At 37.8% G+C, this 121,896-nt stretch overlaps 7 protein-coding genes across 10 annotated transcripts; 3 read left to right on the top strand and 4 right to left on the bottom strand.

Annotated features, from left to right (window-relative positions):
• The first annotated feature begins 7,816 nt into the window (after window positions 1-7,816).
• LOC116253858 (36.4 kDa proline-rich protein) lies at window positions 7,817-10,717 on the top strand. 2 transcript variants are annotated; one of them, XM_031628822.2, is made up of 2 exons: window positions 7,817-8,731; window positions 10,501-10,717. In XM_031628822.2, the coding sequence occupies exon 1, from the start codon at window positions 7,868-7,870 to the stop codon at window positions 8,720-8,722; it is 855 nt and encodes a 284-aa protein (XP_031484682.1). In that variant the 5' UTR covers window positions 7,817-7,867; the 3' UTR covers window positions 8,723-8,731; window positions 10,501-10,717. The 2 variants fall into 2 exon arrangements, with proteins under 2 accessions (XP_031484682.1, XP_031484681.1); XM_031628821.2 differs by having other exon boundaries at window positions 10,518-10,717.
• A 5,625-nt stretch (window positions 10,718-16,342) lies between these two features.
• On the bottom strand, window positions 16,343-20,858 carry LOC116253950 (LRR receptor-like serine/threonine-protein kinase FLS2). Its single transcript, XM_031628953.2, has 2 exons — window positions 17,212-20,858; window positions 16,343-16,837 (listed from the first exon to the last, which is right to left on the bottom strand). Exons 1-2 carry the CDS (start codon window positions 20,411-20,413, stop codon window positions 16,476-16,478), a joined length of 3,564 nt encoding a protein of 1,187 aa, XP_031484813.1. The 5' UTR covers window positions 20,414-20,858; the 3' UTR covers window positions 16,343-16,475.
• Window positions 20,859-24,843: 3,985 nt separating this feature from the next.
• Window positions 24,844-35,733, bottom strand: LOC116255152 (2-succinylbenzoate--CoA ligase, chloroplastic/peroxisomal). Its single transcript, XM_031630917.2, has 10 exons — window positions 35,416-35,733; window positions 34,815-34,887; window positions 34,215-34,371; window positions 33,636-33,731; window positions 31,545-31,642; window positions 30,343-30,536; window positions 29,263-29,381; window positions 28,047-28,450; window positions 25,652-25,869; window positions 24,844-25,174 (listed from the first exon to the last, which is right to left on the bottom strand). The coding sequence occupies exons 1-10, from the start codon at window positions 35,610-35,612 to the stop codon at window positions 25,045-25,047; spliced, it is 1,686 nt and encodes a 561-aa protein (XP_031486777.1). The 5' UTR covers window positions 35,613-35,733; the 3' UTR covers window positions 24,844-25,044.
• A 1,569-nt stretch (window positions 35,734-37,302) lies between these two features.
• On the bottom strand, window positions 37,303-43,550 carry LOC116253936 (protein IN2-1 homolog B-like). Its single transcript, XM_031628937.2, has 10 exons — window positions 43,388-43,550; window positions 41,965-42,036; window positions 41,782-41,842; window positions 41,240-41,326; window positions 40,539-40,637; window positions 40,343-40,451; window positions 40,152-40,228; window positions 38,585-38,692; window positions 37,650-37,730; window positions 37,303-37,552 (listed from the first exon to the last, which is right to left on the bottom strand). The coding sequence occupies exons 1-10, from the start codon at window positions 43,396-43,398 to the stop codon at window positions 37,544-37,546; spliced, it is 714 nt and encodes a 237-aa protein (XP_031484797.1). The 5' UTR covers window positions 43,399-43,550; the 3' UTR covers window positions 37,303-37,543.
• A 15,001-nt stretch (window positions 43,551-58,551) lies between these two features.
• Window positions 58,552-89,357, top strand: LOC116254130 (phototropin-1). Of its 2 annotated transcripts, none has more exons than XM_031629259.2 (24): window positions 58,552-58,678; window positions 64,748-65,645; window positions 67,619-67,801; window positions 68,662-68,753; window positions 70,295-70,589; window positions 71,307-71,544; window positions 74,347-74,417; window positions 74,583-74,689; window positions 75,478-75,527; window positions 76,353-76,457; window positions 76,909-76,968; window positions 77,035-77,124; window positions 78,197-78,273; window positions 80,243-80,327; window positions 81,297-81,377; window positions 83,454-83,557; window positions 83,847-83,896; window positions 85,684-85,790; window positions 86,596-86,718; window positions 86,988-87,039; window positions 87,809-87,921; window positions 88,169-88,309; window positions 89,010-89,126; window positions 89,221-89,357. In XM_031629259.2, the coding sequence occupies exons 2-23, from the start codon at window positions 64,813-64,815 to the stop codon at window positions 89,121-89,123; spliced, it is 3,171 nt and encodes a 1,056-aa protein (XP_031485119.1). In that variant the 5' UTR covers window positions 58,552-58,678; window positions 64,748-64,812; the 3' UTR covers window positions 89,124-89,126; window positions 89,221-89,357. The 2 variants fall into 2 exon arrangements, with proteins under 2 accessions (XP_031485119.1, XP_049933707.1); XM_050077750.1 differs by having other exon boundaries at window positions 89,227-89,357.
• Window positions 89,358-95,134: 5,777 nt separating this feature from the next.
• Window positions 95,135-98,939, top strand: LOC116255137 (BTB/POZ domain-containing protein At5g60050). Its single transcript, XM_031630896.2, has 2 exons — window positions 95,135-96,721; window positions 97,884-98,939. The coding sequence occupies exons 1-2, from the start codon at window positions 96,137-96,139 to the stop codon at window positions 98,853-98,855; spliced, it is 1,557 nt and encodes a 518-aa protein (XP_031486756.1). The 5' UTR covers window positions 95,135-96,136; the 3' UTR covers window positions 98,856-98,939.
• Window positions 98,940-103,625: 4,686 nt separating this feature from the next.
• Window positions 103,626-114,891, bottom strand: LOC116254171 (thylakoid membrane protein TERC, chloroplastic). 2 transcript variants are annotated; one of them, XR_004172638.2, is made up of 15 exons: window positions 114,532-114,891; window positions 114,351-114,434; window positions 113,609-113,757; window positions 113,131-113,207; window positions 111,460-111,547; window positions 111,312-111,392; window positions 111,169-111,225; window positions 110,690-110,771; window positions 109,089-109,138; window positions 108,649-108,705; window positions 108,473-108,551; window positions 106,720-106,778; window positions 104,782-104,839; window positions 104,364-104,614; window positions 103,626-104,019 (listed from the first exon to the last, which is right to left on the bottom strand). XR_004172638.2 is itself a non-coding variant. In XM_031629351.2 (14 exons), exons 1-14 carry the CDS (start codon window positions 114,833-114,835, stop codon window positions 104,514-104,516), a joined length of 1,326 nt encoding a protein of 441 aa, XP_031485211.1. In that variant the 5' UTR covers window positions 114,836-114,891; the 3' UTR covers window positions 103,626-104,513. The 2 variants fall into 2 exon arrangements, 1 of the variants encoding a protein (XP_031485211.1); XM_031629351.2 differs by having other exon boundaries at window positions 103,626-104,614.
• Between the last annotated feature and the right edge of the window lie 7,005 nt (window positions 114,892-121,896).

The raw sequence follows: 121,896 nt of genomic DNA on the forward strand, positions 1-121,896 counted from the left end.
TTTAGTGGTTAACCGCCAAGGTTTATGAGTTTCTTTCCACGATTAAGACTATTTTCCTTACTAAGAAAGAATTAATCAGCAGCACAAACTAACTTTTTGGGCAACTTTTGATATTAATATGCAAGTTCTTGGAACAGCTTCATGTCATAAAATTTTGAAAAATAACTGTATTGCTAATCTTCTAATTAAATATCCATTGCCAGGGATTTGTAGCTGAATTGGACGAGGGTAAATAATGAAAATTGTAACGAATATTTATTTACAGGCTATTTAATTTGCCAATTTCATCTACCTCAGCCTCAGTTAATAAAACCCGAGCTAAATTGATCAAATGCACCTATATAAAGGACATCTGCAGTTTGATAATACAAAAAAACTTAAGCTCCTTCTTCTTTATTATTTGAAAAATTTTAATTCGGTTATCATTATATTTCTTAAATCTTGCAGTCGTTCATCTAAATGTGGGATTAATGCTTATAGAACTGATCTTTATAGGATGCTTGTTTCAAAACTTACTTAGCCATAATCAAATGAACTAAAACTACGGTTCAAACTTTTAAATTTATGCTCCTATCTATTATGAAGATATACCAAAAGATCTGTACGGGTCAAATGAAGCTACTACGAAATATTTACTCACGAGTGCGCCAAACTCTTCTATTCTTGTTTATGATTTCTCAAGGATATATGGTTCATCGGGGGACAAGATCGAGTTTCAAAAAATGGTGGACAGTTCCATCACTGTAGAAATTGGGTTCAAGCTTTCCCTGACCCCTTTTCGACAACAAACTCCTGATGTATATGAAGGAATGTGGTTCATCCAAAAAATTCCCACCTCTATATCTATCTCTTCTCGAAGATGTCTGAAATTTTCAAAACTCGAGAAGAGATTCGCCTCATCTTGTACCAAGAATCCTTATAATGTTAGCTCAGTGCACCAATTGTTGGGGAAGACAGAACTGAGCTAGCTAAGTTAACAACTCCAATGGAATTTCAATATCTCCCTTATACATAGATTGACTGTACCCAAGTTTGAAAAGCAGATCATGATCAGAAATCAAGAAGTTGAGAAGCAGCTTAAAGTCTGGATCTAAGCATTGGGAAATTCCTCCACTCCATGAAAGAAAATGCAAGATTAACATGGACTGAATAGTTTAATTTCTCACCATAGCTTCTAACCAAGTATGAAAGAGCAGACTTTGGGTTAGGATATTGAGAGTTGGCTGAGAATATGTGAAGCCTATCCATAGTGTCTTCATGCAAGGCATCTCACAACTAGTGGATTTGTATGAAGAAGAGCTGACCCTTTGAGGCTCTATGACCCCGCAACTGGTACACGGCCGGACTCGCGGCGACAGTGACAATGGGCGCTGCTGGAAGACGACGACTGTGAAATTCGAGACTTGGTTCTCTGCGGACAATTCGCTCCGACCCCACCATACCAACCCACTTGCACCTACTACCAGATTGCTGTGAAGGTTTTGTCACCTTTAGCTGTTCTGGAATCTGATTCCAATTGAATTGTTTGTTCTAGTCCCTATGCAATTGTAGGTGGCCTTTTGATTTTTGGCACCTCACCCAGTTTTATGCACTTGTGATTATGAATGTTATTCATCGATTCAGCAATCAAACATTGGACGTAACCATATAATTTTTTCCACAATAAGAATATGGTGCTTCTAAAACATGTGTTTTAAGCATTGTCACATAAAAAACATATAATTAAAAAAGCGCGTATAATACCCAAGAAATAAGTCAGCTGTATAAAATGACAATTAGACGCGTATTTAAAAAAAAACATCAGAAAATTAAAAAAGCATAAAAAATGTGTATTTTACTGAGATTTTCTCAAGATATACAACTTTGCGTATTACACCCGAGAAATTCCTCGTAGTCTAATACCCATACATACACGATATATGTGACAACGGTTTTAAAATTACAATGTTCTTATATTAAACGTTTTCTATTGAAATATAATGATAAATCCCCTTAAGGTGCATAGCTCAAATAGGTGAACTCGGAGCGTGTTAGATGGCGTGCCTCTGGTTCAACTTGTGGGCAGTTATCTTCTTGTACCATAAGGGAGGTGGGTTGGATCTTAGTATAAGTTGAAGCAAGTATGGATCTTGCCACCAGGTACTGATAGACCCGAGGAGCAAGAAGGGGAAGAGAAGGTGTTCACCTCGAGCTCAGGCGATGGGATTAATCCTCCCACTCACCTAATTCTCGAAGATGTGGTCAAGCTAAAGTAACTTGATTCAAACATAAAGTGTGTGTCTAACTAGTTTATGTACCTGCCAAATCCAGATCCAGTTTGGACCATTGCTTAGATTTAGATGAAAAAATTAGAACTGGTGCTTAATTGAATTCAGAAATGGGAAGGTATTGGATCAAAATTTGACCAGTGGACAATCCTGACTGTGATATTTGGAGGCTATCTTCACCTACTGGACTAGGGTGGGTGGTTCAGTCCAAATAAGATGTTCCAAAAAATAGGTTGTCCATGGTATAATGTAGGCCAAATTTGGTTTATTTGGATCCAAAATTGCAACTTTGTCTTTTTAAATGAGAGCTAGATTTGAGGAAGAAGACCTTTCCTACTGGAAATATGTCTTCATGCAAACCCCCTTTCTCATTTTGTTGAAAGATAAAGTCTAAGCTATCTTTTGTTTTTTCTTGAAGGGTATGCTAGGGCTAGCTAGAGCCCGAATTGGTCGAACCGGGAGCTGCCACTTGGCTCCGGCGCTGGCCGGGGATTTGATCCAGCGAAACAGAAAACGGCGAAACCCTTGTACTAGATTCAACCCATTTGCAAGCTCAGCATCCTTCAACTTGAGATCTTCAAGTTGAATTCCACAGCCAAGTGGATGGAGCTCTTGTTTTTTTCCACGATTTGAAATGACATGAATATGGTCATCATGTGATTTGAAATCCCATTTCTAGAGGACTGCGATTTGGATTCCCATCAGTAGCGGAGTCAGAAATTTTGGCTGGTGGAAGCACTAACCTTAATGTTTTAAGGGGCACCTATATATAAAAAACCAAATATATAATATGATTAACATAAAAATAAGTAGAGTTTGTGAGGCTGGTGTGGGCAACTGCCCACACTAGTCACCATGTGGCTCCGACACTGATTCACATTTGGATTGACTTTCATAAGAGGAAAAGAAGTTGGAGAAAGGGAAATCTGATTTCTCCTCTTTCCCTGAAGAGCTACACAGGACAAAGTCGTGATTGAATTATAACTCGGGTTTGTCATGACCTAGGCACATGCTCCAGGTCCAGATCCAACTAGAGGTTGAAACTGCATATCAAATCCAAATCCAATCAGTAACCTGATCCAGATTTCGTTTCCAGATCTGGCTGAAGTAGTTTGAATCTGTATTGGTGATCAGTTGTATCTGATCCATTTACACAAGTAATCATGCTGGGCAGGTGCAGCTTCACATATGCGCAATATCTGAAGAACGTGTTTGATTCGAGGAACACCTTTGCTTGGAACAAATTTAATACAATACGTCGCTATGTGCCCAGCAGTCAATGGCAAATCGTTGACAACACCATGCGTGGAACGAAACATGTTGTTCATTGTGTTCCACGCATTTCCTGGTAAATCGTGGAACACTGAGGAACACCAAAAGCCACTCTTCAAGGACAAAAGTAGGCATTAGGATGGTATTTGGTAACATGAAGATTTTGTTCTTCAAATTAATTTAGTTGAATATTTTAAAGTCCCATTATTGAACGGATTCAGATATGAAGGCAGATAAAGATCCCATTCTAAGTGCGTATAAATACCAAGCTTGTGTTTGAATCTCAAATCAATTAGTACAAAATCTAATTAAAACTGAATAAATTGTAATCTGAGTATTTATATATACTTTGCAAAGTATGTGATATTTCGCAATTGGAAAAATAACAAATTTTAATATTCAACAATGCATGACAAAGAAGAATACGTAATTACTTGACTATCCCGATTGACGCGGTGAACGATGAATCGTACTTGACCTAGCAAGTGGTCGATCCTAACGGACTTGAGCAACTTCTTGTGACTCAGATTCGCGAGTTTGTCAACTATGCTGGATGCGGTAGACTGCTCGAGATCTTGCCGACATGCTTGTCTAGCTGGCAATTTTGGCAGCAGCCGCTCGGTTGCCATGTGGGTTCCATCTCACCTTGACCCTGGTTCTGCCATGTGGGTTTCACCTCACCTTGACCCGGGTTCCACGCGGCCTTGATGGCTAGAGAAATGGCAAAAAACGCGTGATCAGGACATGGGATGATGGTGAAGAAGTCGGAAGGGGGCTACTGATGTACAAGTTGCAGCACGGCAGGAGCAGTACTTCGAGACATCAAAAGCAAGCCCTAATATCATAGTAGTCATTGAACAGCCAAGTCGGAATCGGGTTGGGTCTGCCATTATGATATCAAGTTCAAACTCGAATTCCAACAGTGGAGTCCAATATATATTTTTTAATCCAAACCAAATTCAACTAATGTCATTTTTTTTTCATCTATAAAATCATTTAATAGTTACAAAAACTTACTTCATGTTCAAAACTAGCTCCATTATCCATGCTTTTGTCTCCAAGTTCTCTCTCTCTAGATCCACATCAAATTGCTAATATAAAATCATGCTTTTGACCTTAGCTTCAAGATATTGTTTGGCAGTTTCAGTGTCATCCTTATAAACTTCCAAAAGATAAGCCTCCTTTTCAGATTACAACAAAAAGCAGTCCCCTAAATGGAACGCTCCATTTTTTTCAAATGAACCACTTTGTCGCGCGCAATAGGGAAAGCGAAAGAACGCGTTTTGTTTTGGAGGGAAGCCATTAGTAAGACCACCGCGTCTTGCTTTAAATGGAGCGAAAGCGGCCTCTTTTGGAATTACTGACAAGTGCGAGCTGGAACAAATTTTCTTGTGGACTCCAAATTCTCAGCCATTTTTTCCAAACTTGAAGATATTGGCCATCTTCCTTCTAAAATGGAGTGTAACATAGCTTTAGCTTGCACATTAAGACTGGGCATTGAGCTAGCCGGGCCCGATAACAGTTTCGCTTGTGAGCTCATCTCGCCCATAATTGGAGCTCGAGCTGTTCAATTATATATATATATATATATATATATATATATATATAGGCGGAGCCAAGATTTTTTACAGGAACGGGCCGGCAGTTCGACCTCTGGACTCGGGTAGGGACCCTATATATATATATATATATATATATAAAAAGAGAGAGAGAGAGAGAGTAAATAAGTTATCACGTTATACTTCTTTTGTCAACCATTATATCCATCCAACCGGAGGGCAGCCGAAACGTCGTTGTATGTGCAAAGGCAGCCACAAATGTTGCCGTATGCGCGAGGCACCTCCCCCGCCCAAAACACAAAAAAAAAAAAGTTTGTCAATATATAAGAATTGAGAAAAAAAATTTTGGGGAAGGAACACTAGTTATAAAATTTTTAATTTTAAGGGGCATTAATATGTAAATGAATAAAATTTTCTTGAAATATCAATATCAAAATAAAAACTTTTGTGGTTCAATGTGGACAATTGCCGGCACCTGCTTTTGCTCCTCAAATATATACATACATACATAAATATATATATAAATGTATATATACATGTATGTATTATAATGATAAAAATTATGGCTCACCAATTATGCATCCAATCATGCAGACTTGCTTAGCCTGAAGAATTTTCCATATATACTCTTCATCTTGCTTAGTAGTATTCAACTTTATTTGCTCTTATGATTTAATTTTAAAACATATGGTCAAAAAGAGGCAGCAGTTTAAACATCAGCTCATAAAGTTGCAGCAGCCGAGCGATCTGTACATCAATTTTCGGCAACAGTAACGATTTTAGACGATTGTTCAATTCAATAAAGTGTGAAAAGTACAGAGAAAGGAAGAAGATACTCCCCTCTGAAAGGGTTCCAGAGGAAACGACAAGCTGTCTCTGGGAGTTGGATTGAGACTTGAAAGAGATGGCAATGGAAGCAGAGGTTGGGAAGAGGTAAGATTATCGTGTCTCATGGTTTTAGAGTCGCTTGCAGAACGAATGAACGACTGCCAACTTTCCATGGAACTGCTACTCTCTCTCTCTCTCTCTCTAAAAAGAAACAAATGTTTTTTGGATGTGCAGATGATCAGAGCTTACAAACCAACTGTATCAACACATTCAGGAGAAAACTAGAGTTTATTTGTATAATCTAAAGTATTGAAAACCATCATTTTTCTCATTACTTAATATTTTCTATATTAACATTCAATAAAGATAGAGATAAATACAGTTCATGTTGTCCATTTTTCCATGAAATGGATCTAGTTAGCGTTATCATGATTGTCTCTCTCGAATGTTTTTGTAGAAATAGCATGAGAGAGAGAGAAAGAGAGAGAGAGAGAGATCGTAATTGTTTGGTCCTGCCTGCAAAAGCTGGAAGCAGATCAACCAGAGGTGCTTCATATTTCATCAGTCTTTGAGGTCTATGGTTCTATACCAATCTTCATCAACGTAAACCACACGTCAAACTCATCGTCTGCGAATACGACTGAAAAAAAAACGGCCCGAGTCAGAAATTTTTGACAGAAGAGCACTACTGTAGAAACTCTCAATTCTTAAGGGGCACAAATTAAATAATTGTAAGACATTTATATATAAAAAAAATTTGTTACTGGGTATGAGCCTTTTAAAATACTAAAATTCCAAGGCAAAAATGTCGTCACAGTGTTAGGGATAAAACACATTGGCAAATAAGGCTTCTTTAACACTATAAGGGTTTAAACTTTGACAACGAGTAAAAAAAAATATTAAAGATTATGATGGATCTTCAAGAGCTTATAAAGTGAGTCGTAACCAACGAATTGTCTTGATTTTTAACTTTTTTGTGACTGAAATCAAAGATGATAGGAGTTGTTGGTCGGGAGCGGGTCGCGTTATTATGGCTCCAACTTTCTTAATTTGCTTTGGAGGTACACATCTACAGACCATGTGATCATACACCCAATTAGAGAACTATCCTCTAATCAAACACGGCTTAAGGGACGAGGGGTACTAACAAGTACTGGGGTCGACCTTCTACATGGACATATATAATTTTTCAACTTTACTTGTGTATTCTTTTCTTATACAAGTAATTTTTTGGAACTGTTGATCTTGTCTTAATAAGTGATCTCCATTTTGTTTCCCCTTTTCTATGGAATAGGGGCATTTGAGTCATTTGGCTTCAGGTATTGACAAATTTGTTTGAATTAATTAAATTTATCTATACAAAGGGGAACACAACACTTGGGTAGTCCACTTGAGTAGTTAAACTTATCTTGATCTGCCAGGAACCACACTAGGAATGAACAACCAGCCCGTCTTGAGCTTGACTCGTTTAAGCTTTTGTTACTTGATTTATATATATATATATAATTTTAAATGAAAAAAACCACAAAAATGGTGTTAAATTCATCAAAAATTACCAACATGCCTTTGAATACTAACAAACGAAGAATAGATGAACTAAGCCAAGCTGGTGTAATTCAACTTAACTCATTTATAACTCGAGTTTTAACCTAAGCTTTGAGCTGGAGTCAAGCTTACACGGGTAAGTTCGAGTCAAGCCAAAGTTGATCCGATTGGTTGTACTTTCTTAAACCACATCCAGTCTTGGGGTTTACCCTGATAGAAGAGTAACAAAACATCAAACCTGTTTGAGGTAGGAAAAAATATCACTTTCTATCAGCCCCACCTCTTTGACCAAATAAAAATTAAAAACTGCACCAGTTGGGCCTATAAAAGGAGTCGTGTGCTTATCCCACATCATATTCTGAGCTCCTCTTTGGATTCCTACTATCTTCTCTTGCCATGGGAAAGCTTGAGCTAATTAGTCTTCTAGTTGTGATCCTCTTCCACAGTAGAGCAACTGTTGCCTGCCCAGTATGCAACCTCCCACCATTGCCTCCTAAGCAACCTCCCAGGCTCTGGAGTCCACCACCACCCTCCCCACCATTGCTACCGCCACCGCCGCCACCATCGCCACCACCGCCATCACCATCCCCTCCTCCACCCTATGTTGAGCCACCTCCTAAGGTCACTCCATGCCCACCACCACCGCCAGTATATGTGCCGCCACCTGTTCCGAAGCTCTCACCGCCGCCGCCGCCACCGGTTCCAAAGCAGTCACCACCCCCACCGCCAGTGTATGTGCCGCCACCAGTTCCAAAGCAATCACCACCCCCACCAACAGTGTATGTGCCGCCATCGGTTCCAAAGAAATCACCACCACCACCTCCAGTGTATGTGCCGCCACCAGTTCCAAAGCTGTCACCACCACCACCACCTGTGCCAAAGCTATCACCACCACCACCACCACCACCATATGTTGTGCCCAATCCGCCTCCTAGTAGCACGCCATGTCCTCCCCCACCTCCAGCCATGGTGCCGAGCCCGCCAACAGGCCAGACATGCCCCATCGATGCGCTAGAGTTGGGTGCATGTGTGGACCTGCTGGGCGGGCTGGTGCACATAGGGCTGGGCAATGAGATAAAGGAGACCTGCTGCCCTGTGCTGGAAGGGCTGGCAGACCTGGACGCAGCGGTCTGCCTCTGCACCGCCATTAAAATGGAGCTCCTGAATATCAGCCTCATCCTCCCTGTGGCACTCGATGTACTTGTCACCTGTGGGAAGAACCCACCCGCCGATTACCAGTGCCCCGCCTGATGAACTGCTGTAAGTAAGCAAATCTCAGTTGGATTAGTCCAAAATTTAGCTTTGTATTGATTGGTTTGGGGAGCATAATGAAGTTTCATAAGCACTAAAAAATTCAAGCTTCTTAAGAAAGTGAACCAAACAATTCAAGAGCAGATTTAGAATTTCTCAACATTTCTAGATTTCAGAATCACATTTATACTCGAATAAACTGATTCACCAATACATTTGTCCCAAGTTTTCAATAGGAGGACGAAAATTTTCAAGTATAAATGGACAGAGTACGGTCGCAATACTTTCTTCTGTCTAATTTAACCATGTATGTTTTGTTTTTTATTTTAATCTCATTACTTATTCTGCTACCTTTCAAGAAACTTTTGTGAAATAATATCACCTTTTTTTTTTTTTTACTCATCTTCAGATTTTCAAAAAGTTAAACCCAAAATGCTAGTACAACCTGAGGACTTCCGGCCGGAGCTGTCAACATGGGCCTCACATGTGCTACGCATACAACGTGTTGAGAAACTAAGCATTTTTAGTTTATTAAATAATTTCACATTTTTGTTAATCTCTTTTGTTTATTAAAATTTAACATATTTATTAATATTTTTTTTTTTGTATGAAAAAAGCAGCTGGTATAACATGGATATGATGTTGATAACACCGGTCGTCACGGCAAACTCGTGGGCCTTAGAAAATTCCAACTTTAGAAAATTCCAACTTCACTGTTTTTGCGTGGGCCAATAAAGTAGCGAGTGAGTTACAAAAGAAGCCCGTCAATTGCTAGTTGAAGCAATCTTCTGTGAGAAAGCTTATGACGTTTATGCATCTTTGGTCCAAGGAGGTCATACGTTTATGATATTTCGATAATTTGTTAAAAAATGTCTTGTATAGTTTTTTTTTACTTTTTTTTTTTCATTTTCAATTTTGTTTTTACAAAAAGTTTTCTTTTACAATGTGAACTAAGGGTAATTTAATCATTAACCATACTGGCGCATATACCAGGTTCGTATGTTCGGACCCAATACATGTCCTACTACATTTTGTTGAGACACACGTCTTGTTGGTGGATCAACTAGAAATTTTAGGTTAAAAGGGGCATTATTTCAAAAAAAAAATTCGGAAACTTTGATATATATAAATATGCAAATAATTGGTGGCACCCATATAAAAGGTAATGAAAATTTGTGAGGCTTGTGTATGCAACTGCCCATACCCGCCACCATGTATCTCCGTTACTGTCCCATCCCTCCGAGGTTCTTAAGGCTGCGTCGAAGCTTGGTCGTGAAGGTACAATAGTATCTTCTAGCTCAACTACGGCGGTTCACACAGTGGGGTTGCCAAAAGGGGTCGGCAGCGGCCATAACTCCCGGTCAATTTTTGAAAATTTAAAATTTCCTACTTACTTCTTTAAAATAATTATAGTTTGGCTCCTGTACAAACCCTAAAACCTGTAGGTTGACCCTTTGCTTAAAACAAATTCTGTCGCCAACACTTGGTTCACACAATAACATTTCGAGTATGACATCCATAAGAATCGAACTGACAACATGCCGCTTACACAATCGGGAGCCCAACCAGCTAACTATGCCCTTGGAGGAAAGTTTTGGGACATTGGACAAAAGCAACCATGGACCATAGATACGACAGGTTAAACGACAACAGCCAACTCTCCCACACCTTGAAAATATCATTACTTATAAAATGAAAAAATCTCCAAAAGATTTATCTCAATTTTGCTGAGAACATGATATGGGCATTCGTGGTTCCGATTTACTGATGAAGTACAGGGATTTTGTCGGTGCAGGAAGAACGGCAAGGGAAAATCGAGTGATATGGAGTTGGAAAACCAACACAAATTGCAGATAAAAGTCGGATTTATGTGCACCACTCTCTTAGTTTAATCTGAAGATATCTTAGTTGGGTGAGAATTGTATGAAATAAGGCGTTGCAATGTATTGAAGTTCCCCATCTTCAATAGTAATACTTGTATCCTTTTTATGATCATATTGGGTTGCATTAGAATTTGCATCAGCAGATAATTTGACAGAATGAAATACTATGTGTGTGTGCGTGTGTGTATTTTTCATTTGGGCAATATCTATAGTTGTCTGACTAGTTCAATCAAATTTCATGAGTCCAACTTTCAGATCTGTTTTCACTTTTATGGATGAGTTGAGACGACTCAAGTCTACATAATAAAAAAGTCATCGCCAGAAATCTTCTGATATATATATATATAGAAAGAGAGAGAGAGAGAGAGAGAGAAATTAGAAAAAACCAGGCCCTTAGGTCAGGGATTAAAAACTAAACTCTTGAATTTTCATGTCTAAAAAAGTTTGTAATTTTTTGCAATCTAACTTTACTGATATGATCTTAAGCATAGGTTGATACAAAAACATATATTAAGTTGATCATTTGTTAGATTTTAGTAGGATTTTTATAATAGGAAAAGAAATGAATGACTTCCATAGCATCAACATTTTGATAATAAGAAGTCCACATTTTTAGGAAAAACAACTTGAATCAAAGCATGTTTTACATGAAAATAGTTTTTATAAACATAAAAATGTTTATATTTTTTAAAAAATAATTTTTTAAGAAAATATTAGTCGGCCTGGCTTTTATCCCTAACATAAGCATCTGGGCTTTACCAATTTCTGATATATATATATAAAGAGAGAGAGGGAGAGATCTTGAAAATATGGTAGCTGTGTCAGACCCTTAGGTGATATTATGTTAGGTCAAAAACTAGACCTCTTAAATTTCTTTTCTAAAATTATTTTAAACAATATATGAACATTCTAATGTATTTGTAAATACTCTTTGAATACAAAATATGTCTTTGTTCAAGTTATTTTTAAGAAAAAAAAATTGATTTTTGCACTTTTAAAACTTCGATACCCTAAGAGGCATCCATTTTTTTTATTATTACATAAACATGTTAAGCGTAAGAATGACTTAGTGCATGATTTTCATCAAAACATTCTTAAGATCATATTTATACAGTTAAATTGTAAAAAAAAGGGTGTTTTAGTAATCAGTGGTCTGGTTTTTGTGCCAGGCTTAGTGGTGTCCGATTTACCTATCTGTCCCTTCTCTTTTCCTCCCTTTTCTTCCTTAACCATCAATGTGGAAAAAAAATAAAAAGCTGTGAAGGTTTCTTTACAAGTCTAACACCTAAAGGTATGACACCTAGTGAGAGACAGAGAATATAAACTTGCAAGGAGCCATGAGAGAAAGTTGTACTCAATAAAGGAGAAAAAGTCATTTTGATAATTTATCTAAAAAGTCCTTCATAGTCTTTTTATTTTTTTTTTCCTTTTTAATTTTGTTTTTACAAAAAAAAGTTTTTTTTAGTGTGAATTAAAAATATTTAGTCATTAACCATATTGGAACACAAAAATTCATGCAACATTATGGCGCATATAACTATGTTCGAGGTGCCACAGCTGATTTTTTTTTTCAAGATTGATGGTTAAGAAAAAAGAAGAAAAGGGGGGCAGATATATATATATACTTTTGTATCTATAAACTATAATAACTTGGTAGCTATGAACTGTAATAACTTGGTATGAACGTGCTTTCCAAATTAAAGTATTCCAATGCATAAACTAGTAAAAGAAAAAGATGAAATTGGAGTCTCAACGCATCATGTTCATGAGGCTAAACCAGTTACTCCAAATTTCACGTACCCATCTTGGATTGTATGACCGACGACCCGGAAAACTCAATTACTTCCCTAATGATCAAAGGAAAAATAAAACTGAAACATAAATAATAAAAAAAAAAACGAAACATTTACTGACGGTAGAGAAACGTCAGTAAAAATATCAGTCTTGTATAGATAGTTCAATGAAAAACAAGTAAAAACCGGCAATTACTAGTAGGATCTCCTTTGAGCTAGATTTGATTATGATAAGGGGACTTCTACAACCCTCTCCCTTCTACAATTACACTTTCCTGTTGCTAAGCAAAGCAGCATTCATCAGACTCCAACATGTTTTAGCCTTTTCTTTCTCTTCTTTCTAATTGATGTGCAAGTTAGAGCTAGACTGACTCTATCCCCTCGATTCGCAACAAGAAAAGGTTTTATCAACACATGAAAAACGTCGGTAAAACAAGCAAAAAATCGATACATGTTTTCCGCATTCTAGATCTTAAAGTTATCGAGCCGAGCCGAGCCGAACCGACACCTCAATTTTACCATGCTTAGTTTGCGCACCGACGATCCAAGGGCAAAATTGCTTGCATTACATGTGATGTAGATTTTTTCCATCTTGAGATGTAGAAAGCTAGTTTTCTGTCACTTCTCTTGTGGGCCAAGATGCACACACCAGTCCTTGGTGATCTTGTTTGTGGTTTGGGTGGCGCCCTCACTGGGTGGTCGCAATCAGCCAGCCCATAAGTGTGACCCATGGCACATGCATTTGCACTACAAGCCAACTTAGAATGCTGCAAGAGAAAAGTTTAAAGTTCAATGTTCAAGTCCTTTGGACGTACGCACCTGCCAACCTAACGCGGTATATGGTTTTTTAAATATCAATCAACTCTATGTCAGTCACCATATGAATAAAAAAATATTAAAGTTACAGTTTATTATTTCAATGTGAAAAGAATGATATAAAATGAGCAACACCAAGTGGGTTGAATGATGGTTTGGAATTTTAGTTCAAGAATGAAAACTCCTCTTCAAATTGGAATTGAATCCAAATTAGAGGTTTAAGTTTCTTAATTCGAAAAACAAAGTACTTGGTTTGTTTAATAATTCTAATTTCTTAAAAATTAGCAATTTGGTTTCAGGTATACCAAACGCCCCCCAACAGAAATCACTAAGAAAATATGATAATACGATGTCCATCGCTTTAGCACTGTAGTAAAAAATATGCATTCTTAAGGGATTACTGCAAAATTGAAGCAAATTCATGAAACAATAGAACTAGGTGTTCATGGATCAACCCAACTCATAAAGTATTTTATTTAACAAGCCAAAGAAGCTTGAAAAGTATTTTATTTAACAAGCCAAAGAAGCTTGAAAATAGTAACAATTTGTTACTTTTCATTTTTCTGCTCACTGACTCTAAGCTTTCTCACCTAGCTAGGCACCAGCTCGAGGCCTAAGTAGCTAGCCAAATGAATCTTTTGTTTTCTTGTATTTTGCTTTTACAGAAGATTTTCTTTTTAACCTTTTCTATGCTAGAAAACAGCTTTATGAACTCAAAGTTTCGTTTGTATTATCAAAAACCCAATATCCACCTTACAGATTTCTTACATGGATTTTAGTGAACATATGTCTGATAAATTATCTACAGTGCCAATGATTTCATAGAACGGCCACTTGACCGATGGCTTCATATGTGATTCTATCACCAACTGCTTCACTCTCACACACACGGTCTGATGCATTATTACGAAAGACCGAGGATTTCTCCATCCAAACCCGGAGGAAGAAATCCACAAATTCTCTCTCTCTCTCTGTGTGTAATCCTCTAGTCATTCAGATATGCATCTAATCACAATCACTCAATAGAATGCATCGGGTGAATGTAATTAAATACACTAATATGATATGAGAGGACGGAGGATTATCTGTCCAATCATAACTACTCAATAGATTGCATATATATATATATATATATATATATATATATATATATATATATATATATATATAGTGTATTATACAACACCATTCTTAATGGAGTTTATGATTTCAAAAGCTGAATTCAAATTAGCCTGACACTCAACCTCTCTTATATTTGAGAGAGTTCCCTAGAATAGCCATGAGCCAAGAGAACTGATAGTAAGGCATCAAGGTCTTGAGCACGCATGAGTGTGTTTAACTTGGCCGCATGTCTGAGTATGGTAAAACGTTTGCTGTTAGCTAATTAAAATAATGTATTTTTGTATTACATATAGGGAGGGGATACCTCAAAGAGGCCAAAGCCCCTTCTTTTTTTCTCTTGTTCTTGGGGTCCATGGCTGTTGCAGGACCTAAATGAAAAGTGGGACACCCGTCAACAAAAGTATCATATATCTACCATTTACAATCAAGCAGAGTAGCTTCCACATAAATCTAACTAATAACAGACTTATACTGGCTCGCTGATCCGACCAGCTATGCTATGTCCCTCAAGATTTTTTAGACCACACAACGATCAATCCTAGTTTCCTTTTAGTCTATGAAAGATTTTTTAAACCACACAACGATCAAGCCTAGTTTCCTTTTAGTCTATGGATGTCTTCATTGGTTTCTTGTATGATTAGAATGTGATCTAACTAGTTTACCTTCACTGTACTTATGTACATGCAGTTTTATCCTTCTTCCTCACTCACACTCATGTATTCCCTACTAACATGATGCTAAGAATGCACAAAATTTGAAGTTGATTCGTCCCCACTTCATAGAAATAAATGAAATAACGTCATTGCCCCGTCCATGTGCCGCACTATCCAGCACTTGTTGGCTTTGCTTGTAGGGATGTCAATATATCCAATTTGGATCGGATATAGGATTGAACCATTTCAAAATAATCATATAAAAAAAAACAATATTTTATTAATAACTCAGATGGACTTCGGATTTAAGAAATGACATTTGACCAGTTTCATTGGATTTGGATTAGATTTAGTTTTGAATCAATATGTTATGTCCAAGGATCTTACATTTTGAAAATCAGCCAGATTCGTGAAATATGATTTTGGATTTGGGTTTAGATATGACTTTCTTTGTTCATATATGAATCCAAATATGAATCTAAAAAAAAAAAAAAAAGGATATGATTAAGGGTATATCCGATTTGAATATAATCGGTTAACATCCCTACTTGCTTGTCTCGATTAATGTCCTAGTTTACTATTCTAGCATTGTTCGTTGAATCAATGACCTCTTAGGATTTTAACTATGCAACCTTTCATTCTATCAAAATTTTAGAAACATTGTTCTTCACATGCCCACAAGCAAGTTCAGATTTTCTCTTCATATATCCTCCTTTCTTCATGGCCTTGGAAGGCCCAGTTGAGAAAACAATGACCTAATCTTCCTTCCTAGAGGCAATTGGCCAAAAGAAGTCTTACTTCATAGTAGTATATGTACTCTTATTTTATCTTGTTGTGCATTTTATTATTGCTATGTATTTAGAACTAAGGCCATTTCATGCATAAACAGAGGTAGAGCCAGGATTTTCTTTAAGGACGGGCCGACAGTCCAACCTTTGGATCTGGGTATGGACAAATTGAATTCGAATCCAAAAAATACATGGCAATTAAAAATTTATATTTTTTTCAATGTAATTTTTTTTTTTCCGTTGACCAGGGTGGGGCCATGACCTAAATCAAGTAAATCTATAGAGCGATCAAATCATGTTTCCTGAATAAGTTTAACTAACAATGCAAGACCCTAACCCTACTTATTTCAACCTTAACAGGTTTTCAAGTTGGACTTTCTCCTTAGATTCTAGGGATGAATGTGGTGAAACTAGAATTAATTTTCGACTGACTACTACTGTTACTCAAATTAAGGACCACCATTATGCAACCAAAAAAAAATAACACCCATAAGGTATCAACACAGAAATAAAAAATGGGTTTCTGTGGGGGCGATTGTCCACACAGTCCCACATTAGATTCTGCTACTGCAGTCAACCCATCCCTACATGGAACGCTTAAAGGGAAGATATTTATTTATTTATTTATTTATTTACATATGAGTACCTACTTTCCACTACTTTTACATGTTTTTAATATACCTCCTCAAACTACCTCCTCAAACTTTTGGCGTGGCGACTGCCCCTCTGCATTTCAACAACGATGAAACAACTGCATTAATGTCCGGCCGTTGGTCTGGAATCTGGGAGCAACAAGACGAGGCCAACTGTAGGAGCATGGTGACCTTTCTATTTTCCAATTTCGACCACCCGTGATGCACAAGATACTCGTCTATGACGTCGGAAACACCAGTTGTTCCACCGGAGAGAGCACCGTCGACCCAGTCTTTTAGAGTGGAAGTTTCTTGGTTCCCTGAGTTCATCGTCGCTGTAGGCCGCTTCCCGGTCAGGATCTCCATGATCACTATGCCCAGGCTGAAAACATCCGCATTCGTTGCCACCCTTCTCGTATAAGCAAATTCTGCGGCACGAAAAGGCAGAAACAGGAAACAGTTAAAGACAGTGAAGGATGCACATGTCAAGTGAAAATCTGCTCTTACATATCTAATCAATTTTCCCAACAGAAAGGAAGCAACATCATGAACAGATATGCTTTAATAGATAGCAAATTCTTGAACGCATTGGAACAACACTTTCGGGGAAAACATTTATAGACTATACGTTCATTTAATTAGTGTTTATAGAATAAACAAATTATAAAAGCAATACAGGGAATACTAAAAAATTTAACTCCATTTTAGGTATTGTTTCTGTTTCATCATGATAAGCTTTCAATAGTTTCAGAATGTTGTGATACACCATGTAAAAGAAACTGGCAAAAGAAAAAAAAAAAACCTGGTGCCATGTAGCCAATAGTGCCCTGAAATGCAGATGAAGAAGACGGGTTGCTCCCATCTTGACGATGAACTCCTAAAATTCTAGAAGTCCCAAAATCACTGACATGTGCAACCCAGTCTCTGTCCAGCAAAATGTTCGAAGGTTTTATATCACAATGGATGATAGGGAAGTCATGACCGTTGTGCAAATATGCCAGTCCATTAGCTATATCAATGACAACATCCAATCTCTTTGATAAATCCCAACCTCCATTATCGGTCATTGCTGAACCATGTATGACATCTTCTAAGCTTCCGTTCTCCATGAACTCTAAAACCAGAGCTTTCATCTTTCCAATTTCCCACGCATACCCCAGTATCTTCACCAGATTCCTGTGTCTCAGTCGACACAGAATGTCCAATTCTCTCATGAAACTTTTCTCTGGCACATAATTGAATTGCTCCTTCAACCTTTTGATGGCTACCACCTGGCCATCCTGAAGCCGTCCTTTATAAACTGTGCTGAAACTGCCACTGCCAATCATGTTATTAGGATCAAAGTTTTCAGTAGCCGCCTCTAACTCAACTCCGGTGTACCTTTTAATGGTCTCTGGCAATGAGAAGGACACCTGTGGATGATCCCCAGCAGTGTTTCTCTTCCTCCATCTTGCAGCAACTAGAGCTGCACAGAAGATGCTTACAAGAAAGAGGATGGAAGAAAACACTACGATGATGAGATGGGTTCTGCTGATGACCTTGTGGGAGTTTTTCTGGCTGCAGGGCTTCAGTACTTTTGCTCCACAAAGTCCAGGGTTTCCTGCTAACTCAGACAAGTTTAATCTTTGAAGTATCCCTACTTGCGGAACATTTCCTTCAAGGTGATTGAAAGAAAGATTTAGATGCACAAGTCTGGTTAAATTGCCTAAACCAGAAGGAATACTTCCATTGAGATTGTTGACAGAAAGGTCAAGAGTTGTTAGCTGCTTCAGGTTTCCTATCTGCTCAGGGATTTCGCCTTCCAACCTATTGCTTGAAAAATTTAAATGTTTGAGTGAACTTCCTGCAAAGAAAATGTTGCTTGGAATTGGACCTCTTAGCATGTTTTTGGACAAATCAAGTGACACCAGGTTCTTGCAACCTTCCATGGTTGATGGAATACTGCCAGAGAGGTCATTGTTTGATATGTCAATGGACTGCAGCATTGAGAGCTCCCCGAATTCAACTGGGATTGGACCCGAGAAAAGATTGTAGGATAGATTCAGAGATACCTGCATAGACTTCATAGCTGATATTGAGGAAGCAGGAATGTTTCCAGTGAGCTGATTATGGGACACATCCAAGTACATAAGCCTAGAGAGCGATTCCAAGCCTGAAGGAAGAGAACCATTAAGCATATTGCCACTGAGATTTAGTGATGTTAGCCACTGAAGTTTGGAGATGGATTCAGGAATGCGACCAGAAAACTTGTTAAAACCGATTCCTAGAAACGTGAGACGTTTCAGCTTAAAGATTTCTTCAGGGATAGTGCCCTCGAGACCATTGTTAGACAAGTCAATCAACTGAAGGCTAGAAAGGAGGCCAACCTGCCCAGGAACAGGACCACTCAGTTTATTCTTACCAAGTTTAACAGAAAGCACCTTGCTCATGTTCCCAATCTGCCATGGAATCATCCCAGTCAAGTGGTTATAAGACAAATGGAAGCGTTCAAGATTGATTAGCTTTCCAACTCCTGAGCTCAGTGACCCGCTCAACTCATTTTTTGCCAGGTCCAGACTCCTAAGTCCAGTGCAATTATAGAGATCCTCTGGAATCTTTCCGGTCATTCCTTGACCCCCAATAGACAGGAAACTTAGATTCTTCATATTACCAAAACCAACAGGGATCTGCCCTGAGAAGTTATTGAATGTCAATCCTACATTTTCTAGCTTGGAGCAGTTTGTAATACTGGAAGGGATCGGGCCCTGAAGCTGATTGCCTGCCAAATTAAGAACCTGTAAGTTGTAGAGCTGGCCAATGTTTGGCATCAGTTCACCTTTCAAAAAATTAAAGCTCAGGGCTAGGAAGTTGAGGCTCCTTAAATTGGCAATCGTTGAAGGGATTGTTCCAGTTAAACTGTTTTCATGCAATGCCAAGTGTTGGAGCGACAGCAACGATCCCAGTTCTTGGGGGATTGAACCAGTGATACGATTCTCGGAAAGATCCAAACTTATTAAAGACTTACAGAATGAAAGCGATGGTGGAATCACCCCCGAGAGATTGTTCTCATATAGTCTCAGTGCCATCAAATTAGTCAGACGCCCCAGCTCAATTGGTATGCTTCCCTGGAACTCATTGCCGTAAAGGTTCAGAAGGGTCAAGTTCTTACAGTTCCCCAACTCGGCTGGAATTCTTCCAACAAATTTGTTTCCGAGAAGCTGAAGCACTGTCAAGCTTCTGAGATTTCCAATTTCAGATGGTAGTATCCCACTTAACTGGTTATTGCTCAAGTCCAGAGTTTGTAATTCTGTTAATCTACCAAGAGAAGCAGGAAGCGGACCCTGAAAGTTGTTTTCGTAAGCAGCAAAAAATTGAAGGTTGCTCAAGTTTCCAACGTTCCAAGAGATCAAGCCAGTTAGATTGTTTCTTGCAAAACTAAGATAAGCTACGGCCGAGCAATTGTAGATGCTTAGAGGAATGCTCCCATGCAAGAAATTGTTGGCCAAGAGAAGAGTGTTAAGCTGTTGCAGAAGGCCTAATTCGTGTGGTATCGTACCTGTGAGGCTGTTACTGCTTAGATCAAGCAACTGAAGGTTTTGAAGGAGACCCAGCTCAGAAGGGATGGCACCAGTCAGGTTGTTGTAATAGAGGGAGATGCTGATGAGCTGAGAATTGGACCCCAACTCCAAGGGAATGGTTCCCATGAAAGAGTTCGAACTTAAATACAGAGTTTGGAGGTTGGAGATGTTCCCTACGAATGGCGAGATGGTTCCCCTGAGCTTTCTTCCGGGCAGGGAAATGGAGATCACAGACTGGTCAGAAGCGTCGCAGGAAATGCCAGACCAATTGCAGTGGTGATTGGAGTCCACCCAGTCTGAGAGATAGCCCATTGGGTCGTCGAGGATTGATTTCTTGAACTCGACGAGCGCCTGTACATCTGCATTCGGTTTTGGTAACTGCGAGAAGACGGATAGCCAAAGAGAGAAGAAGAACGAAAGCAGGAAGGCATTGCGTATTGCTGCCATTGCAGTCAGAAAGTGACTCAATACTGGGAATTCTCTTCCTTTGAAATGCTTTTATGATTGTTCTAGTAGACAAAGATAAGATTCTTGGTTTATCAAAGAAATGCAGGATCTGAAACGGGTCAACGTACAGTCCTACACAGCCATGAGCATGGCTTTAACAGGGGAGAGAGCACTCGATTACTTGGAGTGGGCAGTATCCTTATGGGCCATTTGATATTTGAGTTGCAGGTAGGCCCCTCAATTCCGCGGATTCAAATGGGGTCTCGTCTCTCAAAGGTTGAGCAACCATTGAAGATAATCTCGTGCGAAGGATTGGAAAATCAAGTCGGCGCTCTCCGTTTCAGACACGGTTTCCCATTTTCGGCGCTTGGAATTTTGTGGGGAGTCTTAGAAGAAAGCCATTCTGGGTCACACAGCCTTCGTTTTTTCTAACGGTGATGTACAGTGTCCTGTCGACAGAACGCGTTGGTGGGAGGGAGGGTTCTCCTCTTCAGAGAAGATAGAGAGAGAGCACTTTTGTCACGATACGGCTGATGATATCCTGCCAATAGACAGCGAGCGTCTGTGGGTCAGGTTTTCTCTTCACAGATAAGAATGAGGGGGAGAAAGATTGTGCAAGCATCAATGGAGATAATGGGGAATGTTTGAGTTAGAATGCAATGTTTGTCTTCAAGCGTTGACGGGGCGCTCGGTTTTGAACAATAAATGAAGTGCTATTCGTCACGGTTCTCTTGTCGCCTAATAAGAAGGCCTTTGATGCGAGGAACAGAACCTCAGGGTCACGTAATGCAGCGTCCAATGGCTGTTCCATCAGTTAGGCAGAGTGGTAAGAAACTCAATTTTGTAACGAGCCCTCTCAAATTTTATGGAAATAAAAAGTAGAGTGTTTGGTAAACCTTAAAAATAAGTTTTTTTTTTTGTGTAATTTTGATATTTGGATATATTCCCCAGGGGTGGAGCCGGCTAGAGCCCTCTCAATTTTGGCTTTATTATTTCGGAAAAAAAGTAGAGTGTTTGGTAAACCTTAAAAAAACGTTTTTTTTTGTAATTTTGATATTTGGATTTTTTTTTTTTTTTTTTTGGCATAGGCATGTTCAAAAAATTTTTAGATATAATAAAATGTATGATTGCAGCATAGTACATGAATAAACAAATTGTTCGAAACCACCAACCTAAAAAAAAAAATGTAGGGCTGTATGGGCAACTGCCCACATACGTTTCTATAGTGTTCTCATTTCTGCATGGCCTTCTTAGTAGCATTTCAAACTCATCTTTTATTTATTTTTTTTTCTCTTTTGTCTTTTCCCTCACCTGTCCTTTTTTTGGGGTCGTGTCTGGAGGTTGTAGTTTATATCCTTTTGACAACGCATTTGGGAGAAGCACAACAACAGGGTTTTCAGGGGTACCTTCTCATTGCCGAATTATTTTGTAGCACACCTTGTGTAGGGGGATGTTCAATTTGTTATTCGGCTACGGTGACGTCATTCATTTGTTGTTCGATGACTCTGTCGTTCCGTCTATCAACTCTCTTCCCACCCCGCTTATTTTGTTTTATTGTGTTGTTGTCAGTATATTTCATTCTTTTTTTTCGTTTTTGCGATTTGTTCTTGTATTTAAGAGACTTTCTGTTGTCAAGATTTTGTTATGCATACCCATTTTATGGGCCCTCTCTCTCTTTGTTTTTCTTATTATTTGCAGGTGGTATTGAAAAATTGCTAAGCCGTCCATAGATTGAAGACATAGTGCGATGGCTTCAAAATTTCCAAAACTGTTTCCTAATCAAGAAGCAATGAATATAATAACTGAAAAATCAGAGAATGAAGGCAAAGAAAATTAATCTTGCTGTGTGTGTGTGACTACAGGTAGAATGTATAGGTCTGGATTTAATTGTTTTATGCATCTTGGCCTTCTTTAAGTCAACTCTACGTCGATCCAACGAAGGTGGAGCCAGCCATGTGCTTATTCCCCTGCTTTTTTCTTCAGGGTACAAGCTCCTGGTCAGTCTAGCTTGCTGAAATCTTGATATGAATTGGCCTCATCCGGTTATTTTCAACGTCAAAGCTTGGACCTTACTTTAGTGATTAGTGGACATACATCATCAAAGTCATCTGATAAGAAAAAACATTGTATATTCTAGATCCCATGACCCATGAATACTGCCCGTTTCAAGAGACATTATGATTATGGATGTTGCTAGTAAATCCAATAATTTGGATATAAGAACACCACATTTCTTGAAACCAGAACATAGTGTTCTTGAAATATAATTTTAGGGGACATGTTTTCCGTGAACACAATGTTCTTCTTAAGGAATACCCTCTGAGAAAAACAATTTGATACATGTGTGCGTAATGCACTACTATTAATGTTGTTTTATCATTGACGCCTGAGTAGGGTTCGAGCTCGGCACTGGAACCAACCCTTCACAAAATAGCTAAGCTCGGTGTATATGAAATAGAAACCAAACCTAGCAAGTCATAGGTCTAGAATCCGAACAAGGATTAACAGTTCATTTTCATGCGTGGACGCTGACCCAAAACATCTTGATTAAGCCTGGTAAATGACCAAATATAATCTTCTACTAAGCTCTAAAGAAGAACTGACGTATTGAATTTTCTAGCATTTGACACAAAGAAAAAGTAGCCCACAATATAATGGAGTTTAGTGGGTCCAGGCTGGGCAAACTGAGTTGCATTATTGAGTCAGGTCCCGCTATGTCATCACAAGACCGGCTCGAGCTTGCGGTGAGTTCAGTCCGATATAGTGGACAGCGGTCTGAGCTTGACGAACAGGTCTAACTTGGTCCAAACACAACTTAGGTGCTGCCCTATCTGATACACACACTACCACCAGTCCAAGTCTATAGTCATATTCCCATTGGACTTCAGAGGCATCAAGTTCAGCATTTTGCACAAATAATTGAGTTCATGAAGTTCTTCTGGAATATAGGATCACCATCCACTAATTTGGTCTGCCATATCAACAACAATTCAAATGGCTGTGAAGCACCAAAATCAAAGGCCTCATTTGTTCTCAAGCGTTACCTTGCATTAAAGATTGAAGTTCTAACCTCAAACTAACTAGCTTGAATCCAATTTGAATATGCTTCCCAAAAAATTGCCCCATTTCTCTTAAAACAAGCACCTAAAAACCAATCAAACATGGATATTAAAGCTAGTGAGCCTTCTCTTGATCAGTAGAGAATTCAAAAATAAAGGAAATCATCAAAAAATGCCAATGTCACTAAGTACACATTAGTCTATGACAATATGGGTACTCTTTAAGTGGACACATTGATGCTCTTCAATTCCCAACCACTGTATACAGGGTCTTAGACAAAAATACATGCATCGGTACAAGGTAAAGATGGAATAGGCTTGAGGATAAAAGATGGTAAAGAATACCACTTTTAGTTAATATATACATTTTGACAAATAAAAATAATTAAATGAAAAACATTGAGAAAAGCAAAGTGATATTTCACTTTACAATCAATAACTTGTTAATTTTATCACCAACAATCCAAATGATTAATAAACAGATGCACAACCAGACCTAGAGAGCACGTATCTCAGCCAGTGGTTCACTTTCATAACCCACCCACATTGTCAATTTGGGAGGATGCGTATAATACGACAAAACGTAGTCAGTCATATATAATATAATACCCGTACAAAACACATCTTTTAAAAAAAACGTCAAAAAATAAAAAACGTGAAAAAAACACGTATTATACAAATATTATACCCGTTATTTTGCGTTTTTTAATATTTTTTATGATTTTTTATTTTTTTGTAATTTTTAAGATTTATTAAATGTTTTAAATGTTTTAAAAATTTATCAAGATTTTTTCATTTTATTTACGAGATATATAACTTTTTATCGTATTATACTCGCCCTTTTCTTCGCTGTATAATACTGGTACCGTATGAAGGTGCGGGTTGGAATGCAGAAGTTTTGAAAATCACAAGTACGAGAGTACTCGTTGACGGGCGTCCGGTACCCGCGCTTGGTGCCGTCCGTACATCTGTGGCCTGGAAATGTTTCACTCAAGTTCAAAAGTCTTAGCAGGGGTGTGACTTTCTGTTCTATGTGGAGAATGAGGAGCTACTTGCCCTGGCACTTGAAAACAGGAAGCAGCATATTCGGGGGAGGTGTCAAGCACCAGTCTACGGAAGACTAATGGATCTTTTCTTTCTACTCTATGGGCGAGGCACCGTTATTGGAGCCAGTCCTCTAGAACGTCTGTGTTCAAGGTTGTGGCAACTCAGGTTATCCTTCATCAAGGGATAATGTAACCTGGTGGAAATAGGTTGTTTTCAGTCATTAGTCATGTCCAGTACCCTGCCTTAATCCTATTTCAGCAGATGGACATATTTAGAAGTGTGAAAAAATGAGACAGTGTACAGGTAAACTTTTCAATGTTACCAATGGTGACCATATATGGGCAATCTTGGGCGGGTAAACTTTTCAGTGAATCATAATACAATAAATAACTTGTGATCTTTACATGAAAGAATTGGGAAAGGGGAAAATACATCTCCATAGCAGCTAATAACATGATAAAATTTTGGGCCAGAAGCTCTGAGAGACTGTAGGCTTGTGGTATTGGCGGAACTTGTGTCCATTATTTATAGATTGCTATGCAGTGCTTGCAGGTGAGCCATGGCTTCTTCTTTCACCTTGTCTCTCATCAGCTTCCCACTTGAGGTCGATGGGAACGATTTCTTCCAAGGAATGAAGATCTTTGGAATTTTGAATCTGTAAACAAAAACAAGCTTTTTTTTATTCGTCTTGTTACAGCTCGGCTTCTATTGAAAAAAGAATGGCAGAGTGCCCTTTATGAAGTGACATTCTTCTTGGTCCAACCACTAAAATCATGTTCTGTCATCTGTGGCTTTTCTATGAAATGATGGCTATTTTACTGTTCTCTAACAATATCGAGTATGCTCAGGTCCTATTGCAATGCCCATTTACAGACAGTTAAAGTTTATGTGCTAGGCATCCACAACTGCTTCATTGAGTGGCACCCGCCTCAAAACCTTGATGCAAGTAATAAACATTATTTGCATTTTATGTACTTTATAAATAATTGAACAGAAGCATGATACAACATCCTACTCGAAGGATTATTTGATATAGAATGCATGCTTTCAAGGATTATTTTCGCTGTTTCTAGTAGCATAGAATGCAGGCTTTCATGCATGAGTTCATGGCTCAACATGAGCAGAAATTTACCCAGAAAGATGCATCCGCTTGCAGTGAGACTGCAAAATTTTGCACGATAGATTTTGCGATTTCACATCTGGGGACAAAAAACTTGAATTCCCGTCGATCCAATTCCACTCTGTTTTAACTCTGATGCATGCAGCCACTGCCTCTGACAACCGAGTGTCTGGAATTCCAACAATGACACTTTCCAAAATTCCTGGATGCTGCAATAATACTGCCTCCACCTGATGTATGCAAGCAAAAGAAAAAGAACAAAATGTAAGAACCTAACAGCCAGTTCTCATGTGGGTGTTGAGTGTTAAAAGTGCACAAGTCTCAGCTTTAATTTATTGATCACTGAAGCCCTGGTTTTGATCTTTATCCATTTGCTTACTTTAGAATTTATCATAATTCTATTCTGCGGCATTCTGTTGGTGATGGTGAAGTGCAAGTTAGGTTGGAGTATTCAGAGTGGCCTCTTCAACCTCTCTTTGTACAAATTTGAAACCAATAACTCAACGTAAGCCAAAAGACAAGGCTTGTTTAAATTTTAAAATCACTACACAGTAGCACATACACACAATAGCACACGCACAGTAGACACGAATGCCTGCTCACAATGTGAACAAAAGTCACACAAGACAAAAAAATAAGCCAAGTCATATGGGTATGGGTACTGGTACGACGATGCAGTATGGGTACGGCAATACCAGAAGATGCGGCTATGAAGATACAATGATATGCATATATAATATATACAAAAAATCCCAAAAGATTCATGGAATTATTAAAAAGAAAAACGGTTTAATGCATTTTGGATCAGGTCTGATATATGTATACACAAACACACAAAGCCCACAAAAGATTCATGCATTTTATTAAAAATAAAAAGGATTTAATGTTTTTTGGATCGGATGACCCAGACCCCGTCCAAAACTTACCAAGATGTGTCCCCATTCCCATTATCAGTGTGTTGACATGGTACAGTACCAATCTGCTGTATCCATGTGAGATTAAAAATAAGTCTTCTGTTAATCTCACAAAGTGTTCAGAGAATCATGCATCAGAAGGAGGAAATCCCTCCTTTATATACACAAAGATGAAGGTGGCCTAGCTGTTGGGCGAAGCCCCAGTGTTTATAAAACTAGCTATTGCGACTGGTCAACAGCCAGTCCAGCTGGGTCATTGATGCAGTGATTAGAGGGTTAACTCTAATCCCCACAGAAGAATAACCAAACAATAACAAAATGCAAAGAACGAAGGAAAACTGAATAGAGCAAAGGAATATACTGAAATAAACAAAATTAGGGTTTTCTTAATCATCAACTAATCCGAAATGAACCACATGTCCCTTTAAATAGATTTTGTAACTACATTGGATCTTGGATCCACAATCAAGATAAAAGGTCCAAGCTTGACCTAATAAATAGAAACAAAAAGGGAACCAAAGAAATAAAGCAAAGCAATATCAATCCAAACTAAATATGATCTAGATGGATAGCCCTCGCATCAGTTATGGTCCATTCTTAATCACAACTAAAAATGGATCAATTTTCAGAAGATGTGGGTGGAGGAACACGGCCGTACACACACATAGGCCGTACATACACATATATGACAAAAAATAATTTCATACAACTATAAGCAACAAAAAGAAATAAATATGAAAAGATGAAACCCAGACAAGCATAGGAGAGTCCCTTCTTGCCCTGTGAATGTATACACATTAAAAGAATCCTGAAAATTAGACATCTTTCAACATGGTCAAAGTTGACCAACTACAGAAAATCATGGACTTGGCGTTGGGTGCGTTGACCGCACCTGACATGGTCAACATCATGTCCCAGACGTGTCCAGGGTTGCATGCACATCCAGGCATGTGGACATGGGTACCTCAACTTAACCAGGTGTTTGTGTTACTTAGCATATAAAATTATTATTATATGTACACCATATACACAATATATATACATATAGATAATAGAAAAATTGACAGCTAATAACCCAACACAAGCGGCAAAAGGAATGTCTGAAATCATTAGACAATAGTATACAGACTAAGCACAAAAGGCCACTCACAATGTGCACAAAGGCACACAAGAAGTTTTCTTTTCTTCCTTTTTTTTCCTTTTCTTAAGCACAAGGTTTAGATTATGCCAATATGCATGCCCACGTATATTGGGTTGACAGCCTTCAAATTGAAGGCCTTTACTCAACCACCTAGACAGGCGTCCAGAGATCTTATTACAAATATAACTGTTATATTTGTAAGTACATGATTGTTTTTCAATTTTAAATATGAAAATATCTTCACATATTTTACAGATAAAAAAGTTATCAACTTATTGAGAGGCTCTCTTACCAAGAAGATATAATATTTGAATTAGTGACCAGCTTCTTCTAAATATGAAGATAGAATTACCTCCTCAGGATAAATATTCTCTCCACCACTCTTGATCCGGTCCTTACTTCGCCCTTGAAGCCATAAGTTACCATAATCATCCACCCAACCAATGTCACCTGTTTCCAGCCAACCACACTTGCAAAAGACAGGACTCAGGTTATCTGGTGCATTGCACCAGTACCCATCCATCACATGCATTCCTCTTGTTAGTATGCTTCCCGCAACAAAAGAATTGACCAGCTTTCCGTTTTTCCTTATCTGTATTTCAACATGTGGTGGTGGTTTCCCAACACAAATACCACTAGGACCTGGAACTGTTTGGCCTGTGTCACTAGAAAAGTCATGAGGACTAGCAGAAGTGCCTTGCTTCTCTGGGTTGTATAAGGTCATGAATGTTATCGAGGAGCATGCTTCTGTCATACCTACAAAACACAGAAAATACCAGGTTGAGATGAATTCAAATTCCCTCACATGGGTTCCAATGTTTGTGTGTGTGTGTGTGTGTGAGAGAGAGAGAGAGAGGTCTGGCCTCTCTATTTCGCATGTGGATCAAGTATGAGCCATATTACTTTTTGATGCTGCATATCACTATTTCTGGTTTTGTAAATCAAATTATAAAATGTGATTTCTGTAGCTTGTTTACCGGAGTCTGTCCATTAGTTGAAGAGTTTCTCATGTTAAGACAAGTTCTTAATATGACCTACAGCTATGCTGCACAAAATGTTTGCAATGGAACGTTAATCTCGTTTTCCATTTTTCCAAGCCAGAGCTTGTTTTATGAAAAAATCGATATTAATCAACACAAATGTGTATACTGGACTAAATCAAAGACCTATAAAATGTGACTTTTTCTGCTCTAGTCGTAAATAGTTGATCAACATGTAACTCAGGGTGGGCATGCACCACCCCAACTATAGATCTTCAATATTAGATTCCTGTCAGCAGTTGGCAATGCCCACTCTGGTTCTAGATCAACCTCTGGTTTGACTCCATGTGGGTGGAATGGCTTCAGTTAATCTTTGCTCAGATGAGATATGATCAGTTAACAAATTAATGTAATCGAAGGTAGACTTTCAATAATAGATCCATGTCCATCCTGATCCTATATCCAAGCCTGCTTTGGGTCCATTTACTAACTATGCTCAGATACGATATAATCAATTAAACAGATTAACATTACATCTTTTCTGTTCCTTTCAACTGCCTATCCTTTTAAAGAATGGGGCACACATACCATAGGCAGAGAGAAGCTTTGCATTGGGAAATGCCTGCGAGGCCTTCTGACACAGCTCCTGGGACAACCTTCCACCACCATTGAGTATCCTCCTCACACTTCCCCCAATTCTTAGATTTCTAATCAACATCATGTCAAGGAACAATAGTCACAATATTTGCCAAATGCCAAGGAACTTAAAGACTGACATATTTGGATCCTGGACATTCAAGAATATAATTTCTTGCTTTTCCTTTTGAGAAGCAAAAAAACCAAGTTCTCTAATATTGGACTTTGCCAACTTAAACGATGCATGATCTCATGCCTTGTAATCTTTTTGTCCAGCCAGGAAACTCTCTTATTTACGTGCAAAAGAGTTACTTAAAGTCACAAATTTGGACAACATCTTGCCAGGCAAAGGGGGAATGTGCATTTACTCATTCATAGGAAATAATATATTAGGACCTTTATCTCTTTTTTGTCAAAAATACAATGCCTGGAAGTCTCGAATTTTTTTTTTCTAGGCAAGTTGCATTTAGGGCCTTAGGCAGATACTTCCCAATTTATGCCAGGAAAATGCATTGTAACCAGGTAAGACAGTTAGTACCTGGGAAGAAGATCTATGATAGAAAAATTGACATAAGTTACTAAAATAAGATATGCACATGAACGCATCTTAGTTGCTTTTCTTTAAATGCAATCCTTATGGTCAACCAAAAGTTATGAGGACTTCTCAGGAAGAACAGACTTCAAAATTCTTCTTAGGGAAAAATTGGAAAATCGGTATATCTGGAAACACAAAAAATAGATGAAAACTTTTAAATGTAACATGTCCGAAAATCATGGGCATGCTTAACATATTCAGGTTTTCTTTTGACGAATAGTGAGAAATTCACTTTGTCAGCTATACTTGCAGCCACACAAACAGTGAAAATAGAATCAGGTTTCATGTATGTGAATGAGAAATTTAACACCCAAACAAGAGTCCTAGGAATTGGGATCATGCAATTCAGTTTCGGGTCATGAACTTGCCAATTCAGCAAACCTAATTGCCCACGAGATTATCCTGGGCTGATGCATCATTTTCAGACAGAAAATTACCCAGAGAAAGAGACCAAGTCAGCCATCATTGCAGGCACAGTGATAAAGGAAGTCACAGAATGCTGTTCAATGAATTGAAAGGCTAATTCTGCAGAGAATTTGGGCATGACCACATGGCAGGCCCCAACCATTAACATTGCCAATGCTGAGGAAATGCCACCAATGTGGCAGAGGGGAGCTGTATGAAGATACACCTGCACAAGCACACAAGAAATGCATATTTCAGAATATTCACAGAATTAGGTTACCAAAAGGTTCTCTCCACCTACTGCTGTAAACAAGCTGAGTGAAGCATGCTTAGTGTATTTGAGCTTCACTATTTTGAAAGTGAGCCTGGCCTAAAAGACATTGTGCCGAGAGAGCCGGAGTTTGAGCCAGCATGTTATCATTTACAGTACATTAAGCTCTATGAACCTGGCTCAGAATTGTTCAGAAAACTTCTGAACTCTAAGCTCATACTTTGCCAAAACAAAAACAGGACAACAGACAATAAGTTGCTTTACATCAAATATATAGCATATATGGTCAATGATACATCAAGTGTTAGTTAATGAGTTTATTTGACTCAAGCTAAATTTTGCATTTATAATTCCTATTTGGCTTACCAAGCCACTTTTCGTGAATATGAACATTCTCTGTAAATGCTGAGATGAGCCAAAACACAAGGCGCTTTTTACATCTAAAGCTTGTGTGCATGAAAGTAGATGACTGTATGAATAAGCCACGAACTCAAAGAATTCCTGGGATTAGCAACCTTGAAAGGTCATTTGATGGCCTTTTTTTTTGTGAAAAAAAAAATATGCGTACAAAAGGATAATATTTTCGAGAAAAATAGTCAAAACCCCACAATGCTGACTTTTTTCATAAAACTGTACCCTTCCCTTCATAACTATTAGTGCTGACGATAAGGGAAAAAGGGAAAGAGAGAAAGAACAAGGAAAGAGGGTAAGAACAATTATCAATTGATTCTATTGACCCTGATCCATGAATAAATATAGATGACATAAACAATTACAAGACAGACTATACTTTTTTCAGGATTTTCAATTTTCTAAAGCAGACTGAAGATGCATATCAAATATTTCTTTCAACATATTCCCAAAGATCATGTCCGCAAATCAAACATCTCCTTATTAACCATTGTATCCCGAAAATCTTAAGAGGAATATGAAAAAGAGAACTGAAGAACATAAAAGGCTTACATCATCCTCATTGTAGCCAACAACAGCAAGCTTGGCCAGAGACTGAACCACTAAAGCTGCATGGCTTAATGCAACTCCTTTTGGCCTTCCTGTTGTCCCTGAGAACGACGAAGTATAATTACAATATGCCATAAATAATTTTGCACTTTTATGGACGACGTCACATGTTTTTCCATAATATTTTCAAAGGATAGTTTTTTTGGAATACATTAATTTGTAAAAAGGTTGTGCTTAATCATAACAAAGACAAAAACCATAACTTTGTATGCTGTTTCGCTGAAAATTAGTTGACAAATTCAATCATGAACTTTACCATGTCAGCTTTTGTGTCCCTGTTTGTACGCCGCGAATTGTAGTAGCCCAAGTTCATGAATTTCAGGGTTCACAATAGGTACATGTTGAATTATTGGACTTGGATCCGCCCATGGTGGGCAGGATCTAGACGCGCTCAAATGAAGGGACGGCTGCATGCGGCAACCTTCCCCATGCTCATCCAAATGTGTGTTGGTTTCATATACGGAAAACGAAGGACCAAATCATAGAAGGTCAGCAGAAGGAAGAGATGACAGAAGCAATGATGATTATCTGTTCATCTTTTCAATATTTTTTTTAATGCGATGAGGATTATGGAATCAGAGTTCTCTCCGTTTGTGAGAAACTCGTCCCTGAATCCCTGTCGAGCCATCAGGAGCCGATCTCCTCAACGTAACCTCCAGTGCAAGTTCAAAGGATCTTCTTCCTCCGCTGCAAACTGAGATATGAATCCTCGAACTTGAATTTAGATATTGTTTCCAGAAATGACATATATTTACGATAATAGCATCACAGCCATTTTCACAGGCGGCTCTGGTGGTGCGCGGGTCTCCGGCCAGGACTAATTTCTATTCTGTCGCCCTTCGCCCACAGCACAGAAGGTTATCCATCCTGCTATGGCCGTCGAAGGACTGTTCGCCGACGAAGGTTGTTCACCTCCTTCTTCGTACGTAAAGATGGAGAAAGGTGAAGGGCCAAACACGTACTTGAGTAGATGTCCACCAGAATCTGTCGCCGGTGGCTGAGTCCTCTCTTGCTGGCTGCAATGACGGCGGAGCAACATGGGCTGCCGCAGACGGAATGTGTCTGGCCGGTTGTTTCTCTGTTCGATCCGGACGTCGCTTTGTATCCGTTGCGAGACAGAGAAGAACACCGTCTTCCGGCCGATCGCCGGCCCCTAGCAGGACAGCGTCCACGACCTTCGCCTTCTTCTGCCCGCTCTTCCCCACAGTCCAAACACAGACGAGCCGAAGGCGGCCACGAGAGCTATCCATCCTACGCTGCACGAAGCAGGCATCATAATGGTGCCTCCCTTCCCTGAGTCGGGAGGACACGGCAGTGGCCGTTGCGCTACCTAAGGACGTTAGGGGCAGGGAGAAGGCTCAGTGGCGGAGGGAGAGATCTTCTACCTCCCGCCGGCCGCCACCTCGAGCAGAGAACGGCAATGGTGGCCTCCTTCCCCTTTCTTGGCGTGTCACAAATACGGCAGGCTCTGGGCCTGCGATGGCCGGTGGAGGAAGAGACCCCTCCCTCCTCCCGATTATTGCCGGCCGGCGGCAGGCGGTCATGCGGGGCCCCTCCAATCCTGCAGTTCCTTCTCCTGTGAACAGCAAGAAGAGCACAAGGCGCCCATGGAGGCCACGCCCTCCCGCGCACTCTTTTTTATTCACGTACTACTGGCTTTTGGATACAAAGTAGCGTCGAGTCCAAATTTGTTTCGTATTCATCGGCTCACATTTTTTAACGAGATCCAGATCTTGGCATGTTAGTTTTTTCAGATCAGATCCATTTTCTGATGCAGATCTTATTACATGCTGCATTAGGTCCCTGTTCTGCAAACTTTAAGATCGTGTTTGATTCCCCACGGATCTCGTGGATCTCAACCATCATCATGTGTGAGCGGAAGAATGTTGGATTTCTTGGATTTAGATCCACGAGTAATGTTTGTTTAAGAAAAATGTTTGATAATTGAAAATATCAAACAAGACAAACAGTGGGTCGCACAGACATGTATAGTTTTGATAGATATTAAACTAAATAACGGAAATGAAATCTTACCTGACGTGAAGCATATTATGGCAATAGACTTGGGCGACCATTGGAAGTCGAATATCGACACTTCTTGTGACTCCGGAACACACCTGGCAATAATTCCTTTGGAGAAGAAAAATTAGTCCACTAGATTGGTATAAGGTCATCTATGCCATGTCAACAAGAACTAGAGATGTTAATTGATCAGATTCGAATTGAACATACTTTTAACAATATCCATGTTTGGATTGGATTTGAATATGAATGAACAAAAATCATACCTGAATCCAAATCTAAAATTTGGCCATTGATATTCAAATCAGAATTTGAACTGGATCAGGCAGATTTTCAGAAAGCAATAGTATTATTATTAATTTTTTTTTTTTTTTGAAATCCAAAGTTTTAGCCATTAAAAGAGAGGGATACTTATATGAAACCAAACCCTATTAAGATTGTAAGCAGTTATCTTTTCCTAAATCAGAAGCGAATCCAGCTGCGGATTCAAATATAGAATTATTATAGATTCCACTGCTTTGATGCGATTCGTTTGGATATCCATTCTAAATCCAATCCATTAACATGGCTAAGGGAAGTGGAGATACGTACCATGTGTTTGGATATTGACGGAAGGATCAATGGAGAGGTGGAACCTCACAGAGGGAATGCTGCCCCAAAGCTTTGGTGCCCATGACTTGCACTGCTCATCCACCACTAAAATGGCTGGACTTGCCGACTCCATGGCCGCTTTGACTTCTTCCAGGCTCTGTCCACGGAGAAATTTGATTAACTTGTAGTTAATTGGATGAGTATGAAGAGTATTTCATCCTACTGTTTAACAAGATGTTCAAAACCCCGACTCTTTCTCCATCTCTTAAAGCCCAAACCTTGCTACTGACATTTGAACAAGAGACATGCTGCCTACCAGCCCCTCATCCAAACCATTGTATCGACTATCAACCCCCTTGAGATTCTTACTTTTAGTTAAATTTCATATGAAATTGGCATCTTATCAACAATAAGATTTCATTTCTTACCAAATCTGGCACATCTGATTTTATGGGTATCAAAATATGTTCACATGTATTTTTGTTTAATCTTTGAATCAAGATGTAGCTGAGTTATGTTAATTAAGCAATACCTCACTAGTCAATTTTGGTGAGAGGAAATTAAAAGCGAAGAACATATATAAAGTAAAATAAATGTTACCCATCTATAGTTAAGGGGAGCAACAATTCCACCAACAAATGTGATAGCCAACATCCACTCCAGATAGAAGTCACTGCATATACACATAATAGACACATAAATAGATGTATCTGCGTTTAGAAGTAGAGATGTCAATGGATTAATATATTCGAATCTTCATATGTATTTTATCGGATAGTTAAATATTTCTTATTTGAATTCATATTTGAATAGAAATGAAGAGAGGTCTACGTACCATATCCAAATTCATATTCACAATTCAGTGAAACGGAGCTTTCTATGTAAAAAGTTAGAAAATTGAAGCCCATATTAATGTTAAACGAATAGATATTCCCTTAAATTGAATTTATTTTTTTTTAATTGCAATAATTTTTCATCAAAAATTACATCTAACAATAACAGGTTGAAATTCGCTTTATAAAGAAAAGAACACGTATTATCTTCAACAAAAAATTTGCAAGAGGCCCTGCCTCTGAGATTCACGATAAGGGACACGTTCGCCATTTTTTAATTTGTTCACGAGGAGCATTATGAACCTCACAAGTCACAGCTCCGGCGCTACCGAGGCAACAGAAGAAAGGCGATGGGGAGAGTGACCAACCTGTTGAGTGCTGCAACTGCAACCACTTCTCCGGGCCTCAAGCCAAGCTCCGTCAGCCCTCCGGCGATGGCGAGCACCTCTGTCACCAACTCCTTGCCGGTTTTGCGCCGGCCCTCGCACTCGCTGACCGGAGAGTCCCGCCGGAAAGTCGAAATCCGTCCCAGGCACTGGCATATGTGTGCTCTGTAGCCTGTCATTGTTTGAGAATCCCGATTTTAGCTCTCCAGAGGATCGAGTCGTCTATAGAGCGAGAGAGAGAGAGGTGTCATGATGAACGGTGTACGATTTGACTGGAAATCTCCTACGAAGATGAGGAGGATTGGAATTGTCTCGAATAAAACGAGGAGCAGAGAACGGGTCGGGTCATGGGGTGTACGGGTCAGATTTAGTTTGCAACAACCACCCCTACAACAAAAGTCGAATTTAGAAACAGCTTATGAACAACATAGTATCAATCTTTAGAAAATTTGACAAATACAATGCAAATATCACATCAATACAAACAGGAACACAGCAATCAATAGCTTATGTTTGTATGAAAGAGTTCGCATTAATTACAATAACTTGATCAATGCCTCATGACATTGTGATCCAATGAAACAAAATTGAGTGAAAATAAATCTTTGTTGTTGTTCGGCTGTGTGACATATATATATATATCTCACAGCCTTAAGGAGAAGGCTTTACTCACTCATATTGCACTAGATTGGAACACGGTATTGGACTGCACAAGAGATTGAAATTATGTTCATGTTTTTGTTTGGATAGTGAGGCATCCCTGGTCCCTTCAACCCAACTGCCTAGAGGAGCTGGTTTACCACTAGGTGACCCTAATGGTGTGACAATGATATTGCAGCACCAATTTGAGATATTTTTATTCTTAATTTATGTGGATCGCTTAGTGAAAATATATTTTGTTCTGCCTATGCATTGTGCCCACATGGTTTTTTATTGATGCTCGCCACAATGATCATGTTTGTAGTCAATAGATTGCCAATGTTTTATTAACCATATAACTTTTGCTATAAGTAGATCATCCCCCTTTTTTGTGGCATGAACGGTTCGACTCATGGGTGATATTCATGAGTCTCTTTATTCGTTTGTTTTAATGTAATGGTATATCTATTTTGCTGTCATACTCAAAATAAATTGACTTCTTCTTTCTATCTCTATTGATGACTTTTGGATTGACTCCTTCAGCTTTGGAATGGACCTTCAGCTTCAGAATGGACTGACATTGACAATCTAAGCACTGGGCAGAATCTAGGTTTTGTGGATTTCATGTTGGTTGAGTCTTAGTATATTCATGTGAGGCTCTAAAGAGGTGACTTGAAATAGTGTTTTGTTAATTTTGGGTTTGTTTTTATTAATCATCATTGTGGTTTAACTTTATATATTTAATATTTATTTCCATTGTGAGAAAAAAAAATTGTGTCAAAACTTGGGTCGTGACAATGTTTGGTTCATGTTGGCTTACTTGAAGAAGTTTCCATTGCTGAGGCTGTTAGAGACCCAAAATGCGGTGCAGCAAATACTTGGGACCTAGTTCGCCTTGTGTCTCCTGTGGCAGGCGTTGTTAGGATTCCCAAAGGCAATGACTTTGTGTTGGACAGCAAACGAGATATCTGTCAGTAAATTATGCTATCTCGTTTTCAATGGGCACTCGATCACAATCCGATTTTCATGGGGTGCGAAACTCCCGTTTCAAAAAAAAAAAAAAAAAAAAAAAAGATTTCTAGATTGTTCAATCCTTGAAAATTGAAAAAAAGCTTAAATTTGCACAAATTTTCGGAAGAAAACAGCAGCAAGGATCCACCAATGCTGTTTTTGGTATCTCTGGAATCTGAGCGTCATATTGATGGGATTAAATTGGATGGGTAGTCATCCTTCAACCAAGTAAAACTCGTTAAATCCACAAAGTTCTCCAAGGCTACAATGGTTCAGATGGTATTGTTGTTCTGCTAATTTATTTCTTTTATTCAAGTCCAGTAAGCACCAGAGTGGCACCAAGACGTCAACCATAAAGTATAAAGTAGCAAAGATTATGGCTACAGGTTTCTAAGCTCCAATATCATTTCCTCTCCGTATATAGAGCATTTCTCCAACCACCAACTTCCATAACCTAAGCTCATTTTGCCTGCACAGACAAACCATGCATATAAATATACACACTCACCAAAGGAGAAGCAGATTATATACGAAATATAATGGACATATGAGGAGAAGCAGCACACCCCAAAACGAGTCCTAAGGACATGCAACAGCTCTTCTGGATCTTGTTTGGTCTGCTTATAGGCATCTATCTTGTTCAACTCCTGCACCAAACAATTCAGACTCAAAATTCAGATCCAAGTGAAAGAGAGGAATTATGAGTAAGCTAAAAGCCTGAAACTAGATTTAAAAAGAGTGATGAAGAATAGAAGACTGTGGTATCATAAGCAGGTCTGGTCAGAATATTAAATGAGAATGTTATAAGTTGTAGATCAAACTATAACGGCTGAAGTTATTATTTGAGATCAAAGGTCATGTTTTGAATGATATAGGGATATAGATAAGAGAGTTCTGTGGTGGTAAGCCGTTTGTAAATGTTCATGTAACTAAATACTTATGATCACACATATACCGTTCATACTATACGTATACACATTATAATTCATATCCTTGAGAAATGAAGAACGAGAGATGAATCAAGAGATAATTTACTTTTCCCTAGCCTGTAGATTGTCTTGGAGACATGAAAGTAATGAAGAAACGCGTCAACAAAGGAAGAAATTTCTCATGCATGAGTGCAGTAAAAGCAACATTATACATAAGGCTGGGCACTAGGCCGGGTCAGGCTGGCCCGAGGCTCGACAAGCCAGACTCGGGCAGGCCCAAAACCCTTACCAGCAGACCAAGGCCCGGCATGTTTAGTTATCAACCTGGACCCGACTGTCAATTTCATGGCCGTCAAGTACCCAAGAGAGCCAGCTATGTCCCTTGTTCACCAAGTTTTAAGTTTCCCAACCTTTAAAGATTACTAATCAAATTCTTCAGATAATTGCATAAAATAAAGAAAGCCAGCTTATGATCATTATCACTAGAAACTAAAGTAGTAATAGAAGGCAATGCATAGAGAAGGTCAAAACATAGAATGGAGAATCTGAAAGGACTTGTTTTGCTGCCATACCTCAATCCACAACGCCAGCTTAGGCCTTCCTTCAGTGATATCATAGTTCTTTATGTTGGAGAAAACCAGATGGAACCTTTCAATGAATGGCGCATATGCTATATCAACCTGACAAATGTGCACGAATCAGTCAGGACATGTGAAGGAAAACAAAAGTATATTTTCTATAATAAAAAGCTTGCTGCCTTTTCAAGCTACCCTTTCTGGTCAAAAGGGTGGAATAAGGGCAGGCTCCTGTTACAACTGAATACAAGTCCAAAATACTAAATTGGACAAAGACACATATCTCCAGTTACAAATGAACCCAAAACCAAAATATATCGTTTAGCACTAGATCCAATAGAAAATGATTAAACACGCATTATTTATATCTAAAAAACATTTCAATTGGTTTCTTTAATTTGGATCCAGTTCACATTATTGATTTGAGTCTTATCAGTATCCAAACCCAATTTGGGTGCATGTGGGTAACCGCCACATTGATCTAGTTTGAGAATAACAGGTTGCATTCAAATTGAATACCTTCAAATAATTTGGCTGTCAGCAGCCCTATGTCATTTGTGTCTCTACAACCATTATCCAGCCCTATGTCATTTGTTTGTCTCTACAACCAGTATCCAGCCCTATGTCATTTGTGTGTCTCCACAACCATTATCCAGCCCTATGTCATTTGTGTGTCTCTACAACCATTATCTGCCACTGGTTAGCCTGAATCTTAACATCTCCAGAAACTTTTAACAATACACACACACACACACATATAGAAACTAGAAACACATACTTCTTAACATGATCATGCAATTTGCCCGCTGTAGAAACTAGAAACACATACTTCTTAACTGTATTGACTGCTGCAAATTAGTAGACACTTGACTGGTTCCAGGTTTACATTTTGAACTAATCTGATTATGCAGGTAACCAGCTCAATGCAAGCTATTTCCGTGCAGCTGTGCATGAAATGCTTTAACAATAGTAACCTAGAAAGAATATTAGGTTCAGAATGTTTTTTTTTTTGTCCAGGGATTCAATAATTATTGCTGCACATAACATAGTTTCTCCAAATCACAAACAAGATTAACTGAAACAATTTAACTACCATAGACAGGTGAACTTGTACACTACAAATACAACTGCGACCCATGCTTTTTGCAATAATCACTGTATTCCACAATTCTGAAAGGCAATACTAGAAGATGCATTCGACAGGCACCAAACTAAGGTCAACAAGCTAAAACCAGACTGCAGTATTATATCAACAAACTGCAATTTTGAACGTTTGTACTTCAGATTGTGGTTTATTTGCAGCCAACCAACATGTAACTACATTTCTTTTTTTTACTAAAAGAGAGATCTATAGTATTAGCCACTCACGAGTAGCCATATGGCACAAAGTGATCTGCCAACGTTTTCTTCTATAAAATATGCTCTGGATTGTATTTCAATGAATGATGAACAGAAAACCACAATTCAGGGCTTTTGACATATATTTCAGCACTCATATGATATGATACCCATAAATTTGACATACTTTTGCATCAAAAGGTTATTTTCAGATTAAAATCTTTACCAGGCTAAATCTTCCAAGGAAAAATGGGCCATCATCGAACCTCGAAAGAGCATTCTCCAAGTAATCAAAAACAGGATCTAAAAAAATCATCGACAAAATAAAAAATTATAAGCAGGCATGAGCATTAGGAACAGAACTTGCTAAACAGTTCATCTCAAAAACATTGAAAGGAAGATCGAAGTTCAACTAACCAACATCCTTCTTCCAGTCTCCAGTACTGGAAAAGGATGCATACACAGTCTTATTGCAAGCATCAGTATAAGCAAGCAACTCTTCAGCAAATACTTCTTTGGCTGAGTCCTAAACATTAGAAAAATGGGCAATTAAAATAGTTAAATTTCAAAAGAAGGAATGACTTTGTTTAGTAACTATAAGCTGAATACATACCGCAGGAAGAATTTCAGGTCCTTCAAAATGGGCTTCAATATACTTCAACAAATCTAAACTCTCCCCAGAGACTTTATTATTATGCTCTAGTGCAGGTACCTATTAAAAGAGACACATACATAAAATAATGCAAAAAGATTTACAGGGGGCAGAAACTCATAATCAGCTCATCAAGAAAACTAAATGATTTTAATGGAATTATAACTTACAAGAAATTGCTCCCATTCTAGGAAACAAAGATGCAGAAGAAATTTCTCCTATTCTAGGAAACAAATATGCAGACAACAAACACTATAAATGACTTTACCATGTTAAGGTCAATACGTAGACAAGAACATGAGACACTCAGCTAGTCACTAGCAATGAACTCTATCCAAAAACAAAAGTACTGCAGGCACAGATTCAAACTCCTTTACATACATTGGAAATTTTCAGGAGTCTGTTTCTAGGTTTCCAGTATGATGATCATAATCACATGGTTTGATTTGCAATGAATATTTGTATATATGTATTCTGCTGTAGCACACAAGAAAATAAATGAAAGACAATAGCAAGTTTTCTAGATATTAGGAAAAGGACTGCAGAAAACAAGAAATATTATACACCAGTGCACGATATGCTCACTAGTTCCTGAAACCTCTATAACATAGCTCTAGGTAGCAACTGCCTGACATCAACTAACTGATGACAAAGTTCAGTACCTTATTTGTTGGATACACCTTTTCTTTGTACCAGGCAGGCCTATTCTGAAGATCAATTGGAACCAGCTTGATTGTGTCCTGCAATCCCTGCATAACAGTAGAAATGGGACGCTACAAACTCAATATCCAAGAGACATAAATGCAGAGAGAGAGGGGCATGTTTGAGTTTCAATTTGAGTGGGAATGAGAGTGGGGGAAACAGGGAGTAATGATATCATGGTATATGAGCACCCATCTATTCAGTAGGAAAACTAAATGCTTCTGAACACAATGTTTTCCCATCAAAATAACCTGGTAGGACCTTCTGCAGCCAAAAAACCTCTCTCTCAAAAAATAATTATAGTTCCATCAGAAAAATAATTTAGTAAATATTTATTGCAAGGAAAAAAGGGAACCATAGAAAACCCAGCTGTTGCCTAGGTCATCATCAACTTATCGGGCCTGGCATTAGCACAAGCCATAAAACAGTTTATTCACCAAATCTGTAACTTTGATGAACGTGAAACCAATTGGCTTAAAAAGCAATTGGAGTAAGTACTGACCTTGTAGTTTCTAGCAATCCAGACACGCTGTGCATAGGGGCAAACATAAGATATGTACAATCTGATAAAAGCCAAATAAAACTCGTTATATTGCACATATTTTAAGCTGGATGCAGCCTATTCAGTTTCCATATAAATGCCAACATGTTCTTTCAGCAAAAAGTATATATATAATTGGCATACCTCGTGGTTCCATCAAAAATAGAAGGTGGTTCAGATGTGGAATCCAGAGCAGGAGGCAGTGTTGTTTGGAACCTACAATGCAGCATATATATGACCAATAAACATAGTACTGCTAAAAAGATAAACACAGATGAGACCGACATGGAAAATATTGGTATTGGAACTGCATCATTTACTGGCCATTACAGTGATTCAGGCTATATCGGCCAATATGAATCAGGTCATTTCAGCATATTTCTTACTTTTTCTATTTTAAAAATAACTGGAAACGCATTTAAACTGACTAAAAGATGGAAAAAGATAAAATGTTCAATAACGTAGCAAACTGTATAGCTTCAGTGACTCGATGATACTAAATGATATTCACAAAACTAGGTGAGATACACATATTGTGTATATGTAACCAGTGCCATTTTTGGACTGAATTTTTTAACCCCAGTTTTCTCACCTACTCTCTCACACACCTTTTCTCTCCACATTATTATTTTTCTTTTTCTTTTTTTCTTCTCTACAACCTCAACCAGTCTTCCCACCTATGGATTGCGGGATCCTAGGGAGAACAGTAAATCTGAAAGCTCCCAATATACATATGCGTGTGTGTGTGTGTGGAAAATTATGATAAGCATGCAAGTGCGATATGCTCTATCTGAATAGCACAGTAGTCAATATGTTCCTAACAATATGAAGGTGGTCTCCATGTTTGAACTTTGAAAACATAAATTTAGTGGTCACATTTTTCGATGTGTCCATACTCCTTATTTTATATAAGTTTTAAACTCATGGTTAGAGCTTTTTCAGTACATAATCTTATCCATGCATCGAACAGGCATGATTTTTCTTTTTGCAAGTTCCTAGGTTTTTTTAAACACGTAGCACAATCATGTTCTTACTTCTTATCACATGAATTTAGTAAAATACGAGTTTTCAATTTTTTGTTCCCCTGGGTAGTACAAGAATATCTGTTCCATTGCTTGCTTTTTCAAAAATAAGAAACCAAGAAACAACCTCCAAACTGTTCGAATCATGATTGTGAACAGACCATCTATTGAGCAAATCATGAGGAGCAGATCATTTTGCCCCGTGTGCTTTAATTCCAAAAAAAATCGGAACTACTTACTCAGAAAAATGCGGCAAAACTTAGGAAATTTCGTTGCACGTTTGGACTGCAAATTTCCTATCAAGCCTACTTGTCTAGATAATCGAACTGTGTACCGAACACCCAGTATACGCATACATAGCTACATATATTCTAAAAAGAATCAAACGAAGATAAAAAGAATGAAAAAAACAATAACAACTGGTCAAGGGTCATCCCTAGCAGCCTGAAGGAATGGAAATTAGTTAAGAGAATATCGGACACAAGATCAGTCAACCAAGAAGTGCTTAAACAAAAGGAAATGCAGAAGTGGGTAATGAAGCTTACGCTGAGGCCATCGCCAGAAATCGGGATTTGGGACGTAGCCGGAAACCTGGAGGCGGTGGTTGCGACGTTCTGGCGAGCAATTCCCATGTCGGAATATTAAATATAAATATAAGTGGTTGGTAAGCAATGGGACACCGGCACTCTCATGGACTTTCACTCCCCTTTGATTTTTGGGAAATGTTCTTTTGTGGTCCTTCGTCGAAAAGTTGATTCGTTTTATAAAGTTTTCAATTAAATGTTTATATCAGGCGACCGTTTGGCGGTTGGCGTATTAATGAATCTACCTTAAATATCAGAATAGATTCATGAAAGAATAAAAATCCAAGATAAATTCATGAATTATATTAATGAATCTACCCTAAATATTGAAATAGATTCATGCATAACTTAGTCAAAATTACAAAACACGTTTCCTTGCTTAACAGGATGTCAAATGCATGGCCACAATTTTCCTTGATTCTAACACGCTAAAAGTTGTTTTTCTCAAGAAAAGACAAATCTTGACAGATTTTTCAACAATTTAAGGAAATCTTAAAAGTAAGATGCAAAAAATGCAACAATAAAAAAGGTAATAATAGAAAATGCAAAAAAAAAACATGAAAAAACACGTTTTCTTAGGTTCTGTTTGTTTTAAAAAATACCAGTCTTTTTAAATGTTATACGGTTGATCTATTCAGTATAAAACGGTTTTTTTTAGAAAAACCATGTTGAATGTACCATTATTAGTCCGGTAAAATAGTTGCTTATTTGAATTCGAATTTGAAACCATATCTGAATTTGATTCTTAAAATTGCAATTAAATCAGACCTAAATCCAACTTTGCTGATAGATATGATACATTTTAGGCATTGGATGGTGAAGTTAAGATTCGGTTTCAAATATTGAATCGGATGTCTCTATGCAAAGAAATTAACTTCTGAATATTATATAGGCGAAAAAAAGGCAATTGGGACCAAAATTTGTTTTTCTTATACAAAAATTTCCAAATTACATGCATCAGCCCATAGGCCCTGATATTAGCCAATACATAAATAAAAAAATTAATTTGATAGAATTTATAATATTAGCCAAAACAATTTTTACAACATGGGTTGTTAACACAAGATATTTTAAGTCTAATTCTCGACATTAGTATGTGAAATTAGGTTGCAAATGGTTCATCTTTCAAATCTTTAAAAGCATCAATTTCAATTTCTTGTATTGTAAAAATAGGGTCACCAGTGCAAGTTAAGTGCCCTGAATAGTACTTTGAGACTAGACTTGTGCATGAGACCAGCCTGATGTTCAAAACCCAAGTTTAGGTCCAGCCTAGTCCGGTTATAATAAAAAAAATATTTTTTTAATATAAAATATTTTTTAATATAAAATATATATTATTAATAAAATAAAAATAATATTAAAAATTATTGGACCAAATCGGGCCCGTCAGGCCGATCCAGGCTGTTTTTTTTTTTTTTTAACCGGGTATTAGATACATGTTGGGTACCTAGCCCAATGCCAAAGTCGACGTGAAACACCAAAAGCCGACCTTGTACCTTATTGACATGAGCAGTTAGGTGGGGGTTTCTGCTAGGTAGTGGGGCCTTCCTCGTTCACCCAAAAATTGGGGCGAGAATCAAATGTGACATGCATTAAATCTGATCCATTTGCAGCCAAGCTTGAAACCGCTTTCGAAGCGTGACAGCCACCAGTGTGTATCGGCCAGACATTGGGCCGTAAATGATTCCGATTCAGATTTGGATTCTGTTCAGAATTTGATTTGGATGTAAATATAAAACAGATTCAAATTTTGAAACCGGATTTCGGATCAAATTCATATGTAACTTTTCTTTGTTCGTATTTGGATTCAAATATATGTATATCAAAAAAAAAATGGATACTATTAAATCCGACTCTGATCCATTGAGTCATTGACATCCCTAGATATATAAACTAAACAACTATAGCAAGTCCGTGCAAACTCAATAAGCTATAGAATGGAAAGAGCACGTATACAATGTTCTTCACATTTTCCTCACGGGAAGAGTCGCAGGCCCAAGGACCGCCTCCATGATCACTTCATAATGGCTTGTTAGTCCGAAATATTGTCTTAAAAATATATGTTTCAAAAAGTGGAAACATCTTAGTGCTTGAGATGGACAACGCGAGCTCGACTCGTTAAAGCTCTGCTTATGAACGAGTTCGAGCTGAGTCATTTGCTTAACGAGTTGAGCTTAAGTTCATGAATCGACTCGTTCAAATAATCGAGTTGAGTTCGAGTTCACTAAACTCGAATTGTTAAAACTCGACTCGGCTCGAAAATGATGTGTATCAATCTTTTAAATATCCGACTCGTTTTTTAAATTAAAAAACCGGTATATTTACGTTAATTGTTCGTGTAAGTTTTTACAAAAGCTCATTCAAGTTTGTCGAGTCTTAATCAAGTTGAGCTCGATTTATGGCAAAGTAATAGTTCACATATTCAAATGACTTTCTCGAGCCTTAATCGAGTCGAGCTCGAGCTCAACAAGTAACTGCTGAGTCTAGCTATTCTCGAGTTCGAGTTCGAGGCTTCATTAGTCGAGCTGAGCTCGAGCTGGCTGAACTCGGGCTCGGCTAGGCTCATGTTCACCCCTAAGATTGATGATGTAGCTAGTGAGGTAAAACTGAAGCACATCAATTTCAAACTTGGCCAAACTCAAGGTGGAACAGAATTCAAGATCGTGGACTCGAACTTAGGACTAGGCATCAGGCCGGCTTAATAAGAAGTTGGGATTGGCCTGACCTAGGCCGCAGCCCACTCGGCCTGAGTGCCCGAAACCTGGGTCTGAGATCTGAGCTCATTAAAATAAAAAATATTTTAAATACAATTAATTTGCGTAAGTGTACTAACTTTCTATCCGCATTTATGATTTTGCATAATTTTTTGAAAGAAATTTCTATTCACTCCAGATTCTTGGACATGCATCGTTGTAATCTAGCCCTTAAGGTTACAACTGTGAATGAGTTGCCAATGCACCCATAAAATTTAATTATGTAACACGGTTCAAAATTTGTATGTCAAGAAGAATATCATTTTAATGGGAACAGAATATACAATGCAAATCGAAATAACGTTTCAGAGTTTTAGATTGCGAGGTTTTTATTGAGTATAATACAACAAGTTTGAAAAATATGAAAAAAATTATATTTTTTAAAAATTTAAAATCTAAAAATTGAAGAAAAATAAAATAAGTGAGAAAGTAATAACACAAACATAAAAGACAAGTAGATTTGCAACAAATAAAAAACAGAAAATGAAAAAAACAGTTTGACATTAAAAAAATAAAAAATGAAAAAAAGTGATAAAAACACGAAAAAAACGTGTTAAAAATTCATTAAAAATACATTTATTTCAGTTTTAACGTTTTTTTCAAAAAAACGTTTTTCTTTTTAAGTTTTAAACCATTTTCTCGCGTTTTTTTTCAAAAATATACGGCATATGAGGCCATCACTAAATTTTCATTTAGTTGTGCTTGATAAATGGCGACCAAAGTGCGATGTTATATAAGGAATGTTTAGATCCACAAGCCCATATTTGGATATGTGACAAATCTAAACAGTGGCCATGTTTTCAATTTTCCACATTGGTTGCAGGGTTTAGCTTGCACTTTGTCAGCAACAAAGTGAAAGTATTCACTCAAATACTCATTTATCAAGCGGCCATTACAAAACTCATCTCATAGTGTGAAGAGAGGGGAATGGTCGATGAGCCGAGAGAAAGTTACAGTGCACCGGGGCGCGCACCGTGTGCAGTGAAGAAGGGAAGAACATTTTGGTAACATCTTTTTACTTTTTTTTTTTTCATTTTCAATTTTTTTTTAAATATGAACTAAAAGTATTTTAGTAATTAACCATACTGGCACACAAAAAATCATGCATCATATTATGATGTATATATATGACCAAGCCGGTACCTCTCCCATTTTTCTCTTTTCTTTTTTTACTCTAACATCTGCATCGGGGCCGCACACGAGATCTATGGAATAAGTCTATACATTATGACCGACTTTATATATATATATATATATATATATATATATATATATATATATATATATATATATAGAGAGAGAGAGAGAGAGAGAGAGAGAGAGAGAGAGAACATGTGTACGTCCTCAGGCATAGATAGACTTAGGAGGCATGTTGGAAGTAGCCAATTGGGGATGCCTTTGATGAAATTGCCTTTAATCAAGGAAGTGCAAGTACCATTTATGAGCAGAGCAGCTAATGCGTAGCAAGTGGGTTGGGCCATGGATGCCCTCCCAACAACAGGCAGAGCCCTTAATTATATCTGCCTTACTTATCCCATCCTCTTCATTCTGTACTGGATCTTCTCACCTCTTCCCATGACAATAATACTTGTATGCACAAGTACCTTCTTTCTCTCTCTCTCTCTCTTTTTCTCTCTTTCCACCTCCTCTTATTTTGATTGTATATTTAGTCTTTTTGCTTATGACCTCCTCTTATTTGGATTGTATATTTCGTCTTTTTGCTTTTGCGTTTGTTATTGTAACTGAGGGACTTCTTGTCCCCAAATTTTGGTATTGTTCCCATTTAATCGTCTCTCTCTCTCTCTCTCTCTCTATCATCACCATGATCAATTGGCACTGCAATTTTTTCTTGCACTAAGGCAGTTGCAATATGCGGCGCTGCCCAATGAAGGAGACCTTATGCATTGGAACATATAAATCAAGAAATGCGGGAACCAAAAATTTCTAGCTAAGGGGCAATCTTAGTTCAAATTTCAAACTTAAAAGGGCACTCGTATGTAAAAACAGTAAAAAAGAATGAAAAATCGATACTTGAATCAAACAAGTTTTATAGGCTGGTGTGGGCAACTGCCCCACAATGGCCACAACGTAGTTCCGCCTCCGGTGCAGACTTAGTGCTTCAGCTAAACCAGTCCTGAATTGGAAAAAAAAAATACTATAATGCTTATTTCTTAGAAAATTTCATTTGAGAATTTTAAAAAATAATTGTAAATAAAAACGTTAAAATTTAAATAAATGGTAGATGACACATGGCACCTTTGTATTGGTTGATGAATGAAATCAGTTTGGCACCAATTCAAGCCGGCTGATTGGGACACTGCCGGTTGGATCTCCTACCTGCAGGGACCCAGCAGCGTAAAGCTCTGGGCAAGGCTGATCTTGGGCCTCTGGCTAGGATGTGGAATAAAATTAGTCCATTTGCACAAGTAATTAATGACATTCGGAAGAACATGATATCTTCAATACTCGCCAGATTTCGACAATCCATTATTAATGCAGCAATGGCCCTCACGAGAAGATGCGATTGTGTAGCCCAACTGGGTGAGACATGCAGTGCTATAAAGCGGGTTGCTGTGCTTAAACCCTCGATTAGGGGTGAACAATGAGTTAAGTTACTCGAGCTTGATAGCTCGACTCGTTAAAGTCGGCTCGTGAATGCGTTCGAGCCGAGTCATTTGCTTAATGAGTCAAGCTCGAGTTCACGAGTCGACTCGTTCAAATAATGGAGCTGAGTTCGAGCTCAACACGTAACTGCTAAGTCGAACTCGAGCCTATCGAGATTTTCGAGCCTTAATCAAGTCGATATATTCAAACCAGTTTACGGGTTATTCGAGTCGTGTTCGAGCTCAACACATATGGATAAATGTCAATTCTATTCAAACGAGTTTGTCGAGCTTTAATTCAGTCGAGCTCAAGCTCAACACGTAACGATGAATATCAATTCTATTCAAACGAATTTGTCGAGCCTTAATCGAGTCGAGCTCGAGCTCAACACATAATTGCTGAGTCGAGCTCGAGGTTTTATTGGTTGAGCCGAGGTCGAGCTGACTGAACTCAGGCTCGATTCGGCTCATGTTCACCCCTAGTTACGACATCTCTTTCGAGTGGTAGACTTCATAAACTGTCCACCCACCCTAAAAAAAAAGAAAAAAAAAAACATGAAAATGCAATTGTGCTAAAATACTAAAAATAAAAAAAATAAAATTAATTCTTAAGAAATTTGACATGGAAGATGCTCAAGTTTTGGTGGTACAACGAAACTGCCCACTTAAGTTTGAGTTTCCTTCTTTTTCACCACACAAAAGCATGAATTTATGTCATTTAAGTAGTTTTATGTAGGAATTAAGAAACTGAATTAAGCTAGGTGTGTTTAAGTAATCATTCTAAAATTTGAGGGTGAACTTGTAGGATTTTCTTTTAAGTAATAGCTTCCATTTCCAAGAAATGATGGTTCCTTGTTGGTTTCTAATTATTTAGAAGTTTTCCCATTCTTAGCTCTCAGACAAACCATAAAGTCCAATTATCACATAATTTTGAATTCGATGCAGATTATTTAGAGGCAAGCAAAGTTGGCTCAAGAAGAAAACAAAACACCCACATGATTGAAGACACAACTTGAGATCAAACTTGTGTTTCTCATAGACAACTAAGAGGCTGGACTTGAAGTCCCTGAAATTCAAGCACCACCCCTTCTTTAAGGGCATTTTTTTTTTTCAAAAAAAAAAAAAAACTTTTTTACTTATCCAACTTGGTCCTTATAGGTAGGCTCCTTTTGCCTTTTTCACTTCTCTTAATTTGGGGGCATTTTAGTCTTTTGGATTTGATTGGACTCAAACTGTTAAACAATGAGTCTAAAAAGAAGAAGAACACTTTGTTTTACAACATTAGTATTGTGAAACAAGGAATTCACTTTTTGACCCGAGCCAATACTAGACTTATACAAATCGAGCTCAAGTTATTTTTTTGTTTCTAATTGAGCAAAAAGAATATTTCATCGTACCACCCAATAAGAACCGAAGCTTTTACCCTTCCCTTTATCATTGCAGGGTGTCAAACTACTTTCGATGTCTCGTAATGATGCCTTCACTATGCTTTAACTTATATTATAGCTCTGTTTGAATGGCTCTGTCTTAGCTACTAAGAGTCTTCCAACCAATGGCGGAGCCAGGATTTTTCATCCATGAAACACTTGTGTAAGTGACACAACTTTTGGTGTGGGCACTACATATAAAGTTAGAGTCATAACAATGTGAAGTTAACACATTACAATCAAATTTTTGATGGGCTGGCGTGGGCAGTAGCCCACCCTAAGCAACAAATGCTACTATTCCTAACCCCAAACTTACTTTTTTTTCTGTCTTTTTTTGTTTTGAAAATGTGTTGTGCATTGGATCTGCACTCTTTCCAAGCAAATATAAAATGGAAATCTATAAACCCTGAAGAGATTGAGAGGCTTTCATAAAAAAATGTTAAATTTATCAAACCAGACCTAAAAGTTAGCTGGAAGGAGCCTCATCTGCATGCTTCCTGGTAGCCCATCACTTGGGCCATGTGTTTCTGCTACAAGACAAAATGTCCAATCAAGAAACCTGCCCTTGGATGCCTTTACTGACAGTTCAAAATCATGGCATCTAAAATCTTTGTCGCCCACAAGGGGTTTGATAATATGTGCATAATTGTACAAATAAGATATTATATGGATTTTTGGTGTCAATGGATTTGGATATGGACTTGGGTCTGCATTCTTATGACAAATATCAGCAAAAAATACTAATTAAACGAAGGAAAATAATTATAAAAAAGTTCAAATGAACTTTAGGCAAGAAAGAACAACCCGAAGGTAGGGCTGCACACACGAGTGGAGTCGAACATGCTCGAACTCAACTCGACAATACAGCATCGAGCTCGAGCTTGACACGTTTAACTCGTTAAATCAGTTAAGCCATTTGGTTGCTATTCATTTAACCATTCTCTCATTATATTTCAGCACTCATTACGTAGTCGAGTTGAGTCAAGTTTAAATGAGTTGAATTCTTACAAACCCTTCAACATCTTGAGCATTCATTTGAACTCGAGCTCATCGTAAATGCTGCTATATAAGTTGAAAACCCTAATCATGTGACTTTGAATCATGAACGTGACCCTTGTAAAGTCTGAAGTAAATGGTTTGGGGCCTTGGGCTCGTTCAAATCTATGTTTGACATGTTCAACCTAATCAGATCTCACCTAATTATATGGAGATTCAGACGCAGATTCAGATTTGAATCTATAAACTAAATCCAAACCCACATAATCCGGTTGGGTCCATGTTGGACCTCAGATTCCTTTTTTGGATCTGTTATCTAATCTGTTACCAGTTGTCAGTTTGGTTAGTACTTGGATCTTTCTTTCTTGACTGAGTCCAATTGAAATGGTACTCATTTTGGATCTCTAATCGGATATTTTTTATTCCTGGATATCCCCACCAGCTCTACATATAGCTTCTAAACCTTAGGTTATAGACCACATATAACTTTTGCTTGTGCAAATGAGTGCCACCACTTATGTAATGCCATGAAGCTGTATGCCTTACAAACTTTGTGGGTGCTCACTAGGCTATAGTACAATTGGTGGGACTTGGGGTATTTTTTACTCGAATAGCTAGATATGCATTAGGGTTCCAGACTGCTCAAATATGAGACAACAAAATATATAATGAGGGTGTTTGATTACCTTTGATCTACTTAGATTTAAGATCCTAAGATTTGAGATCTATGAATTTTAATCCCAAGGGGGTTGGCACAATGAACGAGGCATGAGCTGGTAGGCGGTCAGTCCTCATTTCAAATCCCGGAACATCAACTCTCTGTGCTGCAAACAAAAGAGGACATTGACATGCACGCTGCAGTGCCCTCGGGAAGGATGAATCGCTCCCCTAAAAAAATCTATTGATTCTCCCCCCGATTGGGAGGATCATAGGTGCGATGATTTACTTCACGAGAGAGGTCTCTGGTTCAAGCAAGGGAAATACCGAAAGCATACCATGTACTCTAGGGAGATGAGTGATTTGGTAGGGGCTTCAGCCTTTTTCCGGGTACTGGGAAACCCCGCTCACCTGAAGATCTATGAATTTAAAATGAAACCCGTTCCCCTCTAATTTTAAAACAACTATCTCTAGATAGGTGGTAGACCATAAGATATGTTTGTGCAAAATAATGCCACCACTTATATAATGCTATGAAGCTGTATGCCTTGAAAACTTACTCTGTAGACAGTAGGCTCTAGTACATCTGGTGAGATTTAGGGTATTTTTAACTGGAACAGCTAGATTTGCATTAGGGTTGTACCAAATCTGTGACAACAAAATATATTAGAGGGCATTTGATTACCTTTGATCTACTCAGAAACTTAAAATCCTCAAGATTTGAGATCTTTGAACTCAAATTCTCACTCTCTCACTTTAATCCTTATGATTGACAGACATTTGAAAGTTTGGGTATGGATCAATACTTGTGGGACTACATACTGGGTCCAAGCACCAGCCCATAGAACAATTAAACCATGCCAACCAAAAAAGGAAAAGAGATATTTCATGATACATTATGTGCTTCACAATATGAGAAGATTTTGGTATTTTTCTCCCCAAAAAAACAAGGCATACTTTAGTAAGAGAACAAAGAAAATCAAGACAATGGAACCCTTTAAATGATACAGAGCAGCTGGAGCTCAATCAAGGTAAATTGTCTAACAGCAAAGTGAACAGTAGAAAAATTGGAAGCTGCATAGGACGCTTGGTGGGTCAGGGCCTCAGGAACCTAGTTGGTCCCACGTGGTCCTCAGTCTCACCAAGCCCACACACTGTGTGCAGAAAGGCCCCACCGGAAAGCGAGAGGTCAGAACCAAGTTGGTGCATGATGTGATGGGTCTAGTGCGCGAGGCGCGGGCATGACCGGACACTTGGGATCATGTGCAATCACATCTCACAAGATAAATCTAGGACATCCTATTTCTTGTCCTTATCATTCTTTTCCTTTCTTTTGACAGGCCAGCCCCGGGGACTGCCATCAGTCCAATAACTGACCCATTTTGGGTATTGAACTTTTGACCTTCTTCAACTTAAAGATGTTAACACTCGGTGGCCTAGCCACATTGTGACTGGGGTGAGGAATTATCCACACCAATCACTTAAAAGTTCTTTATTTCTAAAGATGAACCTTAAATATTTATTTTGGGTATTTTTAAACAAGTGCCCTTCCAACGAGTTTTTCTGACTCCGCTACTGTTAACATTGAATCTTTAGTCAAGTAGAAGGATCTCTTGTTATCATACACATTGCGCAGCAGGAATGTCTCCCTAGCACCCAATTTCGCTATAAAGGACGTGACAAAGCAAAAGACCGTGTGCCCCATCCCCCCGCCACCCACACGCGCCAAAAAAAAAAAAACCTATAGTCCTAGACGAGGAAAAAGACTCGAATGGACGGATATCTCTTGTTCGGGGGACAAGTATGGAATTACCTATTCCTATTATGCAATCAAGTTGCACCTGATCCCATCCAAACTGATTAAAGTAGAAGTTCATGTGCTGGTAGGTCCCTTCTTGTCATCCCTGTTTTTATGTTCCCTGCCTTTACCCAAAAAGGCTCCAACTTTTGGTGTTCTATCCCATGCCTCTTGCTGCTCAAGCTTTTGTCTTCCCTTTTTATTTCTCATCCTCATCTTGCATGACATGAGTTCATTCTGACCTACTGCTTGTGTTGGAAGAGGACCCACCAGCGGACCAGGTAGTCGGCTCCGTCTCTGGCTCCAGCTCCGCCGTGCTCCGGCTCTATGTCTGGTGAGTTGGACTACACATGAGTTTGACTGGAGGTTGGCTTGTTTTTTTGATCAAGCTCAACTTAGGCTCAAGCTAAGGCGGCTTAGATAAGCTGAAAGTGAAACTGAGCTCGAGCCCGGTTCGGCTCGACAAAGTCTGACTGCCTTTACCAAAAGTTGTCAGTGGTAATATGGGCTAGGCATGCAGGCATCAGGCAGTGTTCATGGGCTGTCTTGGATCAGCTGTAAGACCAAGGGTTGGTCTGTTCTTACCTAGGCAGACTACTTACTTTCTTCAGTACAGGCTTGCTAGCTCAGAGCAGAACACGTTATAAAATGGGTTGGATTTGGATCGGGTAGATACATACAAAAATCCAGTTATACTGAGTCCAGTATCGGAAAAAAAAGGGAGATACATACATGCATACATACAAAATCCAATTATTGTATGGGTGAAAAATACAGTTCACCCAGGCTTTGACCAGAGTTTGAGGACCTTAGGGCTGTGCAATGAGCTCAAGCCTCGAACTCGCTCGGTTAATTAAGCTCAACCTGAGCTCGAATAATTTGTAAACAAGTCGAGCTCGAGCTTAACTGAAAACTTGAGCTTATAAATGAGTCGAGTTTGAGTTTGGTAAATGAGCTTACATGTGTAGAGCCTGAACCATTTACTTATACAGCTTGACTCAAGCTCGAACCGAGCAATATACGAGTCAAGTCGAATCAAGTCAAGCTGACGAGCTTGAGCTCAACTCGGTCATGTACAGCCCTACTTGGTGTTACCGAACTTATGGCATGAACCAACTGGGCTCAAGCTAATTTGGCCGGTTTAGATCAAGCAGAAAGGTTCACTTGCAACTTCAGATACAAAAGGAAATTGAAACTGGGTTCAATTAATTACATTGCCAGTCGAAGATGCCGACGCTGGACCCAGTGTGCCCACTAAAATGATTGCCCCCCTTGCCTGTCACTATAAGGCAAAATATCTGACCCATTTTCCTCGAGTCCATATCACAAATTGCTTAGTCGGCCCGAGCTCGAACCTGATCCGATCACAATCCTATCCTAAAATAGGCCAATGCTCAATCAGCAACGGATATTGGATGCACATGTGCAACAACATCGTGGGCCCAATGCAGTTGACATGCAAGCGAGAACCCGCGGACAGCATGTGGCAGCTGTCCAGAGAGACACGCTGTGTTACTTCCAATAGCGGAGCTACTTGTTGGCTGGGGTGGGCCACTGCCCACACCAACCCATAAAAATTTTCATTATAATGTGTTAAATTTACGTTATTATGACTCTAAGTTTATATATAGTGTCCACACCAAAGTTGTCTCCCCTACACAAGTGCCACACTCATGAAAAATTTTGGCTCCGCCACTGGTTACTTCACATAAATGATTCATATGGCATATGACAAGATGTGACTGAACGACATTATATACATACACACATACATACATATACATAAGAACACATCCTGAAGAAGACCTTGAAATGAAATTGTAAAGGGACAAGAGTCTAAGTTTGTCATTGGACGGAGGTGGGCCACTTCACCATGTTCTAAGGTGAGGACAGAGTTCTTGGCAAGAGGACAAGGGAGTCTCTTTAGATTGCCATAGGGCATGGGCACTGTGCAGCACCCAACTTGGGAGCCATGAAAAGGAACAGAAGCGCTTGCTTCCAAAAGTTTGGTTCTTGGGAGTTTGCACCTCTGCCTAGAAGTCTAGGCTGTTGTGGTTTGTCTCTAGGGGCCTCAAGTGCGACATGGCCAAGTTCAAGGGCTCCATTGGGGCACCATTTCCAAGGTCTCTATTTCCTTGAACTTCAATGGAACTGTTGGTGCTTTGTGATGTTGGTTATGCACAAAAAAATACCTTGTAGGAACATGTGAAGTAGAATTTGCTTAGCTAAGCCCACAGTTCCATACTTCTTACACCATTCCATTTATATATTTATGCAACTCATAGAATCTGCATGTGCGACAAGCCAGAGCATCTGGATGGCTAGAAAAACCCACATCTTATATATATGCAGAGAAAACTGAGCATCCAAACAGTTAGAGAAATCCATGCCTTATATATGTATGTAGCTGAAATCCTCTGCCCATTTTGAGCTTAGTTCAATCACGGCTGTTCGATGCAAGTTGATAAAGTATATTGTTTGATGCAATGCACCGAGTAGTTGTAAGAGGCCGGAGGATATCTCTAACCAAACCAAGAGGGAGAAAGTCGTGATTAGAGGTGAATACGAGCCAAGTCGAGCTCGAGCTCGGCTCGAGTAATGAAACCTCAAGCTTGACTCAGCTCGAGCTCGAGAATAGCTTGACGGAAGCAGCTCGACTTGGCAGTTACATGTTGAGTTCGAACTCAACTCGATTAAGGCTCGACAAACTCGTTTGAATAGAATTGATATTCATTGTTACTTGTCGAGCTCAAGCTCGACTCGATTAAGGCTCGATAAACTCTTTTGAATAGAATTGTTATTCATCGTTACATGTTGAGCTTGAGCTCGACTCGATTAAGGCTCGACAAACTCGTAAACTTGTTTGAATATATCAACTTGATTAAGGCTCGACTCGATAGTTACTTGTTGAGCTCGAACTCAACTCGATTATTTGAACGAGTCGACTCATGAGCTCAAGCTCGACTCAATAAGCAAATGACTCGGCTCGAACTCGTTTATAAGCCCAGCTTTAATGAGTCGAGCTCAAGTTCGTTCACCCCTAACGGTGATTCTACATAACTCAAAATAGCCGGAGGATTTCAGCTCCTGTTATAATACAATGGGTGTAAGAAAATCACATCTACGCATCAGATTTTGATTTTGTTTTTTTCTTTTTTTTTTGGGGCATACAAGTTGAGATATTTGGATCTTATCTATGAAGTTGGATTTGTGAAAAACGGTGGGGCGCAATGATGGCACTCACCAAGTGGTGGTGGGTAGATATATATCATTGTCCATGGCCATTCGGTGAATCGCAACTTGCTGGGGCAACCAACTTTTAGTTTAAATTTTGCATTGAGACCCGAAGCACCTGTTTGTTTTATAGGATCCAGATTTATCACTTTTTTTTTTTTTTGGGTAATGGATTACACAGCATATGTTTGATTTAATTGGATCCAGATTTGGAATTGGATCGAAGTATCCAACTCTTTTTCGCAACTCGGCCAGTCAAGCGTACTCCCCAAGAATTTCCTTTTAGCCCCATAATTCAAAGCTGCTCATGTCCTTAAAAAGGTTTACTAGATACTCCTTCAAAAGATCTTTTCATCTTATAGAAATGTCAATGGATCACATTATAATCAGATATACTCTTAATCATATCCGAATTTTTATATTTATATCTAAATCTGAATCCAAATCAAGCTAATTTTCAAAATATAAGAGCATTGAATATTAGAATATTTATTTAAGAGCATTGGATATAGTGGCGTGCTATGTTGCTTAGGTTTAATAGTCTTGGAGGCAAATTCATTGTCATTTCTTTTGGCCAAGGGTCTACGCTCAGCATTGGGCCGCCCCAACCTGGCCCAATAAGAAGTCTAGCTCAGGCTGAGCCGCAGGTTGTAACTGCAGGCTGGGCCGGACCGGGCCAGGCCTGACCCTTGAAACCCAAGCCCGGGCTTGGCTCGGTTAAAATTAAAAATATATGTTTTTTTAAGATAAAATAATATATAAATATAATCAATCGTAATAAAATAGTATAATTATGTATATATAAACCAATAAAAATAATACTAAAAATATCTTATCAACCCAAAATAAATCTTTAATTAAACGATTCATAATATTTTAATTTTTTTTTACAATTTTCTTTTAGGTGTACAAGTAAGAAAAACAATATATCGGATTTTGAACCATTCCAAAATAATCGGATACAAAAAAAAAAAAAAGTTAATCGAGAAGCAGATCGGATTCAGATTCAAAAGGTAGGAAATGACATCAGATTGGATTCAAATATACATAAATATATGATCAAATTCAAAATCCATTTAATTTTAAATAAATATCCTTTATCCAACGCTCTTGAATTTTAAAATGCAGTCAGATTCGGTCCAAACTTTAGATTCGGGTTTTGGATACGAATGTAGAAATCTGATTTACATAAGATTCAAATTGTGAAATCGAGTTTCAGATTTAAATTCAATAGGACTTTTCTTTGTTTGTAATTGAATTTCAATATGTGAATATCCAAAAAAATAGATATGGTTAAAGGCATATCCATTCTAATCGGATCTGCCAGCAACATATATCGGTTTTCGGGAATCCGATATCCAATACCAATAACAAGTTGGTGAATATAGGAGATTGGAGATTGTATGGAACGTACCGGCTCCTTCCCGCAACGAGACGAAGCACGATTCCGATCCTTTCAGATACGGGCCCACAGGACTGGGCAGATTTATTTTGACGAAATAAAGTAATAATAATAAATTTATTTAAAATAACCAATATTTATATTGACCGCTTGAAGCGGGAAAAGGAAAAGCATCTTTTTTTTTTTTTCTTTTTTTACCGCGAAGTTGAATTTGGACGCTCCCAAATCCAACTCTCCCTCTCTCTCTATAATTCTCTTGTCCCTCGCAATCCATTTATAATTTTCTTGGCTTCGCATCGTCTCTGCAGAGAAATCCTTCGTCTACGCCGTCGGCATTCTTTCTGAAGAACCAGAGAGAGCCTCCGCGGGGGAGGAGCGGCAGGTACATTGTTGAACATCTGCGAAATCCTTCTCATATTCTGTTTTCCGTTTTTCCTTTGTTTTCTGGTGATCCGTGGCTTGATCTCGAAGTCCTGATTTCTGTTGATCCTTTTCTTCGTGTTTTTTTTTTTTCTGTTTTTAAGCATCTACTTTCTGTCCTTAGAGATTGAATGTTACGAGCGGGGAACGCCATTTCACAGTGGATTAGCGATCTTCTTAGTTCAGAGAACGCTTCAAATGCTTTGATTGGACATTCTTAGGCCTCTTTGCTTTTTAAAATTTTTGCTCCGACCGGTGTTACTAAAATCAGAGATTGGATCAAATCCGTCTGGCTGCTAACCTAGCAATGAAGAACGGAAGGAATTTGATATTATAAATATATATTAAAAGTAAAAGAAAATACTAAATAATTGAAAAGAAAATTTTAGGTATTTAAAAACAAAAAAATAATATATGATTATTGAATCCAATCGATTTTCCGTCGATTACATTTGGATTAATGGCCAATTCGGTCCTAGTGACAGGAGGAGAAATATAGCTTTGCCTTTATGGAAAGGCAATTTTGCAAAATGTGAGTCTGCATTAATTTTTTTCGAAAACTAAATAGATGTGGTTTTTTTGGTCAAAATTTAAAAAAAATAAATGAAATCTCATAGCTCTTCTGCTGTATAATCAGTTTTAAAAACCCAAACTATTCATGACTTTAGAATGAGTGTAAGCCTCGTTATTTCTGGAAAAGACGCAATTTTTTCAGTCTCATTCAGGACTTTAGCTTCTTTGGATATTTATTGAACTACCGTAACCGAGTGTTAACTATGAACTTTCGAATACCTTTTCCAATAAAACATGACCAGTGCTTATTATTTATTAATAATGGTGCAAAGCATCGACATTAATATTTCGATCGCATAACTAAGTTTGGCACTGTCCTGTAAATGTAGTATATAACACATGAACCATTTTCAAAAAGGAGCTGAACTTAAAACTTCTTGGCTCAAAAGAGGTTGAATGTTCAACCAATTAGTTTTATCACATTCGACCTAGAGCCGATTCAAATCAAATCCCGATTTGACTCCGTGGTTGATCCAAAGTACCATGTGTCACTTGGAACTGTTCTTGAAATCACTATACGAATTTTTATTTTTAACTAATTCAAGCATTTGTTATTTAGAAAGCTACCTTTCTTTTCCTTTCATGTTTTTAGCTAAGTCAAAATCAATGAATCGGCCGATTCATCATATATATCTGCATCGCTTCCTATTAGGTACCGGTTTCTACTACCCCGTTCAATAAACTTCTTTACCTAAGTAAAACTAGGGATGTCTACCCAACCCCCCAGGCAAGTGGCCCGGCAATCTCAATCATTCACTTGCCTGTCAGTTTCGTAGGGGACGATGGCTGCAATGCCTGTGCAAGGGGGCATTTGATAGCTTCGAATCTCCATGGCTATTTAAGATGATTGGGAATATTTGATCCATAAGATCAAACCTCCTTGGGATCTCAAATCTAAGGTCTTAGCCATAAACTGAGGACCTCTAATCTCTTTTCTTTCTCTAATCTTTTTTTTTTCTCATACTGGTAGACTGGTAGCCCCATGTTTGTTTACATAGTGGTTCCACATAAAAAGGATCTTAGATCAACCTCGGATCACAGGTCCGACTATTGGCCTGTGTTTTGATGACCTGAAAAAATCGTGAAGGGCGAACTTTATCATGGTAAAATAGTCGGACTACGAAGGTTTTACTCAACTTCTTTTAACACAGAAGTATACTTTGAAAGGTGTTTGACAGTTTGACCAAATCTTTTTCAGTGTTTTGCTTGGAAGTTACTTTATTCTGTACAGTTGTCATTAAACAGAAAAGGGAGCTCAATTGAAATCTTTTTTGTTTTATAGGGCAACTTGTAAGACTTCCAAATCAGCCAGAGATATCAGCTCCGAGATTTTCCCTGAAATGTTTTGAATTTTCAGACTTTTTTGTCTTGGATGTTTTGAACCTTTCACAAGCTGTGCAACATGAAATGTTTCGAGCCATGAAATATGTACGTCATGCTACCAAACAACCCGTCACATAAAGTTTTCTGTGGACGACTTCTACCGTTTTTAAAAGAGGAGATGTCTTGTTTCGTTCAAAAGGAAAAGAACTTTTTTTTCTCAAATATCTATTGATTAAGTTCACCGTAACTGTATCCATTAGACCTATAAATGTCATCTCATGTACTCGAGGGAATGGACGATGGAGATGACTCCACCGGAACAGTGGCTTTTCCGTTGTCTATTCTTCCGCACTTGTAGTTTCCTTCACTTGGATCTAGTGAGAGAGACACTGTATGTCTGAACATGCTTAGACAAATGATGAAACCATCATTCTGAATGTCACTATTGGAGTGCTGTATCCCTTTAGGAAACGTTACATAGATTTGGCTTATATCAGCCGTATCGGATAAATCCAAATGGTCAAGTTTAAAGTAATTTTTTTGTTAAAAAAAATTAAAGAATATAAATTCATTACTAAAACAAAAGATGGTACAAAGAGAATAGGTGAGTCGAGTTGAATTATTCAATTGAAGATAGGCGTCAACCCATATAAGAAAGTTTCTGAATTGGCCTTTGCTTCGTTTGAGTCAGGGACCGATGTGATACTTATCGGTCCAACCGCGGCCTAATTGTAGGCCGTGCCTATGCCGCCTGTCCGGATCGTCGTGGGCCGACCATGCATTCATGGCGCATGGAGAGCCAGGCATTGCCAAAGAGAGGGGTGGTCCTACCGGCTATGTGGACAAGCTAGCTGGGAAAGAGACAATTTTAATGGAATTCTTTGTCTAGCGGCAAAGCCAGTGGAAAAATTACAAGCGATAGCACAAGTCGCAATTAGTATGATGGGTACAAATCTCATTTTCATAAAATATCTTGGTGAGAGAAAACTTTTCCGATATTTAGCTTTCTCTATATGGTCATCATATGAACATTATTATGTTCCAGGCTTTTCTTAGTCCTAAAAAAATAGTAACAAGAGACCCATTTAACCGTAACAAACTTTCGTAAGCAAGCACGAGGTGCATGAGGTTTGACCCCAGGCTAGTCACCTGCTAGCTCAGGCCCCTTTCACACCCTTTGAAATTTTATGTTTATACCGGTTTTTTTCTACATAACAACAGTAGAGATTTTAACGACTTTCGGGTCAGTACGAGATGATAAAATTGTATTAATATAATCAATTTACAAATACTAGCCTGGCTTATCATTTAATTTGTTTCAAAGATGCTGTTTTGATTAAGATAAAATTAGAGTATCATTTTATAAACTGCCACTAGTTTGGGTTTCATGAATCTATCTCATTTTTTGGATAGTTCCAACTTTCAATAGATATTAACAATTTGTTATTGGTGCTAAATGGCCTTTTAAGGAGACTTTTTTAACGGCAAGGAAAAACAAGAATGTTTGAACATGAACAGTGTTGAGCCTTTGTCCATCAACATGGGCGTATTTGTGAGGACTGAGGAGCCTTATATGATAACATTAATGGGAAGTATGAGGATTTTCTTTTATTAGTCCACTATTAAATTTTATAATATACGCTAAAAACTAGCAGTTACCTTCTAAACATTCCCCAAAAAGGGGTTTCATGCCAAAGCGCATACGTATTATACACAATAATGTGTATAAGTACGGTCTAGACCAGTGAGAGAATGAAAAAATTTTAACCTTCCAACTAACCATAGTTAGATTTTGCGAAATAATAGTCAATAGTCTAATTTTAGGACAGTTTCTTGACATAAACCAAGAGGAAAGTCGTTGAAGGCCTTGGATCAAGTCTCAACCTTGCCAGTCTACTGCTTGAGCTTTCTATGGTGGCATTTTAGTAAACCTTGATAGTGAGAACTCATTCTCAAGTAAAAGGAAAACAAGTGAACCACTAGGAGCTTCCTCATCTGAAGTTGCTTAGAGGGGGTTGAAAGTCTAATCCTGTAGTAACCCTTCTCAACCAGATCCAGATCCAATTTAAAAATAATGGCTAGCAGGTAACTGACAGACTGCTTGCCTACAAATTGCATATTAAAGCAACATCTTGTTTGGCATGTTACGATCTGTTCCACTGGAGACCAGAGTTTGGATGGACCTAAGACATCCTTGAAACCACAAAAATAGTCTTTATGGAGATAATGTATTCAAGAGGTGGTAATCTAATCCGAATCAGTTGTTTCTCCACCTTAATCAAGGATGTCATTACCACGACCCGTAATCACCAGATTTTTAAAATCTAAAATATCGCCACCCAAAATTTTAAACGAGATTTGTAGTTTGATCTTTTTTCCATCTTTATTTGCAAAATATCTGCAAGCAAATAAACTGAAAAGCATAAACGTGACACATAATAATTTAAAGTTCCTTTTGCAAATTGCAATAGTTACATTTTCAAAAAAAGAATTCACATCTTTCTTTCCGAATCTGAAGGGTATTTTTGTCATCCAAGAAAGATGGTTGCCATTCTGAGTAGGGATGGACACTGAGCCAACCTACTTAGATCTCCACTTATTTAAGCTAACATTTACATATATCGACTTTATTGCAAATTAGATGAATCAATTAAGTTTGGGTATTAGCCCAAATTTGTATATATAAATGAGTCGGGCATCCTTTCTTCCTTCGGGGAATTCACATCGGTTCTTTCAAACTATAGTTAATTATATAAATAGATATTGTCATGCTTTTGTGCTCCCGGAGTAACTAAACCCATATTGTAGAAAGCTGATTTAGAAACTATATTATTGCAATCACACCCTATATATGCATTTAATATGATCTATTCAATATAAATGAAACCTTTCATTATTCGTTTGAAGGGAGAGAGAGAGGACTTCTTAGCTGCAATACTAGAATTGACAAGGGACTTCACGTAGAAGTTTGACCTTTTTCCCCTTTTACAGAATTGACAGATAACTTGAGTTATTCAAATTTGATCATACTGATTTGCTTTCTGAAAGAAGATTTTTTTTTCTCCTTAAAAAATTGTTCCACCTTATTGGTCAATTTTCAGAATTCATCTCTCCTTTTCAGATTTTCAGAGCCCATGATCTATTTTTGCTTTTACCATGACGAGGCCGTCCTGAAGAAATTACTAAATCCGCCTGGGAAGACAATTTTGCCTTTATTTGATAGATGACTTCGGACAAAAATTAAAACGTGATGGTGATTTAATTTGAAGGAGAATTTTCCTAATATATAATAAAAGCACATTTAATTTCATTTTTCATTTGACCACTTTAGGTAGTTAAATGTGAGATAATTAAACTTGAACATGTTTTCCTTAACTGCTCAAAAACTGAGCATGCAAAATATTTATTTTTTTTGAACCGTAGAGAAAAGCTGATTAAGACTAATAGACTAGTCATTTCAGTTTCTTTCTATGGGAATTGAACTGGGGCTGCTCATATGAGCGATGAGTCACTATGCCAAATTTTTAAATTATAACTATTTTAGCTTATAAAACTTAATGGGATGGCTTTCTAGACATTTTTATTCTTTTGGACATGAGAACTGCATTTATATGAAAACCACATTTGCATAATTTTCATCCAAAAGCAGTTATATGTCTGAAGAGCTTGTATTATGCTACCTAATATCTATGTTTGAAGATTAAAGAGCCCTGTTTCCTCTAATATTCAACCTAAAAACAGCTTTGACTTCACATTATTTGGACTGTGGTGCACAAAAAGTTGAGCAGATGTGGATAAACTAATAAGGTAATAAAACCATTGGAAAAAAATTGGCAATCATTTGTCATAAAATTTTAGATTTTTCAAGCCATCAACTGCTTCCAAATACGAGATCTGCACAAGACAACGTCTTATCCGGTGAAATGGACAATAAATAGCATTGTTACCATCAACTTGTCCCTCATAAATCATGGAATGCGACGGTCATCTCAACCCGTGGGCTTCCAAATCGGACGGCCCACAGCAATCGCAGAGCCCCAATTATCTCTGACCCCCACCACCCCCATTGGGATGATGCTGAACGGGAAAGGTAGCACGTCTCATCCTTATTTATTCTTGTGGCTCTCACTCGCAGACTGAAGCAAGAAAGAGAGGGAGAAAGAAAGACAGAATCCTTCTCCATCGAACTTCGCTCGATCAATGGAGCCGTCAGATCTTGACGCCTCGCCGGCGGGCCGGCAGGCCGAACAGTCGACAGCCGTGTTCGGTTACGAGCCCACCTCGCATATGAAGAACCTCCCTCGCGACGCTCGCGGCTCGCTCGAGGTGTTCAACCCGTCGTCCTTCTCCCGACCCACCTCATCTCCGGTGCAGACCACCTACCAGCCGAGATGGTCTCCCCAGGCCTCGTGGTCCCTCAAAGAAGACGAAAAGCTTGCGGAGCCGCCGGCGAAGGAGGAGCCCGGCGGGTGGTTGGCCATCAAAGAGGAGAAGCTGCCAGTGAAGCAGGTGCCCGGTGCGCCGATAGTCATCAAGGAGGAGAACCAGAACCGCAGCGCCGCCGGTGGCGAAGGTGGGCAGAAGGCGAAGGCGGCAACGGAAGAATGGAAGACGGGATCGGTGGTGAACACGGAGGAGCTGGACAAGCTGTGGCAGAAGGAGAAGGCGTCGCCAGAGGCGGGGATGGCGAAGAGGGTGGCGGAGTGGGGGCTGGTTTTGAAGACGGACGACGAGACGGGGAAGCCGCAGGGGGTGGCGGTGAGGAAGTCGGGGGAGGAGGGGAGGCCCGCATCGTCGTCGTCACAGAGGAACTCGGCGACCTCGGCGAGGACCTCCGGGGAGGAGTCGGACGGAGGAGGGAAGGAGAAGGGGCTGCCGAGGGTGTCGAGGGACCTCAAGGACGCACTCTCAGCGTTCCAGCAGACGTTCGTCGTCTCGGACGCCACGAAGCCGGACTACCCCATCCTCTACGCCAGCGCCGGCTTCTTCAAGATGACGGGCTACACTTCCAATGAAGTCGTCGGCCGCAACTGGTACGCCACTCTCTCCCTCTCCCCAACATTGAAGTCAATTTTCACATTTCCTCATTCTGGAGTTGGGAGAGAATCAGTGGGTCGAATCGTTTTTAGCTGCATGTATGTGGATGTCATATTCAAGATTCAGTGTGTAAACTCAACCGGGTCGTATCGAAAATCGGTAGGATCGAGCCGGACGCTAGTCTTTTTTGGTTAGTTGTGAGTGTGAGATGGACGGTCGTTTTTTCTCTCTTTCTTGGGCGGTGGTTTTTCCATCGACTGCCACCGGTGGTGGCGACGGTGGCGGTGAAGCCGTTTCCCAAGATCTCGAGACCTCTTGCGGCTTGAGTTCTTGCAGCATACTGACACGTAGGGACTCTGATACGTGGGTTGTGGGACCCACAACATGTTGCTTCTGCAATGGGTCGGGTTGGGTATATGTGTAGGTCCCGAAAGTCTCTAGTTCGCCATTGGGTGACTCTACTGACTACTCGAAAGAACATCTTTTCAATAAAACAACCAAGATTGGCAATAAATTTTTTTAGAAAGGGCCTGCAGAAACTTATGCTTTGACAAGAACGACTCGAAAATATTTGGAGAAATACCTGTTAAAAAAGGGTGTTCAATCCGATTTTATGAAATAACTGTTGCAGATCATGTTGATTTAGATCCGCCTATAAGGGCGGATCCAAGGATCTGCATTCCTTACGCTGCCTATGTGTCATGCCCCTTCAAGTAGTAGAGGGGAGCTCGAAAATTTTAGCTGGAGGGCACTAACCTTCGTAAATTTGGTAACTAGAGAGCACTGAGCGGAGCTATGTGTGTGATATGGCACCTATGGCTCCGCTAGGGTTCAAGCGTTCCACATGTCAGTGTTTAACCTTTTTTTAAGAAAAAAAATAATTAATATATATTTTTTCATTTACAGTTTTCAAATATTTTTACCCATTCAACAATTGACTCAGTTGTATTAGTTCATCGGCCAATTTAAACGAATCAGCAGCCGTGTCAGGAACTAACTTTACAGATTAATACTATGCGTGAGAGCTTTTCATTTTGCCACAATTTCTGACCAAATGTGCAGTCCTAGTCCATGCTGTTGAGCAACTCGAATAGATACTGAGAGACGACCCTTTCAAGCAGCGGAGCATGTTGTGTCTTATGGCCCATAACAAGGACCTATATATTATGAATTAAAATGACTAAAAAAAAAGCCCTGGTAGCTAAATGGAAGACTCTGCCTCTAATGGCAAAAAAAAGTCCCTACAAAATGACCGAAATATCCCATAGGTTTAAAGGGTGGGAAGTGGGAACATTCTGAATCGTTCTCAGCAAGCAGTGGCAGAATTAGAAACCTTTTTTTTTTTTTTGTAAAGAGGGCCATTGTATAATTTCAAAAATATATATAGGGGCCCATTTAAAAATTTGAAAAGAAATAAACCATTAATTTAATTTTCCAAAAACCAAGGGGATGCAATCATGCAGGCCCCCTTGGCTCCGCCGCTGCTTTCAAGTTTACTTACCCCCCTTTTGAGAAACTCTAGTGGAAGTTTTACCTTGAAAAACATAAACGAAATTAAACATCCTCATGCTTGAATATGTTAAACTTAACTAGAATTGCACTGGAAAACTAGGTCAATGAAAAAACTACGAACGTCTTGGTATAAAAAAAGGGCAAACATATGCTTACTTTTGTTATATCGTCATGGATTGGGTGTTTTAGTTTCTTGGTCTTTTATTTCATTTGATCTTGAAATTAAATATTTGAAAACATTGTTTTCGTCCCTAAATAGAAAAGTTGCAAATTTCACTCGTAATAAGTCGCCCAACTTCAACTATGAAGGCATCAAAATAGTTACCCAATGCAACATGGGTCACCCAACCATTTTGGTTGATGGGATACCACAGTTCCAAACACGTTTAGAAACTAGGCAGTTCGGCCAAATGACAACTTTATCAAATGATTGACACCTTTCTCTGTGGATCGACAGTCGCTTCCTCCAAGGAGCAGGAACAGATCCAGAAGATGTTGCAAAGATCAGAACTGCACTCCAAACAGGAACGAGTTACTGCGGCCGCCTGCTCAACTACAAGAAGGATGGCACTCCCTTCTGGAATCTCCTCACCATTTCACCAATCAAGGACGAGACAGGGAAGATCCTCAAGTTCATAGGGTAAGCTCTTAAACGATCACTGCTTCATTAGGCAATTGGTTCGAGCTCGTTGGCCTGTGGTCACATAGGTCTCGAGCTGAAATCAGACGATGAAGTCATATTACAGTTCAATAACTCAATTTAGTTTCCATTGAACTTCCAGTGGTTCGCTATTGCAAATTCCGTCAAACTTGGACAGAGAGTTCGTCTGAAAGACCTTCAAGTTGAAGGAGGTTAAGAGTTTTGACACTCCAGGCGTCTCTCTTGGCACAAAGTTGTAAAAGTCGGAATAGCTCTAGTTTTGCCTGTTCAAATTTAGTGCAAAAATTTTTCATTGTCCGCCAGGAGTCCAACTTAGTCTCAACACCATTCAGCTAGACTGAGTTCTTAGCACCATTTCAACTTGTACTCAACGATTTGATGAACTTGGTCGATCACCTGGCCTTGTTTGAGAAATCGAAGTTTGTGAATCACACTTTTCACTTGTGATCAGTTTATTAGGTTGGCTAGGTTAAGTCCCTGGATTGGACCTGAGAAAGTCGGTGTTGGAATCGCCAACTATGGTTCCTTTATTGAAAACGAGGGAATTCATATTACTGAAACTATACTCTCTTTTATACTGCAAAAAATTATTGTTTAAGTCACAGTAAGTAGATCACAAGGAATCCATCCATGTTGTCCAATTGATTGAAACAATAAAGGGCTATGAGTTTTCAAGTCGTACGAGTCTGAAAGGATATGATGCGAAATGACATTTTTAAGACACCAAGAATCAAAGCTTTTTCTGGCATATCAACTGATCTTCCTTTTTTGCAGCGCAGCTGATCCTTTCCTTTTTGAGTAACCAATTGTGTAATTGTGCTTCTTGTGCAATTGATCAGCATGCAAGTGGAGGTCAGCAAGCACACAGAAGGAACCAAGGAGAAGATGATGAGACCTAATGGGCTGCCGGAATCGTTGATTCGATACGATGGTACGTAATAAAGAAAACTGACTGGGCTTAAAAAAAAAACAGTAATACTTTTTATAATGACAACTTGTTTAGGCCATGAAGTGCTTTCAAATGGGTTCCAACTTCCAAATCCTAGTACAGTGCTTAGATAGTAAAACCCAAGATCATTTTTCATGTCTATTGAGAAGATACATCTATCAAATGCTCGAACTACCCATCACATTAAAATGGGTAATCACACTCATGAAAAAATTGGTCGCGTCTTGATTCATTCCGAGATTTCTTCTTAAAGAGGCTACAACCAAGAGGGATATATGACTCGTTCTTTGGAGGTACTTGTTCAATATCTGATTATTTGCTATTTCACACATAGAAGTTCTTGGTGACTATCACACATTTGGGACTTAAGGCTGCTTCCAAAAGGGTAAGTTTCCTGTTTTTCTTTAATATTGGGTGTTTGATTAGATGTCAGATCCGAACTGTGATGAAATATTGGGATCTTGTTTATGATCCTTAATAAAGTCTTAGATCCTTTGCTTGAGAGATGCATGGATTTGTAATCCTTGCATTTTTAATTCATTGATCTCGAGTTAGAACTCCTCCTTGCCTCATTACAGATTCATAGGACTTGGGGGATAATGGGGATCTTCAGCCCCTGGTTCTCAAGTCTGTAGTTTGGTGGTACCATGGATTTAAGATGGAGCCCATTTTATGGCAGACCCTCAGCTCTGAGAAAGCACCTCAAGAGTAAGTATGAACATGGGAACTGATTGCAGTAAGTCGTTGTAGACACAGACAATCATGCATCGCCCTGAATATGGATGTTGGCTTATAATGAACATGTTATATTAATTAGATCCATGGTTCCAAAGAGACGTGTAATTTGTCCACAAGTGCAAGCTGTCTGCTGCAGCTCTGGTAAAACCCTTGGGTCTTGACAGACCTTTATCTGCACTGCCATACCCTAGTGAACGCCTTCGTATGGGTGCTGCAGGGAACAGGACCATGCTTAGGAACGTGCATGCTTGTTGCCAGTGAGCACATGTGCACATGCACCTGACCTCCATAAGGATGATATCAGAATCCTTCCAATTTAGAGATGGATTGGATTCCGGGGGGATTTGGATCTTCCATGTTCGGCGAAGAATTCACTGACAGTGCTTATCTGCATGTGCTGTCTGCACGTACATGTTCATGTGCATGTGCATATGTCTGCATTTACATGTCTTGTGACCAGTGAACGTGACAAAAAAGTCCTGTACATTTAAAGATGGATCTGATCCATTCTGCTCCGATTCAGTTTGGATATTTTATGCCTTTCCAAGAACAAGTTATTGAATCGCATCTGACCGTTAGACACTGGGGACTTGGTAGGTCCGGATTAAATATTTTGTTTATTCTACAGAGGCACCTCACTTTTAGTTAAATAAAGAAAACGCTCTCTAGTTCGAAAAAAATTGGCTTCTACCACCTTTCTTTTATTCAATTCAAGCTGAGCTGTTGTCGTTTTGGGTTTCTGGTTTCCGTATGTGGTTGTGTTGATTCGCCATGGATGGTGGCAGCTCGACAGAAGGAGCTCGCGGAGAGCTCCGTCACCGAGCTCGTACTGGCGGTGAAGGATCCAGACTCCGTGCCCATGCCGAAGGAGAAGCCGGCGTTCAGGAGGAGGTCGGAGGGCAGCACCGGGGAGGAGGTGAAGAGGACGGGCGCAGGGCGCAGGTTCTCGGAGACCATTCCTCCCAAGGAGAAGCGGAATTCCGGCTCCGGCGGCGCGAAGCCGTCTGTCATGGAGAGCATCAGTGAAGTGCCTGAGGCCAAGAAGCGGCCCAGGAAGTCGGGGCTGCGCTCCTTCATCCGGTCTCTCTCTCTCTCTCTCTCTCTCTCTCTCTTTCTCTGTCCTTTTGAAAAATTTTAACTTGGCCCGAGAAATTTGAAAATTTTACTTATTATTTATTATGTTTACATGGTATTTATTTTATTTTTATAATAATAAATGAGGATTTAAGTTATTTGTTTTTATAATTGTAATTCGCTCAATGAGACTAATAATAAATGATATATATAAGAAAATTGGTAAGTCCCATTCCATTAAGTTAGGGACAAAAGCCAACTTATGATAATTAAAGTCTTTTTCCTTGCCATTTAACTTTGTTGATATGATCATGATGGAAAACACATATTAAATTGATCATTTTTTAGATTTGAATGGCGTTTTTATAATAAACAAAAATGAACGGCTCCCATAACATTAACATTTTAATAGCAAAATGTCCACATTTTTCATAAAAATAACTTCAATGAAAACATGTTTCATAACGAAGTTGTTTTTATAAATATATTGAGACATTTAGATTTTGTTTAAAATATTTTTTAATATAAATTCTCTTTTTATCCATGACCAAATCGTCTAGGATCTACCAATTACTCCAGCAAGCCTTTAACATGATTTCATTTGGCATTGATATTCGGGCGTACAGAATGATCATCAAAACTATGGAACTGAAAATCGGTTAAAGAGAATAAGAAACTCGTTTGTTGCCTACAATTAATGGTGAACGTTCATGATGTTCACAGGCTTAAGCGGAAAAGCCAGGCTCGCGCAGAGGAACAAGTTCCAGATCCGGCGGAAGCTGCTCTGGCTCCCCGGAGCGACAACTCGAGCGAGGCAAGTGATGAGGAGAGAGATGCAAGCAGCATAGATGACAAAGTGAGGAAGAAGGAGATGAGGCGGGGTATGGACTTAGCCACCACCCTCGAACGTATAGAGAAGAACTTTGTGATCACTGATCCCAGACTTCCGGACAATCCAATTGTGAGTATTATTTGTTTCCCTAGTAATTTATAGTCACCATGTATGACTTCTAGAAACCACTGGTATAGAAATTAGAAATAGGTTGGGGAATGGTTGTAGCTGAAACTATAATCATATGGGATTTTAAACGGTGAGTTTTTTCTCACGTATAACAAGGTAGATTTGGTTCTTTTTTTTTTTTTTTTTTTTGAGAAAATCTAGACAAATTTTAAAACAATAACAAAATCTTAAACGTAACACGCGGAAATAAAAATGTGGTAGTAAAAAAATGTAAAAAAAGAAATAGAAAATATAAAAAATTGTGAAAATGCAAAAAACGTTCAAAATGAAAAAGCACAAATCGTGTTTCCAACTTTTTTTTTCAAAAAAAAAAAAGAAAAGAAAAACACTTTCTGTAACTATGGCTGAAACCATGCCCATATGGGTGTCCGAGTTTAAGCCAACAGTGCGAGCTTAAGATTGACTCGATCGACTCAAACTCAAGTGGAGCTCAGGTCAACTCAGCTTACTTGAACTGCACTTCGGTTGGGCTACCCAAGCCGTTCATGTATTACAAAATTTAAAATAAGGAGACAAGATTTCAATTTGTAATAAAGAATATTTTCTCAAAGAGGCAAAATGCACGAGCGAGGTTGATATGTGGCTAATATTAGAAAGGATATCTTTCCATATTTTTTAAACGAGCTTACTCGAGCCTATAAAAGCCAAGCATGGCTGCTTCGAGATTGACTCTTCAATGAGTTTAAACATTGATTTGAGTTCGGTTAGTTTAATAGATGAGTCGAGCTCAAGTCAAATTTAGAAGATTCGAATTCGTATTTGTTGCGCACTTCGGTAGAAGATACAAGGGCTCATATAGGCTTGTATTGGTTATTTCAAAATTGTTTTATAACAAAAACTCATAAACACTGAATGCCATTTTATTTTATGTTGGCTACTAGATGCCCATTCACAGAGTTGAGACTTGATTAAAGTTTCATTTCTTGGCAATGCACTTCAGTCAGACTAGTAGAGTTGAGCTTTCGTTCAAGGGTGTAAGTAGACCTAGGTGTCTTCTGTGAAACTTTTAGCACTAATAAGAAAACACAGCTAATTAATTCAAATATTTATAAAAATTTCGCTAATTTAAATATACTTAAGCTTACATTTATATTAGTTGGTAAAATAAAGGTTAATGCAAACTAATAAACATGAAAATTATCAAAGGGCATTTTAGCATATTATCTTATAATATCTGATTCAAGTTATTGATAATTTAGTTTCAATCACAAGTGTCTTTAACAATATTTTCTAACTATCAGTCTGTTAGGCGTGTTTTTATGAAATCGAAAAAAGAAAAATAGTGAATTATGATACTGCAGCTGCGTTCGCTTATGGTGCGTTTCGTGTGAGGCATTAACCTTGCAAAAACTTCTCATTTGTCTTAATATTCGCGTCCAAGAAATGCTCTAACTATAAGTTTTTTTTTTTTGTGGGGGGGGTGGGGATCTTCATTCGGAGGCCAATTTTCTTGTCCTCAGCCCTCCAGAAAGGTCTCACAATTTTCAATTTTTTTATTAGACAACTAATTTTGGAAATGGTCATAGGTTCAAGTCTCATACTCTTACGTTATTAAAAGAGCTTGATTTTTAGTTTTCTATTGTTGTCCTTCAAAATATTTAATCTAATAAACAGTCAAAAGGCGTCCTACCGTTGTTTTCTTCAATTTAATCAAGTTTTGATTCGAGATCAATAAAATTAAGTTTGCTTTAGAGGTGTTACGAAAGAAGAATCACTTTTGGAAGCGTCTCTTTTAGCACTCTAGTAAAAGCGTCTGCACTATATACTTGTTTTCAGAAACTTTATTTGTTATATTCTCTTTTCTTTTCTTTTTTCAGAGTCAGTTTCCCATCATGCCCATAGCCCCCTATGCCCCTGGCCGTGAGGGTTCTGGACAAGGGTAGTGTGCACAGGGTGGTGACATTGCCATACGTTTCTTAACAAAGACTCCCTTGGAGTAAACCGCCTTGCCAATGGGCTACACCTCTTGAAGCTATCTTTTAATAGAATTTTGTTCCGGGTGATCAGCCCACTGTCCGAAAGAGAGGACGTAGCCCCCCCTTTGTCTCCTTCCTCTTGCGATTCAAAGTTTACTTAGGGACCAATATGGTTCAGAAGAGTAGTCAACAGCGGCCATGAGAGTGCTGCCTCGTCTTCTTTTTGGGTTTCTCAATGAATCAAACGCTAGAATAGTATCTCAGGCTCTCAGTTGTTACCGGGGCCCACAAAGATCCAGTTGAATCCGTTTTGTTTCATGCATCTATAGTTTGCTTTTGGACTGTAACTGGATACTGGATCTAGATAACGAATCCACATATTTGTAGAAACATCTTTATCAAGTTGGCTGGTTAGGTATTATCATTTTTGGGCTATCTTGGATGCTTGATCATTAAGAAATCATTATAAATACGCATAATTTTCCATGTTTTTGACAGTTTTGTTGATTGCGTTTATGTCCTCTATTGCATGGTTTTCCTTAATTATCATAGATTAGCATAAAAATAATGTGATACGTAGGGTATTCCTGGATTACGAATATGGATTTGCATCAGAACTGGATGGCCATTTCACCAGTTTACAGTGTTGTAACGTATGTCCTGCTCTGCTTTCCTTGCCAGGCCATTGCCATGTCTCAGAACTGTGGCATAGTTTTCCCTCAAGTCCTTCCAGTTGCCCCTAGCTTTTTATTTCCAGAAACACATGGAAAGCCAAAAGCCTGCTCGGTTTTGTTTCATGCTGACTTGGGATCTTTCTTTCTCTCAGATTTTTGCCTCAGACAGTTTCCTGGAGCTAACAGAGTACACCCGTGAAGAGATCTTAGGTAAAAACTGCAGGTCAGTTGAAAATTACCTTCATGCTATTAGTTGTTTAATTCTCGGTTTCTATAATAGTGAAGAAATTTTAGCACAGTGTTGTATGTTCATACTTCTGGCTTCTTAATAGGTAGTTGACGTGTCACAGAAGCTCATGTTTGAGTATTTTCTTTTGTTGTTTGACAGGTTTCTGCAGGGACCTGAAACTGATCCTGCCACTGTTAAAAAAATAAGACATGCAATTGACACTGAAACAAGTGTTACTGTTCAACTATTAAACTACACTAAGACCGGTATGTCTATTAGTGCAAGTTTGATTTACTAGCAGATTGTTAAATTGTTATATGAAAAGCAACATTCGTCCTTTTCTCCATTAACCAGAAAGCAATTTACCATCACCAATTATAGTAAAGTTTTGTTCGCTATACACTATCTAAGTAAAATATTAATTCTAGATAGTGTTCTACTCATGGGTATAGGAATTTCCTAGTACATTATAATCTATATAAGCATAAACAAGCTCATTTGGACTAGGCGATCGATGTGTTTTCTGCCGCAGAGATAATTAATCAAAATGATCCATAGTGAACTTCTGGAGTAGATATTTTTGTTTCTAGATCAGTCAAGTATTCCCAATTGGCTCTTCTACATATTGTTGTTTTGCACTTAATCATATATGCACGAAGCATCTTTTACAATGTCACAATGCCTAAGCAAAAGCTCTGTCATTTCTATGGGTCTCTTCGAAGAGGTTAAAGAAAAGATTTGCATTCAGGCTCATCCGGAATGGGGGCCACCTTCTGTGCTTTACGTTCGAATTAGTGGCATCATGCAACTTGTGTGGCTAATGCTAATACATCATAAATGAAGGATTCCTTATTTCAGAAGTATAACGCATGGTAGAAATTTATCGTTCCGAAGTACAATATCTAGTCGAAAGATGTCAATAGCTGTCAATATGTGGCCGTAGTTTTTTTGTTTCAGCTTGTGCTTCTTGTGCCATTTTTTGTATTGAATTTGGTTTTCGAATATCTAGGTACTTGGGAAATCCTATTGTAATTTGTCTTTCTTAAATTTCCAGGGAAGAAGTTCTGGAATCTATTTCATCTACAACCAATGAGAGACCATAAGGTATCTTTTAAATTCTGCCATCTATGTGATACCAATGTCCTTACATTTTACAAGTTTAATGTTTTTAGTGTTTCCCAAGTCACTTACAGCAAAACAATCTGACAGCCAATTTTCTTAAAAGGTGCTTCGCTTTTTTCTTGTTTTTCATGCTCTATTGGAGAAAAGTGCACCCATTTGAGAACTGCACTATGTTTGAAGTTACCAGTACCGTAGGTTTTTGTTCATCAGATGGGATCCCATTGCTACTAGGGCTGGAAATAAGGCTGACACAACTGAATTTTTCAGATTGAAAATGGGTCCACAGAATTGCCATTTTTATATGTAGAGCCTTTATTATTCTTATTCTTGCATTACCAAATTCCATATGGTCATCGCAAATTTGATTATAGTTTATGCACTTAATGTCCCATCTGGGTCCAGTCTATTTGGATTTGTCTTTGAGTTCTATTGACGCCCATTCAGCCTTGGAATCAGCTATATACACGACCTGGTAAAATTTGGTCTATATCTGTCTTGTCGACACTGTTACTTCGATGTCATGTACTTGAGCCTTTTAACTTAAAGTCATTTCATGACTCAAAGAAAGATTGGGAAAACATCTACTGCATTTCTTTTCCTGTTTGTGAACTAAGATTAACCTGGATCGTTTATGCGCCTAGTATCGGCTGAACCTTGTACAATTTGGTCTTTTTGGAGAAAAACAGCCTTGGATTTTACATTTGCTTAAACGAGGCGGAGGCTTCATTAGGATATATTTATCTAAGATTCTCAAGGGAATTCAACTGGTAGATTTGACATATAAACATGTGTTTTTGCATTCCTTAGGGGGAGGTGCAGTATTTCATTGGAGTGCAACTTGATGGTAGTGAACATGTTGAGCCACTTCAAAATGGTCTTCCAGTAGAAAGAGCAAAAGAGGGTGAACAACAGGTATAGCTATTGTTTATGCTGTTTATCTGCTTAATTAGCATGTGTTTTATCAAGCTTGTTGTAGATGCTATTGTGGATTACTTCCAAATTTCGTATTATAAGACATAGAATGATAGACACGCAGGACAGAAACTTAGAGAAGGAAATACTTACTTTTGAAACGACCCCGGAGAGCGGCTTTTGCTAAAACTCGAGCTTTGTCATTTTATTCACAATTATCAAGCCGCTTCCCTGAAGTCTGAATAAAATGGCCTATGTATGGCTCTAGCCTCTAGCCAGTGTGCAGCCCCATGGTCTAATATGGGACTCCTTGGGGAATATTGCCAAAAAAAAAAAAAGAGAGATCAGTTTCTACTTTTTTCTTTGTTATTCTTACTTGTGCAAGTTCTTCAGATGATGCATGCTTTCACAGTGAAACTGAAAACTCTTCATTCATCTACCTGGGTTTCAGGTGAAACAAACTGCGGAGAATGTAGATGAGGCTGTGCGAGAGCTTCCAGATGCTAATACGGTAATGTAGTTATAACCTTCACATCAATAAAAAAAACTCTGTTACTAATTCTGCTAAAGTTCTCAGAAACTAGAAGATCTCTGGACTGTTCACTCTAAAGTGGTGGCCCCCAAGCCTCATAGAAAGGGAAACCCATCTTGGAGAGCTATCCAAAAGGTCAGCATACACCTCTAGTAGCTCGGGTTCTTAATATCTATACCGTACATTCCAGTTACCACAGTGTGCTTGTGTGTCACATCTACTTTCCTGTAGTTGTTTGTTTATTTTACGAACATAAGCAAGTTCCTTTTTTTTAATAAAATGTTGAATTGAAGAGGGCTTAGAGGGTGCAGGAACTGTGATATACATGTGTGGAATTGCCTGGATTTGCTTTCTGATACGTACTTCTGCTTATTTTATGTGTACAGAAAGTGCATCCTATTTTTCCTTTCCTGTAATGTTATATTTCATTTTGTATGCTGTCTGATAATTTTCCCATCCATAAACTGTAATTGTTTAGCTTCTGAACAGTGGAACTGCTAGCAAATATTTCTGATCTATGTAACCTTGTACTTATTTAGTCTTCCTTAGTGATTTTGATTTAATTTGACAATGTCTCTAAGTTAACTTCTACTTGGAACTAAGCATAAATATAATAAATTTATGCAGCTCGCTTTTAAAAAAGTTACTTTTGACTTAGGTTTCCATTATTTATTTTTAAAAATGGAAACGTCACTCTTTGACATGCTTCCAGATGGACTATAGCTTGTTTAGGAGGTAGATAATATTCTTAATAGTCTTAGGTTGATGAAAAGTAAGACTGAAAGATATCCCAGCTAGCTGTAGGCAAACAAATGGAGAAAAACGTCTTCGATGATGAAGGGCTTAATTCAACTACAAGCATGCTTACTGTGTGCTCAGATACATGCTATGTACCCCTGAGGAAGAAGGGAAAAAAAAATGATAATTTGTTACTTGGTTTCCCTTAGGTAAGCAAAGAAGTTCGATCTGTAGAAATTTGCGATGGCAAATGTCAGTGTCTGAAGTGGTCCCTCAATGAATTCCCGCAGTTATATTTGATATCCGCACTGTCCTTTGAATCTGGAAACACATATTCGATATTGTGCATGATCGAAAGGTCTATACGATAAAACCAGTTCTTTCAGATCCTTCTGCAGAATTTTTCTTCTCAGTTAGATTAAACTTAAGACGTGCTATCTAATTCTCGCTTGTTTTCTTCCTTTTCCAGGTTTTGGAAAGTGGTGAGCAAATAGGCTTGAAACACTTCAGACCAGTGAAGCCCTTGGGCTCTGGAGACACGGGAAGGTTGACAAATTGACATTTCCTTGTAGTACCACATTTGTACTTAGAGCTACTTGTTCAAATTGCTTTCAGGAATAAAATAATGTATGATAACCATTTAACAGCTCAAACTGCCAATGCATAGTTTAATTTCTTGATATCTTTGATATACATGTCTAGAGAACATTATAGCAATGATGCAGGTTTTATTCATTAGATTGGAGTATGTCTTAGCTACAAGCAAGATTTTTGAAGTTGAAGAGGACTCTCTTGCAAATCTATAAGCATTGACAAATTTATATCTTGTACATATATAATGAAAGGAGAAAAAACTGAGAAACACAGCAACAGAAACGTAATGGGAATATAGGTTGCTAGAAATTTTTGAACACCAACAATGGCTAGAGAATGTATATTTGCTTTGTAATCCACATTCCACAATAGTTCTGTAGGGCACAATACTTGTTCCTGTTTCCAAGTATTAATTATGAATAATGGATAATTATTTTGACAGGAAGAACACCAAGGGGGATTTTGGATGACCCTTTAAAAACTCAGTTTTGTGAAATCTTGGTTTGTGAAAACTAAACTTTTGAATAAGTTTTCAAACCTGGTCTGTGTTTCTGGATGACTTGAAAAAACAAAGTTTTTCAGTGAAAAACCTGTGGCTGCTGGGGGAGTAGTAGGTTTTTCCAGCTCAAGAAAACTTGGTTCGTATAAACTGGGTCTGGGTCAAACCCAGTTCTCACGTCATTCAAACTAAACCTGGTTTTGGGCTGTCATCCCAATGCCCCCAAGTTATTCTGCCAGACTGCCAGTCGATGCATTTTATTTGAAAAAATCACACTATTATTTTTTGTCAAAACTTCCTAGAAGAAAATGACAGACTGAGCAGAGCAAAAACAGTTGAAAATAATGTCTGCTTATTCCTAGTCGTGATTTTTTCTTATTGCTAATCCTTCCATACTATTGCCACATTTTATTATTATCATTCTTTCAATATGAGAGGATCTAGCGACACTTTAGAAGTGCTTGTTTTGGCAGGAGAAAATTGAACCAATAAAAGATATTTCAAAGAGAAAATTTCCATTATGATAATTGGTGCTTAACAGGTGAACTGAAACTATGCAGGACAGTTGTAAAACATGAGAAAGGTGAAATAGGATAAACTCTCTGTGATTTTTAAAAATGACGGAAGGACAGAAGAAAAAAAACTCCATTTCAAGGAGAGAAGCCTTCCCCCTACCTCTCTTAATGTTTATGCCTACGAGTTCATTTTGGTGACCCATACTATATTCTTTTGGGCGCGTAACTGAGTATGTTAGATCCAATGACCAAAACTTTCTTTCGGTCTTGACTGGGTATCTTGCAACTTTCCAAAAGAAATATGTCGACTGAATAGAAGAATCTGTACTGTTCAGCATATCACATTTTTTTCCATGAGTAAAAGTATAGTGGAAGAGTTTTTATGTGAAGGACCTTAATCAGCTTCCTCCGTCATGGCGACAACAATCTACATGTAGGCTAATTATCTGATTGCAGATAATATCAGTCTTCGGTACTTTCCCCTGTCAAGGTGCTGGTTGACTCATGATCTAAGCAAACTTAAACGCATTCATGCACATGAAAAAATAGTTTGCACTTATGTTGATTTGAAGCCGAACTTCGTTCCATGTAACTTTTCTGAAGGTCATATTCATCTCCCATGGGCTTGCACTTAAACATGACGCAAATCCTATTTTAAGCCATTCTTTGCCAGATTTGCCTCTGGTGAAGTAAAGCATTTAATTGTAATTTCTTGTGAGAAAATATAGTGACTTAAAGCATTGGATATGACGATACTTCAATTTAGTTTGCTAAATTTATGACCAGAATTATATCTTGTGGTCATACAATTTCATGGTATCCGTTCTGTTACTCTATATCTCTTTCAGACTTAAAATTTCTTTAAAGACTTGTTAACTGAGCCGTGGTTATGTATTTTATGTGGCAGTGTCCATCTCGTGGAGTTGTGTGGAACAGGAGAACAGTTCGCTATGAAAGCTATGGATAAAAATGTTATGCTTAACCGCAACAAGGTACATGAGAACACGTTTTTGTTCATCTTCTCCCGATTTTCTTAAATTGTATGTTCCGTCTGCTTATCTGCGACCGGTTTAACGTAACACATAAATTTTGACATTGCAAGTGCAAGTGAACCTTATTCATTTACTATCTTGTTCTCATTTTAAAATTTTAAATTTACCTTTCCTTCTTCAGCCGCTCTTTGTTTCCAAATATCTCCTTTGTTGTTTTGATGGATGCCATATAGCAATTTTGACAAACATGTCTGGACATCTTACCTCTATTCCATGAGACTAAAGTTACACTTTCATTTCATTTTTTTCTCCATTGCTGTCAACTGCTTTCTTTTCTTATTTTCTGATTCCTTTTTCTTGTTCATTTTAACCATTGACATTTACTTACACTTTTTCCAGTGATTTGTATAGAACGAAAGTTTTCCCTTAGAAAATTAATTTTCTGGAATTTACTTCACCATGATTTTTCTCTGAACAATATTTTCTGTGTCTTCTACAAAATTTACTCATTTGAAAGATAGTTTGTATTGCAGAACACTATTTCCTTCTTTTTGAATGTGGTTGCCGAGAGTCAGGCTTGAGACCATTTCTTTATGAGCCATTCTTTTAACGAATGGGCTCATATAGTGCATAAAGTTGCTTACTGGATTTGTTCTTTCATTGTTTATTTTGCTCCTGTTTTTCATATTTTTTTCTTTTAATTTTTTATTTTTACGGTGGCTTCTGTTTGTTTGCAATACATGAATGCCATCTTGATTCCATCTTCATGATGCTTGCTTCTTACATTTCATAAGAAGGAGATTTATCTCGTTTTATAAAGTGTTGTTCCTGCACAATGAACTGAGAGAATTTGTACGCACATGCAAATAAAATCTTTTTCAGAACCATTTGCAATATATTGTAGCCTCCTTTTGCTTGTTATAGCTGTGCCATGGCGATTTAATTGCTGGACACATTTTTCTCTGATAGGTACACAGGGCTTGTGCAGAAAGAGAAATACTTGAGATGCTGGACCACCCTTTTCTTCCTGCATTATATGCTTCGTTTCAGGTTTGCAACTTAACTTCAAGGTGCTTCTGATATTGTCCTTAGAATCTATTCTATGTGCATACTACATGTGGTGTAAGTGAAAGCTATTTTAGAAGCTAAACTTGTCCAGGTCCTAAATCAACGTAATGGTTTTGGTGGTTATAAACTTTCAACCATACCAAACCTTGCAATTTGCTCAGGACTAAGTTTCCTGAGTTTGGAGAATCTGAAGAGGAAAAAACCAAAAAATGAGAAAAATGAGTGGAGTTTTTCATTTTTAGTAACATACACATACACAGCCACACTCTTCAATGCTGTTCATATTCATCTGACATTTGGTGGCCCATAATATAGAAACCCACAAGTATATGTTCATAAAATGAAATTCCAGAAAATTGAATGTGTGGGTGAGGATTCAGATTTTATAAGGGTTTTTGAGTTTTTCTTGGCTCGTAAAATTTGATGTTGATATCAAATTTTCATGTTTGGTCTTTTCATTGTTTTGTGGCATTTTTCATCCATTTGTGTGGTCTGGTTTTTAAGAAGTGCTCCAAATGCTAGATACCTAGGTGGTGGATCGACAAATCTGGGATCCCACACACACAGACACAAACTCACATTCAGAGAGAGAGAGAGAGAGAGAGAGAGAGTTTTGGTCACCTTGCTTGTTCCCTCTCAAATAGTTAAATTCAAAACTTAGATAAGAGTGTAAGGACCGGATACACTTTCGAACTTGAAAGAAGAAAACGGAGAACAAGTGTATGTATGGGAAAAATTATAAAAGATCCTCGTATAGATTATGATATAGATATTTTTCAAGAGTCAAGCCTTTGTCACATAGGATGAAAAACGTCAGTTGTGTCTTCACTTCAAATGGAACCTCATCATCCATTTTTGTGTATGATCTATTTAGGAAGTCAGCAAATTGAAGTTGTCAGAGTTTACCAGTCTCCTGAAAGAGCTTATTTCAGCTACTCTGCTTAAGTGACAAGTCTGCTTTTATGTTCTGTGATACATTGTATGTGTGCACTGTGCATAGGGCAATCAGATTGTGTCCTAGAATTATGATGTCATGTTGACCAGCCATTTTAAAGTATTTTTTGAAAAAATTAACTGTACAGATGGATTCAATGTCTAAAAATGTAAGAATGAGAAGTCACATTTCAATGTGTAGAAAGTTTTCATAAGATCAGAAAGTTCATATAGTTGATCCTTAAATCTTCAGAGAATTTGATCTACGAGTTTTAAATCTTTTATTTCTTTAAGGTTTCAGGCATGTTGATCACATACATTATTAGAGGTGAGTGATAATATTTGTGGTAATCAATGAAAATACGTTTTATAATATACTTTGGCCACCAGTCTCACTTTACATCTTTCAACAAGTGCTAGCCTTAAACTGCAAGATATTATCTCTTCCCACTGGGCTATATTTATGTGATATGTCTGTCCTCTAGAACTTTTATCTCGGCTAGCATCACCTGCCCTACACTTAGACTAGGATTAGGACTCAGAGCTAGCTATAAATGTTTTGACTACTTAACAATTGAAGTTGTTGATCGCATATTGTTATTAAATTTATGCCCTTTTCAAGCTCATAATGGCTACACAAGTGCTATAAAATTAAAATTGACTTCTTTAGGGCTTCTTCTCAAGAATCCCATGGCCATGATCCTTACTGTAATGTTACTCCTCTTCAAAGTTATGTTCAAACTTCATGAACAGAGCAAGCCCTCTATTCTTTTGGCCAACTAATTGCCATGGAGTGAATTTATGAACCTACAATCATGATGTAGTGTGTTGGTCCATCAGCTTCTCCATCATTACAATCCCAGGAATTTCTCCTATTTTTCTTGTCACAGCACTCGTCATAGATAAATAGTTTCCTGGTTTCTGCTCTGATACATGCACTATGCAGTTCAATAATTATCCGAAAAATGTCTACTTGATGCGTCGTAATTTTTACCATTTCCTTTCTTGTAGTGTTATTGCCTACACCTGTACATCCTTATGGTGATGAAATTGTGACCATATTTGGTTTTGCTTCTAAAACCTTGTTAATATATCTTATATTTCTTCATTTTTTTTTCCCTACAGACCAAGACTCATGTTTGTCTTATTACTGATTATTACCCTGGAGGAGAACTATTTATGCTGTTGGACCAACAACCCATGAAGGTCCTCCAGGAAGATGCTGTAAGGTAAAATCCCTTACCTAAACCTGTTTGACACTTGTAATTTCGTAAATGAGATATCAGCTGAACTTTATAATTGCAGCAGGATGCTGATAACTGTATAATTTTGGATTTAAGTGATAAAGCATCCTCTTATCTATTTCATCACATAGCCAATTTCGGAATAACAGATCCTCTAAGTCCTTGTAACATCACGCAGTTTTTCAAGATCATGTCAGGGTCCAGCTTGTGTTTTTCAACCCTCTACCTGGCATAATTGCTAGAACTCAACTGATATGTTGGGCTACACTTGCAGATTCTATGCTGCTGAAGTTGTTGTTGCATTGGAATACCTCCACTGTCAAGGTAGGAAGTTAAGGGAAGTCCTGAGATCATAATGATCAATTTCATGATTTGAATTCATTAAGCAATTTGGATTGTGAGTGATTTCTAGACTCAATTGTAGTTTCATTCCTTTTTTGGTGTGTGTATGTGTGTTTTGGCTAATTCATCAGCTTAAATGCTGTGAAACAGTGAATGCCTTTGTAAGGCTCATTTGGCCACTGGCATCCACTCTTCCATTGATAACCATTAAATATCGCTGGTATTTGTTGAGTCCTTATGAGGTGAAGAATCTGAAAGCAATGTGCCATAAAATTTGCCTCTCTCCTTAACTTTTAATTATTATGGCACATGCTCCCTGTAATCTTTCATGAAAAATAACCTTTCTCCATATTCAGTACCTGAGTTATCTATTTTAAGAAACATTTTAAGGAGAAAAGTATCATAGAAATTTCCGTAGAGATTTTCTGAGGTTCCCATGAAAAACTTAGGTACGCAGGATTCTTTCAGCCATACTTTTTTTTTTAAGTTGCCATGAATATCTCCAGAAGTCATTCTTGAAAGCGAATCTTGTTTATGTTGAAAAGAGGGAAACAATAAACCCGACTGCCTAAGTTATCTACATATCATGCCATACTTTTCTTAAATCTGCCTTGAGTAGCTTGTTTCTTTTGATATTTCCACTCAGTGAATGGCTTATTATGTGTTCCTGTTCCCTCTCATTATTAGCTATAACGGCAAAAAAATACAAGCAGGTATGGAGATCTATTGTCTTGTCCTTATGCTATCGTTGTCATTAGTATAAGATCCAAATTGAAAGGATGGAGATATGCATGTATTTTTTTTGGTCAGTTACGAGTTACGACACGGTATGAAAATAAGTTCACATTAGTATAGTCCATGGTCACATATATAGTTTACGGGTATTATACATAGAGGAATTTTTTTGGTATAATACAACAAAAGTTGTATATCTCGAGAAAATCTCAGCAAATTTCAAAAAAATAAAAAATAAAATTTTAAAAATCCTGAAAATTATATAAAATTAAAATAAATCAGAAATTACTAAAAAATACAAAAAATCAAAAAAAATGCATATGATACCTGTTTTGTATATTCTGGTTTTTTTTTAAAAAAGCGCCTCTTTTGGCGTATTTATCGCATCTTTTTTTTTATCAATACGCGATATTTGTGGCAGTAATATACTATTGTAGTCATCCCATCAGCAGCTCCTTCTTCGAGTTATTGTTTGGTATAGAGTGTCAATATATCTAAAACTGTTATTGACTTATTGTTAATAGAGTCTCACCGTTAAATCACTAATTTTCTTAGTTGTGGACCTGTGGTTAAAAGTTAAAACCACAGAGTTCAGGACAACATGTTGAACTACTAGGGTGTGACAGCTTGTGATACAGTCAGACTGAACCTTGTGCTATATTAAGTATGAACCTGGCTCCTTAGTCTGCAGGTTTTCGGATCATTGCTTCTGCAATAAATCACATCTGTAAGGAAACTTTAGTAGAAATATAACTCTCTGGGATGATGCATGACTCTACAATATGCAGACCAATGTAATCTAACATTCTTCCATAAAGGTCATCCAGTTCAAGGTCATGCATAAGAAAACGTGTTCAATATTAGAAATGAGCAACTGAAAACGCCAGCAGAGGAACACAATGTTTTGCGAACACAGCCAATCTTTTTCATAGTCATTTGCTTTTTGATTGACTGTAGAGTCTTTTCTCCCGAGTTGATGCTTGGATATGTGCTTTATGCAATAATTCAATATTCTTTTTTGTAATGCTATGCAGGTATAATATATAGGGATCTAAAACCCGAAAATATCCTAATTCAAAGTGATGGCCACATATCTCTGACTGATTTTGACCTATCATGCATGACAACTTGCAAGCCCCAGGTACTGTTTCTGTTCAAGATCGTCCATCTCAGGTTAAGCAATTATCAATTTTGTAGACTGGTTGGGTTATTTGTGTCTGAGTGTGTATGTGCTTTCAAGCATGGGTGAAGTGATTAGGGACCAAGATTCAAGCCACTTGTCCAGAATAAATTCTCATAATTGACCTTATCAGTTGTATTAAGACGTTATCTATCCAAATGCTCAGAGCTCAAGTACATATTGCTTTTATCAAAGCTTTCGAATTTCAGTGTTTATTATTCAAAGCCATTCCAGCCAGGGCATGTTAGAACTTTTATACTCAACACAAAATACTCATCCATTATCAAAAGAAGGTCGAGTAACTTGGCCATTCTTTCGAAGTGCTAAAACTGATACAAGTGCTATTATCTTATGAAGCTCACAAATGCAAATCTACTTGGGGAAGAAAGAAGAACAAAGTATTGAAAAGGCAGTCACACTAGTTGTTCATCATCTAGTTATCCAAACAACCGAAAATTGATTGTGGCACTCATAAATTATCATTTTCTCTAGCCCGAAAAGCTAGCACTTACATAAATATGGGAACGTAAAATATTGACTAAGACTGTTTGATTATTAAGTTCAGGAAACCTATAAAATTTCTAGATGTTTTATGTAATCTGTGTTCATTTATGCAAGTTTTATGTATGATGGTCATTATGTTAAGTGTGTGCTTCATTAGTTTCTTTACATACTCAACTGATCTTGTATTTAATTTCTTGTGCATGAGCATGAATTCTTTAACTCAAGTATGCAAGCAACTTTTAATGTTTTTCTTCATTTGTAGCTTTTAATGCCTCCACCTCCTGAAAAGAAGAAACAATATAAAGCCCCAATGCATCCCATTTTCATGGCCGAACCTGTGAGGTCATCAAATTCTTTTGTTGGAACTGAAGAATACATTGCACCGGTATTGATATCTTCATCCTTACTCTTTTGCTTGACAATTTGCTGAACAAGCTGTCTGATTTATTTCATTTGGTTTCTCTTTCAAAATTTCTTGCATTACCTTTGTTGCTTTGTTTGCTAAGGCTAATCTATTTATCAAGAAATTTTTTGTGATCATGTGAAACATTTGTTGCTTTTGAATATGCTTGTTTTTATGTATTTTTTCTTTTCCAATATTGCCATTATTGTGACATACAATTTAGAGCCTAATGAAAACATTCATGTTTCCAGGAAATTATAACTGGAGCTGGACATACTAGCGCAGTTGACTGGTGGGCTCTCGGTAATACTGTAATCTCTTCTTGAAATCAAACTTTTAACTTTTGATAAAGATACGGTGTAGAAATGTTACTAGACAATAGGGAGAAGTCAACAAATCGTTACTAAATTGTATGATATTAAATTTTTTGTTATTTAAATCTTAGAATACTCCATGCACCATTTCCAAGGTTCCGAATCAATTTTCATTGAAATTTACGAAAGTATTACCCACTGACAGAAACTAATCACTTCTAGACATTGTACAAATTCTCACAGAATGTCTTGTTACTTGGATATGAAAGTTCAATATTGTAACCCCAGCTTTTTGTTGTTTTCTTTTTTTTCATTATAACAGATTCAACAGAAACTAGAAGCATAATCCTGATGAAATACGAGCAAGCTGTAAACTTATTCTAATTTAACCTAATTAAACAAGTCAAAATGAACAGTTGAAGAAGAGAGCACCTCTGGTTTCAAATTTTCTTCCAGCGTACACCTTTTTTCGACCAAAGCTAACCATTCAATTGTCCATCCATCTAGTTCACATAAATGCAGTGCCAATTGTGGTACTTCCCATAGGCTTGAACTCAGGAAGACTTGTACTAACCAATCCCAACTTAGGCCGATAATACTAACAAATTGCAGTCGACTTGAACATGAATATATGAAAAGGCACTCCCATTCCTGTGGAAAGGTTATTGTCGTGATCAGCAGTACTCTTGTCTTCATTCATTGACAATGTTTTCATGAACACTTCCATCCTTTTGATTTCAAATGTTCTCATTTTTTAGGCATTCTTTTGTATGAGATGTTCTATGGATACACACCGTTCAGGGGGAAGACAAGGCAAAAGACATTTACTAATGTTCTTCAAAAGGATCTTAAGTTCCCTGCTAGTATTCAGGTGGGTAGTACTTAACAAGGCAGCTTATAAAGTTTAAAGCATGATCATTCAATTTTCAGCCAACTTTAGTCATGCCATGCCATACGTTTTTTTGTCGTGCATTAGGAGTTAAAGTTTCCACGTTCATTCAAATTCTCTACTGATGCGGTGATAAAAGTAACTTGTTAAGATCAGAATGACTACCCAATGGTTTCTGCACTCCAATTGATTTCATTATTTTGTTTTTCGGGCTTCTATGTTCATGCAGGTAAGCCTCACAGCCAGGCAGTTAATGTACAGTTTGCTCAGTCGAGACCCCAAACAGAGATTGGGTGCACGTGAAGGGGCTAATGAAATTAAGCAACACCCGTTCTTCCGTGGTGTCAATTGGGCTCTTGTGAGAACCATGGTTAGATTCTCAACTGAATTAGTATTGGTTTCTGTTCCATGATCTATTGCATATTTATACATTTGAGAAGCTTTTGTACAACAAAACTGTTGGTTGGTCAGTCCATCTTTAGATCATGAGACAGTTATATGCTCTTCACACACACGCTCTCCCTCTCTCTCTCAATATAGACACGCGCATGCACACACACACACACACATATATATATATATGTATCTTAAAAATACAATACACTCTATTTAAAAAATGTTAATCATAAATCATGTTTTTGAAACAATCAGGTAGGGTTTTATAAGCTAGGAAAGCTCGAATCGTTGGTTTTTAAATCCTTATGAAATATGTCCTAGGCATCCAAAGAATATTAACTTTTGTTTTTGCTTCCTAGGTTCATTTCATTGAGACCACTTCTGTGTAGTTACTTTCATGAAATGTACATTCACAAGTACATATATATTTTGAGTCTACTACATGAGTGTACATCATCATTTCCATGTGTAGATAACATTGAAATCCTTATTTGTGCGAAGAGTTTGATCCATCACCAAAAGTGACAATGCACCTATTGAATTCTTTATTCAGAAAAGTTTTGATTGATCACCAAAAGTTATCATGCACCTATGCATAATTAGATTGGGCACTTGGTCATATGTTGGCAGTTGTAAAATTCACATGCTAACTGCAATCTGATCTAAAACTGTAGAAACCTCCTAAACTTGATGCACCGGCCCAAGGAGCAGATGCTGAAAAACAAACAGAAGCTCCAAACTCAAAAGAGAGCGAAGCAATGCTGGATCTCCAAACAAATGTCTTCTGAAAGGTTTAGCAGCAAAACCTTCAGTACATGAACTTGTCGCATCTCCACCATTTTTTTTTTTCATTTTCCACACAACTTATTATCTTTCAAATTTCAGGTTGGAGTTGGACTGGCTGTTGCTTCCAAGGCAAAATGATGAATCTTGAAATCAAGCCATCTGTACCCATGGACTGGTATTGGTACTCTGTGTTCATATGTTCAAATGGTGATGGTGTTCTTGTGTTTTATTCTTCATATGATGGTGTAAAATGTTTTTTCCTATGGAAAATTTTTGCAGAAAAAAGGAAAAACTGACTAACAAATGACTTTACTAGGTTAAGTTCTTGTAGGATAGACAGGAAGAGCTAGGAAATTTTCGTTGCAAGAGTCGAACTATAGTTTCAAAATTTTAACAGAGGCCAAAATACAAATTTTCATTTTTTTAATATAGGTTAAACTAAAACTTTTAAATTTTGTATATACATTTTTTACTTAAAAAAAAAAAAAAAAACTGAGGCGGGGTGGGGGTGGCCAAGGCTCCTGCCTCCACCCCTGAGGATAGACCCTTACCGACTTGTATATACTGAGTATGGAGAAAGTAGATAAGGTCATTGCTGACTGCTGAGGTGATCCTCTTAGCATGAAACACCTTTATAACCAACATATAACATCACGATTTTCAGGTACCCACACATATATAATATAGTCAATTCGAGGGACTTGGACACAAATATTGATATTTATCCTTTTTCCTTTTTAAAAAAATTAATTATTTCTAATTGATGGAACCATTCAAATAAGGGAGATATATTAACTTAAGTTTGGAATTTGGATTCACATTCAAATTTTTTGGTTGTAGATTTTGCAATAATGAGGTCATTTTCTATTGTGCAAACTAGTTCAACAGTAATAGATTGTTCCCCTGGAATTTGTGAAAAAATTATTGGCAAAGCTAAAGTCAGGCAAACTGTCCCTGTTTATTGAACTCTTCAGTTCTTTCAGCATGAAGGATTCAATAGACCTCCTGACCAGGTTGATGGAGCATTCTGCTACCATTCTAATAGACCTCTTGGGCATTGTTGTAAATATCAGTTACCATTTTGTTGAAAACCCTCAAAACGTGCCATATTGCCCAATATCATTAGCCTATATTGGCGCAATAAATTTAGGAAATATGAAATTGTATATTAATATCATTAGTTGAAAAAGTTATATAATGGCCCTTAAAATTTGATCAAATAACAATTAACGTCTCATTTTTAAAAATTAATAAATAAGTGCTCAGCTTTTGACAGCAATTATCAAAGAACCGCTTAACAACATTGCATTAACTTTTGCTATAGAATGATGAAAGTATTGCTTTTAGAGAACTACTCCTCTTTGGGCCAATAAAAGATTATTCATAAATTTGTCTAAAGATTGAGGCGGATTCATGGCCTCCAAGTTCTAGTGTTTCATAAATCTTCATCAATTTTTAATGCAGATTCATGTAACCCACTAAATGTTCTAGCTGCCAAACGACCATAAATGAGCATTTCAGCTAAGCCTAGGCATCAGGTCAGCCCAACACGGCCTGATAAGTGTCTACCTTGGGCTGGCCCACAGCTCGAAACCTGAGTTTGGGCTGAGCCCAGTTAAAATAAAATATATATATTTTAAATATAAAATTAAAAAATAATATAAAATACATTTTAAATAATAAAATATATATTATTATTAAAATAAAAATAATATTAAAAACATAGCGAGCTTTGGGCCGACCCGGACAATGCCCAACCCTATTCATTTTCCTTCGATCCTCCATTCATCGCCCCAACACGGGCTGATACACACCAACATTAATAACACTGCTCTTGGATCTTGCTAAGCTTATTTACAGCTACATCCATTTTCACCCTTTCCAGTTATTAACATAGATAGGTAAATGGATTTTTCACTGGCTGTTGGCCATTTTGACCTGATGTTGTACGTTCATTGTGGTTAAACAAGAGGTTATCAACTCATTACCGAAAAAGAGGTTCCAATGCCTCTTTTTACTTTTAGATCGAGAGTTGTATTAGTAGATGCAGAACTAAAAAATTTTGACGAGAAGGGTCGAATTATAGTTTCAAAATTTGTATATAAGATACATAAAATTTTAAAAATTTTATGTGTAAATTTAAGAAAACAAAAAAATCGAAGGGGGCAGGGCCCCTTCTGGCTCCACCCCTGTGCATGAGGACCGGTCTCTACCTATTACAGTTCAGTCCTATTATCAGGTGGAGGGGAAACGCCCATGGGGGCACAGTTGTTTTTTTTTTTTTTTACTTGGGTAAACACATTAGAGAAATATGGTTCATGAGTACTTGAACAAGCGTGAATCGGCAAAAGATATTAAACAAAAACATTTTTCAGAATGTAAATGAAAAATATTAAAAAAATAGTCAAAGATAAGAAAATTCTATTATTTAAGAACATGTTTAGTGTTTACAAATCAACGTACGACACTCTTCAATCGGCTAAAAATCCAGTCACCTTTCGAGCACCGATCCGATTCAAACCGTCCGATTCAGGTAAACTCCGGCTGACTTACAACATTTGGGTTGGTGCACTCTCCAAGTGTATGGGGCATACCAGCGCTCAGTCCTCTTTTTTCATGTCTTCTTTATTCTTTCAAGGCAATTGAAGTTAGAGTGCATTTATATGGTACCGTTAAATGATGTTTTAGAAGTACAAATGTCGTTTCACCTCTAAAATAGCATTTAAGATGCGTTTAGGAGCCGATTGAAATTGAGTTTGTGAAAAACCTAAATTTATATAAAATGATGTTTCTAAAAGGGTGTAAATATTACTTGGTCTCCTCCTCCCAAGCTTTTCAGATGACAGATGTTTTTCATCTTGTCACCTAAAAACACAGATTATTTTGCAAAAGTTGGTTCAAACCAGGTCTTGACAAAACCTCTTTTCACCAAAAGATGCTTTTCAAGGTGTCTTTAAAGAATTACACAACAACCTTTCAAATGCATGGTTAAAAGCGGCTGAGAAGCACTAAAACCTAATAACCAAATTTTGCGCACTAGAAACTGACACTTGTCTCTACTAAGTTTTTTATTGAATTTTTGCATATGTTTTGTTGAACTTTGGAGTCGTGTATATTTGTTGTGATCCGTTCATGTTTCTTGTGGAAATTTAGATATTTTTTGGGGAGTTTTGCACACATAACGCATATCTTGTTGCATCGTCAATCCCCATGTTCATAATTTTAAAAATTGTCATGTCTGTACCAATATTTCCGTACCCGTATTGATGTGACTTGGCTTATAAATTATTTGACAGGACCCAACCGCAATGAAAATGAAGTGAAACGGAAGAATCTTTTAAACTTCACAAGCTCCCAACAAGTTAAAATAATGGGAGTTTTTAATCATCTCTTGACACATGTGACTAGACAAAATAAAAATATATGAAGTGTTGGGTCATGCCTTCACCCATGTGATTTAGAATCAACATCAAAAGATGAATAAGATAAATCTATGTCCAACACTTGCCAACTTATGTTTTTTTGTCTATTTCAAGTCCACGAGAGAGAACTAACACTTTCCTTCTCACCACTAGGAGGGTTCTTTGTCATTAAAAACAGTTAGGAAAGCCGACTACAACTGCTAACTACAGGGGTTGCAGTGAGGTGATCTGTAGCTGTCTGGCAGCTGGTCATGGTTTGAATTTCACGAGATGCGCAGTCCTAGTTCGAATCTCATGATCATGACCTAATATTTTTCGCGAAAATGAAAACGTAGGATCACGTTAAAGCCCATAGGTAGATAACATGTGTATGCAGTTGCCCACACCAACCTCACAAAATCTAAAAGATATGCTCATTTATATATTAGGGTTTGTTTGGTAGAAAGAATATTTGAAGAATGTCTAATGAATATGTTCTAATATATGGGGCAGGTTGGTGAAACACTAGAACTATTGTTTCATGAGTTTGCTCCAATATTTGAAAAAAAATTCATTAGATAGCAACCGTTTAAGATGTAAACCCCTGGCTCTGCGACTGAGCTTTACATGTTTTATACTTGCTTCCAAGAGAGTTCAGAACTAGTTTTTTCTTGTTAAAATCAAACCAGCTCGATGGCACTGTATGGATCTTCTCTATCTGCAAATCTTCAGTACATTATCATGGAAAGGAAACGGACAAAGTTCAATGGTACCCATTACAGTCACATTCAAGGTATGGCCTGTGACTGCTGGTTACAACTCCACATCATGCACAGTACCAAACTGCGAAGGCCTGCAATGCACTTTCATTACCTGCACATAACAGGACTACCACCCACCGTTGTTCTTATCATTCCTGTACCATCAATGTGAATCTGCAGTTGAACTAATAAGAAAGCGCCATGTACTATTAGAATTTCCTTCACTCGAAAGGTCTAGAGAAAGGAAGCAGTAGAGTAGGCTGGAATCCAAGTCCATGTTCCCTGGCTTGCGACCCACATTCTTTTGCTTTGGTTACAAATAATGACAGCAAATACCAAGGGCTAGAAGACTAGGCTTTCTGGCCATATGATGTTTGAATCTGTAGTAGTATGATGACTTGAACAGGCTTCTTAATTATTGGTCTTCTGTGTCTGCTTCTATCCACACATATCAATTAGAGTGTCCGATATATACTTTTTGTAGTAAAAAAAAAGTAGTTCCTATAAAAATCAAACTAACAACCAAACATTCACTGACCAACCAGCCCGACCAATTACTTATGATAAGAAATATCCAAGCACTAACTGTTTTATAGTTCTTCAAGAGGGAAGTTTTTTTTTTTCTTTTTTGTGATATTGAATGCTGATTAATGGGGCAATCTCTACAACGATTTGCGGGTCCCCATATGATTGTGGTAAAAAAAAAAAACATGGGGGCCCATGACTCCTTATGGGGATATTTGAATGTGCACATAGGTAGAATTGGACATTCAAAATCTATTCTAAGAATAAGTTTTGCCCCGTTTGATTGACAGGGAGAAAAGCCAGTTAAATCTTTTTAATGTTTGATTATTTCAAGAAAACGAGAGAAACAAAAAAAATTGTATGGCTAAAGTGGGTTTACACAAGGTCTTTGGAGGAAAAAGGTTTTGCTTAGGAAACAAATAAGTGAGAACTTTCACTGGGCAAAAGTTTTACCTTGGTTGAGAGAATATACTAAAAATAAGGAGATCCATCACATTTGACAAAATTTTTGCACAGGATCGCCTTTGTTGAAAAAATATACTAAAAGAAAAGAGATCCGTCGCATTTGGCAAACCTTTTGCCGAAAAGTAGAAACAAAAAATTTAATGTTAGAAAAACCTAATTTTTCAAATGAACTATGAGAAAATGTATTACTCTCTATTTTGGCTGGAGGGACGTTAAGTCGTAGAACTTGTCGTAGAACTTGTTTAGTTTTCTTTTTGCTACACTGAGTTTGGTGTTCAATTGCATTACTCTTTGCACTTTCTTTTCTCTATCTTTTCCTTAATTCTTTTTTACAAGCATAAATTGATGGATTTTAAGGGGGAAATGACAGCTGAAAAACCAATCCCAAATGAAATGTGTTTAACCAATCTTATTTTACAACTTGGTTTTTTTCACATTTGTTTTCTCTCTCACTCTTCCATCTTCTTTTTGTCTATATTTTTCCTTGATCCTTCGCTACAACCATTCATCCATCTGAAAATTGATGGATTTCAAGGAGCGAAGAGAAATTGAAAAACTAGTGTCAAATTGGCTGAACTATTTTTCCAACTATTTTCCATATATATATATATATATATATATATATAAAATAAAGTATCACTTTTTTCAACTCTCCCTCCCTCCTCAAAATTCTTCTGTTTGTAAAACAATGGCCAAACCCCATTCTTAGAACTTTGTGCTCTTTGTTTTAGCCTCTTTCTCGATCCCCATCATATTGGGAGACATTTAGTGTATATATATATATATATATATATATATATATATATAGTGTTTCGGCGTTAGGTTTTTTGGCATAAGAGTGTTACGGTGCTGGTAGAGCGTTCGATCTAAAAGAAGAAAAAGGGCATTGGGTAAGCCCCCCAATGCCCTGGTTTTGCAGAGGAGGGAGGCCACCGCTTCCACTCTTTGCACAGAAGAGGCGACGGCGCCTCCCTCCAACAGGTGTTGGCTTGTCTTGCTCTCCTTAAGCCAAGTTACTAAGTAAGTTTTTTTTAATATATATATATATATATATATATATATAATTGATTGTAGAGAGAGAGAGAAATGCAGTTATCAGAATCCTTGCTAACAGGTGCAAAACAAAGCGCACACCGTTTGGAGAATGGGGTTGACCATTCTTTGCAAACAGAAGAGATGTGCCATCTGGTAGGGTTCTTGAACAGATGAACGTCAGAAAAAAGAGTTGGTAATTGAGAAAACCTAACAGGGGGTGTATTTTATAGCATTAAATACTGTACTCGAAGTAAAAAAATGAACAATTAAAAAAGGATCTCAACAGTGTTAGTACAGACTAGCATCGAACACGGCCCAAAATTAATTTTGAAGCATCATATAATCTTGAATGAAGCCACAAAAGCCTCGTTTTTAATTTTCCGTTCGCTTATTGCTTGAGATAGTACTTTTCTTCTCAAAATGTTTGTGAGAAGGTTCATAAATGTTGTGCGGATGCTCTTGGACTGGTTGCTTCCAAGAACAAGAAGGTTGGTACCAGAGATCTGGTATTGGTAGTAATGGCTCTGACAAACTCAATGCTATTGCGTGATGGCTGCCCTTCTAACGAAATGGCACCGCCATTGATGGGAGCACGCTTTTGAACCAGCATTACAACTGCTTTTCTTTCTACAAATTAACGATAGCCACCTTCCACATTGGTCTGTCTACTGCCGGGAAGTCATTGTGGTGCAGATTTAGCGGCTTCATTAACACACACCACTCCCTCTCTCTTTAAGCAGCAAGAGGCCATTATCGATACCAACGTCTGAATTCGGAAAGCCATTAACTGCGCAGAGCCGGATATCTGACAACACGTCTGGGTCATTGATGGCGGAGGACAGATCCCAAAGGAGCAAGGAAATCTCAGCCATGATCAAGCAGGGTTTCATCTCGGATCCCTCGCTCTCACCCTTCAAGGCGGCGAGAGTTTCTCCCCCAGCCACCACTCTGGACCACCATCGACCTTCCTCCCCCACCGCCGTCCTGGCTGCCAAGTCGAGCCCCCCTCCTCCTGCGTACTTAGCAGAGAGGTCCAATTGCAGTCCCACTCTCTTGGAGATGATGGCCGGAGAGAAGGACACCTGCCCACCGGAGAGCCAGAGGAGGATAAGGGAGAGGGTGGAGAGGATCCTCAAGGGCTGGGACCTGCCGGAGTCCGGCGACGTGAAGCTCACTTTGAGCTCGAGGGACGGGTTCAGGATCACGGTGAACGTCCACCGACGGATACTCACTGGCTGTAGCCAGTTCTTCGCCTCAAAGCTCCGGCGGCAAGGGGTCGTCGACCACGAGATAGAGATCTCGGAGTGTGACAATGTGGAGGCGTACTTGGAGACGGTGGCATTAATGTACTGCAAGGATCTAAGGAGGAGGCTGATCAAGGAGGATGTTTCCATGATTCTTGGTGTCCTAAAGGTGGTGCCCTTCTTTCTTTTTCCTTCTCAAAAATTTCTTCACCTTTTTGTGCCTCTACTTTCTTCTTTCCAAACTGGGTGTTTGTCAAATTTTGCTCAATGTTCGAGATTTCACGTTTCAGGAAGAAATTTTCTTGTTCTTCTTTAATTTTGCGTGAATATAGTGTCCTCATTCAATGTGTCGATGATGAACACTTGGCGTTCTCTCTTTTTGTTAGTTTCTGGTACAAAACTAGAGTTGTATGGTTAATCCCATGAATTGGCTTGAATTTTAACTATAGAATGCATAATCACTTTCATACTTCATGGTTGGCATTCAATCTGTTGGTGTTGAACACTTGCCCTTCTCTCTTTTGTTAATTTCTGGTATGCTTAGTTCCATGAATTGCCTTGAAATTTGACTATAGTATGCGTGATCACCTTCATTGTTGTCATGGTTGTTGTCAACAATGCAACCTTGTCGTTCCCTTCGTTTTTTGCTTACAATTCTTGTCACTGCCTCTACAAGTAGAAAGCTTTGTCAACTAGAAAGCTGACCAGGGTACTGGTCAGGCCTAGACACCTGAAATTGGAGTGTTGGTATCAGGAAGAAGAGACTGTTTGGTCCCTGTTGATGGTCTGGCTGAGCCTTCCAGCACTATGGTGACGTGAATCTTCATTTATCACTGCAATTGCATGGACTTTTTTGTTGTGAAAATATAGCTTTGGTATTACAGCATGAGAACCATCTTGTTTAGGGTAAGAAATGGCCATCTTTCTCGAGAAAATCTGGACTTATATCTCCTCTTCTCTTCTTGTTATCTTTATTTATGGACGAGGCTTAACCGGTCTCTTATAAAGTAAAACCTGGACGAAGTCTATGATGGCCTTCCTTACGTGTCTCAACCATTGAAAAGTTGTCGACATGCCTGTGCTTGAGAGTCTGTCTGGCATCTTTAATCTCATCACTCTCAAAACAGTGTGTGCTGATCACATGGGCGATGTCTGCTTTGTTTTTCCTGCGTATGCGCCTGATTTCCAATGGAGAATCTTGTCTTTTTTCTTCTGTTTAGGGAAAGCATTGTCCATATGAATTATGAGCAATTAATGAAGAAAGACCATATTCTTTGTCCCTTTTACATCTGGATGGTTTTGTGAGCAAAGTAGCACATTTAAATGTGCAGGTATCTTCAGCAATCATGTTTGATGCGGGGATATTGTCATGCCTCGAGTGTTTGGAAGCCATGCCTTGGTCGGAGGAGGAAGAGGAAAAGGTCGTCTCCACCCTCAACCAGCTTGACCTCCAATATTCTACTGCTGAAGTTCTGCAGAGAGTTTCCCTTGAACCATCAACTTCTGAAAACCCTGATGGTATATTTTTACAACTCTTGGAGGGGATCTTATGTGCCAAGGATGATAGGTCCAGAAGAGAAATGAAGTCGCTGCTATCTGTTCTGCTCAAGGGACATTTGACGCATGGGGACGGCAGTGATGGCAATGGAGTCAATGTTAACAAGGTAGAAATCAACAAAGAAATCCTTTATCATATATGTGACAAATGTATCAATGCACTTCTGCAGCACTGTATGACAGCTACTATTGTGGAAGACAGTGGACAAGATCGTGGAGCACTAATGAGTGAAATTGCTCGGGAAGCAGATAATTTGCACTGGGTTGTTGATATTCTTATCGACAAAAAAGTGTGTGATGAGTTTGTGAAGTTGTGGGCTGACTGTTCAGAGCTTACGACCCTGCATTCAAGAATACCTGTCATGTACAGATATGAAATTAGCAGGATTACTGCTCAGCTTTGTGTAGCAATTGGCAGGGGGCAGGTTTTGGTGTCAAAGAATTTAAGAATTTCCTTGTTGGAGACATGGTTGGAAGCACTGTATGAGGACTTTGGATGGATGAAGAGAGCTTGCAAGACACTTGACAAGAAGTCAATGGAGGACGGGCTTGGGCAGATGATTCTTACATTGCCGTTAGCACAACAACAGTCATTGTTCCTGAAGTGGTTTGATCGGTTTTTGAACAGAGGGGATGACTGTCCTAACATTCAGAGGGCTTTCGAAGTTTGGTGGAGAAGAGCTTTTGTTAGAAGATACATTTCCGAGGATAGGTCTCAATCGCAGCTTGCGCTATATAATAGCTGATACATTCTCATTGTATTCATTGTATATTGCATTTTAAGCTGGGATGTTGGAAGTTACAGCCGTTAGGGCCTGAAATTGGTTCAATTTTAGTGCACTTAAATTGATACGTACCAAGCACACTAGAAGTCCTTTTTCTTAACTAGTCAAAGCAACAACCCTCATGGCAACAGCGGTAAAACCCACTGCATGCACCTCCTCAGTAATAAAATATTAGAGAATTATATCTAGTTCTTTTGAAGCATTTCTTTTGAAAAATGAAGTCTTATTGGTCATAATGGTGCTAACCTATTTCACATGGTTGCACATACGGTAATTGTAAAAGTTTTAAAATGCAACCGTCCCCCAGCCGTACCCGTGTCGCCATACCCGCGTACCCGACACGGGTACCTGAGCAAAACAAGTGTATCCATGTCACACAGGTGCTAACACACAGATGCTAACTTTCTCGTCTGGAAGATGTTTGCACATGCTTTTGTCACTTTTCATGGCTGGTACCTAGTGAAATTATGCGAGCAGTCAAAGGTTATGATGCTGTTTACCTACTAATTCATGTTTGATGCACCCATTGGTTACGCTTCCTGGGTTCCTAAAGCCACATATCCAAAATAAGAGGACGAAGATCTGTTGTTCAATGTGGAGGCTTTACTGAAGAGAAGGAGCTTACCTCGCCCCTCATAAATCACAAGATCTATGAAAATGGAGGGTGAAAAAATGAACAAATGGGAACTTTTTCACCAGTAGTTCTCAGAAAATTTGTCAAGTCCAGCGTACGGTGCAATGTTGGCAGGGAACTTGTTCCTTCATATGTTGGTCTCGCGAAACGTTTGGTCCTTGCTGCGTGCCATTGTGTAGAAAGCTGATTATTTTTATGGATGTTAAAGCATCTTTTAACAAATGTTTGATTTTCGGAGGAGACTGTTGCAATGGCGAGCATAGCAGCAGATTAGTACTTCTAAAGCTTAAGTAGGTTATGGCTGATACTGCTGAATTAATGATGCAACACAGTTGAGTTGCAATACAGTACATAACAATTGATGTTCTTCTCTATAGGGGCAAAGGTACATGCTTTTTCCTGGGCTTCAGAACAGGTTTAGTATGAACTTGAAGCTTCCTGTCTCCAGGAATGGTTGTTTGCAGTGAGAGGAACCATGGTTCATTTCTGACTGATCAAGCTGCTTTATATTCTTAGGCTAATTCCAGTTCATCTGTACAATGATTTTGAGGAAATCATGAGTGAAATCCATGGAACATTTCTTGGATGAAAAAGTTGATGTAAAGAACAGATTTAGTGGCTATATATGCTTGGATAACTTTCTTGCATGGGCTCCACTGTTTCATTTGTCCTCGTGATTTTCGTTGTCAGTCTGTGGATAGACCTTAACTCCCTGATACATGTGTCTTTGAGATCTAGAGGGCTAGCATGAAACTAGTGCTCGAGTGTTCTGCATGAACATGTTGAAAAAGGTCAAAGGCCTGATATTTCTGTTTGGCATGCAAACCCTGATTGCAGTTGCTGTTTAAGACTGGTAGCTGCTGATTTTGCCAACTTCAGCCCCTGCTTTGTCCACGACGTAGTTTCTCCTGCATCTGCTGTTGTCAAACAAGATAGTTCCTGTGGATCGTCAACAAATCTCTAGCTGCCATGCCTGCAATCTCGATGCTTATAATGGGATAATGCCTTTTCTCTGAAATTATGAGTTGAAGCTTTACAGGTTCAACTTTCTTCTAACCAATATTTGTCATTTTTTGCAGATTTATTTTAGGGGCAGACGGCATCTCTTATATTGACATGTTCATTAAGGAGGAAAATGAAATAGGTTGCTGCGGCAAAAGAACTCCATCCAGCTGGTTAATGCTGTGTAGTACTTTCGAGTTGAAAAAGGTCAAGATTTCAATGGGCTTAGATTTGGAAAATGTAGAGTTTGGTGCTGAAAGTGTGTCACAGGCATAATTTGGTAGGAGTATGCTCAACTCCAGCTGGCCAGATCTGAAAAGGGAAAACCAAATCTGGAAAAAGAGTAAACCCACAATGATTGTCATCTGTATTTTTTAAATTAGTGCCTTGAAGGAAAAATTAGAATGCAGGCTCCTTCACTACACTAGCCCCCATTATGGCTTCATTAATCCAAAAAAAGAGGAAAAGGAAAGTGGTTTTCAACATTGATACAACCACAGAATGGTTTCCAAATTCCTTGAAGATATTCGACACAATGAGTGTGCAGAATCGGGAGTCTGCAGCAACAGTGGAATTCAGCTATGAAGTGTAAAGAATTATACTACTCATCTTCTGTCTATGGATCCTATTTGAATTTTACCGCATCCAATTATAGGATGCTTACTTATTCGGATTCAAATACGAATGAAGAAAAGGCTATATCATATCTAAATAATTTAAACTTAAAATCTAAATCCTATTTGAAACCAACTTTCAAATTTACATTTTAATACAATTCCAAATTTTAAATAGACAACCAAATTTGAATTGCATTATAATCTGTTAAAAAACAACTTGTAAAATGTATGGATATTAAATATATGATATTTATTTGAAACTAAATTGATATCCAAATCCAAATCTAATTGGATCTTAGTTAAAGCTGAATTCAAATCGAAATCTGATTGAATCTTATTTCCTAAATCCGATTGCATATGTGGCTACACAGGAAAGCTGCCCAGCTTGCATCCCTTTCCCCTTAAAGGCCAACCAAACACTAGGCATTATGATGGAAAAATGCAACTTGATATAAGGCTCAGTTTTCTCTACCACCTCACATCTCCTAAACGAATGAAATGAAGACTGCTAGTAGTATATCCATGGAAAGGAGTTCAATTGTCTTTCTCAAATCAGGATCTCAACGGGCTGCATTTGAATGGGATGTACTCTCAACTATATTTGCTTTCTTGAATGTTCATATATTTGAAGTCGAATTCAGATTTGATCTTGCGAGTATGAGATGGCATCGTTCTTAACAGTTTGAATTGCGTTATGATATGTTAAGAATTTACTTCCAAAATGTGTAGACATTAGATATATGAAACTTATCGAACTAAATCTGAACTGAATCCGAATGGTCTCAGATATTTAAATTCAAATAAAAGCGAATGTCATTTTTTAAATCCAAATTTGAATTAATTTCTTAATTGGATTGTTAATTTTTTTCGATATCCATTTTTTTTAAGCAGTTTGGTTGGATATATGATCCGACGTCCCTACAAGACGTCAACAAAGTTCTATCCATCTGGCCAAGGGGCTGTAATTGAGAGAGGACAAGAGTTCGCCACCTTAGTTGGACATTCTAGCAGAAACCGGCAGGTGTCCGCCTCCTCAGCCTTGCTCATCCCAATAAGAAAAACCTTTCTGCATGGTGGGCTTTGCAGAAGAACTTCAATCTTGTCAGCCACAGGCGGGCGAAATTACACTCACCTAATGATAGAAAAACAGTGAATTGAGCACTTCCTTATGAAAACTAAACGAAAAGAAACTGGTGAAAGTGTTTAATTTCAATTTTTACTTCACTGCATGGTCTCTAAAATCAAGCTTCCATCTTGGCCAACCTAATTTGCCCATATCCACACCCTTTTTGACCCTCGAAGCTTTGCTTAAAAAAAAGACAAACTTTGCAGTAAAAGTAAAGTAATAATTAAAGAGAAGGGAATCTTTTACATTTGTCCCCACCTAGTATAAAATGGGACAGTCTTCTGACAAATGCAGAACGCTCTCTGAAACTTTTGTCCCCATCTGCGCTTTCATTCCCTTAATGATGAAAAATGGGTCCTCCATACACATAATGAGTACCACTCAACATCAAATCAGTCTCACTTTTCCCCCTTACAGTGCAATGCCTTGTAAATCAGCTTTCTAGTAGAAGCTGGCATTAGAGCTCGAAGAATGCTGCACCATTTCTCATTTTTAATCTTTTAAGATCATTTTATTTGTTGTTTTTACCCTTCACACTTTTTACGTTTCCTTCCTTGGGATCACATACATGGACTTCTCTAATTAAATCAAGATAAAAGTAAGCCGATTCTCTCTCAGCAAAAAACCTCACGAGGTAAATCGTCAAGAAAGTATAAGATACAGCATCAACTATCACACTAACAACTTATGTTAGACAGCCCAAAAAACCCTGATACCACCATCAACTCGGATTCCATTTTGAATAATTTAAAACATAGGCAAGTTCTCGGGCTGTATCAGCAATATTTTTTAGGAAATTCTTGGGAATTCAAAAAAAAACAACATATAAATAATTAATAGAAAATTATAATATTAAGAGTTTGGTACTATTATTCTTATAAATAGATTGACACAGATTCGAAATAGTTTTTACGTTTTTTTACAATAAATAAAAGATGGAAACATACACTAAACAAAAAAAAGGGAAAATATTGCCATAATTTCATGATATTATCACAGTAAACACTATACCATTTTGGTGATATTTTGAGAATACCGCGAGATTTCCCCTTAAACATTTTGGCATTAAAAACACATATTTTCAAAATATCACCCATAGTGATGACTATGCTTTAACCTAATTTTATTCAAACAGATTTTTCAAAAAAATTAATGCTCAGATTTTAATTTTAATCTTGATCTACTATAGTTTTCCATGTTATGAATTTCTTCACGTTCAGAAAACCCAAGAAAGATATTCCAGAGTATGCCTTATACAAGAGTCTATAGAACATAAAACCATGATCCAATTGCTGGCAGTTAATTTTGGCAGTAGAATAATTGGCAGGCACTTCAGATTGATTAATAAGGTGTACACGGGGCAAAGAAATTCCATAAAAATTACACCGTTTTGATCACGGTGTTCACCACATGCACCAGAACCAGGTAAAAAACATCAAGCCGGACAATCAATAAGAAACCATGTGACAGAGACAAGCTTGCTCCACCTAACAAAAGCTGAGTTACCATCAACAGAAGACATTACATAAAAGACGTACTGACTGTTGCAGACACCCTTGAGGCCTATACATTATTTTGTTCTGCTGCTACAGGGCCATCTCCTTGCCTCTGAAGCAGGAAGGAATAATAAAATTGATTAAACCATTAACTTACAACCTCCTGGAACAAGCAACACTGCATCAGGGACGAAGCCACTCTAGAAACAGACATGCTCCCCAAATCCCCGTATGCAAACCTTGGTTACATCTGAGAAATCAACAAATAACAGAGTCAGTACCTCCAGCCTCAGAGAAAGACCAACTAAACCATCACCAGCCTTTAGCTCGAGACCAGCTGTAAATGATTGTCCCGGTCTAGCTTGGCAGAATTTGCCAACTCATCAGATGCCAAAGCTAACAGGTTTTGGAACTTTTGATAGAGAAGGCGGTGACGACCAAGCTTCAAACGTAAACTTTGGAGCAAAAGTTAAAGAGGCCTTGGCACATAGCAGAGAGCGCTCAATCTCCGAAAGGTTGCGATGAGCAAAATCCTTCCTGTTTGTTCAAAATTTCAAAGGTAACAGTTGGACAAGATAAGGAAACTGAAAATACCAGGTTCGTCAATGCTGCCAAACAAAAACCAGGTATGATCTGTGTGAAACATGCGTGAGCAAACAGGCATCCAGACATGATTTTATACACTTCTCTTAAATAACTTTCTCTGAAGATTTTATCCACATGAAATTGAAGCCTTGCTATCTGCTACTCCTTTGTGTCAGCAGTTTTGGTCAGACTCAATATAATTCCAGCACCCAGGCTTATTGCGACAAAACCCAAGGAAACCTCTGTTGATATGTGGTAACCTAACAAATGATAAGTATTTCATTGTGTGAGCCAAATGATAGAAAAGTAAATCTGATCAAAGTCAATTACCAGCTGACAAATCTAGACAATATGAACCATACAAAGATGAACAAAGAAGAGCATCGGACATCAAACCAAATGCAAGATTTTTGAAGGAACTACTCACCAAAGAAATCCAAAATCATTTTGCAGCCTATGAAGCCCAGAACGACCCCAATACTGGGCTGCAAAATAGTGTCATCTTAGTGACCATCAAAAATGAAAAATTCCAGCATCATAGAAATAACAAAACATATCCACATAAACAAATGTCAACATTAAAGGATGGCCCAGTGCAGATCTATAATGGAGGATAGTAACTGTTTGCTGGAGGAAAAATGCCATGAGAGAGTTTTTCACATCGACTGAAGAGATGTCCCACAGAATTAACTTTGTTAACCTATAACCTATTGGGAAGGATGCATCGGTGCCCTTCTGCAAGAAAATGAAATACCGTCCGGAGAAAATACCTTTTACACATGCTATTGATTCATCACAGGACCTTAAATAGTAATGCAAAATAAGACCACAACGAACCATTACAACTTTACAATATATATCTTTCTGTTATTCACAGTTACCCACTAACTGACTCTCTCAAAAGGCATAAAGATACACAGAAATGGCACCGATTCAACACAATTTAGCAACAAGATAGTAATTACCAACGCATGAAGAATTTAGCACTTCAAATAAATGCAGCTATAATGCTAGAAACTAACGAGATGTCAGCTCTATGAAACACAAATGCCAATTCCTGGCAAAATCTTAAATCACAATTCACAACTAAAATTACTGACAACTTAAAAAGGGTCAAAACACAACAAAAAAAAAGAAAGAAAAGATTGTTCACTTGCCTATTATCCTGAAAATCCAATAAAACAATTTTTCTTTCTTTCCAATACCTTAAAACAGAAAAGCCAAGGCTTTAGGAAAATTAATCAATCATACAGATGAAAGATGTTACGGTATTATAGAGAACATATGGAGAAACTTGCTAGGACTCCCTTTCTGGACCAGGCATAGGGTTTCACGGCCAGGCAATTGCATAAAGCTGTCTGAAACATCTGATTGATTTTGGGGATCCCGATTCCAAATCAAATTTTTGTGAAGGCAAAGTATGCTGAAGTCAAGGTCCTCAGTGAATGAAAAAGATACTGCAAAGCACAAAAAGATGACAGATTTCTATACATGGGATTTTGACTTTGTATTTAAATTGATTTGTGATAACCCTGTGAACCTCGGGCATAAACTTCTGATTGACCATTGGATGAGATCCATTAATATCTCCTATTTATCTTTATGCCACTGCTATGAGTTCCAAGTATAACAAAAAGAAATTGTATCAGGTTGTTATTTGCAGGAGTAAATTCTTACCTCCCGTTCATATTTAAGTTTTTTTCCCCATTTTTCTTTTTATGAAACTCGTTACTCATACTTCACCACCTCATGGTTTATGTGTTTCTTTGTTCGCACTTATTTGCTGGCTTACATTTTCAGAACATTGACAAACAAGCATTGATCAAACATTGAAAGTAGCTAAAAAACCTATTTTTTGAAATTCAGATACTGATAGAAGGTATGTACCAGTTAACAAAGCTAAAGCACTAACACAGGAAGAGAGTAATAACTTTGATATGAGAAATAATACTAGTTGCTCTTTTCCATTTTCCATATTAAAATTGAAAATGAAATTTACAATGATCTAGAACAACTGAAGGGTCTATATTCAAATGCATTTATTTTCAATATTTAAACTAAATAAGTTCTTTTACTTAGATTGACCTGGTATGAACAGCATAGACCATTTTATGTAAATATGAACTATTTGACTTTAGCAACAGCTTGTTTTCAAAGCTAGAATATGGAAGAGATACAGAATAAAGGAAACATTGTCCTTTGTCTGCCTCTGTCAATTCCAGCAAAACAGTATAAAGTTCAATGCTACAGGTTTTTGTTCTTAATTAAATGTAAAGTTGAACAAAAGATCTTCCGTTAACTGGCACAGTAATAAAGGTCAACTTTTAAGGAACTAAAATGCTGCATCACTCATGAGGGACATTACCTGCAAATAATCCAACTGAGTCATGCTAGTAGATATCAGTGTATAGAGTGACCTTAGACCTAGAATATTGAGAGAAAATGTATATATGTCAGAAAACTGAATAATAATGATATGTAATCAGAATCAGGTAGGCATCCAAGTTATTTTCTTTTTACTCGGTAGCACAATAGAAAAATTATACAAGTAATATCATATGAACACAATTGTTGCCTGGATGCTCTAGGGAATTAGAGAAATTCCTATAGCTGATGCAATCTCAATATCGAAACTATGTCACCCGGATGCTCTCTTTGTCTCTCACATTGTGCCTCTCTACAGGAGTCACATTGTAAACTATAAATTGTCAAATTCACAACTGCTTCTGCATACATGATGGCAGACATAAAAGAATCTAAAAAGTTAAAAAACAGGCCACCTATGTCATGATAAGGAAGAAACAACAGAGACCTTCAAATTCGTACCATTCTGCAATTCCAGCATCAAAGTTACAAAATTCCCTTAATGCCCACTACATCGGTCAGCATATTTTCGATTCTTTGTTATGATTATGGAGGGGTGAAGTATTGCCTCTTTTCATCAACACCAGTTATTCAGACATGGATATGAAAGCTGAAGTCTTCTGAAAAATGTAACTACTAATTGTATATAACCATACAAAAAGACAATAACCTTATAGCACTAGAATGACAAACAGTTTACTGAACATTTGGCAAGAAGAAAGGAATCTGGCCGGAATACAATCCCAGTAACACAAGACCATATTTATCCTTCAAAAGTGCACAGAGGAATTTGGAAAAATCAAAACTTGTAACCAGTTACTCTGGAGCAAAAGAAATAAAAGGTAAAATTAATTCCAAAAATCCTTTAATTTCAATTTACAAAGAAGAAAATATACTTCTTTCTCCCAACTTGATTATCCTAATGCAGAAGGTACTTGGTCAGAGGAAATTCTAAAAAAATGATAGAACTACAAGAGGAAAGATTGGAAATTACATGCTTCAGTAGGAATTAATGAACCAAATGTGAACTTGCTTTTCAGAGTTTCACATGAGACAACATACCACATGATAAGACAGCACATGAACAGAAATAACAACCATGGACATCTCATTTTCAAGCACTAAATAGCCCAGAAAAAACACATTATGCATGTATGTATGTGTGTGAATTCACCTTTTGCCTGTATACAATCAGATTTTACATATGCATTCTCTCGTCACTTTTTCCTCTTGTGCTTATTTTATCTTTTCCTTTTTCTTTTGGTGTATCTATAATGCCCCTTAAAGGCCCTTTAATTCTATGCTGTGACTAGTCAATTGAAAGTTGAAACAGGTAACATCTTCCTTTGGACCTAGCGCCCCTCTTGTTTACATGCATATTTTTATGCATTTACATGATTAATATCTGTAATTTACAGCTCTCCTCTCCTGTCAGCTATCCATCATTTTTGGCAGTTGATCTCATGTAATTTTCTATTTGTGTATATGCATTTATCAGGTTCATGGGATTCCTTATCTGAATTTATACCTTATGCGCCTATTATGGAAGCATGATATTGCACATTTTCTTCTTACAGGGGCAAGTTAAAACCCTTGCTCTGACACAACACCCTTAGCAATCTCTCGCTATGCCATATAATCGATTGAGCAAAACCCTTGTCTTGCCTTACATTTAAACAATAAATAAATTCCAAACAAGTTAAAAAATAAAGTGCATTAGTCAAATCATGGGTCCTTAGTAACATAAAACATACCTACTATGGCAAATAAATTTGACGAAAAAACTATGAAAGGGTCATGTGTAACTCCAAAGACTGCTGGTATTGAATCCACCTGAAAAACAACAGCACCCATTTTAACCACTCCACAAGGCTTAGGCAGAAAGCTGACATCACAGTCAATGCACGTAGATTAGACAGGAGTAACTTACTGCAAACGCAATGTCACTAAGTTCAATAACAGCAACAGTGAGAAGTAGAGGCGTTGCCTGTCTCAAAAGAAATACCAGGAAATTCTGTCAAATTTTGAAAGTTCAAAATACAAAATGCATGTGACAGTTAAATGATCACCAGAGTCATCATATGCTCAGGAAAGGTACAGACAAAAGTGTATAGCTCCATAAAGCAAACAAAGGATAGAGAAAAGACTAGACTGGCATTGGAGTAAAAGGATGGAGGAATGCATAGGAGGCTTTGGTCCCTGCCCTGAAATTTTTTAAATTAAAAAAGTTTATATAATGAAAAATTTATAAAAGTGTCCATTGCCTCCTCCTTTAGAAATTTTGATAAATTAATAATGGTCCTCCAGACGAAATTTCTGGTTTTGACTCTAGACAACACCACAATGAACTGGGAACAACAAAAGGCATACCTTCTTGATACCATCTTGCAAGGTGAAGAACCGATCCTCATCATAGTAAGCTGTTAACATTAAGGAAAAGCACAAGCACCATAAGCCTTTTAACTCAGGGATACAAGATATAGCCAGACACTCATATCTTCAAAAATGGTTTGTCTTCAGCACTTGGCACCAATATATACACTTCGATTAGACGTAAGAAGCAATAATGACAAGAATAGTTTTGGTGAATGACCAAAAACAGGTTACCTCCCTTTCATATATTTATGAAGCAAGCACTTGTCAGATGGACAGCACGTTCAATAAAATAAAATAAAAAAGAAGAAGAAAAAGGTGAATATTCACGCTTTTTGATGCATGTATAGAAGGCAGAACCTATGCCAACCCAATTGATTTAGCCTGTTTTGGCCTCTTCCCAATAAATGCTTATGCCTAACTCGACATTGCAGTCCATTAATGCTCTTTTGTGTGTGTGTGTGTGTTTATAGAGAGAGAGGGAGGAATAGTATCTTGCACACTTGAGTGCAGAAAACTAGATAAGTATCTTGATTGTGTGTGCTTTTTCACAAAATTAAACGTAAGGATATAAACCCATATTGAAAACCTATAGGTGTACTAAAATCATCCCATTTTGATGTTTAAAACTTAAGGATTTAAAAACTAATTGTTTGAGATTTCTTGGTTTATACAATCCAACAACCTACTCTTCAGAAAGACATACTTCTTGTTTCATATTTCCATGGTGCTGAGACAACCATTGACATCTAAAAAGATGTAAAACTGATTCTCAGCGAAGTCCTAAGAGCATTCATGAACACCGAATATCTACAAAGATGTAAAACTGATTCAGAAAAGTCCTAGGGACATTCACGACCACCGAATAGGAAGGCATCCATGTTGGAGATGCCCAAACTGTTTTCAGAGACTCACAAATGGCACTTGTATTACTTATTTACACTGCTGGCACCATTTTATATTTCTGACAGTTTCCTGCATAGTAGCATATGCAAAACTTTCTGGACACTGACTCCTGCCTCGAGTTGTTGTTCTGGATTCCATGTGTATGCTTTTATAAGTTTAGCTCTTCATTCAACCTGGAGTAGGCAGTCACCACTCCTCAAGTCAGAAAATCTAGTCTGGTTGTTGTTTATTTATGTTGTACCAACAGGTGAAAATTGAACCCATACAGCCCGGCAAGTGCAAAATTTTGAATTTGTGTGTTCATTCTCCCAGAAAGACTTATGGGCTAACATCTTTACATGGAACCATATTGTATATTTGCATATTCTTGATTTCAAAAATACCAATGAAGAGAAAAGTTGGACGAATGCTCCATAAGACTCATAATAAGCAGGAAAACCATAGTTTGCATAGAAAACCAAATGATAAACAGTTGATTGCACATACATATATAAGTTTACATAGCCATGTACTAGCTGTGCTAATGTTAGTTGCAAATGAAAACCTAAACAGAACTGGCTGTTGGTGGTGGTCAACAGAACATTGCAGCACAGAAAGAACTCTCTGGGTTTTGAACAAGTCAACACAGAAAATGCATCTGTTGAAACAGAAGATTATGCTTTGAGAATACAGAAGGAGAAAAAAGGGATTACATGTGACAGGGATAAATTTCTGGCATAACTTCAAAATGAAATTATTTGACAAATCGTCCTCTTCATCATCTCCTTCAAATAGCTGAAAAAAAAAATGAAAATACATTATTATGCAGAAGGTACAGTGGCAAAGATGTCAATCTAATAAAAAAACAGAACATGTCCACCAGCATGTTTGCATTTTTCCTGCAACAGTTACATGGTCAACCATTTTATTTTAAAACATGAACAGATGTTTTACAAGGCATAAAGTTTTTGCTGGATTATGACACAATTTTCCAGATTACCAGTGGAAGAAATTATTGACTTGCCACTTGCTCAATGTAATAAGCATGGAATGCATGTGTTGGATGTTGATTAGCTGCTAACCATTCACAAATATAAAATCCAATAAATTTGAAGGAAAAGAAAAGGCAACATTGTTGTATCAAAGGTAAAATAAACATAAACTTTTTAAACAAAAAGCTCCTTATTGATACCTTGTATGACGAGTAAAGAAGAACTGCAGCTAACAGTAAATTCACTGCCTCGAATCTCTGAATGCAGTGGAATACCCAAATCAAAACTTGACGTACTAGAAAGAAAGTAATAATAACTAGGACGGAAGCCGAAAGTTGCAGACCTCTATAGTAGCAGTTCCAAGCGCTATCATTATTGCACGAAAGACAATTGCACCAGCAATGCCATAAGAAAGTACTCGCTTCTGTTGGATTACCAGGAATTATTAACAACAGTTTTAGATTATCGAATTATATACAGTAACCATATACCTGATATGGTGGGGGAACTTTGAAGTACTTGAAGATTAGAACAAAGACAAAAAGGTTATCCACCGACAAGCTTTGCTCCAACAGGTAACTGAAACATGAAAAGATAATCTTAGAACCACTACTGAAGGTGCAAAGAACATGGGAGAAAAAAAAGATTTGGATGGTTGTATCTTTAATATGTGAAACAGTTAGAGCCCTTCCATGAGAGTCCAGGGATTCCGCTGCCATCACCTCTTCTGCAACAGCAAGACCAAAGACCCAGCACGAAGTCCCCAGTAGCTCCCACAATATTTTACACCCTATAGCTCCCACAACATTTTACACCCTATGCTCCGTTCCCAGCCACCTCAGACAGAAAATATAAGTAAATTTAACAACCAAACAGGTCATCAATGACAAATACCGAAGTCTTATCCTCCGCATGGGGTTTATCCTCCTCAAGTGCCAGCCAAACCCTGTTTCAGCTCATGATGTTCATAAGAAGTGCCCAAAGGAATCCAGCAGGTGACATTTTGGGTCACATGATTGCCAATGACTCAAATGGGAGGAGGATGTGGTTATTTAGGTTCATGTTAGAATATATATGCAGCTATTACTATCTATACCAATTTTTAAGGATATTTCAGGTCGACGATATCATGTGTTGGCAGCACATAAGGAGCAAAAAGATAATACTAGCAAGGAATTCTAAACAAGTGCATGCTGGGAAGTGGTTACGAGCATTTATGATCTCAGTGAAATGCTATGGGGCTTCTTTTGCTAGGTACTCATTGCAGAAAAGGACTCTGTCTTCAAGAGATACTAATAGCAATGAGAGTAATTTTTTGAGGAGCAAGGGCAGTCCTTCACCTTGCCTGCTATTTGTCAAAACAAGGATCTATCTCTTTGGCAGATTTTATCTGTAATGATCCTTGTAAGATTCAGAAGCACTCTAAGGAGGCATCCAATTGCTCTAGATCTCAAATCCAAAAACCTTTTTTGTCAAGGGGTTACACCTTAAATCCATGGTTTTGTCAGACACCAAATTTCCAAACCATGGATTTAAGATCCCCGTTATCTTTCAAATCTATAAATCGATAGTCGGGTAGTCTTTGGATACATGGACTACGGATACATGAAGGATTGTAATCCATGCATCTTCAAATAAGGGATTTGTAATACATGTTGAAAACAATGGATTTGAGATAGGTTCTCAAATAACCTTTGATCTGACCAACTGCCCCCTAAGGGCTTTAAAAAGTTCGGCATAGTAAACCTTTCTAGTGTACTCCTGTGATTCTGTCCTTATTGTCTTCTGTATATGAGTTTATAGGACTGCCAAGTGTCTCACTTCCTTTAACCTTCAATCATCAATGAGCTCCTCTAGTTGATGTTTAGCAATGGGCCAAACTTGTTTGAATAACTGAACCATGTAGAGGAACGAGGATAGTCAAGTGCATATAATAACCCATACTGGTCAAGCTCGGAATAGGATAGCATAATATAAAAATGATTAAGAACTTAGAAAAATTAAGAAACCAAAAAAAAATTAGTAAAATGCTATAGCGCACAAGTAAACCACTTAAAAAGAATATAAAATTAAAGAACCAAGCTAGGATGATGCTGCCATGTTCATCTTGTGTAGTTAGACAGAAATTATTCGACTCCAGAGCGGTCTTGCCATTATCATACCCAGCAAAAAATTCAGAGGCCTTGTCAACTCCTTCTTTGAACCCTACGAAAGTCCCAAATGCCACAGCAGCACACACCTACACAATTGGGGGTCAAGTGTCTAAGAAGACAGGCTTCATCTGATTAATAATTGGACAAGAAACAATAAAGAGAAAAAGGCGAAAAGGAGTCCCCTTCCTCCGTTCCACTCAGAAAAGCTTAATTGCCCTTAATAACTGCAGAAAGCAGTACCAGCCATTATTGAAAAGAATTGCTTGCTAAATGCTCCTAATAGTTCAGTCATTCAGTGTCCCAACGGGTATTTGCAAATTAATTTTTTTCATTAAGAAAGGAAAAACTTGAATTTCTTAAGCAAAATTTAGAAAATAATTAAAAATGTAAAATTTAGAAAATAATTAAAAATGTATCTAACATGTTATCCATAAGCAGCTAAGTACGTGCTTCTAATTTCAAATGAAACTGATGAAATTGTACTTACCCAAAACACGACCGTTCTTATGGACGACAGATAATTCTCTGCAGCTTCTTCCTTTGACTCCTTGTGACTTCCAAGTGAACGATTACTGTGAACGGAGCTACTGGTTTTTGCATCCTCATCTGCTTGAGAACCCTCATTTTCCACGTATTCTACAAGCTCATTTCATAAAAAAAACTATAAATTGCTCTCAGAGAGATGCATGGTGATTTCATCACTACGTTACTTCCAGATAGATGCATGACCATTTCATTATTATTTTATCCTTAAGTAGAATCATGAATTATTAAACGCTAAAAAAATAAAAATAACATAAATTTCAACTAAACGCTTTCTTTTTGTGGCATAGCTTGATACCAAATTAGTGCAGTATTCCAGTTTTGTCCCATTTATGCAGTGGGTGCAGCGACCACCATAGGGCCGAAACTTTGGAATTCTGAATGAACAACCCTACCATCATCTGAACCCCGCAGACTCTGGACGGCGTTCCGAAATCAACATCCCCCTCCAAAATTTGCAATACGTCGACCGCATTAAACAATTTCGAAGGGAATGCATGGATGAACCGATGTATCCAGAGTAAACCAGGATACTTTGATCCTATGAACCGCGAGTTATCCAAAGTAAACCAGGATACTTTGATGCTATGAACCGCGAGTTGTATCCCATCCTTCTTAGTGGACAAGTGGCGAGTTGTATTCACAAAATATACGACAAAAACCAAACAATTCAACACTTCCGTTACCCGAGTAAGCGACACCATCCTGCTCCGAGTCTCTGTAGCAAGAAATCGGCGAGAAAATCCGGCCAAGAAGCCGATAATTCGACTCTGAGAGCGAACGCAAGAAAAAACATAAATCTGAAAGAAACGAAACCCAACAAACATGGAGGGATGAGAACTCATCAGAAGGGATAGGAAGTCGGACCTAACGGAGTCGAAGAGAGAGGCGGGCATGGACAGCGAAGAACTCGAGAGGAAGGCAGGGAGGAGAAGCAGTGACCCTTCCAAGATTTCTTGGGCTTCCTGAGGGTGAATTGGGGAGGAGACAACTTGATCAAACCGGGAAGTGGCAGGTGGACAGGGTGGTGGACGAGTGACGCCACACCCATCCTTCCTGGTTTCAGAGCGAGCGAGCGAGCCAGAAAAAGAGAGAGAGAGAGAGACGCAGAAGAGTGCGGATGAGTGGTACGAACAGTGGACGTTGTTGAGTTCAGATGTCGCATTCGCATGAGGTTGGGATTGAGAGAAGGCACAGGCCAAAAGTGATCGGTCCGAGAACTGGTTGCTTTGCCCCACCGCTACTTCACAACGCATCAGGGAGGGTGAGTCGATCATATGACCTGCTATAATGACTAATTTCTGTTACAAAATTGTGTGCATTGTTTGCTAAAAGTTGAGATGTAATTTATTACTTGCTTTTTGTATTTTTTTAGTTGAATCTGATGCCAATCATCAGTTCAATTTAAAAGAATGTTAAAGAACAAAAAAAATTGAGCATCAGTTCAATTTAAAATCAGTTCAATTTAAAAGAATGTCAAAGAACAAAAAAAAATTAAGCGAGAATGTCATAAGGTTGAGGCTTCTAACTTTTTTCACATTCATGTATCTTATATAATTGCAACATGAGTGTGAGGAAATAATTTCAAGGGTTTTTAGAGTACTAGGCAGCAAGGCTGTTCATCTTATAAGGAAATTGGGTTCAAATCCTAAGTTATTAGTTGTCACGTTCCAAAGTGTGAACCCTAAAAGGTGGTGGCTTCTATTTCAGAGCGGGGTAAAAACCCACTCACCCTTAAAAGAAAAAAAGAAAAAAAGTGTGGGAATATATATTGTCACACGACAACCTACTTAATCATCAGCATACATGAGCTAATCTCACAAATATGAGATAATAAGATAGTAACAAGCACCACTCAAAAGTGCGGAGCAATAGGGAAACTACATTTCACTGTTGAGATAGCATTCTATTTCAAATTCGACTGGCTTTCAGCATATCATGCATATATGTTTGTGCCAATATCATAATTATACACTTTGATCACAAATAACATGAGATATGCATGTTTACATTTTATGGACATACTCAAGCACATATGGTATATTACATACTTCAATGTCAACCCAAGTGACATGGGTATGGGTAAGTTTTTGGGTATGGCACGGAGATATAGGTACAGACACGATAACTTTATAAAATATGGGTATAGGGATATGGTGTGCGTTGTGTGCAAAATAATACATGCAAAATAATACAAAAAGGCCAAAATGAAAGCAACATTTTAAATGAACAAGCGATGTAATATGAACATTATATGTTAATAAACAACTTTAAAAAACAGAATCAAAATTGAGTTAAAAAAATAAATCAAACAAAATTAAGTAGTTTAGATCGGCTTTGAGCTAAAATATACCCAATTGTGTCCAAGTACCTACTTTAAGAACGGAGTATAGCAACATTGGTATATGGGCATTACTGAAGTACTCATGTGACTTAGTTGCCAACTTACCATCTAGAGTTGAATTACCCAGTGAAACAATAAAGGTCTCTCACCAAAAAATTGAGCAATAAAAGTTCCTACAATTCATCATTTCATGTTGATAATACTATGTATTTCATTCAAGTGATTTGCAATAGGACTTCCCTCATTTAATTTAAGATTCAGCAATTCTCTTATAAAAAAGGCATTGATTCTAGCCGCCTATCTTTCATAGAGATCGTGCACTTTTAGCCACAATGATTTCAGGTAAGATGAAAGACACTCTTATTTAGCCTTTGTCTGGTCCTGCCAATTTTTTCCATTATAACAACTACAATTTGTCATCCGTCATATCTTGCGGGTTGTGCTAAATGCCACTGATGGTTGCATTGAAATGTCTATAACGTAGAAGATTAATTTTGCCTTCCATATGATCTAAGTACTTCCCGTTAACGAGAGCATTCCACTACCAGTAGAATGGTGTCAACTCTTTATCTTGCTTAAAAATAAGCAGTATTGAACTTGTGTTTTGATACTAGTGTGTGAAAACACTTGGAAGACTAGAACTAGTTTTGTGTAAGCTCATCAAATCTGATTTAGCACATTCAATAGAAGGTTTACAAAGTCTAATTTGGACTGGCAAGTCAAACATTGTGAAACAAATTCTGCGATATCTCATTTTATCCTATTCCATCAATAGTTCTTTTTTCAGGTTTGGCACCTCCTATCACATTTTACGTGCACACACACATACACACAAAGAGAGAGAGAGAGAGAAAGCATTGATGTAAGTTTTCCTCAAGTAAATATAGCTTCTGATCACTATGATTTTAGTTGTACATCTGTTTTCCTGGATACAGTTCCATTGAGCCGCTACCTTTACTACATCATGAGTTAGAAAGCGAGAGTAGTCATATTCTGAAGATTACATTAGCTTACTGCCACTCTCATGTTTCAAGTTCATATAGTAAGAGAAAGTTTAAAAGACCTATAATGAATTAAATAACAGTCATTTGAACATGTACTCTAGGGTTTTTAACTTACCTAGCTTGATAGGGCAGGCTTCATTTTCTCTTGATATTAATGGTATTATTTTGAGTATATATAGATATCTACTGGTGTTGGCGTGTAGATGCATATGTGGATGTACATGTTGCTTCATGGTGTCATATTCTTCTTCTTCCTCTTCATATTCTTCTGCTTTTAGATAATGAAGAAGCAAACATGGGGACCGTTGGAACTTGGAATCAGACTAGGGAGCAAAATGGGGTCACTCAGAGCTTAGTTCTTCTTGTTAACCACATGTATGTTCAAGTTTGAAAATAAACTTGACAAACAATTGTAGCTTAATTATACTTCTAATTCTACTATCTCTAACTTTGACAAATAGTTCAAAAGTGGACCACTACGTATAGATTTAGAAGTATAAAACTTTCTTCATTGCAACATTATTTTTCACAGAATTGAGGTAGCTCGACTTGAACCAATTAGCTTAATTTCTTCCATTCACACAAATTAACCAAACATGAAATCACTAAAATTTGAAGATCATGCAGCTTTGATTCTAATATTCTCAATCAGATCCAAAAATGAATCAAAGACTTTCACTTTATCTTATTTTATTTACTTTACTGTGTCTTTTTTTGTTCCTTTTTTTTTTTTACTTTTACTATATTTCTTACTATGTTTGATGCTCATGAACACAGAAATGAAATTAGTTTTAGATTTTGTTTATCGTCTCATTTATCTTGTTTAGACAGTTGATGATTTAAGGAAAAGCAAGATTAAATTTCATGTTATTATGATGACCAAAATGATTAGGAAAAGAGTACATGATTTTTTATTTTTTAAACTTAAAAGTTTCAGTTGTTTCCAAGAGTAAAACATTCAATTATTGTCCCTTCCCCGCTAAAAAATTCATCCTGTTACCTTTTCGTAAAAATAAAACACTCACACCTGGGTGTTTAACTCTAAATCTTCTTGAACATAAAAATTTTGCACTCAACTAGTCAGGTTGCCAGGACTCATCTATCCTGCATTGTGCCAAAGCAAGAAACTCAAATGCATCAAAAGTGGTCTGTTACTCGGAAACTTTTCCAAGATTGACAAAAAAGATGGATGCTAACTACTAATTATTAATCCCTTGCAACATATATAAGCCATAAAAACTGGCTAATGGTGTATGAAGTTGTTAAGCTCACTCTTGGAATGTACCTTCACACACCCAGCTGAGAGTGCATACTTCTTTAAGATTGAGACCATTTCATTTAGAACTTATTCTAATTGCCTCCTTATTTCTCTATTTTCATGTTTGAGTTTCCACTTTGCTTTTTTGTTTCTAGTGATTTCTAATTGATTAGGCTCTGATGTCAATACAGTACCTACACACAACTGGTTAACGGATGTTAAGGAATACAGAGGATTTCTAGATATATGAAAGAAAGGTTAATAAAATGGTTTCAGTGGTTCAAGTCCATGTTAGTCTGCTTGTTAGGCAGAGTGGTGCTGGGCACTTGATCATGGTTAGAAGAATATCTCAATGTCAAAATTTACGAGTTTTGTGACTTTCATGCTTTCAATCTTCATTCTTCTCTGTGTGTGTGTGTGTGTGTGTATTGATGCCATGTTCAGCTTGCCAATATTATCTTAAGTGTTGCATAAGTTCCTAGTTCCTATACAGAAACGAAACCACAATTTTTTATTGAAACATTGTCCCCACTTCCATTTGGCATTGAAGGTGCATATGTCATTTTCAGTATGGTTAGGTTGTGCTAGGTACTGTATCAGTTCATATTCGGAGGCCAAACCATAACTCTGTCTTCAACATTTTCCAGCTTCTGTTTGATTTTGAAATCCATGACATGCATACTGGACATCTTTGAGTCACTAGTGCAGGAAGAACAAGCAAACTGAATCAGAGAATAATCTTCATTAACATCTGTAGTTTATGAGATGGCTCCATGAATATTCTGACCACGCTTGTGTTTGATCGTATGACAGTCTATGGATAATGGCACAATCCAGTAGAAGGAACTTATATTGGAAAAGGCAGGTCTCTGTAACTCATCATAGTTTGTGGCATGGTGCTGACACAATGTGAATCGACCAATATGGGCCGAAAATCGAGGATGTTGACAACAGCAAGGTGGTAAATATTTATTGGTCTTCCTGCAAATGATTCTCTTTGTAGGTTTCCTTTTAAGCATATATAGCTCATTTCAGTGAAAGTCAGTTGTGCAGTTCGAACAGGCCGAAGAACCATTTGCTGATATCATCCATTTTCTTTCAACCATTCGACCTTTGCTCTTGACCTTGATAATAATATAGTTCTACTGAAAAATGTTTTGAATATACACTAACCAGGAAAAAGGCTCAATTTTCTTGTTTATGATATTGACTTTACTGCTGCCATTTAGTTCCAATCTGCTCACCAGATTCTCTTAGTTGGTCCTTATTTTACAAAATTAAAAAAATCCTTTGCCTCAAGTTATTGTTTAATTTCTTCCAACACTGTCCAAGAAATTTTTAGCTAGTTTGGGATCAAGGTTCCATGAACCTGAGCTCATACATCTCTGATATTTTCTTTATCTGAGTAAAATCATTAAGCACAACTCAACAGGAGCTCCACCCACATTGCTGGGCATTGGGGCTTACCTTGAAGAAAATCAAGAGCTTATTAGCAGGTTTGTGTTTCTAATAGCATATTAATCTACTAGGGCTCTGTCAATTCCAGCTTGTCAAGAGGAGTTATACCACTTCACTCAAGTGGTCGAATAGCGCTCTGCATTGTCGACAAAAACATATTAGAGAGAGAAAGAAATTATGTTTAAGTAGATCTAGAAACGCATGAAGCCACAGAACATGATTATGTAAGGTGATCAAATCAGATCCATAAAACAGGATAGGAACCCATGGTGCTAGTTTTGAAATCTAACCTAGAAGTCTTCTTGGGTTACTTCCATTTCAGGAGCAACTGTAACTCAAACTACTTGATAGACCCAAACGGGATCAAACCACAAGTTAAATCCAACTGGCTCTTCCCTGCTGATAAGAAAACTCAGTCTCCTATGCATGACAGACTCTTTGATGAAAAAGAAAAAAGAAACCACTTTTTTCCATGGCATGTGAAATGGATGAGAAAAGAGGTGGTGAACAAGTTAACTCAATGAATGCACTGGTCCCTGTCTTCATGACAAAGCAATTTGGCCTTGAGCAAGATCATCATTCCATTTTTCTATTCAAAAAGATTGAAAAAGTAAAAAGGGATGACAACTCTGCACTACAGAATGGATCATCTTCCTTCTGAAGGCCATGAATCCTGTTCAAAATCTCCGGTTTCATCATCAGCTGAGGCAAGCAAAATCAAGGCTTCACGCTGTCAAATCCTCTGGAAGCTGTCACTTCAGTGCCACCAACAAAGCATAAACCACTGCAACTTTTCTGCTTAAATCTCTTGGGAAATTGTCTGCTTTCAACTAATTATTGTTTTTGTACGTTTAGCTAATCTGTTTAGTGTTTACCCTTTTCTTTTATGTCAACCACCAAAAAAGGATCAATTCCTCATAATCATCCTCCCTCTCTAACTCAATCTCTATCTCTCTTTTCTCCGGCGTGGCCGGATTATCAGCAAAGAGACGATATATTGGTCCCTAGCTGGTGGTCGGAAAGTCCATGTTCACCAACTACGTTGCAGAATCTGCTTCCATGGCCGCAGTAGATTTTTGTTTGCTTGTTTGTCCCCAGAGGGGAGGTTCCCCAGTCAGATGTTGCACCACATACAACCGCATCAATTCGCATGATGCCATCTTTTTACCTTCATATATTCTGGTCAATAATTGAATGGATTATAGGAATCTGATCCTTTCTTAATCGTATATATCTGATCGAAGTCAACTGGATTTAGCTACGTGTTGCCTAAGTGGATTGGCAAACTTTCTGCCTTAATAATCCCAACTTGCACCTCTTTCTCTCTCTTTGTTTTCTTTATACAAGAGGAGAGTTGGGGCCGCGTTGGTAGTGCAAGTTGGACTCGCTAATGCCAATAACTAATGCATGAGAGATGACCGTTGACGAACAAAAGTGATTCACATCACCAATGAGTCATCGCCCTCGAGGTCATCCTCCGTTTGATGATGTCTGCCGTTCATCGATGTGAAACGGAGTTCTAGATGGTCAAAGGATTGATATATATATATATATATAGAACTAGATTCACTGAAAGTATTTTATTTATGCAATCTACGCTTATAGATATGATCTTAACATTTATTTGATATTAAACATATGTTAAATTAGTCATATTTTACCTTAGTAATATTTTTAATAATTTAAAAATAAATGGATTTTATAACAGCAAAGTTTTGCTAATAGAAAGGATAAATTTTTTTACACAAATAACTTGAACTAAAATATGACATGCAAAAAAATATTTATTGACTGTAAGAGCATATCTGTGTCTAGATTATTGGCACTATGGTAGCAGTGTCACCATGAAGACCGAGCCAATTCTTAGACCATGCAGGTTTCTCTGCAGACGGATGTTCAATATCCCTTTTTGTATTATTTATATATATACATAACATGGTTTGCAATGGTCAAGATCTTGAAATTATATCTTTAAGAAACATAATTTTAGCATAAAAGTGAATTCCTCGAAGCAAGTTTTGATGCGGAAACCAGTTCTTAACTTGGTTTCTAAGCCATCCAAAGGGGTCAAAATCTTTCTTTAATTAATTCATTTGTTTGTTACTTTTCATTCTTTCATATACATACTTCATCCAAGGTTTTCAGTCAAATATTTCTTAGATTCCATC

Source organism: Nymphaea colorata, chromosome 5 (assembly GCF_008831285.2).
Source record: "Nymphaea colorata isolate Beijing-Zhang1983 chromosome 5, ASM883128v2, whole genome shotgun sequence".
Lineage (NCBI taxonomy): Eukaryota > Viridiplantae > Streptophyta > Magnoliopsida > Nymphaeales > Nymphaeaceae > Nymphaea > Nymphaea colorata.

Coding starts and splice junctions, on each gene's coding strand:
- LOC116253936 (XM_031628937.2), bottom strand. Junction 40,229..40,342: donor AGACTGGAAGAAGGATGTTG/GTTAGTTGAACT, acceptor TGATTTTTTTAG/ATCCTGTTTTTGATTACTTG. Junction 38,693..40,151: donor TCCTTGGAAGATTTAGCCTG/GTAAAGATTTTA, acceptor CACATTTGTCAG/GTTGATATAGCATATGCGCC.
- LOC116253950 (XM_031628953.2), bottom strand. CDS start 20,413: ATGGCAGCAATACGCAATGCCTTCCTGCTTTCGTTCTTCTTCTCTCTT. Junction 16,838..17,211: donor TATTGGCTACATGGCACCAG/GTTTTTTTTTTT, acceptor TTCGTGCCGCAG/AATTTGCTTATACGAGAAGG.
- LOC116255152 (XM_031630917.2), bottom strand. CDS start 35,612: ATGACAGGCTACAGAGCACACATATGCCAGTGCCTGGGACGGATTTCG. Junction 31,643..33,635: donor CATAATATGCTTCACGTCAG/GTAAGATTTCAT, acceptor CGTCGTTCTCAG/GGACAACAGGAAGGCCAAAA. Junction 28,451..29,262: donor AAAGCTTCTCTCTGCCTATG/GTATGTGTGCCC, acceptor TGTGTTTTGTAG/GTATGACAGAAGCATGCTCC.
- LOC116254130 (XM_031629259.2), top strand. CDS start 64,813: ATGGAGCCGTCAGATCTTGACGCCTCGCCGGCGGGCCGGCAGGCCGAA. Junction 67,802..68,661: donor AAGATCCTCAAGTTCATAGG/GTAAGCTCTTAA, acceptor GCAATTGATCAG/CATGCAAGTGGAGGTCAGCA. Junction 77,125..78,196: donor CTTGGAGAGCTATCCAAAAG/GTCAGCATACAC, acceptor TTCCTTTTCCAG/GTTTTGGAAAGTGGTGAGCA.
- LOC116255137 (XM_031630896.2), top strand. CDS start 96,137: ATGGCGGAGGACAGATCCCAAAGGAGCAAGGAAATCTCAGCCATGATC. Junction 96,722..97,883: donor TGATTCTTGGTGTCCTAAAG/GTGGTGCCCTTC, acceptor TTAAATGTGCAG/GTATCTTCAGCAATCATGTT.
- LOC116254171 (XM_031629351.2), bottom strand. CDS start 114,835: ATGCGAATGCGACATCTGAACTCAACAACGTCCACTGTTCGTACCACT. Junction 111,393..111,459: donor AAGTTCCCCCACCATATCAG/GTATATGGTTAC, acceptor GTAATCCAACAG/AAGCGAGTACTTTCTTATGG. Junction 104,615..104,781: donor AATGATTTTGGATTTCTTTG/GTGAGTAGTTCC, acceptor ATCATTTGTTAG/GTTACCACATATCAACAGAG.
- LOC116253858 (XM_031628822.2), top strand. CDS start 7,868: ATGGGAAAGCTTGAGCTAATTAGTCTTCTAGTTGTGATCCTCTTCCAC.